Source organism: Dicentrarchus labrax, unplaced genomic scaffold, assembly GCF_905237075.1.
Source record: "Dicentrarchus labrax unplaced genomic scaffold, dlabrax2021, whole genome shotgun sequence".
NCBI lineage: Eukaryota > Metazoa > Chordata > Actinopteri > Moronidae > Dicentrarchus > Dicentrarchus labrax.
In genome coordinates this window covers 14,982,300-15,126,478 of record NW_026136716.1, presented here as the reverse complement: position 1 = coordinate 15,126,478, position 144,179 = coordinate 14,982,300, and the positions used below count along the sequence as shown (strand labels likewise).

The 144,179-nt window shown below is 39.4% G+C and overlaps 1 protein-coding gene across 2 annotated transcripts; it reads left to right on the top strand.

Moving 5' to 3' along the window:
• Positions 1–38,278: 38,278 nt before the first annotated feature.
• On the top strand, positions 38,279–143,086 carry nlgn4xa (neuroligin 4 X-linked a). 2 transcript variants are annotated; one of them, XM_051427253.1, is made up of 7 exons: positions 38,279–38,656; positions 52,467–53,180; positions 69,302–69,364; positions 78,534–78,686; positions 125,979–126,164; positions 131,715–132,504; positions 140,574–143,086. In XM_051427253.1, the coding sequence occupies exons 2-7, from the start codon at positions 52,730–52,732 to the stop codon at positions 141,466–141,468; spliced, it is 2,538 nt and encodes an 845-aa protein (XP_051283213.1). In that variant the 5' UTR covers positions 38,279–38,656; positions 52,467–52,729; the 3' UTR covers positions 141,469–143,086. The 2 variants fall into 2 exon arrangements, with proteins under 2 accessions (XP_051283213.1, XP_051283214.1); XM_051427254.1 differs by lacking the exon at positions 69,302–69,364.
• Positions 143,087–144,179: the final 1,093 nt, after the last annotated feature.

Sequence of the window (144,179 nt, the reverse complement as noted above, 5' to 3'; positions counted from 1 at the left end):
AACAGATATGCAGAAAGTTCAGTCAAGATTGCATGTGTTTAGCAAATATTCTAGAAAGAATTGGAAGAAGAAAGACAGTAAAGAGAAAGATTTGAAATTCTTCACATTAGAGTGGTTGGATGTGGGTTTCAGAGGGCTCACTAGAGGTGGATCTATTGGTGGATATGAGATAAAGACATTGTGGCAGTCACTGATTGGTCACTCTCTAGTGTTCAGGATAATGAAACAATTGAATGGTTTGTGAGTTAATGCAGCACTGTAATGCTGGAAGCCCCTAGACACTCTTTGAAATAGTCTTTGACAGACAAATAAGCTGCAGATTGCTTTGTGCAAATGAAAAGACCAGAAACAAGTGTTTCTCTGTGGAAATTTCAATGCTTTTACTATGCATTCAATGCGCTAAGCGTCACAATGAGAACCACATCATGTTTCCACTGATAGACTGTGAGTTAGCAGACTGAAACTTCTTATGAATGTTAATATACACATAAATTGTCCCCAGTACAAAATGTTACTGTAATGCAGTTCGGTGGTGTTACATTTAGAATACATGTAAAGCTTCTTAAATATCCTGGAGGGACATGCACAATATTCAGCATACTTTAGTCATAATGCTGATTAACCCCACTACCACCATTAATACCCTAAATAGACAAAAAGCTTGTGTTAAAGGTTATGAGATTTAGAACATTATTATAGCAGCAAACAACCACTTGCTATGTAAAGATATAGTCGAGTCATTGTGTCCTGAGCAGAGAATGACGTCACACTCCTTCTGCCTGTGTTGCTATCACAGGCTCTCTGTGGTTTGTTTACATAGCCCATCTGCTCCATGTGCAGCTGAGTAAAGCAACTGAAACTGCTATTCCTCTCATCTATGTTGGTGAATTAAGGATTGATTTCGACCAAACCAGAGCTGATGATTATTGGAACAGTGAAAAAAAGACTGCTTTGGAGAGTTATATTTTGTCTCTGTCCATTTTGAGTGAAGTTATGTAATAAAATGAAACTTTTTGTCTATGGAGTTTGGTGGCAAACAATCGCAATATTACAGCTGTTTCTGGCTCAACAAAAGGTCTATCTCTGTACCGGATTCTTTCCCTTTCCTTAAAGATTTATGGCATCTAGAGGTGTAGCTTCACCCTCCCCTTCCAAGCACAAAAAGAAACTATGCTGGCCAAATGCTGCTATGCAGGGCCAGTGTTTGGTTTGTCCATTCTGAGCTTCTGTAGAAACATGGTGGTTAAACATGGTGGCCTCCATATCCGTCTGTAGATATAAAAGGCTTATTCTAAGGTAACAAAAACATAAGGATTCTTATATTATGATAATTATACATGAATTAAAACATGCCTATGGATATTATACTTTCTGCTTATAGATCCTCCTAGATGTTACACACTGGACCTTTAATGTTGTCAGACATTTAGAATAACAATCTGAGCATGTTAGTGACAAAGCTAGCACTTTTAGTGGACATACTTTGATGTGCACATTTGTCCCAAAAAGATTAGTATTAGCTTCCAACTTGCGGCCATTGCAGGCCTTTTCACAAATATTTTCACATATAACTTATTGAATTCCCGGTTTAATTTGACCAACTCAGTGTTGGTGATTGTTGGAAAGACTAACAAAGATGTTTTTGGTGAGTTTTATTTTATTTCTGTCCCATTGTTTGTCTAAGGTGCTCTAGTGCGACATCCAGTGACAAGTGAATTTCGTCTATATAACCTATAAATATCATGATTCTAGCTATGCATATTTCTCTACCTAACTTTCAACATGTTCTTTTGGTTTAATATATGATATCTGTTAGATGTATATTCGTATCACTCCTGACACTGTAAACTGGTTATGTTTAATATAAAAAGTTTACCTGCACAAAACTCTTGCAAGTAAAAAATGCTTGCAGGTAGAGAAGACCTTCATTTCTTTGACTCTCCAATATTCAATATTCTCAGTTGGTTTACAACCACTCACAGACCTGCCTGCTAAACTTAAGTGGACTAATAACCCTCCATGCAGCAAACAGGAGGCAACTAGCTCCATGAGTTTAAACTCCTTCAAAAAAAAAATAATTTATGTAGGTCAAACTATGCTGCTTAAAAATACATGGCAGAGGGATAAACATTTCTGCGATCCTCAGTGAATACTGAGCAGTCTATCTCCATCCAGTCTCTGCATTTCCTTTGTATAGAAAGTGATGGGGTCAGTGCAGACTGCTTTGTACCATAAGCACAGTCTAGATTTAACAGTCAGGTAAATTCCACTGAGGCTCAGATCAAAGTGTCAGATGACAGCAGTCTTTAGGCTGTGCAGCAGTGCTGAGCAGCAGCCAAATGTTCCACTTGTCCCTCAGCTTGCATGTTTTGATTTGGGATATTTTGTGCACTGTAAACACATGTGATCACCTATCTTGCTTCTAATTTGTTTTGGCCTGAGATCACCACTTAATTATCTCATAATACAAACAAATGTTGCTCAAATTTTGTCTTTTTAAGTTTGTCAGATTTAGTTTTTTCAGGATTTGATTATAACGTTATCTTCCAACATCAGATACAGTTTTTCTCATGACCATGACTTCAATGTCTAATTATCAGGATTCTGTCATGGTCTATCTGGTTTCATTAAGTTTGAGTCTTCCCTCTCAGACTTGAGAAAAAGAGATGCAAAAATTACAGACATCAGATATAAACACAAGCAGCATTATTGAGATAATATGATATGACCATTAAAGTCACTAAAGGCTATTGTTTGTGGTTCACGTTTGATTAAAAGAAGAATAAACACTTAAAGTAATTATTAATACCACATATGAAGTGGACAGTATTAGCAGCTCGTCGGTATATTTTATTGAGAAGCAGAAGAGCTGAGGAGGTTACTGTGAGTGGGAAAAGCCAGGGGGAGGATGGTGCTATCTCAGCGTTTGTCTCTGGCTATGTAAGTTATCTTATAAAGTTTACCTCAAGTAGTTCCTAACTAAACAGAGTAAATACGGAACGGTAGCCAGAAATGTTGCTGAGGTCCTAAGCTGCGTTGGCTGCAGTGGTCAGTGTGACTGTGGAGGGGTGAGAAGGGTCTGTGAGTGGACTGGCTGGCTGGAGAGAAACCCTGAGTTTCTCCACTCCAAAAACATTTAAGCACTTTCTCGTTCCATCAATTAAACTGCTGATATTCGCAATCTACACAGTTGATATCTTGATTAAAATTTTGTCAAAAGTCCATTTTGTGATTAAATAACTTGCAGAAATTGTATTTAACTGGCTAAAACTGACTGTCTCCACCATTGACCAGACAGAAGGGACACAATGCATTAAGGGGCGGTATGTGCAGTAAGCTCAAGCCGTATACACAGATTTCTCATATACACAAAATTCACATACGTGACACATATATGTTCAGAAGAATAGCGGAAACAAACTAAATCTGCGGGGAGATCTGCACCCCACTCTACTTTAAAAATTTTAAAATTTTAAAATGCACTCACACAGTTACGACGGAGTATTAGGGCCAGAATAAGAGAAAAAAGTTTTTATTTATTAGGTCTACGAGAATAAAGTCGTAACATTACGAGAAAATAGTCGTAATATTACGAGAATAAAGTCATAATATTAGGTCTACGAGAATAAAGTCGTAACATTGCGAGAATAAAGTCGTAATATTACGAGAATAAAGTCATAATATTGCGAGAATAAGTCATAATATTACGAGAATAAAGTAGTAATTTTATGAGAACTGTCAGCCTGTTGGCTCAGCCAGCAAAACTGTTTAATGACGAAATTATCAATACGTTAGCTTACCTGTTGACTGCACAGTACGACTGAAACAAACAGAGGCTGCTGTTTGGTTGAGCTGGTCACGTCAGATCTTGATAACTCTATTGAAGCTTTTTTCTCATTAAAACGAAGTTTTTTCTTGTATTATTACGACTTTATGGAGCCCCTAAAGGGACATTGAAAAAAAAAAATGAAATGTTTCTCATCCGGCTAAAGGCTGCGCCTGCAGCCAGAGAGGGCATTTAAAAGCCGAACTGTCCGGCCTTTAGGCCGGACGAATGGCCACCCTAGTAATGGCTGGCTTGACCGCAGTTAATGAGCCTAGAGGCATACGCACAGGAAGCACAACTGCCTGTGCTTAACCTAAGGTTTCTCGTGAGCATGAGAAAGTATCTTGTGAGCACGAGAAACGTTTCTTTTTTTTTTTGTGTGTGTGTGTGTGTTTTTTTTTTTTTTTTTTTTTTTTTTAATAGTCCATCATACGCGGTATTAACTTTTTACAACATTGTGGAGACTAACAGGGGGTCCTAATATTTGCTCCTTTGCATTTTTTTACATAACACTTCACAAAAACAATCAAAATTAATGTTCTAGTCTTTAAAACATTTCAAATAGTGACTGCTTGACATTGATTGTACCCACAGCAGTAGAGCACCGACTCAGCGAATTAGCTAAGGGTACGGCACTTGGACAAACTACACAATGACAGCTGTCACTCCTAAAATATACCTGGCCACCCCAGCTACCCACCCAGTTTGGTGGTAAATTAACATGTTAAAAAATTCAAATTAATTTAATGTCTGTTATGGCCACATTTTACACTTAAGTTCAGTTAAAAAAGAATAAAAAAACAACAATTTATGGACAAATGTATTGAAATTTAAATTTTTGCCACCCCTTAAAGTTTCCATGCCAACCTCTTGCCACCCAATGCATTTTTCTATAGATCCGTGCATATATATATGGGTTAAGCTCCTCCCAAAATATAAAACAAAAAAATATCTCCATTCCTGCATTAATGTCCAAATATATCCAACTTGTTCACAAACTGTAATTGGTTCTCTGCATTCGTAGTCTGCAGCCAACAGCCAACAGCCAACATGGCGGACCATTCCACAAAGAAGCACCTATGTTACGTGAGAGATTGAGGGATTACTGTCAAAAATGATTGAGATAACGGGCGGCTGTGGCTCAGAGGCAGAGCGGGTCATTCCTTAAATGGGAGGTTGTGGGTTCGATCCGCGGCTTCTGGTGCCACATGTCGAAGTATCCTTGAGCAAGATACTGAACCCCAAATTCCTCCCGATGCCTTGCATTGGTGTGTGAATGTGTATGAATGAGTTTGTTTCTGTTCAATGGACTTTGCCATCACTAAGTGAATGTGTTTGAAAGGGTGAATGTGGCACGTAGTGTAAAAGCGCTTTGAGTGGTCGGAAGACTAGAAAGGCGCTATACAAGTACAGGACCATTTACCATAACACCACTCATTTTCTTTGACAAACTTTTACTTTTTGGTCTTACAGTGTAAATTATTCAAAGGATAAAGCATGAACTGTATTTGAGCCCACCTCCAAAACAAAACGAGAATAGAAGTGAGTCTAGATAAATAGTCTGTAGGTGTAAGCAAACATGCCACATACATTTCTTATTCACCTGAGAGGTAATTTCCATCATCATCAGTCAAAATGACAATGTATGCATGTTAGAAAAATAAAAAACGTATTTTGCCTACAATACTGATGTATTCCCAACACACACAAATGGTTTAAATCTTCAGTAGGTGACTTCTATAACTTTCTGTCATATTTGATGAAATTTTGACTGTATCCTGACAGTGATATCAAATCGGAAGGTTGGTGGTTCAATCTCCGGCTCCCCTCCCTGCATGTCAAAGTGTCCTTGAGCAAGACACTCAAACCCTAATTTCTCCCAATGCTGCATCGGTGTATGAGTGTGTATGAATGATTAGTTTCCGTACTGATGAGCAGTTGGCACCTTGCATGGCAGCCACTGCCATCAGTGTGTGAATGTATGTGAATAGGGTGACTGTGGCATGTAGTGTACAGCGCACTGAGCGGTCGGAAGACTAGAAAGGCGCTTTATAAGTAAAGTCCATTTCAGAATCAGAATCAGATTTATTGCCAGGTAGGTTTTTACACATACGAGAAATTTGTCTTGGTGCAGTGGTGCATAACTTATACAATCACACAAAAATATACAAATCACACAAAAAAATAGAATACTTTTAAAATATAAATAAATAAAGATAAGAAAACTGTACAGAAAACGGGAGTGCATTAATGTAATACATATATACAGGGTGGGTTTAAGAGTCAGTGTCAGTGGGGGATCCGTGCCTTGTTAATGCCAGCTACAGACGGAAAGAAACTGTTTTTGTTGCGTGAGGTTTTGGTCCTAATGGACCACAGCCTCCTGCCAGAGGGAAGTGTTTCAAAGAGTTTGTGTCCGGGGTGGGAGGGGTCAGCCACAATCTTGCCTGCACACCTCAGGGTCCTGGAGGCATACAGGCCCTGGAGGGATGGCAGATTGCAGCCGATCACCTTCTCAGCAGATTGAATGATACGCTGCAGTCTGCCCTTGTCCTTGGCAGTGGCAGCAGCATACCAGATAATGACAGAAGAGGTGAGGATGGACTCGATGATGGTGGTGTAGAAGTGCACCATCATTGTCTTTGGCAGGTTGAACCTCCTCAGCTGCCGCAGGAAGTACATCCTCTGCTGGGCTTTGTGGGTGAGGGAGCTGATGTTCAGCTCCCACTTGAGGTCCTGGGTAATGATGGTACCCAGGAAGTGGAAGGACTCCATAGAGTCAACTGGGGAGTCACACAGGATGATGGGGGCGGGTGGGGCTGGGTTCTTTCTTAAGTCCACAACCATCTCCACTGTTTTCAGAGCATTTAGCATCTCCACCAGAGATGAGCCCAATGAGGGAGGTGTCATCTGCGGAGCCTCACGGACTGGTGCAGCTGTTGGTGTACAGGGAGAAGGGCAGAGGAGAAAGAACACCGCCCACCGGTGCTTATGGTTTGAGAGACTGTCGCTGCGTTTCATTAGTGGTTCAACATGCCCTCGTTCACTTGCCCTCGGGGAATCCCCGCCGCCATCATAAGTGTCGTTCCAATTGTCTGAAGTGAACTTGGTGAGATGGACCCTCGGAGGGCTGAGGGAGCGAGTGAACAACGATGGTCACTCCAAGGTGGATATCACCCACAATGCATTGCAGTTTACGTCATTGCCGCTATAACGCCGATGGCTGCCAATGAGTAGGCCTATCTGAAACAGATGTTTGTGGTTGAAAAAAACAGAAACGAAGAAAACATGTCGGACCAAACAATTTACAAGTGTAAGTAACAATATCTTGATATTCTGAGTGATAATGTTGAAATTAATTTTTGTCATGCTACTGACTCCAAGGGCAAGTGCGTTTCATTTAGATCCCCGGCTCCTCCAATGCCCACTTTCCCTCCACGCTCCAAGTGGCCTCTGTGCGACGTATGCTGTTAAGTCATACCAAGGGCTGAGGGCAAGTGAACGAGGGCAAGTGGAACGACTAATGAAACGCAGTGAGAGACATTTTTCCCCAGCTTCACATGCTGTTTCCTGTCAGACAGGAAGTCTGTGATCCACCTGCAGGTGGAGTCAGGCCCAGTGAGCTGGGGGAGCTTGTCCTGCAACAGAGCTTGGATGATGGTGTTGAAAGCAAAGCTGAAGTCCACAAACAGGATCCTGGCATAGGTTCCTGGGGAGTCCAGATGCTGGAGGGTGAAGTGCAGGGCCATGTTTACTGCATTGTCTATAGACCTGTTGGCTCTGTAGATGAACTACAGGGGGTCCAGGAGTGGGTCCATAATGACTTTGAGGTAAGAGAGCACAAGGCGCTCAAAGGACTTCATGACCACAGAGGTGAGGGCAACAGGTCTGTAGTCACCAGGCCTTAGTTTTTTGGGGACAGGGATGATGGTGGAGGCTCTGCTTCAAAGCCTCCACTGCTGGCACATGACATGTCTCCAGTGAGGTGTTGAAGATGTCAATGAACACCGGAGACAGCTGGTCAGCACAATGCTTCAGGGTGGATGGAGAGACAGAGTCTGGTCCGGCCTCTTTGCAGGGGTTCTGCCTCTTGGTGTCAAGACTGCTCCGTTGTCGAAGCGGCAGTAGAACTTATTCAGCTCGTTTCCTAGGCACAAGTCGTTGATGGAGTGAGGAGTTTTAGGTTTGTAGTTGGTTATCTGTCTGAGCCCCTTCCAGACAGAACCAGAGTCGTTGGCTGAGAACTGATGTTGAAGTTTCTCAGAGTACTGTCATTTAGCTTCTCTCACCGCCTTGCTAAACTTGTACTTTGACTCCTTAAACCTGTCCCTGTCCCCACTTCTGAACGCTTGCTCCTTCTGCAACCGTAAACCGCAACTGAGTTTGGCTGTGAACCAGGGTTTGTCATTATTATAACACACCCTGGTGCATGATGGTACACAGCAGTCCTCAGAGAAGCTGATGTATGACATCACAGCCTCTGTGTACTCATCCAGACTGTTAGTAGCAGACCTGAACACATCCCAGTCAGTAGAGTCCAAACACCCCTGAGATCCTCCGCAGCTTCACTGGTTCACTGTTTTGATGTCCTTACAACAGGTTTACAGAGCTTTAATTTCTGCCTGTATGAAGGAATCAGGTGGACCATGACGTGGTCAGAAAGGCCCAGTGCGGCGCGGGGGATGGCGTGATAAGCTCTGCGGACTGTAGTGTAACAGTGATCCAGTGTGTTCTTCTCAGTGAACACACGTTGGAGAGGAATATTCCAGGTAGCGGTGTGTGATGTCCGCGCTGGCGGAGACGCACGAGCGAACCGGGCCGTTTTCCTCTCCTCCAGCGTTTCACTCGGGAGCAAAGGTGAGCGCACCTTTGACCACAATGTCCGATAATTCAACGGAAGAGAGAAAAAAAGTGGGAAACAGATCAGCTGGAGTTGTTCCCCTGATGTTCATGAGCTCTTCTCTAGTGAAAGAGCTCCGGGTATCACAGCCGAAAACTGAATTAACACACAAAACAAGAAAAAACAAAGCGCACCAACACACCGAGGCGACCGTTCGTGGTGCCATCTTAGGTTCATTTACTTTAAGTAAATACCAGCAATGTCATTGGTTATTAGTGTGCTTCCATTTTCTGTGTTTACAGTGCATTTTGTAATGTTGCAGATGCATGTCAAATTGGTGAATGTTTTTGTTTTTCAATTTGTTTTGTTTTTTTAATTCAAAGCATTTTCTTTTTTTGTGTTTTCTTATGTTGCAGTGCATTTACAGTACATGCAGTTTTTTATTTTAACATATTTTCACCGCTACTTACTGTACATTATGAAACATTTTGTATCTTTATCTTAAATTTTGACTCACTTTGTTTTGACTAATAGATTATTCTTCTAGCCACTGTAGCTTACACCCAAATATACACTTGTAATTTGGACAAACAGGGTGAAGCCACCATTTATTCATTCAGGGGAATAAGATGTGCTGCTTCAGCCCCTCTCTGGGATATGGACCGGTAATTTGCGTGTAGTGTCACATAAATTCATGGCTGGTGCAGCAAGAGAACTTTCACCCACACTGATGGCAGAAAAGTGAAAAACTCAATAGGGTGAAAGGCAGAGAGAGAGAGAGAGAGAGAGAGAGAGAGAGAGAGGTGGAACACAGCAGCTCTCCATCTCTACACCATGCTGAGTGTGAGTGTGTGTATGTGAGAGAGAGAGACTATATTTGTGTTGTTACCTGTTTAAAGGAAGAAATTTCACATTAACTGTTAAACTGAAATCACTAAGATCTTTTGCAGACATTTGCAATCATACTAAAAATTAGTTTCAATTTTATTCTTAATATTGTTTTTAATTACTGCAAAGAAAAAAAGGAAATTAATCATCAATACTCTTTTACACCCCATTTACACCTGGAAATAAAATGTGATCTGTATCTGGATCCTCCAATCAACCACAGACTCCCTACAGAAATAACTGATTTTTGTGAGAAAATTTTAAGTTAAAAGTTAATTTCTTTTTATAAGAAATATTGTGTCAGTTTGTCCTGGTGTGTTGTTGGTGTGTAGGCTTCTATCATCCACTGGTGGCCCAGTTTGAAAGGGGCTAATAGGATACCTTTAGCATTTCAAATTGGAGTGGTGGAAAATGCAGGGTGTATCCCCAGTTTGGGCTGTTGGTTGAGACTCGGATCATGTGACACAGGAAAAAGGGAAAATGATGACGGGCATTATTGCGATGAATGTAATAAAGAAGTTTAAAGATTGCTCATCAAATGCAGGACACAGACAAATATTATTGCTGAAATATTTCTGGATAAGGGACTAATGGCGGGGAATGGGATGGTGGAGTGTTGCTGGCATGAGCGTCAAGTGACGGGAAGCATGGCAGGCAGGGGTTAGTTTGGAGGCTAGGATCTGGCTGGCAGGCAGGAGATGATCCTGAGACACCAGAGAGGCTGGTCAGCATACACAATAGACCAGGAAACTCAACACTAGGAATGATAATTTATTCTGCCTTGAAGCATTACTACCACTGAGGTTGAAACAACACTCTGACCAATAATGAATGAAGAACTAGTAGTTTCCTACAAGGATTTTTGGAAAGAACTATGAAAATCTCTCCTTCAAAGGTCCAGTCCATTCACACAAGGGTAAGTATTTGTTCATTTTTCATTTAAAGCTATAAAATATTATATAAGATTTACATGCTAAAATATCTATAAACACTATACCTACATTATATATTTTGTTGAGTTGTGTACTTACATTATCGCACATGTTTCCAACAATGTTCAAACTCTGAAAAAGCTGTAATTTTATTTAGGTAACAATGGATTTGATCGGTCGCCTGTCTCCCCTTTGTGCATGCATCAACGTTGTGGTTGTCTGCCAGAAGCTGTTATAAATCAACTTTTTATTCAGTTTTAAACCACATTTTAAACATACACTTTTTAGATCTTGGTAAACTTGGGATCAGAGAAACAAGCAGAGCTAACATCAGTGGCAGCTTGGCTCACAGCCCCTCCGAGATGTCCTTTATCCACCAGTAGTGTTGGAGAAACACTTATTTTTAAGGAAAAAACGGCTTTATTTTGTGTTTTTACTGGTTTTAGTCTCCAGGTACATTTGTTTCAGAGAGGAGGAAACCTCTGTGCATAATTCGGCTCCCAGTAGAAACCACCCGAGATCCCACACTACTTCACAATGTCATTAAACTTCATATTTTGGTATTGTTTTGATGTGATAGACTCCCTAGCAGCAGAAATCACATATTGTGCATTATTTTTTTATTTTTTTTATGTTGTACAGCTGTCTTGCTGTGCATCGACTATAAGACAAGCATTTCTTTGCATGCACACATATTTGGAAATGTACCAATTTAACATTTTCTCCATTTTCTCTATAATTCACACCTAATTACATTAAGTTCTTTCTCGGCACATTTCTAGGAAAAATGTTGAAAAATTGCATACAGATAAAATAAAGCATTACCTTTAAAACTAATGCAATCAAAAAAGGAGCAGTTAAGAAAGACATATACTCAGCAGGTAAATCCATTCTCCACTGTTGTCTGTGTTGTGGAGCTGTGTCAGTGATTTGTATTTGTGTGCGCACAATGGCTCCACGGTAGAGGTCAGAAGGGCAGCGTTGTGAACTCAGCATCGTCCTCCTCCATCAGACCCCTTCCTGCTCTTTAAAAAATGCCTGAAAAGCTCTCCAAACACTTTGGCGGGGGTGGAAAACAGAATTTGCACAGAGAGGCAGTGAAAATGAATTCAAGGCCAACTGTAAAATCAGAAGGAGTTTCCATCACTCATGCTAATGAGATGGCACTCGGAGTGCAAACCTCCGTAAACACTGAACTATTCCTGAACTGGAGTTCCACCCAGAAGCATAATTTCTCTCTTTTAGATTTAACTTAATTCGCCTTCTTGACCCTGAAAATGCACCCTGAGGATCTGGCCTCTCTGTGAGTTTCTAGTTAAGTTTAAAATTAGATATTTTTGGTAGAAAAACAGAAATAGATTACACACAAAATCTAAAGCCATGTTCTTGGTCTGAGGTCAGTCTGCCAAATATTACAGAAATGTATTAATTTATTTCTAATGACACTGACAGAGGAGGAAACATATAACACATTAATCAAGATGATGAACATCTGATAAGAAATGCCCAATTTTGCTTTGTTTCTCCTCAGAAATCATTATTCTTGAGCCTGTCCTCCCAAGAAGAACGTCAGTTGCATCAAAAAGATGATAGTTAAATGACGTGATATCAGTGATGTATGTGACGTCATTCACCACTCTAGGTCTCCTCTCAGGCGGGTTCTGTCTTTTAGGTTATGTACGTAAATTCACTTGCAACTGGGTTTCACTAGAGCACCCATATCACATAACAAAAAAATTGGGACAAAAATATAATAAAACTCATCAAAACTGACTTTGTGGGGCTCCCGGTGCCTTTGCTGCATGTCATCCCCTCTCTCTGCCCTGTTTTCTCAGCTTCTTCTTCATCTTCAGCTGTCACTATTAATTAAAGGCAATAAAAGCCCCAAAAACTGGGGCTGCAATTGCCGCAACAAGTAAGCTAATACAGATATTTTGGGAACAAATGTGTGCATCAAAGTTTGTCCACTAAAAATGCTAGTTTTGCCTTCCAGCAAAAACCAACACAAAATACACATGTCAACAATATCGGGCAGGTAACACGCTCCGCTTCTGAAACACTCTCATGGGATTTAAAGACACGCAGATCACGGCGCCAGACTGTGTTGCTGACGCAACGTAATAAGCATAATCATTTCTGTGTGGCACACTGGAACAGTAATTTCATATTTGTTGATTTTGGAATGTCAGTGTCCAGTGGAAGTAATTTGCTTTATATGTGTTACAGTTAATTAATATGATTATTATTTCAAGGTGAAAATATTACTTACTTGAATGCCTGCATATCCTGGAAGATTGGAAATGTTTGTACTTGCCCTTTAGAAAAGGAATACTGTCTCTTTAAGAGGACGAGTGAGGTGCGTTGTTGTGTATACAGGCTGAAAGGAATGTGTGCTTGTGTTGAACCGTGGACGATTTTTCTTTTATTAAAAAGTTGCTAAAACGAAGTTGGACGTGTTTTTGGCCGTTCATTTTGAGGGTGCAACATAAATTTTGGTGTTTCCACCCGGTCCAAGCAAGTTTCAAGCCAAAAAACAAGCCTGTTTGGCTTTGAAAGAGGACTGCATGATGTGCACAACGAGGGAAAGCAAGCTAGCTCGTCAAGCTGACCGCAGCAACCAGCTCCATGATGAAAAGGTGCGCATGGAAGAAAAGTAAACAGAGCGCAAGTTATTTCTCCATAAAGCTGTGAGTAACACAAGAGCTTAGTGAAAATGGACAATGAGTGGGAATCATTACTGGCCGAGTTTGAATAGAAACTTTTAACTTTATTACTCACTGATCTCAGCACTATAAGTGAGGAGCTAGGACTTCAGCCAAGTGAGGAGGTAAAATCATCATGCCATTTACTGAGAAGACTAATCCTGTGTCACCTGGAAAGTAAAAAAGTGACAGGTCTAGAGGATTCAGGACTATCAGTGTTTTTGGCAACAAATGATTTTATCGACACCTTGAGAAAAGAGAATGATGATGCTAATGAATCAGCGTGCCAAGAGGAGATGAGTGTGCAGCCAGAGACAGGTGTGCAGCCAGAGACAGGTGTGCAGCCAGAGACAGGTGTGCAGGGCCCCCTGCTGGCACAAGATGGTACTACGCCTCCACCGGTTTTGTCACCACAGAGACCAAGCAGCTTACTGGGCAGAAAGACACTCAGCACAAGCGAGAAGCTAGATGAATCTGCATCCCATGTACAGGAAAGATTTCAGGATCATTGGTCAAATTGGTGAAGTGGGACAAAAGGACAAATTGAATTTCACCAGCCTTGAAAGACAAAAAGGCTACGATGAAGGTGAGATTGTGGAAGCGGTAATACAGTCTATTGCACCTGAAGTGAAGTTAAAAAGTAATTGGAGAGCAGAAAAGAATTATCACTAAGCTCTTTAAGACAAGTTCTCAGGACTCACTTCATAGAGAAAGATGCAACAGAGCTATATCATTCACTCACCCGTGCTGTCCAAGAGCCAAAAGAAACCCCTGTCCAGTTTCTCATCCGCACCATGGATCTCCGACAGAAAGTGTTGTTTGCATCTGAGAGAGCCATGGTAGGGCTGAAGTATAACTCTGAACTCATACAGACCCAGTTCTTGAAAACATTGATGACAGGTTTGCAAGATGATGCTGTACGTGTAGATATCAAGCCTTACCTGCAGGATTCATCTGTCCAGGATGAAGTGTTACTCGAGAAAATGAGTGCAGCCTACAGTGTGGAATTGGAGAGGAGAAGTAAGCTTTCATCTGTAATCAAGCAAAAAGGAGTAAAAGTGGCCATGATACAAGAAGAGACCACTGAATTTGAGCAGGTTAGTGGTGCAAAGAAAGATAAAAGCCACACAGCTAAGCCCAACCCGATACTTGAGAAACTTGATGCTGGTAATAAAGTCATCTGTGAAGCCCTCCAGAACCTCACCACACATGTTGCTAGCCTCAGTCAAGCTAAGACAAATAAAGAGGAAGAAAAAACACCTAAAATGTAGTGCTAGACAAAATCCAAGAAAGTGTTGTGTGAAGTGTGAAAGATCAAACCCAGAGGGAAGATGTACGCACTTTTACAAATGTGGCAGCAGTGAACACTGGGCTATTGGCTGTTGCAAAAGAAGAGATACCACTGCCAGCACTTAAAATTGAAATCTCCAATGATAAGTTAAACGATGCTGCTATGTTATCAAGACAGACCCCATTGTCACGAAAACAAGAAAAGACAGCAAAGCTAGTGGGACACAAAAGTCTTGTCCAGTGTAACCTTGGAGGGATTCCGACTACAGTGCTGTGGACTACAGGATCCCAAGTGTCTATTGTTGATATGGACTGGAAAAAAACACACTTACCAGATGCTGAGATTCGATCAGTGAAAGAACTCCTTGACGAAGGTATATTGGATCTTTCCGCTGCAAATGGGACAGAGATGCCTTATGAGGGCTGGATAGGAGTGAAGTTCAGCCTGCCATCAAATAAGGACAGTGAACTGTTTGTACCTATACTGGTGAGCACCCACCCACTTGCAAAGCCAATAATAGGGTTCAATGTTATTGAAGAGTTAGCACAGACCAACATGTCTACTGACAGAGCAGTATCAAACAAATTTGTGAACAGCCTTGGATCAGCACTGGATGTTGGACATAAAAAAGCAAGAGCTGTATATTCAGTACTGAAAAAGCAGAAAAGCAGTTCAGAGAGTCAGACAGCAAGGCTGGGAAGACAGGATGTTATCATCCCAAAACACAAGATGGTAAAAGTGGTCTGTGGAAAACTCAACAAGAACATATTAAAGGAACAGTACTGGAGCCTAATGAAAATGCACCATGGCCTGCTGGACTACAGGTAAAGCAGCAGCTAGAGCAGCTACCCAGTGAGGATAAAGCTAATATTTCAGTTGTGGTTGAAAACAACACAGATAATGATATCAGACTACAGAACAGAACTGTACTTGGCTGGTTATATGCTGTGGATGCAGTAAAGAATGCTGAGGAAAAAGCCACAAATGTTGTAGCTGAGACAGAAAATGAAAATGGTGATCTGAAGCCATTTCAGGAAACAACAGAGGAAAAGTGTAATGTAAGTAAACCTGAGAAACAACTCTGGGATCCACCAGTTGATCTCTCCCACCTAACACCAGAGCAGCAAAACAAGGTGAGACAGATGCTGAGAGAAGAGTGTGATGTTTTTGCTAGGGATGATTGGGACACTGGATGCATTCCTGATTTGCAGATGGCAATACGTCTGAAGGACGACATCCCAGTTACAAAGACATACAATGCCATCCCACGTCATCTATACCAGGAAGTAAAAAAACACATACAAGACCTACTCAGCAGGGGATGGATCCAGAAGTCAACCTCTTCCTACTCGTCACCGATTGGGATTGTGAAAAAGAAAGACTCTTCCATTCGACTCTTTGTAGACTATCGACAGCTAAATGAAAAGACACACCCTGAGCGACACCCCATCCCAAGAATTCAGGAAATCTTGGAGAATCTCGGAGGAAAAGGTTCACAGTGCTTGATCCAAGGTAAAGCATACCATCAGGGTTTTGTCAGTGAAGAGAGCCGAGCATGCACTGCCTTCATCACGTCCTGGGGATTGTATGAGTGGCTCAGGATTCCTTTTGGACTGACAAATGCTCCAGCTACTTTCCAGCGGTACATGGAAGGATGTCTTGGAGACCTGAGAGACGAGGTTTGTGTACCTTACCTTGATGACATTTTGGTGTTTAGTAAGGATTTTGACCTTCATGTGGATAATGTGAGGAAGGTGCTGCAGAGACAAAAAGCCAGTGGAATCAAACTCAGACCAAAAAAATGTGATCTCTTTAAAAGAGAAGTGTGTTATGTTGGTCGTGTAATCTCAGAGGAAGGATATCGGATGAACCGGATGAGATCCCTGGTTAGCTTCCTAGGCTACTACAGATCATTTATTGCTGACTTTTCAAGGATTGCTAAGCCTCTTTATGAGTTGTTGTCCCACCCAAAGACTGAAAATAAACAGGTAAAAAAAGGACAAGGCTGTCGTTCCCCCCAGCTGCCTCCATCTCAGCCAGTGGAGTGGACAGCACTGCACCAACAAGTATTAGAGAGACTGGTAGACACTCTGTCCGACCCCCCAGTAATCGCATGTCCTGATCTTGAAAAGCCATTTGTGCTACATGTTGATGCATCTGAGGATAGTCTTGGGGCTGTCTTGTATCAGCGTCAAGGTGGAGCACTGAGAGTGATAGGATACGGATCGAGAACACTCACTCAAACAGAGAAGAACTACAGGCTTCACTCAGGAAAGCTGGAATTCTTAGCTCTCAAGTGGGCTGTAACTGAGCGATTCCGAGACTATCTCTTCCATGCCCCTCAATTCACAGTGTACAGCGACAATAACCCCCTGACATATGTGATGAAGACTGCCAAACTAAATGCTGGGTGTCAGAGTTAGCAGATTTCCGCTTTACTCTGAAATACAGGCTAGGATCTGTTAACCGCGACGCAGACTTCTTTTCACGCCAACCAGTAGAAATGGACAAACTGATGAAAAAGTGTACAGAGGAGTGTAAACCAGACGACATTGTAGCAGTTGGAGAAGGACTGCAAGCTCAGAGCACAGGTAACGCTGACTGGATTTCAGCCATTACATGTAATGTGGATGTGTTATCTGAACTAAGCACTACATGTGACACTACAATCCAGCCAATACCAGTTGAAAATATTCAAGCAGGTCAAAGAGAAGATGAAGTAATAAGCAGAGTCATCACTCTAAAACAACAAAACGAACGTCTGCGATACAAAGACAAGATCAAAGAGTCAGTAGCCATGAAATGCCTTCTGAGGGAGTGGCCACGTCTTCACTTGGATAAGGATGGAATCCTGCGACGAAAGACAACTTCACGATCCCAGCTTGTGGTCCCTGGAAAATTCAAGTCCCTGATTTATCAGCAACTACATGAAGAAATGGGTCATTTAGGAGCTGATAGGATGATTTCCTTAGCCAGAGAGAGATTATTTTGGCCAAAAATGAAAGAGGAAATTGAACATTATGTGACAAAGGTGTGCCGTTGCTTGAAACAAAAGAAGCCAAATAGAAAAACAAGGACACCTCTGCTAAGCATAAAAACATCAGCACCTTTTGAAATGATATCCAGTGACTATCTGCATTTGGAAAGAAGCAAGGGTGGAGTGGAATACATTCTTGTAATAGTAGACCACTTTACAAAGTTTGCACAAGCTTATGCTACACCAAACAAGTCTGGTAAAACAGCTGCACGCAAGATCTTTGATGACTTCATTCTGAGATTCGGCTTCCCTGCCAAAATTCACCACGACCAGGGAAGGGAGTTCGAGAATGATTTATTCAAGAAGCTAAAAGCTACAGTGGGATACAGCATTCAAGGACGATACCTTATCATCCCCAGTCTAACCCAGCAGAGCGCTTTAATAGAACACTGTTAAGTATGCTGCGGACACTGGAGGAGACACAAAAACCTAACTGGAAGGACTATCTGAACAAGGTGGTTCATGCCTACAACTCCACTGTTCACGAATCAACAGGGTTTTCTCCTTTTTTCCTGCTGTTTGGAAGAGAACCTACTTTACTCATTGATCTGATGTTTCCCAGAGAACGAGCAAATCCACATTGTCATGCTGGATATGCTGAGAAATGGCAAGAGTCAGTGCAGGAAAGCTTATAATATTGCACAGGAGAACATGAAAAAAACTGGTGAGAGAGGACAAAAATACTACAACCAGAGAGCATGGAGTACTGTTCTTGAACCTGGAGACCATGTACTGATCCAGAACCTGAAATCTGAAAAGAGGAGGACCAGGAAAGATCCGTGCTTACTGGGAAAACAAAGTACATGTAGTTAAAGAAAGAAGAGGAACAAACGGTCCAGTGTATGTCGTGAAACCTCTGGATGGAGAAGGTCGCGAGAGAACATTACACAGAAACCTTCTATTACCTTGTCCTTACCTTGTTGATGTACAGGGTACCAAGCACCTAAATAAGGACAGAAAAAGAGAAAGGAAAATCACACAAAAACCAAAAGCAAAGGCTCTGGTTCAAGACTCGGAGAGTTCAAGTGAGGAGGAATACACTATGTGGGTGCCAAGACAGAGTCAAAACACGCACCTTAACCCACACGCCCCTGTCTTCAAGCCCACAGAAGAACGACACTCTAGGGTAGGAAACCAGGCTGAAAAACTCATTCATAAAGAAAGGAGCCAGCCACAAGATGGAAACAATACCACATGTGATTATGGTAAAACGGAGGAGTTAGAGTTCAGACTCAAATTCAGAAGTCCCTGAACCAGAACTCCAGGTGTGTGAGGACAATGCTGTGTCTTCAGAGGACGACCATGATGCTGAGAGGCTGAGTTCTACAAGAACACGTCAACCAAGATGTATTCTTACATACAGTGAATTAGGAAAACCTAGTATTACATCCTTACAGTAGAGATACAGCAACAGCTATAGTTCATAGTCAGTAATGAAGCTAATGTTTATTGTTAATTGAAAAGTTCATATTTGGTTGAATTAATATGTGGTTAATGATACAGTTACAGTAATGCATTAGTCATCTTCAGAAATTCATTTCTTGAGACTAAAATACATCAGAAACTGCATAGAAGTAGATAGAAAAAAAGTATTTACAGAAAAAGTGTGTTACATCTGTCAACATTGATGTCACTATCAGTGAGCCAGGGGTTTTAGACCGATTTCTAACCTCCCCTTCCTCTCTAAGATTCTGGTGAAAGTAGTCGCCAAAGAGTTGTGGGACTTTTTACATAACAATAGTTTATTTGAGGATTTTCAGTCAGGATTTAGAGTTCATCACAGCACAGAGACATTAATAATGACCTTTTGATTGCTTCCGACAATGGACTTGTCTCTGTACTTGTCTTATTAGATCTTAGTGCTGCTTTTGACACCATTGACCATGATATTCTTGAGCATCAAATTGGCATTAAAGGAACCGCACTAAGCTGGTTTAAGTCATATTTATCAGATCGTTCGCTGAATCTTCAATAAATACTGCAGTTAGTCATCGAGTTCCACAAGGTTCTGTACTTGGACCAATACTATTTACTTTATATATGCGCCCTTTAGGCAACATTATTAGGAATCACTCCATTAACTTTCACTGTTATGCAGATGATACGCAGTTATATCTATCGATCAAGCCCGATGAAATTAATCAATTATCTAAATTACAAACTTGTCTTAAGGACATAAAATCCTGGATGAGCTGCAATTTTCTGACGATAAACTCAGAAAAACGAAATTCTTGTACTTGGCCCCAAAAACCTTAGAGACTCACTGTCTAAAGATATAGTTACTCTAGATGGCATTACCTTGGCCTCTAGCACCACTGTCAGGAATCTTGGAGTTATCTTTGATCAGGATTTGTCATTTAATTCCCACATAAAGCAGACTCTAGGACTGCCTTTTTTCATTTAAGTAATATTACAAAAATTAGACACATCCTATCACAGACAGATGCAGAAAAACTAATCCATGCATTTGTTACTTCTAGGCTGGATTACTGCAACTCTTTATTATCAGGTTGCCCCAATAAGTCCATTAAAACGCTCCAATTAATTCAGAACGCTGCAGCACGAGTACTGACAGGAACCAGAAAAAGAGATCACATCTCTCCTGTACTAGCTTCTCTGCACTGGCTCCCTGTAAAATTTAGAATAGAATTTAAAACTCTCCTCCTCACCTATAAAGCTCTTCATGGTCAGGCCCCTTCATATCTTAAACAGCTCATAGTATCCTATTACCCCACTAGAACACTACGTTCTCTGAATGCTGTGCTACTTTGTCTCTAAAAGTAGAACAGGAGCCAGAGCCTTCAGTTACCAAGCTCCTCTCCTGTGGAACCAGCTTCCAGTTTTGGTTCGGGAGGCAGACACCCTCACCACATTTAAGAGTAGGCTTAAGACGTTCCTCTTTGATAAAGCTTATAGTTAGGGCTGGATCAGGTGAGTCCTGAACCATCACTTAGTTATGCTGCTATAGGCCTAGACTATCGGGGGATTTCCCATGGTGCACTGAGCTCCTCTCTTCCTCTCACTTTCTGAACTCATTCATGTCCCATTAATGCATGTTACTGACTTTACTTCTTCCTCGGAGTTCTTGTGCTTTCTCGTCTCGCAGGTTCTCATGGATCCTGGTGGAGCCTCCTGCCATGGTCCTGCTTGACTGCCATTGCCCATATCACTGATATTAGTGTTATTATTATTATAATTATTATTATAGCTACGGTTACTGTTGTTGCTGTTGTCACTGCTCATTGTCCCCCATCATTGCTGTTGTCATGTTCATCATCATCAGTCACTACTATTAGTGTAGTTGTTGCTACTGTTGTTGCTGTGCACCTGTCTGTCTGTCTGTCTGTCTCTCTCTCTCTCTCTCTCTCTCTCTCTCTCTCTCTCTCTCTCTCTCTCTCTCTCTCTCTCACCCCAACTGGTCGAGACAGACGACCAACCACCTAGAGCCGAAGGATCTGTCCTAGGTTTCTGCCTTTTAACAGGCAGTTTTTCCTTGCCCTTGTTGCCAAGTGCTTGCTCATGGTGGTACTGTTGGGTCTCTGTAAATAATGTTATAAGGAGTTCGGTCTAGACCTGCTCTATTTGAAAAGTGTCCTGAGATAACTTCTGTTATGAACTGGCGCAATCCAAATAATATTGAATTGAATTGAATTGAATATCACTCTCCAGGGACACAAACAGTAATTCTACCTGGCATAGAATTGTAACATCATAACTTATTTCAAAATGGACAGAAACAAAATATTAAATTCTCCAATAAACTCTCCACAACATTCTTTATTAGTCTTTCCACTGTTCCAAAAATAGCTAAACTCTGATTTTGTCAAAAATAAATCCTTAATTCATCGAGGTAGATGATAAAAACAGGAGTTTCACTCTACTCTTGTCACTCTACTCAGAAGCACACAGATTAGACCAGCTATGTAAGCAAACCACAGATATGCTGCAATACCAACAAAGGCAGAAGGGAGTGTGATGTTTTTTTACATAGCTAATAGTTGTTTGTGGCTAAATTAATATAATATAATAATATATATGTATAATATATAATATATAATAATATAATAATAATGGCCCAGGCAACAAATCAAATCAAGGAAGAGGCGGGCTTCCTTTCCGGTTTGATGCCGGTACATGTAAGAGGAATGGATAAGGAAAGGGGGAACTCATAGCTAATGTCACAATAGTTTCATGTAGGTTACTACAGAGAGAGTAACAGCAAGCATGTCATCTTTCACTTCCTAAAAACATGACCTGCCATTTAAAAAAAAAAAAAAAAAACCTTTCCATCTCAACATCTTCCCCAAATAACATGACAGTGAATCATGTGTTGGTACAAATCGTTTCACCATTAATAACTAAAAGAGAATAAGAAAGAATGTGGACTCCAATTTCACCTCTATGTGGTCATGAAACAATAATATAATAATGTTTACATATTGCCACTAATGCATGCATTACAGTAGAAGTGGAATCATCACTCTATGTTAAGTAGTTGGTTATTACATCCAATGAAAGAGTGAACTTAGCGCAGGCGGTACCTCTGTGGCTGCTAATGGACTTTGCAGCAGTTTTGATTTGAGTCATAATATGAACACCAGAATTAACCTTGTGGTAAGATTCGCTGATGTAAGTAACTTTTAAACTCTTTTTGACACCATATGGAGGAGAAGTCCTTGAAGTGCTTAGAAAAAGTTTTGTACATCTACAATCCTATCTACCGATGAAGATCATGCAATATGATCAAAAGCTCAAAATTCTGGGGTGAATAAAATGAAAGACCCTACCCTGCTCTCCTCCCTTGCTGCGCCTAACTCTTCTCCATAGCCAAAAGTTAAACAGATGCTCTCATTGAAGTCCTTCAAAACCTTAAATTCAGTCCTCTTGTTAGAAGCATTGATAGTATATAATTATTGGATAGAGCTTCCAGGGTTTAAGAAGTGGAAGTACCAATGTGGAAGTACCTAAAAAAAAAAATTCTAATAGTTAGCAGAGGGCAGCTCTGCTAGTTGCAAAAAGAAGCCTGGCTTCATTTGAAGGTCCAGTGTGTAACATTTATGAGGATCTATTGGCAAAAATGTAATATTCATAGCTATGTTTTCATTAGTGTACAATCGCCTGAGTATAGAAATCTTTAAATGTTTGTTACCTTAGAATGAGCCCTTTTTATCTACAGACGCTGGAGGTTGTCTTCCATGAAGGCTGCCATGTTGTATTGCCATGTGTCTACAGTATCCCAAAAAGGACAAACAAAACACTGGCTATATATAGAAACTATTTTCTCATTCCCCGGTCATCCAATACAGATGCAAGCAGTTTTCAGTTAGTTGCAGTCTGCAACTTCACAGCTAGATACCACTAAATCCTTTACAATGGTCTTTTATTGTAATGGAAAAATGGCCCTACTTCTCACTTTATTTATTACCTTGGTAAACAGTTTCCGAATATTTTCAGAAACATATTTTAGTGTACTGTCATTGTTTCCTGCTACGGGCAAGTTAAAAGTGCAGCCAGTGAGCGCAGCTCAACTCACAGTACGTCACGTCTCCCGGCTGCCAAAACCCAACATGGCGATGGTCATAATACCTACCTTGAGGGGTAACACTTTATAATGAGTACACACTATTAAGCATTAGTTAAGCATGAATAAATAATGGATTCATCATTTATAAAGCATGAATACACATTAGTATGTAGTTTATAAACACAGTTAAAAATGTTTTATTCATCATTGATAAGCACATTAGTTATGGATTAGTAAATACTGAATTCATCATTTATAAAGCATGATTCTGCTGTAAATAGTCATTACTATGTGGTTTATAATCACAGTTATATATGTTTTACTCTTCATTGTACTGTACATTTCTGCATGCACTTGCACATCCACTATTCAGACATGTATTAATGATTAGTGACTTAGATGTTCTATAACGTGCTGAGAGCGGGATTGCAAGCTCAACGTACACGTCCCAAACAGATAAGATCACAACAATAGCATGTCTTCATAAACCACCCTTGTTCATCTTCATACAATATGTTGGGAAGTTGCAGTAAATATCAAAACAATATGTTCTATATACCTTTGTGTTGTGTCTCTCCTTCGTCTGTTAAGATAACTGAACATTTTGTGAGTCTTGAGGCATTGTCAGCCTTTATATCTCATTTGTAAATGCTTAATAAACCATAGATAGTGCTCACTTTAGATGAGCTCGCGCAAAATACTTAATTAACGAGTAGTAAGTGCTTTGTAACTGTGAATTCCTGCATTAATAACTGTTTATAGGCCATCATTAGAAAATGAATTTGTTGTGAGTTTTTATAGAACATCTGCTAACACAGTCACTAATCATTAATACATGCTTAACTAATGCTTTATAGTGTGTACTCATTATAAAGTGTTACCACTTGAGGCTTCAAAATGCCACTCAAGTGCCTCCTTGGATGGTCCCCTCTAGGGTGCTAATCCTAAATCTGACTAAACTGTTTCGCCATAAATGCATCACAACATTCTGGTCCCCTTTCCGTAGTTTTTGCCCCTGCTCCTCAAACAGCCTGAATCCGCCACTGCCACAAACCAATGGGCAACGTCATGATAGGTTCACATTTGGTTAAAAGTCATGAATAGTTGATGTACTTTGTAAGAGAGCAAAGAAAGAAGAGCAATTTTTCCCCTCAACACAACAAATGTGTAGAAATATACTTCAGGCTACAGATAACTGTCTGAATACATAATCCCTGTCTCGGATGGTGCTTCCATGAATTATGTGTGAATTCAAGTAGCACCAGAAATAGAAAAATGGATATCAGGCATCAGTAGAGTCACTTTTATTCACTGAAGGAGGAATAACAGCCAGGTGTTGAACACACGTCCTTGTGACTGTTGCTGCACTGCAATGCTCATGTGATTTCCCCACACACTCTTTGACTTTCACGTTTAAATGAACTGGAAGCATTCAAAGTTAATTGGCAACTGAGGCAGAATAAATAGAAACAAAGGAGTGTTGTGATAAGATGATTGTTGAAGCAATAATACCTTGCTCACTGAAACCACCAATCACAACACAGGCAGGCTGTAGCCAATCAGCAATCATCCAGGATTACTTTTCTGCCAAACAAATAATCCATCTTAATACAACATGGCAGCTGTGTGACTGTGGCCTCCCACCCTGCCACTTTCTGTCCAACAGATAGAGCTCTAATGCAGCTATAATGAACATTTTACATAGTTTGTTTCCACACTCTGCTGACTCACACAGCCAGAGACATGCGTGATTACAAGCGAATGCCCGCTGCTTATGATTTTATGTGATTAAACAAAATTCCTAAACCAGGCAGCGAGAGCTGCAGCATCCATACCGCCTGCCAGCGACTAATGGGCTCTCAGTGACCGCAGCCAGTGAGTGCTGCGAGGCAGAGCCTGCTTTTTACAGGTCAAGGTCATGGACTGGATCTTTGTCCCCACAGTCCAGCATTTTTTCAGTTGTGTGTGGTGAGTATTTGGACAGTTACCCCAGGTGTTTCTCTAACAGCTGCTCCCTATAATTCCGTATTTGGTAGACTGTCTAGGGAGTCCTAGACGTTCATGCCACACCACATAAAGTGAAACTGATGCAGCATGCTTGTTGCAAACACTATAATTTACCACCACATCCAGGAAAATACAAGATTCCTAGACATAATGCCTGTTTGGATATTTATGTAATTGGTATACTTGGTGGATGCATTGCTGAGGAGACAAAGGAGTACAGAATCAAATATGAAGACGATCAGATGAGCAGTTCTTAAGAATGCTGCAAGTAGCACTTCCAGAGGCCGAGTAATCAGCACTCTACAAATGAGCATGTGTTCCAAATTTTCCACTGAATACTTCACTAGTATATAAAAAGCTAATAATGTGTATAAACAGCAAATAAATTACACACTGTAAAGTTCTGTTTGTGTGTGATCATATATCATTAAATATGATTACAGATGTGCTATACTAACTTTTCAATCACTTAAAACTTAAATACGAGGTATAGTGTGTTATAAACATGTTTAACTGTTTTATATATTGCTTTTAAATGCTAAATAGGGGGAAGAATAGTGACATGTTACCACAACTTCCATTTGACATTAACATGGCAATGGTAATCTGAGTAAATTCCCACAATGCACTGTGAAAAATGAAAAACAAAAACAGAGACAATGACCTTTTCCAAAGTAATTCAAGCCCACTAGCCCTTTACTAGTGTTACTACTCATGGTTGCAGAGGGCTCTCTGCATTAAGGTGGAGGGTATAAATAAACATGTACACGGTTTCCACTCTTCAGCATGGAGGCCTGTCACAATGCTACTGATGGACACCAAATTCTTGTCATCATTTTCGGTTTGGTTGTTTCCTCTTTTGTAATTCTCCTCCCGTGTCTTGTTTTACTGCACAATGTTGAGATAGCAATATATATAGGTCAGATCTTCTCATGTATTTATTTTCACAGCAGGTTGAATGCAGGTGCGATTAAGATAAATGGCTTTACTAATGAAGGTTTAATTTAGATGGCAATAACACAGGGTCCAAACAGATGGTGTGACATCCTGTCAATGTTTGATTTTTGAAAAGTACTGCTAACTGAAACTTTAGACGCGTCAGGTTTGAAGAGTGAGAACTCTGACAGAAAAGGCAAAGATTGCACTTTTTCTTAACTGACTCAGTGGATCATGATGCAATGCAGCCATAAGATGGGTTACACTTAAAGTTAGGGGCACCACAAGATATAGTCACAGACTCACATACCTAACAACAGAATCACTAAACCCTCAAACCTTTTATATGCCAGTGCATCTTTGAGTTATGAAAGCAACAACTTTAGGCCTGTTCTCTAGAGGCTGTCCAAAGGCATTCTGGGGAACTGGAAATATTGTCTGCTTGAGAAAACCTATAACACACCACAGGCATTACATACCAGATTTGTTCTCTAAGACTGCATAAACAGATTTCAAACAGATTGGGATTGCTAGTAAATTGTTTGGATTTATGTTCTAAATAATAATAATAATAAAAATAATAATAATAATAATGATAATAATTAAAGCTGCAAGCAGCGATGGACGGGACCTCGCACTCTACGCAACTCGGGGCGTGCTGCGGCCGCGTCACGTGCCGTGGTAACACGTGCGGACCACGATATGAAAATCTCACGTAAATCAGCTCAAAATCACCACGCAGCACTTACTTCCTGTTGCCACTAGGTGGCGCTATCACTATGTGTTCAGGGCGGGACTCTTACCAGACATGTGAAGTTTGGAGCCGATTGGACAATGTACACTCAAGTTTTAGCAACTTTGTTTGTTCTGGCGGTACATCAAAGGTTGACGCCACGCCACGGACACGCCCTGTAACAAAAACTCACCACAATCAAGAAATACCATCAAGAACATGTTTTCCATTTTCTGACTAGATTTCAGCTTGATCTGATCATCCTACTAGGAGTAGAACATGGAAGTATAAAAAAATGACATTTCCTTTCACCACTAGGTGGCGCTCTCACTATTACAGAATATTATAACATAGACGTGTTCAGGGCGGGACTCTTATCAGACATGTGAAGTTTCGTTGCAGTCGGATCATGTACGCAGAAGTTATGACGAATCCCTCTTTCATGGCGAAGGTTTGAAATTGGATGCCACGGGACGCCACGCCACGGGCACAATGTTGGACGAAAAAAACTGACTGCACTGACCAATTTTGAAGTAGATCCAATAGAACCTGTAGGAGGAGTTAGTTAAAATAGAAGCCCTGAAATGCCAAAAATGACATCACAGTGTGACATTCGTTCAAAATGGCCAACTTTGACGGCACTCCACGCAACTCGGGGTGTGCTGCGGCCGCATCATGTGCAAGTATAACATGTGTAGACCGCGACATGAAAATTGACACTTTTAAGCGTTTAGGCCAAGGCTCTTAAACTTGTGAAGTTTGGGTCCAAATGGAGAATCTGTGTTGCAGTTAGATTTAGCAGTAGGAGTAGGGTTTCCATCATCATGTCAAGGCTGATTTTTGAAGGCACTCCATGGACACACCGTTTAATCGAATGTACAGATTTTAATAATGTAACATCCTGAACTTCTCTGGATTGTATTCATTAATTCTGAAGTTGTTTGTTAAAATAGAAGCCCTGAAATGTGACACAGTTTAACATTTGATTCAAAATGGCTGACTTTGACGGCATGCCACGGACACGCCCTTTGACGAAAAACTTTTAATCAGCACTGTTTTTTTGAATTAACTTCTGAAGTAGATCCGATAAATTCCTTAGGAATAGTTTGTTCAAATACAAGGCGAAAAAATTGCTGGAAATGGTTTAGGATATAGCTCCACAAGGCTTTTTTGTACATCCTGACATGACACATATGTATACCTGCCAATTTTCATTCATGTCCGCGAACCAGGACACCGGGGCTGGTTTTTTGAAAGTTTGTAGGGGGCACTATCGAGCCATTTTGACACACCCACGGGCAACACCCAGATAAAATGCTGACATGTGGGACTTGTTGAGCCTGTTTAGCCCCCGCAAAATGCGATCAAATGTTAAAACAACAAGGTGATGCTCGCCGCATCACTACGGCAACACAATTCAATAAAAATTCATAAGATTCATAAGATGTCATTGTCCACAGTCTAAGGGTCTTCTGACAAAATTTCAGCTGGATGTGGTCTGTCTGTAATAAATTCCACCACAAGGTGCCGCTACCACTTTTACTGAATCTTATCACATAGATTTGTTCAGGGCAGGACTCTTATCAGACAAGTGAAGTTTGGGGCCGATTGGACCATGTACACTCAAGTTACAGCAAATTCATGTAAATGGTAAATGGACCTGTACTTATATAGCGCCTTTCTCGTCTTCCAACCACTCAAAGCGCTTTTACACTACGTGCCACGTTCACCCTTTCACACACACATTCACGGTGAAGTCCATCGAACAGAAACTAATATTCATTATTATTATTATTATTATATTATTTATATTCATACACCATGCCGATGCATGCCGATGCATGGCATCGGGAGCACTTTGGGGTTCAGTATCTTGCTCAAGGATGCTTCGACATGTGGCACCAGGAGCTGGGGATCGAACCCACAGCCTTCCGACCCGCACTGCCTCTGAGCCACAGCCGCCCGTATGTGTGTCCATGTTTGACACCATGCTGCGGACACGCCCTTAAATGACAACTCACCACATTTATCAAATATGATTAACAATATGTTTTGCATTTTCTGACCAAATTTCAGCTGGATCTGATCAACCTGCTAGGAGTAAAACATGAAAGTATAAAACATGATATTTCCTGTTGCCACTAGGTGGCGCTATGACTATAGCTGAATATTGTCATGTAGATGTGTTCAGGGCAGGACTCTTATCAGACACGTGAAGTTTCGTTGAGATCGGATCTTCTACGCTGAAGTTATGTATCAGTTCCTTTTTCAAGACTAGTCCTTGAAATTGGACGCCACACCACGGGCATGCCATTTGACGTCACAAATATCACGACTTTTAATCGTGATGGTGTTTACATCATACTAACCAACCCATGCACTGGTACAAATGGATACGTCGAGTTTGGCCACGTTTGAATTTTGTGTGTGTCATGAGCGCTTGAGCATGGGAAAGTGTTCAAAAATGTGACTAAAGGCGTGGAAAAAATAATAATAATAATAATAATAATAATAATAATAATAATGGAGAATTCTTACAATTACAATAGTTCCTTGCACTCGGGGGTCGGGCCCTAAAAATATAATAAGGTGTCTGTGGACAAGTCAAAAATCCAATAACCTGAATTTTAGGCTTTATAATATATTTAATATGATTTTGAGAGGGCTTTCATTGCATTTTTCATTTTTATTACAAACATACCTACAGAAACCCTGCTATTAGACAGTATAATTTAGATATTTGTGACACTGGTAGTCATGGTAACAACAGTTTTTTCATAAGGGCTTTTTCCAGCTTTTTCATCATTATTTTTGGACATGTTGAGAGATAGTCAGGTGAATCTGATGCAATGGCACAAAAAAGAAAGAAAAATAGAGAAATGAATGACAACGAGGGTTATATGATAAGACAGAAAATCTCGTAAGAAAAGCTACAGGACAGCTTTGTGACAGGCTGAATCATGAGTAAAACTGTTGAATCAAATTCAGTTCTGTCATACTCAAAAACACTAATCATACTCAAACTGATGACGTATTTTGATTAAAATGCACAACAAACACCAGCTGCAGCACGGAAATATGTGCTTCACCTCAGACTTTATGATACCTTGTACATATTGTGATCCATGACACCCCATCTGTTCGCCTGCCTGTTTGCTATGGCAGCTGCCATTTACGATTTGGATCAAAAGCCCTGTTGGTCAGCGGATCTCCTGGAAATTGCCGTGTTCTAAGCTTGGGGAAAAACTGTGGGCAACATCAATCCAAATTCATGAGAGTCATGGGTGGCATGGGACGTCTATGAGGTGCACTTCTCTGTTTGAGAAGCAAGGATCACCAAGAGGTCAAGGAGAGGGAAGGGGTGAAATATCAATGCAAAACAGACACTGGAAATACCTGAGGCAATTCAAAATAAAGACGATTTCCAGTCCTCTGCTCAGTGGTTATGGTCCTCTTCTGTCATTGAACTCGTTTTAAATCCACGTGGGTGAGTTATCACCATAAAAATTAGATTAAGAGCTGTCTTTCATAGGCCTTTTGCACCAGCAGGAAACGGCTCTGTTCGCGCACATAGTTTTGAAGCAGTCTAAGCATTTTGACCAAAAACTAAATTTGTTCGGAACCAGAAAATAGCAGGTTTTCCATGGGAGCGTAAGTGGCTATGTCACATTCTACAGTCGTTGTGCACTGTGCAACACGCTCTGTTGATTATGCATCCTTGATTTCAATGGTTCTGCTGGCGGAAACGCAGTCTGGTTTGATAGATAGCACAAAGGTTCCAAGAATCTTTAACAGAACCGGTTTGAGAACCAGAGCTAATTTGGTGGAAAAACAGCCTCATACCCTTTTTTCACAAAGGCAGTCAGAGCATTTGTCTAATTTTAAGACAGTTCTTTGCATTAAGACAGTCAAAGAATCGACTCTTGGCCAGGAAAACTGGTTCCAGCATTGCACCAAAATTTGTGAATGAAAGCTTGTTGCTGAGCTCCTGTTTTCCTTTTGCCTCTCAACTCAACAGTAATGTTTGGGCTACGTGTGGACCTGTTTTGTTCACGTATGATACAACAGTAGCCGTACAACCGGGCTTGATATGGTTGATGTTTTAGAATTAAACGACGAGTATTACCCCAGTACCAGCGTGGCTGTAAGTTTTTGCCTGTCGCCTTTTTTTACTCTCTTCAAGCTAACATTAGATTAACCAAGAAACACGGAACCTAACTGTTACAAGAGGTTTAACCTTGCAAGGATTTCAAATATTAAACATCTTAGTTATATATCCTTTGTCTCACACGAAGGGTATCACAGGTCATTATGACCAATATTTAGATAGCAAGCCCTTTCTTCATGTTTGAGTGGTTTGCATGTCTGTGTTTGACCAGCACTGGACTGAATTCTATTGCTGTACCATTGGACCATCTCTGGACAAGGACAGCAGCTGGTTGTGTCCTCTGCCAGAGTACAAATCAATGAGAACTCCTGCATTCAAACTACTACACTAGTCATTCATTTCATCGCCATATCTCTTGAGGTCTAATTCTGTTGACCATAAAAAAAAAACCTCTGGTCATTTTTCTTCTTTTTACATGGTACACTTGTCGAGGTTTGTTATTTTAGTTTAGTTGTTTCCTGTTTTTTTTCCTCTCGTGTCAGTAATTTTACTTCCTGTCTCTGTTTGTTTTCCCGCCAGTTTTGTTTGTTTTCCCCGCTGTGATTAGTTTCACCTGTGTCAAGTTATCCTTCACTATTATTTACTAGTAGTAGTATTTAGTCTGGTGCTCCTTTGCCTTAGTTGCCAGGTCATCTTTAAGAAAGCAGTGGGAAAAAGGCTGAAATGCTTTACACAAACTGACAGTGTTTTGGACACCTGCTGTGTTTTCTTGGACTTGGCTCAATTTATGGCCTTTGGATTATTGTCTGCCCCTGTTTGGATTTGTTTGCCTTTTCTGGCTTTGACCTGTGCCTGCTTGACTAACCATAAGCTTTTGTACTTTGACTTTTGTTCATTAAATCATTGTACTACTGCACAGCTCTGCCTCAGTTGTCTGTTTGGGTCTGTATTCCTGGTTACCCTTCTTGTGCCAATTGTGACAAGGCCTTTATTTGTTCAGGCTATGACTTTGTTAATACAGTGGTTCCTAACCTTTTTCCTTAAGGGGACCCCTTTTCTGTAAGTTCTTTAAGTAAACTAAAGAACCCTGCCAGCAACTACCTTGAGTATTATTTGTCTCTTCACACTATTTGAATACTTTCATTGGTGTCGGATTTGGTAATACTGCTGTGAAAAAATGTGAAGACACATGCATTATACTGTACAGACTTATGCAATTTGTATATTGTATGACAAGTGAAAACTGTAGAGGAATCTCTTTCACTTTCTTTTTTTATCTTGGTTGAAAGGATAAAAAATTATTTATTCATACATGGATTAATATATTAATATCAAAATTCAGAGCAGTGTTTTTATTTCATCATACAGTATTTACAGACATACAGCTGTGACTTCACTTTCTGTATCTTGCAAATGGGCACGTGAACTTTTTACCTAAATACTGAGTGGGAGTTACTATGCCAGGGGAGATAAATGTATGTACTTATGCCATTTAGCATGGTTCTTGTTTATAGCATTGGTTTCAATGTCTCACTGTTGGATACACCTCCTCATGTATTTACTGAAGCATCAATTTCATTACTGAGCTTACATTACCAGGGCAGCATTAGCTCAGCAGCTAGATTTGTGAAGCTGTCCATTAATCATAAGGTTGGAGGTTTGATCCCCATCTCCTCCTGTTCACATGTTGAAGTGCCCCTTAGCAAGATAGTGAACCCCAGGTGCTCCTGATGGACAATGGCATGGTATCTTGCTGCCACCGGTGTGTGTGCCTATGATGCTATATAAATGCAGTCCATTTGAGGTGTGATGTTTGTGTCAAGACCCTCAGGAAATGATGGGTATTCTTTCCCTTTATCCACAGGCTTCCTGTCCTCAGACTGGAACAGACACCTCCAAGAGAAGAACCCTGTTCTTACTGACACAACTCCTGAGGAACTTCAGCTTAATGTGGTCGAGGAAAATAACCCCAGAGATTTGATTCTCAACTAGATGTGTTGAACTTGTTCGCTATGAGGGTTGAATTTTGGCGAGCAGGGAACAGGGATAAGAACTTGTGTTACTCTGAGAGCCATACAAATAACCTAATGATTAGTAGGCTTATGGTTTGTTCCTACCAAATATTCACCTTGCATTACGCACGCTAGTTTACTCGCATGAGTAATTCGAATATTCACCCTTTATTCTGGTTTACAATGGTGTTATGAGCCAATAAATGATACATTTCTGTGATTTAATATCAGTGGGTTGAACCAGTGTGTCATAGGCTTGCATGTCAAAGTACGCGCCCATCTCCTACCGCAAAGCATTTTCTGAGCTACCTGTGAAAGAAAAGTAGAGGTTAAAGTGGTTTTCCTTTGAAAAAGAGTAAAAAAAATTAGTAGGACCAAAGGGCACATATCGACTTTTGTCTCTCTGCCTCTCTCTGTGTAAATGCCTGTTTGAACGAGGATTGGTCTGAGCTCCTCCACAGAGAGTGGACTGCAGCGTAAATTCAAAGCAGTGTTCACAGCAGAGGAAATGAAAGAGACTTAAAGATTTATTTTACTTGAGTCAACGACAGTGCTTACTACTAAACAACTAAATGGAGACGATATGATCAGTTTATCACCAACAACAAGCATTAACTTTGGCCACTGTGCCCGTAGTAACATGCTGCCCCCTCTTAATCCACACAGCCTGTTAGCTTGTTATGCTAAGGTGCCAAAAGTGAACTCATGTTGTTGACAAAAAAGGTAATACAACATCAAATATATGGAAGTGGTTTGGATATCTTGAAAGTGACAGTGTAGATTAAGACGTTCTGCAAAGTATGCCATTGGTCCGCGTCAACCAAGGTGGGAAAAACAACAAATCTTTTGCTACACTGGCCACCACACCATTATTTTAATAAATTACGAGGCAAGCTAAAATGTATTGTTTTGTTAAAGGTTCAGTTTGTAGGATTAAGTGACATGTGGCGGTGTAGTTGCAGTTCCCTGGAGTTTGAAGGATGTGGGTGTTTACCAGGCTTAATGACATAGACTGTATAATTAAAAAGTGAACATTGTCTGTGTGGCTTCACCCACAAGTTTCTGAAGAGCCGTTGAGAAATTCAATATGGCCGTTGCCATTTTGGGGGCGGCTGTGGTGCAGAGGCAGAGCAGGTCGTCCCCCAATCGTAAGGTTGTTGGTTCGACTCCTGGCTCCTGGTGCTGATGTTGAAGTATCCTTGAACAAGATACTGAACCCCAAATTGCATGTGCATCGGTGTGTGAATGTGTATGAATGAGTTAGTTTCTGTTGGATGGGCTTTACCATCACTGAGTGAATGTGTGTGAAAGGGGGAATGTGCCATGTAGTGTAAAAGCGCTTTGAGTGGTTGGAAGACTAGAAAGGCGCTATACAAGTACAGGTCCATTTACCACTTTGGAAGTGTGTGTGTGTGTGTTTCTATCTTTCTTGGCTCTAATTGGTTGTTTTCATTCAGGGCTAGTGGATTTTTGCAAATGCCATTAGGAGCACTAGAACGAGCCAAAGGAACATGATAAATTAGTAGATTATCCGTCTCTTGTACTACTGTCAGGATATAGTCAAAGTTACAGCAAATTTGACAAAATTAAAGTTTTTTAAATAAAAATGAACTACTGCCGCTTTAATAAGAATTATGGAAGCAATTATCAAATTATATGGCAACATAATATGACATAACCTGTGGTTCTCACCCCGATCTTGATAAATATATTGATTAATCTGGAAACAAATTGCATGTCGCCCAATCCTAGTTTCATCACACAGTTTACAGACTGATGTCCTCCATCCTGAAGAGTAAAGTCCTACCTTTCCAGACTGCCTGGGGAGTGTGGAGCAAATATACAGAGCCTCTGCCTGTTTAGAAAGCCTGCAGTCTCAGCAGCAGAGGAGTGACTGGCATTGATCACTGGCAGAGTATAGTTATTTTATGGGAAGAGACTGTAAAATGTTACTGATTGCTCCTTAAAATGGGCAGAAAAAAAGAAGCTTGGTTTCTATTTCATCCACACAGAGACTACTGTATGTCAATGCTAAGTATTCGCTGAGGAGGCCTCATCCTCGTCTGCACGTGTCAACACCAGAGAGCTGGCTGCTCCTGAAGAATCCCGTTGTCATGCCTCAGCGGTCCCTTTACCGCCTTTATGTATCTGTTTGCTACCCTGAGGCGACAGGAATTGTCTGGGCTTAAACACAGAGGAAGAGAGGAGTCCTCGTCGTCTCAGATCTCCCCCCTCTCCCCCCATCTCTGTCTCTCTGCATGCGGTTACTGCCACTGTTTGTCTAAATCATCAGAGGCGAGCTTGTCCTCTGTGAAGTATTAAGCACCACACTTCTTGCCCTCATCTTGTGGTACTGCTGTAAGTCTACAGGTCTGACAGTCTCTTCATTCTGCAAGAGAGCACATGGCCACACACTCCATCCATCCATACACTCTCAATCCACTGCTGGATTTACACTGGGCTCTACCTTGTTTCTGTACTGCACAGATCTGATACAGTACACAGAACTGCATAGACTGTTGACTGTAAAATGCATTGATCCATACTTTTTTGTGCGAGCAAATGTATAGTCTTTTATGCCTCAAATGCAAGTCTAAATAATCCTGATGACGTCAATGTGTGGGTGTTTACCAGGCTTAATGACACAGACTGTATAACTAAAAGTGAACATCGTCTTTGTGGCTCAGTAACAAGTTTCTGAAGAGATGTTAGGAAGTTCATTGTGGTCATCTCCATCTTGGAAGTCCAGACTCCGGATGGGCAAATACCTGGGATGTGGGTGGAGCTGAGACGGGCTAAATGAAGTCTGGTCTGCTTTACTTATATTATGCCGAATCTCAATTGCAGTGGCTACTTGTCTGAATCTGAGTCTCCTTAGCTAGTCAAGCTATGGATTCTGAATTGTATTTAAAAAAAAAAGTCTAGGAGGAAAAAGGAGAAGTTAGTGAACAGATTTGTCTGCTTTCACCACCAATGCTACTGACTTACAGATGTGCTTGATCTGCAGTGAGAAATTAGCATTATAAGGCTCATGTGGCTCTTTTGATAGTAAAGTTTGCTGAGAAAAAAGCTAGGGTAGGTACTATTGGAGTAGTAAGTAAAGTAAGGTTCTGCTCTGTGTTTGCAAAGTCAATGTAGGATCAAACTGATTTTGAAGCTGTTATTTTAAGGTAAATCAGGTCCAGTTCTAATTTAGTAATAATAGTAAAAAGTAGCACAGATTTCAACCGGTGGCTAATGTGCATTACATATAAGTATTAAGTAAGTACTGAAGTAGCTATTTATCTTTATTATTTTTTAACCTTTGATTGTTTGAATTTGGATCAGAGAGGTGACTCGGTGATGTGAAAAGACACAACAATCCTCTACCATGTAATTTTCTTTTTAAATTAGAAGGCTTTCTGTCGGATTAAAAACCAAACGCAATGCATGCTGGAAGTATGGTAATAAGCTATTGATATTTCTAAACAACAGAATTGCAGCATTAAAGTGTACAATCAGTTGAATATTTAGTCAACAAAACATTTTAAAGCCTTCAACTCATAAGTAATGAAATGGTTCTATATGATAATTAATTTTAACCTGACCTACAACTGACAAATATATTACACTGAAATGTAAAAAATATCAGTTGTTTTGATGAAATTGAAATTTTACATTGTACAGTTAGATTATTGCAATATTTGATTACATTTAATCTAGAATACAATTTTAACAGATTCTACCTCAACTAAACCCTCCACTATGTACTTCGGATGATAAAACCATGCAGCATGCATGCTAATACAGGGGGGAGAAAGGTCATATGTGTCATGTTTAGAGTTTCACTGCCACAGGTTGCAGGTGGATTTGTTATCCTGCTGAACATTCGATTTGGCTTCACCCATGCACCAGTGACGTCCCCTCATCAGTCTCATGAAAGTCACCCAGTCATTCTGGGCCAGGCTGCTGACAGAAGCTGATATACACTTCAGAGGCGTGGAGGATACCCCCGACCGCTGAGGGTTATGATGTGGGGAGAGGGAATAAATAATGACGATATCAAAGGGAGGCCTGCCTTCTGTGCAACTCTCAGGATCTGTCTCCACTCTTCAGTCCTGCTGTAGGCCTGTTTTCACTGACATCATGATGATGTTGAGAAGCATGTTGATTTTAAATTAACTTGACCTTGATATCACGAAGGATCTTATTATAACGTTCAAAGCTTTAGCATCCGTTTCCAGCCATTTATCATTATCTAAATTTAAAAGTAGACTGTTGAATGGAAAGGCTATCATCTGTGCATTATGAATATGCTTGTCATTGAGATCAAATAAAACGTGTATGTGAATAGCATACATAGGCCTTTATTTATAGATTTACATTTAGAAAAGCAGAAGTCATTAAAGGGGTCTGGAAAGATGAATAAGATCTGGAGAAAATGTTACAAAACAATGTCCTGTGTCCAAGTACACCAATGGGTATCTTAATGAGATAACAATGTAGATTTGGTGTGTTTTAAAAGAAAATCCAAGTTGTATAATTGTGGTTGATACACTCCTTTGTAACAACCTATATTTACTCTTTTCTGTAAAGTGCCCTCTTGTGGTCGTGCAAGTAATGGCTGTTTTCAAGACAGTTTGAGTAGCACAAATCACATTTAATCTAATGTTTTCAGATTCCGATTCAGGCTTGCAGTATGAATGTACTGTCTTTAGATAGCAGGCAGGAGTATTTAGTAGAAGGATACCCACATGGATTTAAGCATTAATCAAGCTTTGCTACAGTAGGTAGTTAATAAATAATTATATTAACAGAAAGCAAGCTCACATTGCCTGAACTGTCTTGGGTTACCGATAATTAGATCAAAGATCATAAATTGTTAGAAATCGGAAAATCAATACAGTTGTATGCCTCTTTGTCTGCTGTTTTCTATTATTATTGTTATTATTATTATTATTTTATTATTGTTATTATTGTTATTATTAAGGAAGTAAAACAAATGTCAAGAAAACAAAGGTTCAAATCAAATTGATTGGGTGCCCACAGCACCACCCCACCCCGGGTAAATCCGGCCCTGACATGATGGCTTCTGTTCACAATTTTTAGTTCCTGTATCATGCCATGCTATATAGCCCACACTGGCATATAAACCAAAACTATGCAACTATTTCAACAGTTGGAAAACAAACGAATTTTAGTGGAGTAAAGTATTTCCCCTGTCTCGGTTTTATTGCTCCAGGATCCTGGTCTGAAGAGCAGCCGGTGCCATGTTCCATGCTCCATGCCAGAGCTGCCACAACACAGCGGCTGGTTAAGGGTGATGGAGAGAATGCGGCAATCCATTGGCTGCAGGCTTAGTAAATTTCAGTCGGTATAGTCCAATGGCAAGCTAGAGAGAGAGAGAGGAGAGGGAGAGGGGAGGAGAGAGAGGGAGAGAGAGAGAGAGAGAGAGAGAGAAAGACCTGGTTTCTCTATCACTAATCTTGTCCTCGCAATACACTCGCTCTATGAGAGCAATTAGATTCAGCACCGTTTCCAGTGCCTCTGCAATGACTCATTGAAACATCTTCTGTGCTGATAAAGCCGCATCTCTATTCTCCACCACACACACACACACACACACACACATACACACACACACAAACACACACTCACTCACACACGCACATAGGACGTATAGTTGGGCTGCCTTCAGTACATCGGGACTGCGCTTCTTACTTTGGATTTGCAGAGCAGGAGGCTGGACGTGGACTTTATTGTGTTTTTCCTATGTGGTGTGTGTTTCGCCTGAAGTCGGGACTTACATAAAAGAGTCGGACAGTGGAGATACATGCTGAGGTGAGTGTGCTACCGGCTCAATGTGATGCTGAGCCTTTACAGTTTTTTTTCCTCCAGTAGGGAAACAGACTAAATTTATAGACAAGGGGCTGAATATTTGTGCGTTTTCGGGCGCTGACCCCCCCCCCCTCCTCCTCCACCACCTCCTCTTCTGATGGCTTGTCCGGACGCGTTTATAGGAGCCTAATCCACAGGGAATTCATCCAGAGACATTTACTGTTCATCTCAACTGGATTATAGTCATTTTTACAACCGGAACTTCCTAGAAAAATATTAGGAAACAGGCGCAATATGGAGGTTTTTATCTAAAACCCCGCAGCAGTAGAGCCTCATTCTTGCGCACTTTCATCCGACTCCAGTTGAGGTTTTGTTCACGTGTAAATGTTGATGACAGAATGAATGATAACCACCACAGCCAGCAGCGAATATACTGATCACACATAGCGCTGTTTATTATTTAACCAAACTCGGTGCCAAAGCAACAAGCTCTGTTAACTTTAATGCGACAGGACGCACAAGAGAGGCGGCTGCGATCCGACAGCGCAAAGCTCGCTCCCTCAACACGGCAAAGCGTTTAAACCCATTTCACACCTGCGTTTTTTCTCCACAACTCTTTTGTGTCGAGGTGCAGCAGAAATCTTCAGCAGCCCGACGCGCGCATCTCTATCCGAGCAGCCACAAGATGGTGGTGTGGATATCTGGATGTGGATTTTGAGGGAAAAGAGAGAAAGAAGGAGGGGTGGCGGGGTTGAGTGGGGTTTGTGCCTTGCATGATTTTTTTTTTTTTTTACTGCTACACCGCTGCTAATGCTGTGATTTTCAGCTTGTATTCACACTGGGTGGCATTCAGACTGCCCAAGAGGTGCATGCACTGCAGTCTCCCATCGGCAACTGGTTTTTATTAACGTGGGATGACCTTGTGTGTGTTGTCATCCACATACCTGCTGCTCAAAGATGAAATGAACACGTTCAGAGGGATTTTTAGGGTCCTTGAACAGAAAAGGGCCCCCAAGAGGACACAGAAACATAAAGCATTTTACTACAAAATGTCTTTATAGTAATGCTGATGTGTGTGTGTGTGTGTGTGTGTGGGGGTGGGTGAGTGAGTTCGCTTAGAAAAGGTGCAGCTGCTGTTGTACAATGGATAATAGCCTAACTGATAATACATTCATCTCCAAGGGAATATATTCCTAAAAAGTTGAATATCTTCCTCAAGTGCTGTAAAGCTTTGATTGATTCTGGTGTAAAGGCTGCCTTCCTTCGCCATCTTTAGCAGAGAGAGGGGGAAAAAATGGCCGGGCAGGTGTGTAAGATTCACTCTCGAGTGATTGTTTGAGGTTTGAAGATTATGATAGTTCTTGTTGTTTCACAGTGATTGAGAGAGAAGGACATGTCCAACTTTTAGGAATCTGCATGTTATTGGGGCAAAAAAATATTCATGTACTACAGTTCTGTGTCCAATCAAAGAGTCATCCTCTTTCACACATTTTCCCCTCAGCCTGTGTTCGCCCTGCAAGATTTCAACAAACTGCACACACAGCCATGTCATTCAGAATGAAAGTCAACACACAACCATTGCCCCATAATCCGCTCCTCCTGCATGTTCCAAATAATATACAGGATTCCTGGAAACATGTCGGGGACAAATGCAGGAAATTGCTTTTATTTTTTTGTCTGAGAATAATCTTCACTGAGTGCACTGGTGCAAGTATCCAACTCAGTTTTGCCTTAAATCTTATATTTTTCTCTCATTTTTAATACAGTTTTAATTCAATGGATGTTAACACTAAGCCTAGTCCTCCTTGTTTCCTTTTTAGAATTCATAACCGAAAATTATTTAGCATAAAAATGACAAACCAGAACTAAATCTGTCCATAATGTTGCAGTTTCAATTCCTCACAATTCCTCGCATCTGATGATGTCGTCATTTCCACTGCAGGCCTTCCATTGTATGGTACATCAACATATTCAGTGCAGACAGCTGTTTGCTGATCTATCCAAACCACATGCACACAAACACATGTCTAACAGGTAGAGACCGCAGGAGTTGTGTAACATGTTGTGTTTGCCATGTTGGACTATCTGCTATTGATACATTTTATTGTAGAGCTACTGGAGGTCTGAAGGAGGGATAATTGCACAGTTTGACATCCTGTTGTGTGTCATTCCCACATACTTATTACTCTATCATTCCTCTGTTGTGTGTTTGCTGCAGTATCCTACAAAGAATAAGAAAATGGCAGATGTGGTAGCTATGTGTTTAGTCTTTAACCATATTTGGAAGAGTGATGGTGTTTAGCAGTTACTAAATGACCTGTATGTGAATGGCATTGGTAGATGAGCCGTGAGCTTTCACTCTAAGCCCACATTTGTTGGATTTACATACTATGTGAGTGTCAGTGTTGTGCACATAGTCTTAAGGGGCAGCTGCAAATATAAAAAAGTGGCATCTCTTATGGGAGGGCAAAGGAAGTTAAAGGTCCAGTGTGTAAGATATTATTGGCATAAATAATATTAATAGGAATGTCTTCATTAGTGTATAATCACCAATCATCAAAAACAATATTAAGATGAGCATTTTTTTCATCTACAGACACTGTGGTTTTCATTCCATGGAAGCTGCCATGTTGAACCGCCATGTTTCTACAGTAGCCCCGAAGGGAAAAATCAAACAATCGATGCTTTAAAGTCGCCCTCCACTCAAAAATATTTTTTCTTCTTGTTCTTACAGTTGAATGTTTGACCTTTACTATGCAGAATGATGTATCTGCAGAGTCTGACACTAGAAGGATGTTTTCACTTTCATCTGCTGAAAGTGGAAAGTTTCTCTGTGCTCATTGAAAATCAGATTTTAAGGGGCGTGGCCTACAAGCATGATTTGTGACATCACAAATAGTTTAGTCAACCCTGGTCCAGTATGCAAGTGTGCACATACAATGAGAATTGACTTTACAATGAAGTAGACATTTTGGGTCAGCAGGAAAACTTTAGAAATGAAGAAAATTTGTATATTCAAAGGCTCTGGAATTTTTAATGAGGTAGAAGAAGTAGATTACTTTTTTATTATGGAAATTATACGTTTTTGTGGAAAAAATGAATCAGACACACAATTGTTTCAAGCAGACTATTTCCATATATGTCTTCATATATATCTGGAGAGGATCTTATTTTTCCTCCATGTTGTGGTCAGTTTCCTGTTTTGGCCCGCGGTCAAACCAGACGAACTAAAGGCTGGCCTGTCGAGTGAACCTCTGGTGTGACATTAAGCAAACATGAAGCATGGATGGGTCCCATTAACAGTCTTTTCACAAATACAGATACAAAGACGGTGTCCGGATATTTAAACACGTTGCCACTATACATTACGAGGTAGCTAATTTCTTAGGGGTGTGTTTCCATGCAAAAGTTTTGTCTTCTTCAAGTCATAGGAGCTTGGTAAAGTTCTATTTTTGAGAAGTGGAGAACCTTTAAATGCTTTGAATGTTTAGACTTCTTTTACATAGTTGAGTGCAGTAGAAAACAGCTCTGTGCTTCCATTCCAAGAGGGAATCAAGAAGATGGCAATTGGTTGTCTCCAGGCTATTGCAGCTGCACATCAGAGGACATCAGCAAAAACTTTTAACCTTTCTCAGCTTCCCCACATTGTGCCACTGGGTGACAAGAAGTTCAGTTCCCAGTGAATTCCATTCTGTCAAACACTCATTATGTGGAAATGTATTAGCCTATTTCCAGATTTCTAATAGCTAATGGAGAAGGTGTAAAGTTGAAGGCATGCAGTTGTAGGGACTTTTTATTTGTGGGAGACATCCTCAGCCTGGTAAAGGACACCTAAAAAGGGAGAGGCATTGCACCATTTGCAAGGTGGCTCAGTGGTTAGCACCTTCAAATCCTGAACTGGCCGGCCAGAGATCCTTTGTATGAGGACTGCATGTTCTTTCTCTGTTTGTCTCTGGGCTTACCTTCCATAATCCAGAGACATACTGTATGTGTGTGGCTCTAAATTGCCTGTAGGGTGTAAACTTTACTGTCTCTCACTCAGTGTGAACTGGGATAGGCTCCAGACTATAGTAACCATGTAAAGGATAAGCAGTCATGCTGTTTATGGACAAAAATCTAATTCAAATTACGATTCAACATATTTCCATCGGGATACTGTAAGTAAGGCAATATATTGCAAGCCCTCAGTTTATGTTTAGAACACTGCTAGCAAGAAGTTGGTAAATTAAACACAAAAATGTATAGTGTTTTTGAGAAATTATACAAAATCACGAAACAAACTATTATGATCAAATATTTTTCAATATTTTCTTATACCATACCAAGCATGTACAGATAATGGGTAAATAGAGGGATATTTCTAAAGGCCAGGGTGTGCTTGAAAAGAACTGGTTCATAAAAACTTAAATTTGACAACGTTTGAAGGTACAAGTATTTCCTCCTGTTCTGAATGGCCATACTGAAAGTCCGGGTGAATAGATTGCCGTCATAAAGAGAGGCACAGTGCGATTAATTTTCAAACCGTCTGTCCTGGAAGACATTCATGGTGAGAGGGAAATTCAAACACATAGTGTGCGTGATTGCTGGTTTGGCTGTTCGAAATTCCAATTCTCATCAACCTGCCAAGGGCTTTGTTTGAAGCATATTGATGCCATCACCACGTTTGGGTTTGTCACAGGAAATTGTAAGAACATTCTGCAAGCTTCAAGCTCAGGCAATAATCTTATTAGATTTTTTTAATTAAATCACTGAGCTAGTGCGTTTCCTCCCTTATAGCATTGATTACATTTGTGCAAGAAGAGTTCTTTTGCCTTCTGTTGCTTTCCAGACATGCATCATAAACATCCTAGCAGTAGGTCTGACTTTAATGCAGGAGTTAATTCAAACTAATTAGCCCACATAATCTCAGTATACAGCAGGGGTCTCAAACCTTTCTCAGAGTTTTTGCTACCTAAAGGGAGAAAATTGTCAGGAGGGCTACTCTGTATACTCAAAGAACACCCATGTAAAAATGTATGCTTCCAATAAAATAACATAGTGTTGTGTATTTTCACCTTTAGTCATTTTCATATACAGGATTGAACCAATTAGATTTAGAATTTCGGGTGTGGAAGTTATTTTTTCTCTGGTTGTGGTGTTAGCATTGAACAGTTTAGCTCGCCTAAACAAGGTAACCCAATTAATTGGTAAATTATGAAAAGTGCGACTCAGGAAAAGTCGTTGAGGGCTAAGGCCACCATTTGGGGCAAAGAGAATTAACACCAAATAATGCAGAAAGGCATAATAGGGAAGCATGGTTTCAACTCGAAATATGTAAAATGCTAGTCTATACATAGCAGTAATTATTTAAATGTTTTGACACAGTGGAACCCATTTCTTCTTTGCAAGTGTCATGAAAAAAAAATTATTGATTATTACGATTAAGCACCTCATAGACTACCGGTAACTTGCGGACACCACGTTTGAGACCTCTGTAGCCTATTTTCATACACAAGGGCTGGCTTGGCTTGACTGGGTGTGACTCAACGCATCAGCCTAGTGTGCCTGGGATTTCCATCCCCATTACAACAGGGTTAGCTGATTGAAGGTGTTTCTTTAAAAGCATAGAAAGCAGCAATGGTTAAGGGACCTGAAGATTGAAGGAAAAGATGGATAGAATGTAAATAAAATTGTTATTTTCTGATTGTTTCATGGCAGTTACATTATAAAGCACAAATATACACAGCCACCTCCCTCCCTGCAATGTGAAGACTTGTTTTTATTGAAAAATAGCTGCTAACAAGGCTCTGCTAATTCAGAGATAAACACATTTAATTTCCTGTAAATTATTCACAATCATTTAATAATGGTTATTTTGTTATTCAAAAGCTTTTGTTATAAAGTAGCATAATCAGGAAATTTTTGATTAAAATCAGCAACTTAACACGACTCCTATAGAGCTGAAAATGAATATGAAACAGTAACATAAAGTCTGTCTAGTCTACTGTACAGACATGAGTTGAACATGCTTGTTTGATGGAGAAAAGGGGGATCGTCACGGTTAGCCGTTGTTCACGAGATGTCACCACAAGCCACTCGGAGGCGGTCAGGTACTCTTTGACCCGGCTTTGGAGGTGGTCCAGCTTGGGCTCATCTTGGCACAGCTCAGTGCATTTAAACTGGCAATAGAAATGCCAATCAGCGCAGCATGGTTTGACTCAGCAGGGCCAAAAGTATCAATGGAAAAGACCTACTGGTATACTAAGCAGTATATTCTACGTACCTGAAAAGATGCAGTGATACGGAGTTTTGTGGCTCTGGCTGTAATTTGCAGTACGTTTAATACATCTGACTCTCATCATGGTCCAAATGCTTCAGTAGCTTTTTGATCCTGACAAGAACACAAACATTCAATGTATAAATATGCAAAAACATACACACAAACACATCATATATGTATTATATATGCAGCTAATTATTGGCTGCAGTGGTTCAAAGTGACTGTGACATTTTATAGTTAGGAGGACAGGGTGCCTCTGACAGGATCATTTTATAATGATTGAAATGCAAATGACAGAGAGCGCCTTCATTGATATTCATAAGACTTATCTCCTATAATCATTATGAGTGAGAACAATGTTGGCAATCTCCTGTGTGCCTCTGCCAAGGAGAGCCATGGAGCACACTCTGCATTTAGCCTGAGGGATAGTTTATCATAAAACGGCACATAATAACAAATACAGTACACTGTTTCAATTTATCACGGAAACATTTACAAGCATATAACTTCAGTAAACAATGAGCAACAATTTCACCTGTGCAAAGAGCCACTGCATTCAACCCTTTCACTGTTTGACTATTTCTGTGCTGCCTTGTGAGACGACTACAAACACAGCCACTGATATTCTTCATATAATAGTAAATTTCATCATTATATAACCACTCTTGTAGGCCAACAGCCATTGATGCCTGTGGTTGTACTCCAACTAAAATCATGTGCTCAAGGCAATATATCTCCTGTTGCTAGGATGTGATCATTGAAAATACAGTCAAAGGTAAAGAGGCTACAATATGTCCACAGTAATTACCATGATATAGTAAACATCCATTTAATTAATCAATAAGCACATACTGTATTTTATTGTTAATATGCTTATGTTTTTATAGTATTAATATGCTCAAAGCATTTGGGAGTTTGAAGAAAATCAGTTTTCCTTATTAATATGCAAATGTGTATAATGTCAGTGCATAAAGGAGAAGCTCTGGGGTAAATATGATGATCTATTATGTTCTGTTCTCGTGTTTAGTAGCCCATGGTCATAATAACACTGAATAGAGACAGTTAATGTGAGTACCATATTAGAATACCAGGAATTAAAAACCTGGGGGAGAGTATCAAACGATACTGTATGGTATTAGTCTGTTTTCCTTATTGTATATATCCTATAAAAGGCCAATACCAAGAAGTGTTTGTCCATCTTGTAATATTTTCTGACTTCCCTATATTGTCTGTGGCACTCAACTTCAAGCCCATGTTGTTGTAAGTATTTTTTTTCAAGGTGATTCCTGTATTTGTCGAATCCGTATATTTGAATTTGACTACTTTAGAGCCAACAAAATAAACAAAGAATTCAGTATTTCTCCCCCATAATTATATCCCTGGCATGAAGCCTGGATTACCAACTGGTCAAAGTGGGCAACCGCCCCAGACCCTCAGGGAACCTAAAGGCTTCAGATCCACCATGCAATTAGTTTGTGATAATTAAATTAAATGAAAGTGTACACACCATTACAGCACATTACAAATTAAAAAAACATAGGGACCTAAAGCCTCTGTCATTTTAGCATATACAGTGCTGTGATTACATGGTGCATTTTACTGCATACATTAGTACTTAATCAAGCTACCACAAACTAATTATATAATTAATTAACACAATAATTATAAAATGGCTTTTTGTGTGGCTGTAAATGGACTGTAAATCCTTTACTACCCATGAAGTACCTCAGGGATTAGTCCTCAATCCTTTTCTAATCTTTATCTTTATGCTTACCTTTATTTCAAAATCATCATATGAATATCTGTTCTTATGCAAATTATTCCCATATTTTCTTCTTCTTCCAATCTAAAAATATTATCCAATAAAACCCAAAAAACAACCAACTACACGTTTGTCTTTGAGGTTAAAATCTTGTTATCTCAAAACTTTTTTCATAGGTCAACATCAAGTCTAATAGTAGTAATCCCAATGTTACCTTCAATCTTTTATTTTGTGATTTTTGTTGAATCTTTGCAACATTTCAAAAAATGGAATCTCATTTGTCTTCAAAGCACTTACACTACATCCCAAGTTGACTACTGAAACCTTGATGCGTGGCCATTGTTTTGTTAGCTGTTTTGGTTGTTTTAAAGGTCCAGTCTTTAACATTTAGGAGGATTGTCAGAAATGTAATATAATATTCATAGGTATGTTGTCATTAGTGTATAATCACCTAAAGTTTTGTTTTGCATTTGTTTCTTAGAATGAGTTGTTTATATTGACAGATGCCGTGGGTCGTCTTTTGTGGTGGCTGCCATGTTGATCCGCCATATTTCTACAGATGCCCAGAACGGAAAAAGCCAACACTGGCCTGATAGGGTTGTTTGCGTTTTTTGCGGCCACCATAGTTTCTATTTTACGCTTGGAAAAGCAGGATGAAGCTAGTGAGTTGCAATCTGAAACTAAAATGCTAGATGCCACTAAATCAACTGTGTGCTTTTTAAATGAAGGATGAGGCTGTTTAACAGAGAGGGAAGGCTCTGTGAGGTCTTCAGTGTACCCTATCCTGTTTACATCTTAAATAATAATATGTACCTCAGTAAGAGCCACAGAGAGAACAGAACAAACTAACAAAATTACATTATATACATTTAGTTGTATGAATTCATTTCTGTTTTAAAACTGTATTTTCTCTGAAGCTGTGAGGAGCTCGGCCTTTATAGAAACATTATGTGCTCTCTTTTGCTTCCTGCACAAGCTGAGGCAAAACTGTATCTTTTAATCATGTCATCAATAAACAACTCCTCTGAAGCTGTCCCAAAATCTGTGCAGGAGCCATTTCCTGAGTTAAAAAAGCGGATAAAACGTTATTAGTCCTAAAATGATGTCCAAAGGAGCATCACTCTGATCATTTTTGGCCAGTTAGGACTGATTTCCTACTCTGAGATGTCTGATTAACGCCACATTATGTAATAATTTGACACATTTTTACTTAATTTTGCTCTAACGCCCGCATTTTGTAATTGTGGCAGTTAATAGATAATGCAAAGTTGCACTTTTTTATGATGAAAATCGAACAATATGGTACATTATTTGAAGCTGCAATTCGTAACTTTCATAAAATAACTTTTTGTCATTATTGCTTAAACCTTAACTATATCTTGACATTAGTCCATCAGACAGATAATCTGCCAGAGGAACCATATTTTTTCACAGATTTTCAGTCTCATCTACTACTGTTACTGTCAGGTTGACAGTTTCAGCAAATATGACCAAAACTTTTATTTCTAATAAAAATCACTTTCTGCAGCTTTAATACCCAACCAGAATTGATGTCTTTATCTGTTATATATTTAACAATTAACCAAAATTAAATATCCAAAATATTAAATTACAATTATGATCTGTAGTGTCCCCTTTGGTGTTATAGTTGACTCTGATCGTAGTCTAAATAGCCACATAAAAGCAGTAACAAGATCAGCTTGTTCTTACAAATGCAGCAAAGCTACTTTATGCCAAATATTCAAATATTAAATGTTTCTCTTGCAGGGTTGACTACTGCAATGGTCTTTTGACAATTAAAAAAGTTTCAGCTTGCAAAATGCAGTTAATCAAAACAAAATCGCACAGCTCCCACATTCTGTAATAACCACCACAATATGTAATACTTTATTACAAAATGTGGATGCTATTACATAGTATGAATAAGAATAATAATAATACATAACATGATATGAAAATGTTTGAAAATTTGTTGAGTTATTACATAAGGTGGTGTTACTACATAATGTGTTGTTACAGGACTTAGACTTGTCTATGGAAACTAAGCAGAGTTAACAGAATGTGTGTGAATGAGTGTAAACTGAGCCCAGCAAACATCAGCTGAAGTATAGATTTTAGTATGATATGATGACCTGCACCAACACTGAAATCCTGTAGCATCAGAGTGAAAGTTGAGCCATTTGTAGCTGACCACAGGTGCTACCAGCCAAATATCAAAAGTGACATAATATAGGTGTAAAGGGATAATGATTGCCCTGTGACGCTTTTGTTGTAGTGTAATTTGCCTAAAAAAAGCCTCGTTCTTGACTATTTGAAATCATTCGGCGGGCTGCTCGGCCTCCTTCGCTCCAGCAGAGGAGTAAAAAATGAGAGTAACAGTGTGAATTGGAAAACTATTTTCCCCTCAAAAATATTTTGAAGGGCTTGTTTACTGCAATCTTGAAAACGTGCCTTCTCTTCCCATTGCCAGCTCCACAATATTGTTAGCAAAGCAGAAATTATGAGACATTTTTGCCTCGGTTTTTGCCAGTTGTCAGCAGGTGTCATTGATTGTTACCATGGAAACGCCAGTGCTAGCTCTGAAATGAGCCTGAGGGTAGGATGGCAAACTTTTTAGGTTTAAAGATTTGGTTCACCCAATTTAGAAAATAAAATGCTTTTCTCTCTAACCTTGGGGGGTTAGTATTGGGCACTTAAAAGTTAAGGCTGGCTATTTTATTTTATTTTTTATTATAAACAAACACAAAACAAACAATGTTTTAATCTGTATCACAATACATTCTGACTTCCCTTTCATTTTTAAAAAGGCTCAGTAATTTCTTAAAACAGCTGGGCATTGTAGTTTTTAACAATCCACATTTTGTGCTCCAGTACAGGACAGTGTATGGGAGATTTAGTCAAAATAAACTACAGTACATGGTAATGAAGGAGCATGTTGCACAGTGCAACAGTAGATATATTCATTGTAAGTTTGGGTTTGCACATGGGATTTGTTGGCTTTGAGAAAATTATAGAAAATAACCAGACTTTTCCTTAGAAATAATTTGGCCTTTTTACTTGTGCAACTGTATAGTCCAGGAGCAAGACTGGCCTTGTGGTTTTTAACAAGTCTTTTTGCAACCTACCACTGCGTTTTTTTTCATCTTAAAGGTACCCTGTGTGGTATGGATGCTAGGTTGACAGTTCTCAACTGGTTGCACATTGGGACCCACATTTCCCTCAGTCACTAAGTCGCTACCCACTTTTATAGAATTCAAACCAACCCAATTTATTTTTCAAATAGGCTAGTAAACACATATACAATGTCATGATGACATGCACAATCTTGTATCCCTGCATTCGAGGAAGATGCTGTTAAGGTGCAAGGTTGTACAGCTAGTAAACATTTTTTACTATTACTATTACATCTTTTTTTAACATAAAATATACACATATTTTCATCCCTGCAATAAGAGCACATTACTCTCATAATGAACATTACAACTATGTCCTGCTGATTCTTCAAAGTCAAAGTAAAAGTCCAACATCAGATAGCTAAGCATTTAAAATAGATTTTTGTTAAACACTCCAAGACCCATTCTGAACGAGTCCACAACCCACTTTTGGGTTATGACCCACCAGTTGAGAAAGAATCCCTTACATTGTGTTTGTTGTTGAGGCCTGACAAACATGCTAATGCATTTCTGTTGTCATGAAACACTTCCAAAGCCAAGCTTTTGATTATTGAAACCTGCATCGTTTACATCCATGCTCGCTAATTTCTCTTCCTCTTCTCTGCCTTTTATTGGCACATTGATACATGCATTAGCCTCCAACTTTCAGTCAGTGAATAGCATGAAACCATCTGCAGAAATATTTATCGTATAACAGCGTGCTTGTACACAATATAGAGTACAAGAAAAATTAGGAGGAAGATGTAGGCAAGATAGATAGCGTCCACATCACCATTGTAGGGCCTCATGCCTGTTGGGGCCTTACAATTTGTGTAGCAAGCCCAGCTTTGAAACATTCTGAAAATAGTTCTGAAGGTTCCTTTTATTTTGCAAAACTGTCAGAGATTCACATGGTCTTCATATAGTGTATATCCTTTCTGTTTTAATGTAGTATTATTATGTATGTAGCAACTTGAACTAAATAGGTGTTGTACTGGCATTTATGCACCTGCACGTCAGTGATAAGGGCCTTGCACACAGCCTCACACCCACCCTGTGATGGCTTCATTCCTACTACACCCTAACCCATACTAAAGCGTTTTCTGCTTGTTTGGGTGATGGCAAACTCAGCCAGATCCTGTATGTTGCCACCCTAATACATGACACTGCGTTAAGGTGGATTTTCAGCAGCATTTGTGAAGTCATTTCCTTGTCTGAGCCGTTGTGTTCCCAGGCAGATGACAAATCCTTGCAGCCGAACAGTAACAGCTTGAATCTCTAATTCATTAACCCATGTTGGAAAACTGTTTAGTTTAAAAAATCTTGCTTGCAAAGATTGGCATGCACTTTGACTCTTTGGAGAATTCCACTCACTTATTCATGCAGCCTTTTCATTTATATTTGATATCAGAAAGGAGTCAGTGCTGGTCAGCATGATATTTAATAATTGATTTGGCCTGACTTTGAGTGGCACTCACTGTTATTTGAGTGAAGGGGTAATTAATCAACATTTTTAGATTGGAGCAGTCAGGCATGAGATTTTCTTCAACTGAACCACTTAAAATATAAAAAATATATATTTAAAAAAATGTCTCAAGACCTGGGGGCAGTGGAATGTGGCGAGAGCTCCAACAGGAAATTGAATTAACGTGTGGCATGTCATCTAGTTTTGACATGAATAACGCCTCCAAGCCCACAAAGCAGATTTCTTATTCAGAGGGCTGTCTGAAATTCCCTTGCTATGGAGCCTGAGAATGTACTGTCATCACATTATTTCAGCCAATCTCTAGATCTCAGCAGGTACCCACTACTTTTAGAATAAAATCTTCTAAAACCCACAAAAAATATTCTTTTTTATTTTTACAAGTTCTTTACACTTTAATGTTCAAAATTATATGCCAAAAGATATAATGCACTTTACAATTTTTACTTAGCAGTTTCTTCTAAAGAGTACAAGTCTAGACCAGTTGAGCTTATACAGTTACACTGTGAGTTTTGAGCATGGAAGTTTATTCTTTAGAAAAGGTAGAGAGTAAAGTTCTGAGTTGAGATTATTATGCCACCCTATTGATATTACTGATTGAACATTGACAACAAGGTTACTTGTTTCAGGATTATGTCATTTAAAACACATTGAACAATTAAGCCAAGACAGTCTAATATTGTCTGACATTACTTCATACTACACAAAATACATAAAAAATCTCCCCCAAAAGAACTGTATCTCTGAACTACCAAATCACAAACATTTAGGCTATTCTGATCTCCTTTTGATAACTTATGTAATAACTAATGTCATATATATTAATTTCCTTTCACTGAGCCTCCTCTGAAATTTCCACTAAGGACCTTGAGAGTACCAAATTTCATGGTTTCATGGTTCATAGTTAAAAAATAAAAATGTCAACCAAGGGATCGCTAAAGTTAATAGGATTTATCCTCTGGGCAATCCATGTCTCTAGATATTTCAGTCTGAATGAAAGTGGTGGACTAAATAACAACATTACCATCCCTGGAACCCCTGGATTTGTTGGTTGGATCGAACCATTGCTTCATTGCTAATCTGGCACATCTGCTAAATGGATTAATGTAATAAATGGTGCTATAGAGGATCAACTCTTTATTTTCTTTGTCTTTCAGGAATTCCCATCAAGCTGGATCCCACATAACCAAAGAGAGTCCTATTCTGGACTGGGGATTCGTACAGCACCTGCCGATCTCCTTGCAGGCTCTCGGAATGGGGAGCTCTGAGAAAGCTGCTTTTTTTGAATGGGGCTCCTTCGTTGAGCTCACAGCCTGAGGAGGAGCAGGAAGCATCTCGGTGGAGGGGCAGGGGGGCGCAGAGGACCCGAGGGTGGACCATAACCACAACCTGCCAGGCCAAGGCTCAGCACAGCAGGAGCATGTCAGCACCCGGAAGCCCTTCATGGATGTGTCGCTCCACAGCCAAGGCCAACCTTTTGCTGTGGATGGGGCTGGCGTCCATCTGTGTGGCGGCTCTTCAGGCCCAACAACACCCTGTGGTCACCACTAATTATGGAAAATTGCGGGGAGTGAAGGTTACATTACCCAATGAGATCCTGGGACCAGTGGAGCAGTATTTGGGGATCCCATATGCGCTGGCCCCAACGGGGGAGCGGAGGTTCCAGCCGCCAGAGCCACCCATGTCCTGGCCGGGCATCAGGAATGCTACTCAGTTTGCTCCAGTTTGTCCTCAGTACTTAGAGGACCGCTTTTTACTCAATGATATGCTCCCTGTGTGGTTCACCGCCAACTTGGATACAGTGGTAACCTATGTGCAGGAGCAGAGCGAGGACTGCCTTTACCTGAACATCTATGTGCCCACAGAGGACGGTAGGTCAACTGACTGTGTCTCTTTTTTCTGTCCTCTACCTCTTTCTGTATGTCTTTGTGTGTTTCTCAATTGTATTTCACACTTGCTTATGCAGGTCTTCCTTGAACTTTGAGGCAGTATTTTACTGAAAGTCTTTTCTACTTTTTCTACTTAAGATAAATGGTATATTACTTCTTACCTGTGATTAATCTGAAAGATGACTTTTGATTGATTGATTTTTGTTATGGTGTACACAAAATCATGGCGTGTACCATGCTAATAATATCCTCATCATTTGATGACTACACAAGACTGGACCGCCAGGTTGATATTGCGTTTAGATGTTTAGTTTATAATTTTACAATAAAAGCTTGGCATGTAATAATAGCTTGGCATGGCCAGCATGACCAAAAGAAGGCTGGCCACTAATAGAGGCAGAATGAAAACATTGAGAGGTGGAATTACCAGTGGTCCAATAGCTCACATAGTAAATTGAGGATAATGTACTTTTCTACAGCACTCCATCATCATGCCATACTCACTACTCTTTTTGACACAAATACTGTTTCTATTTAGTAATTATTTTCGCCTTTTTCCAAGAGTGGTAGGGTTACCATGAATAAACCTAAATTGGCGGGGGACTCAATGGGTAGAGCAGAGAGTCCTTACCGCAGCAGCCCGGGTTTGGTTCCGACCTGTGGCCCTTCTCTGCATGTTACCCTTCCTCCCCCATTTCTGTCTAACTTCACCTGTCCTATCAACATAAAAATATCTTTAAAAAAACCCTTCTTCCTGTTGATCTTTCAAACTAAAAGCCTTAACAGGAAACAGTACGTATTAAACCTTTTATGAAGGCTTTTATTACAAAATATCTGTACAGAAAGCTCATTAATCAGTAATTAATTTCATTCAAATGTTTTCACAAAAGCCATCAAGAACTGAATCACCAGCAAAGGTAAATCATATTGAAGAAACAATTAATCAATAAATAATCAGGATGTTAACAATCTTCAATAAATGAGTAATAAATCTTTATAAAGATAAAAATCAGTTAACAAGCAAACTATGTCAGAATCCATGTAAAAATGCTGAGAATTTTGTAAATTCAATTCAAAATGTAATAGAAATAATAGTCAGAATGTCTGTCACCAAGATTACATTTTCATTCAGCTTTATTTGGGTTGTATATAGTTGACAGAAAGTTAACAGAATCTTTGTTCCAGTGTTTGACAGTGAATGAAGTATTTGTGCGAAGGTGCAGTCAGACTGAAATTTGCTTCCAATTAATTTCTATGTGGGGCGAATTGACCCACTTCCTTTGCTTAATGTAGAGTTCAATGTGATTAAACTTTGACACACAAACTGCAAAGCTAGTGGTAGCTAACAAAGTCTAGCAAGTTTGAGAGAGGAGGTGGGATTTATCTCTCATTCACAAAACACATTTTTGTTGTTCTTATTTTAGTTTTATAACTGTAGGTGAAAATAACACAAGCAGAGGAGAAGAGAAGGAATACTACAAGTATGTAACGAGAACAAGGGAAGTAAAATGTAAAATGTTTGATAAATCTCCATATAGAAACTTGTGGACTGTTGCATGCTACCTCCTGCAGTTTGTTTACAATGCTACCCACGCTATTGGAAATGGCACGGTATCTGGTCTTTTGCCTGTTGTTGGCAGTAATATTTGTACTTTAATGTTTCTGTTTGGTGTTACGGTATACCTGGAGACATTATGTGTTTGGGGCAGCTCTGGTGCAAAGTCAGAGCGGGTCGTGCCCTAATCGGAAGGTTTTTGGTTCGATCCCCGGCTCCTCCTGCACACATGTCGAAGTATCCTTGAGCAAGATACTGCTCCCGATGCTGTGCATCAGTGTGTGAATTTGTATGAATGCATTAGTTTCTGTTTGATGGGCTTTGCCATCACTGAGTGAATGTGTGTGAAAGGGTGAATGTGGCACGTAGTGTAAAATTGCTTTGAGTGGTCAGAAGACTAGAAAGGAGCTATACATACGCTATACCAGTACAGGTCCATTTACCATTTACCATTATACACCTATAAACAAAAGTGGGATTGTTGTGATGGTCAAAAAGCTGTTCCTTTTTGATGAAGTTTTAGTCAGCACCATCGACCTGCAGCAATGTCACTCAGCTCATAGGATAAAATGGGCCAGAATTGATATATACAGTATCTCAAATTAAATTGAAATTAAAGCTGCAGTAGGTAAGTTTTATGAAAAAATTTTTTTGTCATATTTGCTGTAACTTGTAATTTATCCTGACAGTAGTACATGAGACAGATAATCTGTAAAAAAAAAAAAAAAAAAAAAGCCCAAAAACATTTTCCTTTGGCTCTTCCTAGTGCTCCTAATGAAGATAGTTGATTGCTGAGTCCCAGCAATGGTGTTTGACAAATGGGAATGAGACTCAACAATGACAACTCAAATATGACAAAACTTTCTTTTACTAGTACACCATCCATCCATTTTCTGCCACTTATCTGTGTCCAGGCTGCATTAATTTAATTTACTTTAATTTAAAACAAGCTATATAATAATATGGCTGGCTGGTCCAGTACTACTGTAGTCTGGTCCACATGCACATAGATTGAAGCCTGGTTAGATGGATTCTCATAATTGGTGATCTTGCAAATCCAGCTTCCTCGCAACGTTAGCTGCACAATGCAGAAAGAGTGACAGCGACCAGGGGGGGTCAACACTTAAGTTTTGGCCCGGAGTTTACAGAAAATATGTGTAGATATTTCCAGTTGAAATTAAATTGCGTGTTTTATTTCTGCCACAGCATATTATCTATTTTATGTTAAAAACATATTTTTAAAACATTGACGAAAAAATGTATATCCTTAAATGTTTTTGCCCCCTATCTGTGCATTATCTTATTAGAATGCTGTTAGTTTTCCATCTGTGCATGGAGAACTTGTTTTCCATGGCTCAGCCAGCCAGCTAGCTCAGCTGTCAATCAAACACATATTCTAGCACGCTGCTTTAGTGACTGAGAGAAAAGTGAACATTTCCCCAAAGAGCTTTTGTTCTTTCTTTTAATAATACTAAGTTTAAATGTAAAACTCACTTTGACATGATTGAGATCCTTTCCTTTGTGATTTTAGCTTGACTTTATTGGACAAAGTAGCTTTATTTTAAAATGCAAAAGCTTAAAATATGTAAAAAAAAATGTTGGGCTTTGTCAGGGTCTAGCTTATGCATGCTTTATTTGTTACAATGCATTTGTATTTTCTTTGTGAGTAATGTGTTATAACCTTTTGTGATTGACATAATGATGAAATGACCCTTGTTTACTTTCACTTGATTTTGCCAGCAGTCTAATCAGTGAACAATGGATTGTCCAAAAGAGAGGCAATGCTGAGAGCTGTCAGTCCATGCTGCTTTGTACTTCACCTGATAAGAGTGCTGTTAGGGATGTAATATTAAAATAGAGAGAAGCACAGAATGAGGTTGTGAGTGAAGTTCTGTATTGCTCTCAGGTTGAAGGCTCATCCATAATGTTTGCCACACTCCCGTTTGAGTGAGCACTTGCAACTTGGAGTGGGTGTAGCAGCAGAGCACTTTGGCCACCCAGGGTACATGACTCAATGTGTGTTCTGTTAAAAGTGTGTCGAACATAACCTAGAGTGGTTGGAGGTCAGGGGGTGCCGAGCCGTTTTAGGAAGCAGCGGGACAGCGTGGACGGCCTCTGGAAGGATAGTCAAGCACATTAACATGTGTCTGCCTGAGATCTTTGACAGCTCTGTGCTAAATTTAGTCTGAGCTCTTGAGTACACGGTAGATTAAAAAGTGCAGGAGAGGGATAATCTCACAATCCTGCGTTGGTGCACAGTCAGGGGCTTTTCTCAAATGATTCACTATTTCCCAAAAAAGAAGTTATTGTACTCGAGGAGTAGGGACTGAGCACAATAAATCAGTGGACACAGTACTGTATGTATAATACAATTTGTTTTTGTGCCTGCTTGGTAGCATGGCCAACCTGCGCTAGTGACTAGAGGGAAAGCTCTGCTTCTACAAGTCTCTTTGTGTTCACCTCTCATTACTGTTGTAGCTTCCAACTGAATATATATATATTTTGTAGTTCAGTTTCACTCCTATGTTGCTGTTTGTACTGTCACATTTCAGCCTTATTTTAATGTAGGACTTCATTAGCCTGGCTACTCTTAGATAAAAAGTAATCTAATCAACACATATGGCAGCCCTGTTTCCTAGAAAATACGTTTGTGTACAACAGCAAATACAATTTCGAGAGAAATGTAATGCAGACCAAATTACGTTTTCTATTAACATAATAAATGGTAATTAACGTACCTCTCAAAAAAAGTTGATACTGTCAGATATTAGTTGCCCCTTATTGGTAGGGTCTTAAAAGTCTAGTGTGTAACATTTAGGATGATCTATTGTCAGAAATGGAATATATATTCAAAGGTATGTTTTCATTAGTGTATAATAACCTAATGACATAAGAATCGTTGTTTGAGTAAAGGGTCTAATTGCTGGTGTGGTGTGGTGGAGACGGTAAGAGCTTACACTCTGTTTATGGCATTATTTGTGCTTCATTGGATGGCAGTGGATCAGGTGCTGGCAAAGATCTTTGGAGTTTATTATGTCAATAGTAGCGTTTAAGTTTAAGTTGCTACCTTATTTATCCACAAGTTACAAATGTTGAGCTGTTGGTTTCTTCGCAACATATTGTGAGTTTTCTCCTTAAGGATTGCTCATCTTTTCTAACAACAGCAGAATCATATGGTGCTTTTAGCTAACTCGCCTAATATTATTATTATTATGGCTGCAACTAACTAACAATTATTTCCATTATCTATTAATCTGTCAATCATTTCTCTATAAGTTGTTTGAAGAAGATACATTTTTTCGCAGATGGGGAAATTCTTATTCTCGCAAAAAATTTTTACACACACATACGGCCGAAATACAATCACATACTCACAGGGCTTAGAGACATGCAAATGTGGTGAACTGTCACGTAGTAGCGTCCTGGGAGCAGTTAGGGTTCAGTGCCTTGCTCAAGGACAGCACAGAAAGTTAAGTCTGTCTGTACCCATCTGTAGGGACTTGGCCATGAAATGCCATAAAATATGAAAAATGTTGATCACTGTTGACATCCTCAAATTTCTTGTTTGGTCTACAATCCAAAGATATTCAGTTTACTGTCATAGAATACTAATGAAACCAGAAAATATTCATATTTGAAAAGCTGACATCTGAGAATTTGGATTTTAAATGATCCATTATTAATCCATTATAAAAAAAAACAGTTTAAAATTTCCCTTTGAGATGTGCATGCATTGGGGTAAGTGTTAATTAAATATTTATTTGATTTTAAAACCCTCAGACAAAAAGGAAAAATGTCCATTACAATATGCCAGAGCACCAAGAAACAAATTCAAATTCCTTTATTTGTTCAACCAGCAGTCCAAAGATATTCGGTTTAATTTATATAAAGAAAAGCAGTAAATCCTCACATTTGAGAAGCTAAAACCATCAAAGTTTGCAATTCCTGCTTGAAAAATTACTTAAACTGTTAGCTAATTATCAAAAAAAATTCGGTCAGTTGACTTATAGGCTATGTGCAATATAGTCATCAAGCCTAAAATTATTCTTATATCTGATTCCGTGCATTTATGAAGGATTCCTGTAATATCAATACAATCTTCCCATTAAAGTCTTGCCAGCTACTTACAAAATATATTGCTGATCAGCATGGCCACTATGACTATGTCCATTTATCCAACAGGGTTTTGAAAGGTTTTCATCATACTAGGTATTGTGAAACATGATGCACTACATTAATCCAGGCAGCACTATGTCTCTAAGCTATTTTTAATGGATTTTTGAAAGCAAAGGGAGCTGATGTGTGTTTGGTAAGGTGAACCTGCAGGAAAACACACCAATGTGACTTTAGACTGTACGTAAACACCACCCAAAATGGAAATATATAAGTTTTCACCCAAGCACAAAAGAAAATGTGAGGCTTGGTAAATGGACCAAACAGTACTGTAGATGTAGATAATGTACTGCATTCAATTTTCCTATCACAATATTTCCCATTATTGCAAATAGAGAAATAAAAGTGAGACGAGCGAGGGAGGAAAGAATCATAATAATGTGTCTCTACAGACTGAGCTCAGCAGGGAGTGACATGTCTATCCCAGTTAGAGCTCCCCTCGCTGCCCATCATCTTTATATCCCCTGAGTTGGCCTTTTCAGAAATCCGGTGTAATGTCAAAATATCCTGCCAGCCGAGGATCAGGGAGGGATTTATAGTTTTACTGCACCTCAAGTGGGTTGACAGATTAAGCGACGCCTATTCTTTGTCATCTGATTTGAAGTTGAAAGAGGAAATCCACTATGGCCTTCACTGAGCATGCTCAAAAACTGTATTGTCATAGCCCTTTAGATTTCCTGCACAGTCCATTGGCCGAGCAGACAAGGTGCTGGCTGTCTGCAGCTGAAATGCCCAAGAGCTCTTTTCATTACAGAGAGAAAGAGGCTATGAGGATATGGATGAAGTGTGGAAGTAGAGAAAGAGAGGCTAGTTTGGAGTGTGTATGTGTGTGTTAAGGCAGTAAAGCTGGCTTTATCAGCCTCTGCAGTAGCTGCAGACTGACTGGGGAGGTGGCATGCAGGCTGTACAGCGAATTAATCAGAGTGAAGATGTTTCCTCGGGGGAGCTTTCTCAGAAGGGGAGACAATGCCACGGCTGCCTCGTCTCCATTTTTTAATTGTCGACATCTCCCGCATTAGTTCTGTTTTACTGCTCAACACTCAGATGTAAAACCCAGCGCGATGTTAAAATCGCCTGCTCCCTTCATATGCCCTTCCACAGGCAACAGCTTAATGTTTCAGCGGCAGCCATGATTTATTCCAAGCTCCAGAACCAAAAGACATTTTTCAGCTTTTTGTGTGGCGTTGGAGCAAGCTGTTCCTTAAATTAAAATACTCTCTGCAGCACTTTATAGGGCCGAAGATAAAATGAGGTAAAGCGAGGTAAACAGGGAGAGAAAATGGCTGTAAGACTGCATTTTCCAACCACTGCAGTTCAGTTTTATTTACTTGCATCTTGATGCCAAACACATCAAGCGATTATGTAATTTTGTAGGGTGTAAAGTCAGCACTTCCACTTTATTTGGTGTGGCCTACAGTACAACCCAAATCTGTGCTACTCTCAGCCACAACCTGCCTGCAGCATTGTGGGAAATAAAATCAACTCACATTAGCCTTGTGAATTTCTGATTTGCAGTTATTAATTATAGATTTTGTAACTACAAAAATGCCAATCATTTAGGAAAGAATCAAAGGATTGGTATGGACAGTTTAAAATGCCTATAAAAATAAGTCAAACAAAGAAAATAGTTAAACAGGTCCTCTTCTATGAAATCTGCCATTATTTCTACAGTAGCCCAGAACAGACAAACCATACACTGGCTGTAGATAGGGGCATGCACAGGTTTTGTGGCCACTGTAGTTTCTCCTAAATGCTCCGAAGGCGAGCCGTATTCAGTTGGTTTAACTGCTACATGCCAATAAATCCTACAAACATCAGCAAGACTAAGCCCCACCCACCAAGTTGTGATTGGACATTTTTATTTTGGCATGGAGAGTGCATATCCATCTCAATAAATAAAAATCTCCTTTGCATCTCTTCATGAAAACTAATGACGGTGCTAGACATGTAGCATTAGAAGGTGTATTCTGCTGGATTTAATTTTAATATGGCATGCAAAATTCCTGTCAGAATGAAAAAAAATGTTTATGGAGACAAAAAGCTAAATAATTGTCATTTTATACCTTTAAATAAAAAGTAAATACATATAACAATGTGTAATGTAATTGACTTTATTTTATTGTTTAATTTTGTTTAATTTAGGCATTTTAAATCCTCCCTATATGCAGCAAAAATAAAAAGTGTGTTATTTAGTTGCACATAATTGGATTAATTGTACATTTGTATCGGATGTATCAACACTAAGGTGTAATAGAAGGGCCCTGAGTCAAAATCTGGTTTTAAATAGAGTTGTTTAATCAAATGCCTCATACTAACTGCTCTGGGGCAGGAAGTATGTTAGCACCACTGAGACCCCTGAAACAAAACAGAGGATATCTTAAGGACATCTGCACAGGCCAGTCCACATTTTGTGGAAAATTAAAAAAACACATTGGTATTTGATTTGCTTTTTGTAGCTGTGACTACCACCCTGTACTGTTATCTAATTCCATGAGCCTTTAACAAAGCATATAGGGAAAAAAGAAAACCCACACAAACATAGTGTTGTTTCCACTTAATCAGTTTGTGGTGGCACAAAACCTGGAAAAATCCAGTCCAGAAACCAGCATGGCTGACCATAATTCTTAAAATGACATCACCAACTGAGAATAAATTAGAATAAGTGCAATATACCATCATTTATGCTATTGACAGAGATCTTGGGGCATTTGATTTGCTTTAGTGCAGTTTGTTGGAGCCAGCATGCAGTGAGTGAGTGTGTGAGGCTTTTCTGCTGTTTTTGAGCTCCTGTTCGGCTCAAAGCATTTTAACTAGAGGAGCACAGTGGGACAGAGAGGTTTCTATTATGAAAGATGAGGACATTGTACCACACAGTGCACTTAAAATAATCTGATTATTACTGATTGTCTGCAGTAAGATGATTTTCTTGACACTAGTTGTGTTTCTACCAGGAACTACAGCTTTCTGTCCTCGTACAGTACCCTTAATAAATTGCCTAAAACTAAAACTACAAACTGAAAACACAACATAAGTCCACTTTTCCAATTTCTCTCTCTAAGAGTGTCCTTTCTGTGCAGTTGCCATTAGAGAAGCGACTCTGTGAGTTGATAAAGAGCACCTAGATGCACCCTGTAATTATCACTAGTTGCATAAAAAGCCTTTAATTGGTTTTGTTATATAAGGTATTAAAGTATGTGCTCATAGCAGTTTTACAAGCAGCAGTGAGTGCTTCCAAGTTGAGGGCTTTTTTGCCCTGGGTTTTGCCTTTCAGGAGGTCATGCACAGCTTTAGAGTAAGATGTGTAATTATGCAACACATTCTTATGCTGCCGCCTGATTAGTGGCCCTCTGCTTCAAAATATGGTACCCCATAGCGTAATTTCTGGATGCGCAGGGCTCAGCGGTCAAGTTAGCATCAATAAATATGCTAAATCCAGTTAGTATTTCAAAATAAAGCTCCATGGTTAACTTAACATGGTCACAGTGTGGTCAGTTTTTTTTTGGTTTTTTTTAAGTATTTTTTGGGGCTTTTATTGCCTTTATAATAGTGACAGCTGAAGATAGACAGGAAACAGGGGCAGAGAGAGGGGATGACACGCAGCAAAGGGCCGCAGGCTGGATTTGAACTCTGGGCCGCTGCAGGAAGGACTCAGCATAAGTACATGGGTCGCCAGCTCTACCCACTGAGCTAACCGGGTGCCCGCAGTGTGGGCAGTTTTAAGCACAAATACTACTTGGTTAGGATTAGTAAAAGGTCATAAGGTACATAGAATTAAAAATGGACCTTAAATTATAAGTTATCTTACGTACGTTACCTAAAAGAAAATTGTCTAGTTTTACACAGAACACGAACAACAGTCTTCTGGGTTAAAGTTGATGCAAGCGGAATGGAGCTAAATATTGTGAAGCCAGAGGACCACTGACCAAGTACCAGTATTTGATGACTTGGGAGTGAGAATGGTTTGGCTATTGATATCTTTTTGGATTTCCTGTTTTAATTTGATTGCTTCTGGGTTCTGTTGTCATAGAAGGCTTTTATTTGGGTTTGTTGGATCAATGTGATCCATGTCTGTATCTGATTTAAGATTTGGTCTTGATATGGTAGTAGCTAGAGTAGGGATAGACCATTTATTGGTCAGACAATTATCTGATCCGATATAGAGTATTTTTCCAATACCATTTTTTCCTTCCCAATTCCCATACGTGAATTTTGTGTACTGATCTGGTAAGTAAATTCTAAAATAAATAAATACAAATGTATGTTGGTTCAAAATATCCTTTTTTGGTTTCCTTGATCTGTATCGGTCCCGATTCACATATGGGTTGATCTTAATCTAGGGGGCTAATTGTGTGCAAGTTTTCTGTTTCTGAGATGTTGAACATGAATTCTGGCAACAAAGTCAAACTGTTTATCACATTTCTAAGTTTTGAATGTGGTAGGCATTTGTTTCCCTGTCTTTGTCTTTGTCTAGCTGCTTGCACAACATGGAGTCAAAAATACTGGCTTTGAGTGAGTCATGATCAGATTCAAGATTTATGTATAAAATGAAACTATAGTCTAAGGCCTTCAGGCAAGAGAAGACATGCTGCCACCTTTTGAAAAATGGACTCCTTTGTGATTATCCCTGTCCCAGTTGTTATTGTTAAAGGCAACATTTTGACTAATACTAGAGCTGTGGTCTTCTGGCCCTCTTTTCAGCACTAAGTGGCCTTCCAGTACTCAAAATGCCTCTGAAAGGAACTGCCATTCTCTGTTTCTTGCGCAGGGAGGCTTAGGGAGGTCATATGCAGGGAAAGGCGGAAGGAAATGACTTCAGGCTGGGTCACGGCATGGCAGAGAGACATAGAAGTCGTAGCTGTATCATAAACTCCCCTTCTATCAGTCTGCCCAATGCTGCATCAAAGGCGACAGATAAAACAACAGTCGGGAAGTGACATTTGGAGTCTGTAATCTTGTGACATGCACGCTTGGTTGGTATCCCTGGAAAAATACAGGATGCCACATGACACTGAATGATACGGATCAACATGAAAAGCAGTTTGGACACATTTTGCAATTCTTTTTTCTTCTTCTGTGGCTTGTTTTGCTCACCTTTAACTACAAAAAAACATCACTTAAATTAATATATGTTATTTTATGTATTTTTTTGGCCATTCCATTATTTTAATAAGTTTTGTTTCCATTTTTCTAGGAGTTTGTGCTATTAGTGTCATAGTTATCAGTAGAAACAGTACTAGGATATTATACTCAAGAAAAATCAGGGGCAGAACACGTATGTTTTGTGTATATCTGTACTTGTGTGTGTATGTGTGCGTGTGTGTGTATGAACAGCCTGAGCAGATGTGGATGTTCATGCTCGGTCGGGTTACACTGACATGGCACTGGCACGTGTTTGTGCAGCTTGCTCTCTCAGTGAGCAGCTATATTGTGCAAACACTCCACCATCCCAGCTATGCTGCCACATTATGTGCCTGTTGAGACCTATTCTCCACCAGGTGCTGATCAGTGAATGCTACAGTGCACATCATGTAGGTGGGGGCACAACGAACTGAGCCGATGATACAGTCTGAACAGTGTAAGAGCTCAAGGACTATTGGGCAGCATGGATAATGAGCGCCATTTTTTTTAAGGCAAAAACTCTCATTCATATTATGTCTGCTTCATTTCATTACGGTGAAGCAGCACTTGCAGTAATAAGCCCATATTATATCTCCCATTTTAAAGATACACTCCATGGTTTTGTTGGAGCGCACAATATTATTACCAAAATCATTCAATTTTCTCTGCGTTGATGTTTCCTAACTCACCACAGTTGACAGATTTTAATTTGAGCCGTGAGGAAACTTTGATCCAGTGTATCTTTAAAGGAATGGCTCAACATTTTTGGGAATACAGTTTCTTTCTTAGTGTTGAGAATATTGATAACAATATCATGTCTGTGTGGTAAATACAGAGCCAAAATCACGACAATAAGGATTATTTACATCGGTGCATCGGCATAAAAATTACGATGCGATTGCGCCGAGTGTGTGTGCACCAGATACAATTTGGGATGTTCTCTGGATGCATATTTGCATCATTGCAATCCTATTTATATATAATTATTAGTAGGAGCACTACAGCTTTATTATTTAGAAATGTGACCAATATATATATCTAAATGTATTCCTCTTCTTTAAACTGTTTCTCAAGCTGCAAAAATAACCAAAGAATTATAATTAAACTATCTGTACTATGTTGAATTGTCTAGCATCATATTATTTTACATCATGTCACATTCACATTTTGCTGAATCAAATTGTGTCAAATCAAACTGTATCACAATAGGGGTGAATCGTATCACATTGGTAGCTGTATAGTATATCTATCTTTAATGTATCGGATCGTTGGCAATGCATCGAGATGCATACTGCAGTGGCCTCAGTGATGGAGATGCACATCCCTACATGACATAATTAGCCGGGCTTGGCTCACAAATGTCCAAAATTGAAAAAAAATAAAATAAATACACCAACAGTTGTTATATCGTGTTTGTTTAATCCGCACACTAAACGACAGTTTGAGGTTTTAGGAGGTGTTGCAGTTGAGTGCAGTGACAGCACGTTACTATAATCAAGGCTGTGAGTCCCATACTTGGAGACCTCCCAGCAGCTGCTGGTTTTCTAAACTAAAGTCAACAGCAGAAAACAGACTGTAGAGCTAACAGCCATGTTTAAAACCACAAGTCATCATGAAGAGATTTTGAACCATCAACAGGTAAAAGGTGTTCGTCTGCCATTTAAAGTAAATATGCTTACAGGTTATAAACTAACACTGCTGCCGGCTGCCTATTCTTGTCTAGCAGGTCAGTATGCTATCTGACAAGATCAAGACAGAACGAGCAGTGTCCTGCCAGTCAAAATGAGTAATGCCTAAATAGGTGTTTTTGAGAGCTATTGTGTCTCAAATATTTGCTGTTAGCTCAGCTTGTTTGCTGCTGTTCATGGTCATTTGGCAAGCCACCAGCTGGCTGGGAGATCTTAAATTACAGGACTTGTTTCCACTGTGTCTATCACTGCAGCAGCTCCATCCAATGTTTAAAGATCCAAAATGTATCTCTATAGGTTGGACTAGGACTGTCACAATAAATACTTTTGTTGGACAATATATTGTCTGACAAATAATTGAAATTAACAATATAATTGTCATTTTAAGACCATTGTCATTTTAAGACAATTTTATATAAAAACCCTGCTGTTTATTTTAGCAACATGTTGGCTAAAATGTTGGTGAGTTTCTTAAACAATAAGTCGATATTGTGACAGGCGATAATTACATATCGTATACACAATAAGTCAATATCGTGCCAGGCGATCATTCAATATCGTTTATCATACGATAAATCGATATTGTGACAGGTGATGTTAACATATCGTATATATTGTATGATCAGTCATTATCATGACAAATGATCTTTCAATATCGTATATGGTGTGATAAGTCAATATCGTGACAGGTGATAATTACATATTGTATATCTTACGATAAGTCGATAACTATAAATGTACTCATTATTTTGAGCTTGATGAACAGAACACCCAGAACATGTTAAACAGGTATATTTACAGAATTTCAGGTTTCCATAGTGACAATAACCTTTGTTTCCTTGATCTTTGAGGTACCACTGTCAATTTCAGGCAAAAAAAGTAATGCCTCCAGACTGATCTTAGACCAGAAATGTATTCATACAGTCAACAATTTATTCACTGTTGGATCTTTGCCAGGGCCAAATGTTTGACAGTGGGCACTACCCCTACAGTGTGCAGTATATGCTGCAAGCACAACTAAGGTTACAATATGGGATAAAGAGTCATATTTTGAAGGACCACTAAGCAAGCAGCAGTACTTGATGACTTGGGAGTGAGAACAGGTTGACTACATCATATAAAATAATATAATATTATATAAGTGCCCTACAGATGTAGATATATAGTTAAAAATAAATAGTAAATATTTTCTTGTATTTAAAATGTATATATATAAATAAAAAAAAGGTTTTGAGGCTTTTTAATGGGACATGTGAGCCTGCTTTTTATATGGGGAGAGAGACAGAGCACAACCTGCAGGTCTGACTCCTCTGACAGGCGCTCTCTGCACTGGTTTTCTTGTTTGCCAGAGATGAGAGAGCCACATCACACATATATGATGTAGGGAACAGGCAGTACCACAGCGGACAAACCTGTCCGTTAAGCTGTTAGCCGAGTAGTGTCGAGTCTGATTTTAGTTTTGTTGGTGGGTTCAGATTCAGTCCTGTCAGACTTTGTTGAGGGCTGAGATGTATCAGCATTTCTTTGAGATCTGTTTACCGTGTCAAATCGTTCCATTGCTCCTCTGATGGTCACCCTTTATCTGACTGCTGAGCTCTTGGAAAAACTCCTGAGCCACAAATTGTATTGTGTTACTATGACAACCGGCATATTAAACAGATTTTGTTAATACAGTTTTTTTTATATTTATTGCTTAAACATTACTTGATGATGGTTTGATGTTGATTTTTATATGATGAAAAGTTATTAAAATGCACAGAAAATAAACAATGATAGGACTGATCTTGCCTTGGCCCGTCCTTAAGGCACCACAGGGATATATGGAACCCACTTTTGGAACTAGTGGTCTAAAGTGTTGTGATGTAGAGAATGTATATTGCTTTTAAAACCCATTCTTAATTACTTATTTGTTTTATTTTTTATTTTTTAACTGTACTTTTGTACTTTTTTCTACTGTTTTTTGTATGTCTGTAACGTGAATTGGAAAAAAGCCTGTTTTCACATATTACACTGTGAAGTGTTAATGAGCTTTATACAGTTGGTAGTTGGCAGATTTGGTTATTTTTGGGCAGAGCCATGCTAGCTGTGTCCCCTTGTTTCCAGTCTTTAGGCTAAGCTAACCTACCATCTGTCTCATCTGCTTTTTGGCCAGAAAGTGAACAAAATGTAGAACACTATACATTGATTTAAATGATTAGTACCTAATGTAAAATACGTTAAAGAAGTGTGAACCTATCATGACATCACCTTTTGGTTTCTTAAGCCTTGAGTTTGACATTATGGCCATCGTAATGTTGTTTTTTGGAGACAGGAGCCATGAGGTACTGCAAGTTGACCTGCTCTCTTTGGCTGTGTACTTTTGACTCATCCATAACAGGAATATTACAGATAAACTGTATACTAAAAAATGTTTCTGTAAAGATTTTAGCTGAGAAATAACAATACAGTAACAGAACCTTGATCGATATATGATCAGCACTGCCTAGTTTGACAGTTTGAATTGAGTTTGGTGTGTTGCGCTGGACAGACTCACAGAGAATGCCTTGTCAATCATACAAAAAGCCTATTAAAAAAAGCATACCCTGCTTTATTGTCTAATTTACTCTAAATGGGACCATAAAAATGAACATCATGCTGTATGAAAGAAAGCTTAAAACTAGGGTTTGAGTCTATAAACTAATTAGGAAACTGTTTACTGAGCTAATAAATCAAGTGAGAAGTCGGCTCATTTCTCCATAAGACTTAATATTATTAGGAATATATTATTCTTTTTTGCAGTCCATGGAGCTACCCCTGCTAGCCACGAGACAGAATGCAGGTTTAAGACACTTCAACGTTGGCTTCACTTCACAGAGCTAGAAGCTCTGGGGCCCTTTGGTGGCATCCCTTAAAATTTAAAGAGAATTGTATAAGAATAAAAACAAAGGATAAACTAGTAAATAAAACATTTTACTTCTTTCTGTGAAATATATGTACTTCATATACATATTTTGAAAGATGGTGGAATGAATTTAGCAGCAAGTCAGCCAAAGTTAATTCAAGTTAATTAGTTAAAAGAAATACTCCTCTGTCAGAGAATTTGACAAGAAAATTGATATCATGTCTGTGTGTTAAATATGGAGCTCTTATTAGATTTGACTGATTCTGAGTCATCGTTACTTTGTTTTTAATGTCTTTCAACTCAAGCCATTGTTTGAGTGATCATCACATTCCTGAGAAACATAAGCTCTCCATGTCTTCCTGACACGCCTGCTTTGATGCTGTACACTGACTGTCCGCTTAATGAGAGTGTGTATTGCACCAGTGTGGCACATTTGTTTCAGCTGATGGAAATGTTTGGTCACAAATTGCTGTTTTGGCCCTGCCAGGCTGCTGTTCTGTTTAGCTCACAATGAATCTGTACCCACTTGTTTTCTTCACACAGCAGCCCAACCTTTTTCATGCATTTTTAAGTCAGATTATTTTTTTTAAACTTTTGCTTTTTTGGCTGAAAAATTTTTTTTCTTTTTTTTCTCTTTTTTTTTTTTTTAAATGTCTCCCCCTTATTCTACTTTTCTCCTCAACACCAGGGGCCAACTCAAACAAGGCGCAAGGCGCAGATTTCAACAGTAATGATGGTGGCGGTGATAAAGGTATTTTTCTCTTTTTTCCCCCTTTTTGACCAACAAAATAAAAGCCTGACTCTTGTGCATGACAGCAAACCCGCAGACCTCTTTTTAAATTAGTTTATTTTGACCCCTCCTTCCTCCCCCCTTCTTTTTTACTCCCCTTGAAGTGCATCCGAGTGCACATCTCTCAGCTCTTCATTTTTGTATCAACCTCTTTCCTCTTTGGAGTCATATAAACCAGAGGATCTTGTCTGACGTGAGAGGGAACCTCTAAACAGGAAGGAGGTCCCAGTAGCCCTTTTCTCACCTGTTGTTGCCGACTCAGACGTGATCTGAATTCAGCTCTGCATGTTTCTTTGCCTCCTTTGATAAATAAATTTTTTTAAGCGATCATGCCCCCTTCTCCCTTTCTACATTTCCTTTTTTTCTTCTCCCATTGCTCGGTGAAGCATGAGCACTAACCCATGTTGATTTGACAGTGGAAATTTGTTCATCAGTGGCTTAGAAGAAATCTCTGCCACGTTTTTTTTTTTTCTTTCTTCTATTAACACCTCTTTCTCTGCATGATAACCAAATGGTGCTGCATTTTTTTCTTCACTGTGTTTGATAATCTGTGGGGACTGGCAGATGACTGGAGGTGAAAAAGCCATAGGAGACGTTTCTGTTAAAGGGCACCATTTGTCTTCTGGGTGAGAGACAAGCAAGTGCCAGAAAAAGCGGTGACATTTCTGAATCACATTATTATAGGCAGTTGTTCAGTCTTTTACAGTTGTTGCTCTAGAAAGTGATATTTGACATAATCCTAACTGTGGAATACTCTACATGAGTGAGCATTAGCCAGGAAGCTGTGTGTAAATTTACATCTACATTGTTGACAGCAAACGGGAAAGGCTGGGAAAATTCCTAGGTGCCAAAACACCCTTTAAAAGAGTTACTGTTTTCCATTATTTTAGTGGGTATAGAGATGTATGGAGACCCAAATTGTGTAAAATAAAACTAATAATTGCTTATAAATAACTAAGGTGGGTGGAACTAGAGCCTGACCGATATGGCATTATTACCAATTTTAGAGGGGGGAAATTCATCATTTACCAATATGGCATTTGATATAGTAATTTTTTGAGCTAGAATGAAAATAGACCTTTCCTATGTGGATTTTATGTCGATAGGACTATGCAAAGGTACAAAGGCTGTTTTCTCAAACAAATAACTTTAATAAAGAAATATTAAAGAGCCAGTGTGTATAATTTAGATCTTTAGGATCTTTTGGTAGAAATTGAGTATAATATGCTATAACTATGTTTTCATTAGTGTATAATAACCTTAATATAGGAATTGTTATGTTTTTGTTACCTTGGACTGAGACGTTTTTATTTAAAGATGGTGCAAGTTGCCTTCCGTGGAGTCTATAATGCTGAACCACCATGTTTCTACTGCAGCCCTAAATGGACAAACCAAACACTAGCTCTAGACAGGGGTGTTTGAGTTTTTTTGCTATATGCAGCTACGCCGCTAGACGCCACTAAATTCCACACAATAGACCTTTAAGTTAAATATTGTATGAATATTGATGTACAGTATATGTAAAATCATTTACCAGCATTTTTAGTATTTTATACCAAAAATAAAAACAATTTTCATGTCGGTGCATATATGTGGAAAACAGGTACTAGGGATGAGAGAGTATTATCTGTATCTGTGTATCTAGGTGGAACCCTCAAAAAATCAAACGATCCCTGTCAAATTACAGTTATTTAGGGTTCAGGTAAGTAACAGCCATAAGCACATTGAATGAAAGCACTATGTTGCTGATCTCTGCCTGTAATAGCTCCTATTTGTATCCAAATGCACTCACACCTGGCATTAAGTCAGTATACAAGCTTGTTTTGTATTCTTGTGATAGATAAGAACAGATAAATTGATACAAGGTAAGTGTTGGGTCAAGGATCATACATTTTGAAAGAGAAAGTTTTACATGGAAATTCCCTGAAAGAGAATGTTCAAATAGTGTGTTAGAAAAAAGAGCTGGGATGGGGAAAAGAAACTTCAATAAATGAACACAATATAACCGCAATCAAGAGGGAACAGGGAGTTGTGGTCTTTTGTTCATTAAACTTTAACTTGATGGTCAACAGGTGATAACCTGATCATTTAAATGTGCATTTGGCTGAATTTACCTTAGTATTACTGAGCTGTATCATTTTTTTCAGCAGTACATTAATGTTGTTACTGAGTAAAAGACATTTTTATTCACAAGTGAAGTAAATGTTTTTGTTACATCATTACCGAGTATTATAACTCAGCATCGCAGTATCATTTCTGTTCTAAGCTCTGATCTCAGATAAATCCGCCACTGAACTTCTCCGGCTGCTTCAGTGCTGTTGGTGTAATGAGCTGCTGCAGTGGTTGATCAGGTGCTAATTACATGCAAATTCGGAGTGCAAATTGAATGAAAGGCGCAGAATTTGCCCTGTGCTATTACATATGTAAATCTAGCCCTTGATGTTTTTTGTGTCTGGTCCATATTGAAAATTGGTGCCAACAAAGGATCAGTTAGATTTATTGTGAACAAATCCCACGAAAACACCCAAACCAACAATGTGTTTGTCCGTCATTGAATACATTCTAACTCCCCAACCTTCTCTGTGGCTCTTAGCTATAAAACCATTGGTTCTTGAAGATGTAAATAAAATGAAAAGACTTAACACCTCAGAAATACATAGTTTCAATTTAACATAAAAGGCTCCCTGTAGTTTTTATCCAGAAAACAGGAGGAAATAGGGAATTAGCTGGGGACTAGTTTCATTAGGGACTAGTGTGGTGCTCTAGTGATTATTTGTGGCAGCAGGATGGTGTATGTGGTATTCTGGGATTTCTAATGATGACATCACTATGACCTCATCAGGATTGTTTACTCCGACTTGACAAGGCTCCTCCAGGATCGCACAACATTAGATTTTTTAAAAATATGTGTATTTGTTATTTTATTAACAAGGGATGCAACGGAAATTAGTTGTAATAAGTTAATTTGTAGTTTTGATAATAATTTGAACTATATTATATGCACAACATAGTTTATTTAAGCTTTTAATAAACTATTTTAATATTTATTTATTTCAAGTGGAAATTCAGGCTTGGGTCAGAACTCGATACTTTGGGCCTGATTAAAGCTGTACTTGGAGTGCCCCCTTAATCCTAGTGCTTGGTTGTGCCAATGTATGACACAATGTATGTGTATGGACTAAAAATCTAAGTGACTTTGGTTAGTTGTTAGGGAAGTTCTGTACCAATCGAAACACAATGAAATTATACTCTAATATTTACCACAGAGATTATTTTTAATGTAAGCTGAATTTTTCCTCTTCACAGGATAATCATCCTCAAATTGGTTTTATAAAGTGATACCTCTCATTTTCTTTAGTTATTTATTTAGTCTTGCTCAGTCTGGATCTTCTAAAAGCTTGGTTTTCATCTGGGGTTTCATCAGGCTGGTTAGGAAACACCATCATATATTGAATTTTCAACCAAACAGATGTAGCATATTTTACCTCAAATTAGAAGGGCCATGTCTTTGGGAGATGGGAGCTGTGTTGTTAAAACAGATTAAAAAATGCACCATCTGCCCACAGCTGGTGTGGAAAAAAGACAATATCAACCTTGGAATTTAAAGAGGAAACCCAGTGCCTTTGATTATGTAGACAGAAGGGTTCCTACTCAGACATTACAAGCTCAGTTTTAGTGTTATAGTGTCAGCTTTTGATGGTCTGGTTTCTGCTGTGCCATGTTGAAACTGCAGGAGAAAGACAAACACTTTCTATACAGTGAAAGGTCTGGATAAAGAGCATCTTCAGGCACTACCTTAGCTTGCTGTTTTCAGGAGAGCACGCAGGATCGATGCACTTTGACTGTTTGAACATCTGCAGTGGCAATGAATTACTCCTGTGGATCCCCTGTGGGTCCACCTATACCGCAGAGAAACCTCGCAGCACTGCAGACAGCCTCTCTCAGACCTTACGTGCTGTGCCCACATCCCTTCTTTCTGGAAGTTTGTTATTTACTGTTAAATGAGCTTTTGTCAGAAGTGCTTGCCTTGAGAACACTATTTGAATCAAATGTACCCTCAATTATAATTATTCAATTATGTCCCCAGAACAATAAGTGTTAAGGGCATTACCAGAATAGCTTTTTTGAGATGTTACTGTAATTACTTTCCTCCTTTGAAAAGAGACACTGTGAAAAGAACATGATGGTGAGTTCAAAGCCCAGTGGCTGCATATATATAGAATATACATATACACCAATCAGCCATAACATTATTACCACATGGGCACCCTGGTGGTAATAATGTGTGTTCTGAAACCTTTCTATCAGAACCAGCATTAACTTTTTCAGCAATTTGAGCTACAGTAACTCGTCTGTTGGATCGGACAATAACTCTTTGCATCATTGAGTCTTGGACCCTGTTGCCGGTTCACCACTTTTCCTTCCTTGGACAACTTTTGATAGGTACTGACCACTGCAGACCGGGAACACCCCACAAGAGCTGCATTTTTGGAGATGCTGTGACCTGGTTGTCTAGCCATCACAATTTGGCCTTTGTCAAAGCCATTTAAATCCTTACCTACACCCATTTTTCCTGCTTCTAACACATCAACTTGAGAACAAAATGTTTATTTGCTTCCTAATATATCCCACCCACTGGCAGGTGCCATGATAACAAGATAATCAGTGTTGTTCACTTCACGTCAGTGGTCAAGTTATTGTTTTGTTAGGGCTGATAATATTGTATATTCCTTGATTTTACAATTAGTAGACAGAGCTTCCTGGTCTGTGAAGTGAAGCCAACTTGGAAGAAGTCTGATAGTTTTGATGGTGAAATGAGCCTACTTCTCACTTGATTTATTTGCTACAGTTTCCTAATGAGTTTATGGTCTTAATCACAAATTTCAAGTCCTCTTCCATATACATAGATATAGACGACAAAGCAGGGTATGCTTTAGGGTGTGGCAACCCTGTGATTGGCAAGCATCGACAGATTGACAAACTGAATCAAGATTATGTTACTGTATTGCCTATTCCCCACTTAAAATGTTTTCAAAAACCTATTTTAATGTACTCTTTTTCTGTAATACGAGAAAGTGTGTGACCAGGAGAGTTGAAACCAAGAACAGCCACTAACTGCAACCCAACTCACAGTATGTGACTGCTGCTGGCTCCAAAAAACTAATATGGCATATGCCACAGTGCCAAACACGAGGCTTTAAAACGGTACTCCACAAAATAATGGGTAACATCAAGATAGGCTCAAACTTGGTTAAACTCTACACAGTAAATAACTTATTGAATTACAGTAAAGCCACTGGAAAAAGAAGAGTAACTGGCTGGAAACCTTAAACCAAAAATACTGTACTTGGAAAGTATAGTGTTTTACTTTACAGTTACAACATTACTTATGTAACTAAAAAATGCAGGTCGATGATGTTGGTGTCATCTGCAAAGAGTTATTGTACAACAGGTAAGTATTTGAAATACATGTATGCCTAAAACACTAATATTCCTACCACATACTAGCACGTTTTAAAATATGTGAAAAGCTGATATTGGATATTGGGGGGGGGGTGGTGTCTTTAATTTCTATGGTCATATATGGCCATATTCTAGATTTATGCTTTTTTTTTTTTGACAATACTCGCCATACTGTTTTCAGCTGTTGTTTTGCTGTTCCTGACAGGTTTGGACCAAATAATGTCTCTCTGTGACTCTGGAGAGAGGAGGCTGGTTGTATTTTGGCATGTCAGTAGAACTGTACTGAACAGGAAGTAGGTTGCTGTCTGTGGGTTTGGGCATGCTGGGACATACAGTGGTGATGGCATTGACAGTGGTGGAGGTGGAGGCGGTGACGGGTGCACTTTACACCGCCTCCATTAACTGCCATTTGTATTCGTCCCACTAACAGTAGAAAATGCTGAAAGCAATGGAAAATTCACATACAACCTCCTCAAACAAGCAACCCCCCAACATCATCCCCTCCCTACCCCCACCCACCCTCACCCATATAAAGATGAGTAATGTGTGCAACGCAGCGCAGCCAGTGAAGGAATATATTATCCCCTAGGCCCGGGTGGCAGTGATGAATGTCCAGGACGAACTCACTGCAGTCACCCAGGAAGCTCCACGGGCCTGAGAGAGCACAGAGAACGAGAGACACAGATAGTAAGACAGACAGAGAGAGAGAAGAGCACTTGAAGCAGTTTGATTTCTTTATTTTAAGTGCACTCCACAGTGACAGGACTGGGACATGGTGCCCTGAGACCACCCTCTTTTTCCCCAGCCATAAAACATGGCTCTAAATCTGCAGGGCATCTCTCTGTTGGATCAAAGTGGCCTGAGTGGAACCCCCCTCCGTCTCCCTCCTGACTTCTGACTCCACCGCTGCTCTACACCGAAAGAGATGGGTAGTAACAGTCAATTTGCCTGTTTGTTTGATGGAGAGCCAGCAGAATAGTTTTGTCTGAGCCCACAGAGGCTTGCAGCGACCATCAGATGCGTATCAGTTAGAGACTATGACAACTTAATGGCAGCACTCTTGTTTTATGTGCATCTGCCTCTTCAAGGTTGTTTCCACCGCCTACACTGTTCCACCGGGCCTCTCATAATGTGGAACTGAATGACAAATGAACTTATTGACACCACCCTGCTGTCCTGCCTCTGTAATTAACAGGTCTGTATTTAACCGGAGTGAATCTGTCCGGTCTGGGTTCTCGACCCCAGCTCCCCCTCAGACTCCCTGTTTAGAACCTACCCCACCACCCCACCCAAGTCTTGTTTGCAGGTGAGGTGTTGTGATGCAGGCACATTAGCCAAGTTGAGGTGCCCACTCAGAGCACAGCGGAGATTAATAACCTGTCACTGTGGGTTGCTTTCGACTCCTTTGCCTCACTGTTTTCTTTTGCGGAGGAGGAAAATGATACACTCCTCCAGCCCTGCGCCTGCCTGCCTGCCTGCCTCCCCGCCTGTGTTGCTTTCTGCCAAGCTTACTGAGGTGCAACATATACAGTACAGCTGGCATTCCAGTTGCACACCATTGTGCATTTCGCCACAGCCTATGGCAACTGGAAGAGAAACCAATAATTGGTGCAGACAGCAGGCATCCTCTTTAAACCAATTACACAGAACACTGGAGCTCTTTAGTTTAGATCAGCTGCTTTAGTTTTTCCATACTACAGTGCACCTGAATTAGTGGCAGCCAGACCCTGTTTGAAATTGCAGAGGTGATGTCAAAATAACATTTATGTTCATGTCAAAATTACAAGATGGCGCTGTAGGAGCCCTTATTGCAATCACAAGCTATTGCTTTTTTTTATTCAGTTTGTATATTTATATTTTAACTTCTCACTCGATTTATTAGCTTAGTAAATTGTTTCCTAATGAGTTTATGGTCTTTATCTCTAGATTAAAGTATTCTTCCATGCAATGCAATTCTGTTTTGAAAACTATGGTGCAATATGAGTAAAACAGACGATAAGGCAGGGTATGCTTTAGGGTGTGGCTACCTTGTAATTGACAAGGCATTCTTAGCGAGTCTGTCCAGCAAACTGCTCAAAACTCAGGTCAGGTCAAACTAGGAAGTTGTGATCAAATATGAATCAAGATTTTCTTACCGCATTGCCTATTTCTTGCCTAAAATCGTTTCAGAAGCATATTTTAGTGTACTGTTTAGCTGTAATCTGACATTGTGTGTGACCAGGCAAACTGCCATTGTTTTCTGCATTGGATGAGTTGAAACTGTGCAGCCAATGAACATAGCTCAACTCACAGTACGTCAACTTGCTCAGTGCTCCAATAACAACCGAAAAAAAGGCAGCTGACAATGGAAGCTATTGGTGAATGAAAACAAGGGTGATGAGTATGGCATGACTGTGTTGTACTAATGCAATTTGGGTTTATAGTTTGAATTAGCACAAAATTAAAATCGGAAGACATTAAGACCTAAAATTAGCATTAAACTTTAGTCTGTAATAGAAACCTGTTTCAAATAAAAGCCTAGTTCTCTACAGGTAAACAGAAGCCTCTATTTGAGAATTTATAATGAGCACAATATCATGGCTTTCAATCTCTCACACTAGTAGCACACAAGCTGGCTGGCTCCCCTCTCAACTCGATATTTTCCTCAGCAGATGCTCTCATCCCGAATGACATTTTAGAGACTTCCAAGCAGCCTGGTTGGCAGGAATAATGGGTTCATTTAGCTATCTGTTCCAGGCAACCCAAGCTTACTGTATTGCAGGAGATCTGCAGATCTGATGGTGGGCTATGTGAGGATAACGATGATACTTCTTTCTTGGAGTTTTTTTCCTTGGGTTAAATGGAGTGATGTGTTGACTTGTGTTGAAATCAGTTGGAGGCTCCTGATGATGAAGCTGCTGCTGGCTGATTTATTGTGAACCCTACTTGTTGGGAGGATTTATATCTTCTTCTTCCACCTTCTTTCATGCAAAAGACCCACTCTTAATTTATAATCACCACCTACACATGTACTAATCACCCAGCTTAATCACAACTGGAGAGCCTCATAAACAAGGTATTCATCTGGCCTAATTGCGGCGTTCCCTGAACATTACGCAAAGAACAAATAGAGCAGGCAGGAGAGGAGACAGATGTAGAGATTGCAGGTTTAAAGCCACAGAAATTCTTATCAGAGCCCATTACCAGCTATACTGTATGTTGATTACAACATCAAGAAAGAATGTCATCCATGTTTCCAATGTGACCATGATTCGCTCCAACCTGTTCCTGTTCTTTATATTGAATATTTTAGCCTCTAGTAGTGGAAGAAGTATTTGATCTTTCTCTACATATAGAATTTGAATGTAATTATAGTATATTGGGTTATTCACTTTGTAAAAACAGAACCCTTGATGTTGCTTTCAGTCCAGGCTCCTGTGTCATATCTTTGCACTGGACTTTTTCCATACAACCACTAGGGGGCGCCAAACTCAGGAATTTGCAGCTTTCCATAGTGGTTTTTATCCTTAAATGCATGGGTGTGTTGCCAAACATTCCTACTAGACACTACCTGCATAAATAAACAGTATCAACAAGAAGAAAAAAATACCTTCCACAACTGATCTCAGATATGTAATAAAAAAATAAAAAATAAAAAATCTTTTTATTTTCATTGTCTTCTTTGCAGATATCCATGATGAGAATGGGTTAAAGCCAGTCATGGTTTACATCCACGGAGGCTCCTACATGGAGGGAACCGGCAACATGATTGACGGCAGCATCCTGGCCAGCTACGGGAACGTCATTGTCATCACAATCAACTACCGGCTTGGAGTTCTAGGTGAGTCCACCAATCTGGGGATTTAATTAGTTTGGAGAAGGCTGATTGAGTACGAAAGTGAGTTATTGATTTTGTGATTGATTTAATGACTAATTGGGTCCCATTGTTTCACCAACTGGCTGGTCTTTCTGTGAGGTAAAGCTACAGCGGAAAACATTTATGTTACTATTCGGGTGTACATGCAGGGAGGTGGACAGTGGAAAGCTTCTTAAGCTTTTTCTGATTTTATTTTTAAATCTTTGATGACTTTAATTAATCTGTAAATATATTCTGAAGCAAATCAAGCATGTTAATCCACTCACGCTCTCATACACACTTATGCAGAGATGTTTGATACACCATTCCCGCTCTTAATTACGTGCATGGTTTGTGGGGTTTTCCGCCTCCAGCTATCATGAGTTTTGTTTTCCCAGTGCCAATCAGCTTCTAATGGCAGTGTAGGTGGAGTTTGCATTTTACCACATTCTTCTCTTTTATTCAATTGGTTGTATTCAAATGCAGCCTTGAATGACCCCGCAGCACAATCTAAGCACATGCAAATTAAGCGAAGACTCTTACATTTGTAGCCTTTTCAATTACTTTAATCATACCGCAGCATCAACCATCTTGCAGCCTCAAAAAATTCCATGCTGGGAAAATTGATCCGTTGTGATCTGAGCCAGTATCTGCACCACAGTGCTGTGCATCTGATTTAGTTCCTGTCTGTAAGATGAAAGTAGTTTCTGGCTCACACAGGGATTCTTTATCTTGCTTTTGACATAAAGGTTTGGGTTCTGAATGTCCGTTGCCCAAGAAAATGTTTGAGTCTGAGAGGAGGCTGATAGCATCAAATATTTTTAGGCGAAGAGTTTTGAAATTTCCACCACTTTATATTGAAATCCATCAGGAGGGAGCCAAGCTGTGGCCATTTTCTGACAGAGCATTGCCCCTCTTCAGTTCAAGCTGAACCAGTGTATGCTGTGGAAATGGTTGCTGAAAAACACGTTTTTTAAAATCTGTTTCAGAAAGTATATTTTGACTAATTCTAAGTGTAGTCTCAGGTTTCAACATTATTGTTTTCTTTCGCTTGCCTGGTTTTTCAAGTGCTTTAGCAATCTACTTGCCTAAAGTAAATTTTTACTAACAACAAAGAACCTCTTCCATGCAAATGAGATGCTGTACTGTGTCTGAAATGGGCCAACACTCACTGGTAACACTTCTGATTTTTGTCCACATGCATACCTTAACTACTTCTTGCGTACAGCCACTTCCTGGTGATTCTGGGTACACACTCCTAAACACCTATGTCACACTTGACTTGGCTAGTGTTTGTTGCCTTTGTTGGTTTGGTTGGGTTAGAAAAAAATGTCATGGTCAGAGCCAATCAGTGGCAGTATAGGAGTGGGTTTTTGCAGAATATGTGGGAATAAAATAGATAAAAAAAAAAACTTTAAAATGATTGGGGTTAGGGTTATGCTTTGCTCAGGGTTTTGGTGAATTAGGGAACCTTTTTTGGTCCAATCCAGGTGGTTATGGAATTATAGTGAGTTTTTTTTAGAAATTTGATGTGTTGTTTTTTTCGCCTATGCTCTATTTTGAAAAGTGTCCTGAGATAACTTCTGTTATGATTTGGTGCTAAACAAATAAATTGAATTGAATTGAATTGAGTTCAGAGCTGCAAAATTTCACATCCCAGTGGGATATTTATGAACACAGATGATGTAAATGGGCTGAGTTCATTTAAATGTACTGCTGTATTGGGTTGTTGAAGCATCTTGCAACATAACTGAAAAGTAAAGAAAGTGAGAGTCCTCAGCCACAGTGCTTGAAATGTTAGTTGAAGAAACCATCGAAGATGCTTCAAAACTGCACTCACTCTTCCCTCTGCAAGATGGAAGGTTATATGGGAGGCAAAAATCAACTCAACAAAAAGCTCAGTGGTTGAATTGAAAAAGTTTCATCACTGGAGTTTGGCCTGAGCTGGGAGCTTGTAGAATGTTCTCACATTCCCCTTTGGTAACATGAATAGTGATGTGTGATTTAGAATCAGGTCTTTCCTATCCCAAATAGCATGTACCAGGCCAACAGAAAATAAAAAAAACAGACTCCCAGTTTACACACTAGCTGCAAAGATTTTAGACTTGATTCTTCCAGACCTCCAATAACAGATATGATTGCTGTTGATACAGCCATTTGTAAGTTTGTTTGGTCCCAACATTCTAAAATGTGCATTGCTAGAAATCAAATATGAAACTTTTTCTCCTAATTAAATATCAAATATTTTATTTGTCCATGCCCTCTAGAAACAAACTGATATTTTTCTGATTTGATGCCATTATCAATAATTCACCAGGTTAGAGTTTGGACATAAAAATTACTTTTGGTTTAGAGACAGATGAATATTTGGGTTATAATGACTGGTTTGATAAAGTTTGGCTACCTTCATCATCAAGGTTACAGTAATAGATACTTGTTCACAATAAGGAAACAACAGCAATAATGGTTAAAAGAAACCATTCATACAAAACAGGACAAAAAACAGTGGTCTCCTGTGTTATATACTGTATATTGACTATTATAATTAAATTCAATTCAATTCAGTTTTATTTTATTTGTATAGCGCCAATTCATAACGGAAGTTATCTCAGGACACTTTTCAAATAGAGCAGGTCTAGACCAAACTCCTTATAACATTTACAGAGACCCAACAGTACCACCATGAGCAAGCACTTGGTGACAGCGGCAAGGAGAAACTTCCTTTTAAGAGGCAGAAACCTAGGACAGACCCCTCGGCTCTAGGTGGGTGGTCGTCTGCCTCGACCAGTTGGGGTGAGAGAGAGAGAGACAGAGACAAAGGTGCACAGCAACAACAGTAGCAACAACTACACTAATAGTAGTGACTGATGATGATGAACATATATATCATAGAGCATATTATATCACCCACTAGTGGGCCACGGACACAGTGGTACTGCTGCATGTTTAGAAACATTTGGGTGTTTTTGTAATTTACAAAGCTAGTTATGTACTGAAGAATTCACATACATAAAAAACATAAAATTAAAATAAATAATTTTGATAAACAGTTTGATTTTAATATCACCACGCCAATCATGACACATCATCAGGTAGTGTCAAACATGTTTTGCCACTGTTAGCCAGTTAACATTCCCTTAGATGGTGGTGCCCTGGTGGGGCTGGCGCCATGTGCCATGGCTGGGTCCTTGCTGCACAGTCCAGGGGTTCTGATCCAGCCTGTGCCTTTTCCTGTTACTATTCAGCTGTCCTGTCTGATAAAGGCAAAAAAGCTTGAAAAAAGTATTTAAAAAAACAGCCAAAAAAAATCTACATTTGAACATGGTGAAATCCTGTCAAATGAGCCACTGAATCCAATGAAGCTCCAAAGACACTTTAACACAAAGCACCTGGGATGTGTTGGGAAGCTAAAAGAATATTTACTAATGAAAAGAGAGAGACTTCAGGCACAAAAGAAGGTCATTACATTTAATTAACAACTCAGTCAAAAGCCACTTTGAAAGCCAACCACACATACAGTAATGGAGTCATTTCAAAATGGTGTCCACAACTCAGTTTTTAGAGACCCTGATACAAAAATAGCATTACAAACTATGAAATCGTGCACTGTCTTCCATGTACAGCTTACCAAAAGCTCATATACTTCTATATAATCATAAAAGTGGAAATACAGCACATGACATACAATGGGCAGCTCAAACAAAGCACCAAATGTTATTGAAATTTTTTGGTATATGCAGCTGTTTACAGTGTCTTTGGATGTAAAGTGAATTCTTATGATCCCCAGTTTTAGGCAAATTATATCTGTATTGCTACCACTTGAAGTTCACGTACATGATCCTATTCCAAAACAAATGTACTTTTACAACATTTCTGTTTATCTTCATTTTTTGCCGCTTTAAATTTGAAGTATGTGCCATATGGTTCATTGTCTGTGAAGCCAGAGTACATCCTTATGCTCATGCTACCACCACCGCTGCTCTTCTCTGCTCTGCTCTGCTTACCATTTGTTATAAGGCCGAGCTGTCTGCACCAGTCACTATATTTAGTTGCCTGAGAGCCGGGGGGAAAAGGTGTTCTGGAAAACTGTGCACTGCAGAGAGGAAAAAATAGATGAAGACAGAGACAGGGAGAGAGAGAATGCAGATGAGAATACAGAGAGAGACAACAGAGAAAGTTGAACGGAACAGGGAGAGAAAACCAGAGTGACAATGTCGAAAATGGGGATCTTGTTAGGATGCAGATTTTGATGTGAAAACACACCTATTCCCAAATCACAAAGTGTATGTGGCTCTGACAGAAAATAAAGAGTGTTCCATCTCCACTAATTGACACACAGTAGATTCACTCTGTGTGCTCATATTCAATTCGCTGGAGGGAAGTCATGTGTGCACAGGAAAGACTGTAAGCCAAAACAGCCTCAAGCAGTGTCGGTCAAAACAGAACTGGACTCATTGGTGTTTGGTATCTCTTGGTCCCTTTGGTGTCATTGAGCATAATAGACCAGCACTGTACCCAACGTGGTTTCACCTAGAAGTGTCTGCCTCTTAATGGTTTTCATTAATTTGGTGGATTAAAATCTTACTAATGCTTACTTATCTTACTAGGGTTTGAATTTCCCCTATGCGGGATCAATAAGGAAACATCTTATCTCATCTTATCTTACTAATAATTTCAGTTTATATATATTTTAGAGTCAACTTGGATCCTTTTTTCATAGTTGCCACCATTTCACCATTTCTACCAGTATTCAGCTTACTCAGCTTACTAGTATTAGTTTATTTTTTTCAATAATGGTTTGATTAGGGGTTTCATTCTCTTTTATTCCATCTCCTTGCATCAGACAAATACACGCGCTGTTAAGGACAGACAGTGAGCTAGTGCATCTTACATCAAAAAGGTCACAGTCTAGATTTCTTACTTTTCAGCAAGATGGGCCACAGGCTGGAGCCTGCACCAAAGCTGCAGTGTGTCATCAGAGAGTACAGATTTCAGACAGGTTTCAGCAGTGGGGAGCTGGGTTGCCTGCTTAACAAAATGGACAGACCCCATTCCAACTGGGATCCTGTATCATAACCAAGCTTTGACCACTTAATTATTTCACTTTGTGTTTTCTAAATTAATTAAAAGTCCAGTATGTATGATTTAGGAGAATCTATTGCCAGAAATGCAATATAATTTCGATAGGAATGTTATCATTAGTGTTTAATCAACTGAACATAAGAATCGTTGTGTTTTTGTAACCTTAGTTTGAGCTGTTTTTATCTGCAGAGCAAGAAGGTCCTCTTCTATGCAGTTCACCATATTGAACCACCATGTTTCTAGCCAGAATGGATAAACTAAACACTGGCTCTAGATAGAGCCTTTTGCATTTTTTGTGAATTTTGCAGCTATCATATTTCCTCCTGCACAAATGATTGAAGTGAGCGGTTTCAGTTTGGTTACAGTCTGCAACTTCACAGCTGGATGCCACTAAATCCTACACATTCATCCTTGAAGGCTGATAGGTCAACAGGGGCCCCAGAACATTTCCCTGGGGCTCCCAAATCAGAATCACAATCACAATCAGAATTGGGTTTATTGCCAAGTAAGTTTTTACACAACAAAACAAGAAAAAACAATGCACACCAACACAAAGAGGCGGCCGTTCGTGGCGCCATCTTGGAATAATAGGTTACTCAAGACATGCCTACAATGTTTGAAACTGATTGGCGGACCAACTAGAGGAGAATACAGTTCTGTTAACTCGGTCTCACATACTGCTTGAGAATAAAAACCTCCTGTTACCAGGTTTCCTGGTGGAAGACTTTTAATGTGAAGCATCAGCTGCAGGAATGTTAGTATTAGCAGTAATGTAATACATCTCGGTCCGTGTATGTTTTGGTCATTGGATTTTCCTTTCAGAAACGGATATTAAAGAACAGAAAACGAGTGGTTATTTGATTTTCGTTTTAAAATACAAAAATGAAAATTGAAATACAAGGCGTTTTTCTTTTTCATGGTCAGAAAGGGATGAGCGAAATATAAAAAAATATTCGATTTTCATTTTCTATTTCATATAACAAAAAATAAAATCACTAAAAACAGAAACGGAAAAAAGGCCTGTTTTTTCATATTCTGAGACCGGATGTTGTCATTTACAGGACGGTGCTGTGGAGAAGAAACAGTAGACTAGTAGACTGCGGTCAATCCAGCCGTGAGTCCGATCTCCGTGGTCAAATCAGCCGCACTTAAATTTAGAGTGTACGAGTATTCTTAGCATTATGGTAAATGCTAATATAAAGGTATTTAGAACAGTAAGCTATAATTCGAACCTACATTTAAAATAAAATATGTTACATTAAAGTGTTGTGCCCCTGATGAATAAAAAAACACTTTATATCAAGTATCTTTACTGCACCAGTGTGGAGAAATGCCAAAATAAAAGTCTCATATTTATGCCTCCAGAGATTGCATATTTGACCATATTTGAGCTACTGTAAAAACATTTTGCACAATAATTCCTGGCTATGGATGGTATATCTTACGTCTACACATCTAAGACTACAAGTATGCTTAATATCAAGCATTTTTACTGTACCAATCTGGAGAAATTGAAGAATAAAAGTCCCATATTTATACTTCCAGATTCCATATTTTCTTATATTTGAGCTACTGTAAAAATGTAAACTGTATGTGGAACCACCTGCAACAGCTGTCACACTGAATAATATAAAAAATAATATGTGAGGAAGAGACAGTAGGTACAATGGTGTTTTGAAGTTAAAACTAATTATTTTTCCCTTTTACGTACAAATGGACACAGCAGAGCAGCAAAATAAGAAGAATGTGGACTGGCATTGCATTTTGTGTGAAAAGTAAACAAATTAGAATTGTGTAGGATTTTGTGTTTAGTGTTTATATTATCAAGATGTTATTAAACATTTGTGTGAAATTTTGTCATGATTACTGCAGCATTATTGAAGTATAATAAAATGCTTCAAATATTGAGCAATATGTTTTTACAGTAGCTCAAAAATATAAGAAAATATGGAATCTGGAAGTATAAATATGGGACTTTTATTCTTCAATTTCTCCACATTGGTACAGTAAAAATGCTTGATATTAAGTATACTTGTAGTCTTAGATGTGTAGAAGTCAAATACACCATCCATAGCCAGGAATTATTGAGCAAAGTGTTTTTACAGTAGCTCAAATATATGAAAATATGCCACATGAAGGTACAAATATGGACTTTTATTGTTGAATTTCTCCAAATTTGTACAGTAAAAATGCTTGATATTAAGTATGTTTGTAGTCTCATATGTGTAAAAGTCAAATATACCATCGGTAGCCAGGAAACACTGAGCAATATGTTTTTACAGTACCTCAAATATGGTCAAATATGCAATCTCTGGAGGCATAAATATGAGACTTTTATTTTGGCATTTCTCCACAATGTTGCAGTATACTTGATATAAAGTGTTTTTTTATTCATCAGGGGCGCATTAAACACTTTAATGTAACATATTTTAATTATAGCTTACTGTTCTAAACCTTTATTTTGAAAACCGGAAGTAAATACGCTGTTTCTCCGCATTTACCATAATGCTGAGAATACTTGTACACTCTAAATTTAAGTGCGGCTGATTTGACCACGGAGATCGGACTCACGGCTGGATTGACCGCAGTCTACTGTTTCTTCTCCACAGCACCGTCCTGTAAAAGACAACATCCGGTCTCAGAATATGAAAAAACAGGCCTTTTTTCCGTTTCTGTTTTCTAGTGATTTTATTTTTTGTTATATGAAATAGAAAATGAAAATCGAATCATTTTGTTAAATTTCGCTCATCCCTTTCTGACCATGAAAAAGAAAAACGCCTTGTATTTCAATTTTAATTTTTGTATTTTAAAACGAAAATCAAATAACCACTCGTTTTCTGTTTTTTAATACCCGTTTCTGAAAGGAAAATCCAATGACCAAAACATACACGGACCCATCTCCAACATGGCTGCTCATTAAACACTGTGGAAGACATATGTTAAACTAAGGTAGGAACAGTAATGTAGGAATGAAAAGTACTAAGCTAAGCACATTGAGAAATTGAAGAAAAGAGCTACCGCCACACCTGTGTCTGTGTTTACTGTAAGACTTGGCTTTAGTTTGAGGGACAAGACCATCCCAGGCTGGCTGTGGTCAGCCCTGGTACAAGTGTGTCTTCACAGCTTGGCGAGGCATTACGCAATTAAATTTGGCAATTCAACCCACTGGAAAAAGAGTTTAGGTAATTGCTGAACTCTGGGACCACGGCAGCATCACTACAACAAAGTCTGATGAGGCAAGAAATGTGCATTAAGTAAGTAAGATGCACAAAAGTGTGTGTATGCTCAACTTTTTGGGAATCATTTTACTTTAACTTTAGTGTTTTTTCTAAATAAGTTTGACTTACCTGTTTGTTTTCAACCTCTCTGATCATTTGACTGACTGTGTTTTTTCATTGTTGGACTTCTTTTTAGCAATGTTAACTTGGTGAGTATAAAACATTTATGTTGCATGTTAAAGCAAAAAGTCGGAAGTTTCTCAAATTGCCATCATCCATTCATCCTGCACTGACGCTGTCAGTTTTAACTAATTTAGGAAGATATCTTTTGCACAGAATGTTCTTGTGAAAAAACCCACCCAGGACATAACAAACACACTTATATCCACATGTGACAGGGCAACAAGGGTCTGCTTAGCAGACCAAAGCAGTCTTCTTATCTCAAAAGATTTCTGGGTGTTGCAGTTCAAATGATTCGAGCAGATAACTCCAGCTGCTGTGGGGAAAGTGCTAATGTGCAGCGCTGCCTGCTGCAGTGAGTGTGTGAACAGTGTGAGGCTGGGCTGAAGCAGACATCTTGTGCAAAGGGATGACGAGCTCTGTGGGCCAAGCAGCCCCTAGTAGTAGCAGTAGTCTTTGCCGGCAGGCTGATAGATGAGGAGTGTGAAAAGTCATCAGACACTCATCACCCTTCACCACTTTAACCTCACACACCCAGACAGTCAGTAGCTGTTTCACTTACACAGTTTCCCTCAGCTCACTTCCCTCTGATTCAAAGGTACAACTGTACTGCTGTATCTACATGCAGCGAGTGCATTTTACTCATATGTTGTCCTGTAACGCTGACAGTTCACCATATCAGCTTAAAAGGAGATGATATGTCAATGTTGTGTTCACACCTTGTTTCTACTGCCCCCAGGTGGCCAATTTTTGTAGGTTTAACAAAAAATGCAATCTTTCCCTAATCTAACCCATTGATTGAGTTTATATATATAATGGACAGAGCTTCCAGGTATGTGAAGTGAAGCCAATGCGGAAGTGTCTTACACCTGCATTCTTTCTAAAAGCCAGCAGGGGGCAGCTCCACGGGCTGCAAAAAAATAGAACAATAAAACTGAGTCTAATGAAGAAATGACCCTCCTTCTCACTTGACTTATTAGTTCAGTAAACTATTTCCTAGTGAGTTTATTGTCTATACAGCTTGATGTTTATTTAGTAAATAATGGTCCCATTTAGAGTAAAAAAGACAATAAAGCAGAGTATGCTTTAGGGCGTGACAACCTTTTGGTTGTCATTCTCATCAGATCAAACTGGCAAACTAGGCAGGACTGATTAAATATGACTCAAGATTCTATCACTGTATTGCCTATTTCTCACTTAAAATCTTTTCAGAAAAAACATTTTAGTATACTGTTTATCAAGGCATTATTAAGGAAAACTCAAGGCTCCAAAACAGAACCCCACAAACCAATAGGTGACGTCACAATAGGTTCACAAATGATCTAACCATAGAAGGATTCATCCCTTTTTGACTTTGAAAAAACAAAAAACCTTGAAAAAGAATCTAGCATTTTAAAAATGAAAGTTAAAAAAAACACTTGTTTCTTTGTTTGTTAATACCTGTTTATGACCAAAAGATACTCTGACCCAGATCCATGGTGCATCACCAAAGGTGTAGTGCGCAAATCTTACGTTAAAGTAGGCATTAGCATGACCTTTCAAGACAAACACATGCTGTTAAGGAAAGACAGTGAGGTAGTGCATCATACATCAACAGGGCCACGGCCTAGGTTCCTTTCTTTTCAGCAAGATGGCCCACAGGTTGGAGCCTGCACCATAGCTGCAGTGGGTCATCAGTGAGTACAGATTTTGGTTCCAGCAGTGGGGGGCTGGAGGTGCCAGGATGAGGTCTCTTGGATAACACCGAGTGCCATCTGGCCTCAGGAAGCTGTCACATGAGCCAGAGTGACGGTGAGCTTCATCACGCTGCACTGGGATCTGTCAGAGGCACATGCCGCTCTCCATTTTCTCTCTGTCTAACCCCCCACTGCCCATTGTGGCCAGACGTGAGATGACTAGTGATGGCTGCCTGATGGAGATATGTTGCTCCGTTTCTCTCTATTTGCTACAAACCAGTGGGGGAGAGAAAAGAAAAACCCTGCAACCTCAACTCAGCTTAGTCACCATTTTAGTCAATTAAATGATTCACTGTAGGTATATTGGAGGGCCTTTATAACAGAGATAATTTTTTATTCATCATTCAATCAAATTTAATGTTACATAATGTCATGAATTACACTGCTGGCCTGGGAAGTATTGAACCTTCACAGATTTGTTGAGCTAATACAAAACGTGCTCTGTTATTTTGCAAGCTGCTGATAGGTGTTTATCATGTCTTTTTATTTCCATTTTCAGACCCAAAAATTGCTAAATGTTTGTAACTCCCACACAGCTCTGTTTAGGTCAGGTTGAGATTGCATTTGAATGATAAATTAATAAAAGCTCAAAATGCTTCTTCTTTTCTATTAGTTTGTAAAGATGCAGTCATTCTTTTTATATATAAAGCAAACAGTTCCTTATATCCACATCTAGTTGACACTGAGCAACATTCAGCATTCATTTTGAGTCGTGTTTGTGTCCTTCTGATGAAGTAATTCTCTTAAGCCGTTGTTACTCTCCAACCACCCCTGAGAAAAATATCTAGCTATCTCAGCTAAATGCTCATCTCTGTTCACCAGTTAGTCCCTAACTGTGTCTGTGTGCTGTTTGCTTCTGAGCAGCTAGTGTACTGTGGCTTTTTAGAGCTTTATTCACTGAGAACAGCTGCCTGCTGCTGCTCGAGACAAGGTTGATGAGAACGAAGTTTGCAAACCATGAAACCAAAACAATGAGCAAAAACGGGGGCTTTGTAGTGCTGATTGGAACAGCAGTTGGTGAGAAGACGCACATGGCCATAAGACGTTTTTCACAGCAGACATTTTGATTTGTCAAACACAGGTATCACCAATATTGAGTATTTTCTGGAAATGAGCCATCATTAATTACTTTAGGGGAATAAATAGGAATAATTTGTGGCGCACTTTTTAAAGTCTAAAATCCTTAGGGGCACAGTGGCATGAGTGGGTTCTAGTTTCCCCCACCAACAAAACATGTGTGTCAGGTAAATCCAGACAATCCAGTCAGTGCAGTTAACCAAGGCACTGGCTCAGATCCGGAGTTGGTCTTTGAGCAGCTCACAGTGGCTGCCTACTTCTCCTAGTACTTAGGATGTGTCAAATAAATTTGCCTACAGGGATCAATAAAGGATAACTTAACTCAAATTTGTGTGTCTGACTCAAGTCCATGTCATGCGACTCAAGTCCACACCTCTGCTGATTAGTGAGTCAGTTTACTCTCTTGACTCTTCTCAAGTTGTACTACTATTACAAGTTTTATCCTTGAATAATTCCCATTTGAATTCCATAATCAATTAAAGCTGCAAGCAGCGATGAACAGGCCCGCGCACTCGGGGTGTGCTGCGGCCACGTCACGTGCCATTGTAACACATGCAGACCACAACATGAAAATTTAACGTAAATCAGATCAAAATCTCCACGCAGCGCTTACTTACTGTTGCCAGTAGGTGGCGCTATCACTATATCTGAATATTTTCATGTAGACGTGTTCAGGGCGGGACTCTTATAAAACATGTGAAGTTTCATTGAGATTGGACCATGTACACTGAAGTTAGGACAACTTCCGTTTTACGGAATGTCGTAAATAGCACAACTTTTAATCATGAATGTCTTTAAGTTGCGCTGATCAAATTTGAAGTTGATCCGATAAATTCCCTAGGAAAAGTTTGTTCAAATACAACGTGTGCAAATCGCCGAAAATGACCACGAAATTCAAAATGGCCGACTTCATGTTGGATTTGGGTTATGGGTCCAAGAGGATTTTTTTCCTTGTCCGATCATGATACACATGCGTACCAATTTTCATACATGTTGTGTCATACTGGTCTTGGGGGCTGATTCTGGGGGGCATGGCTAAGCCATTATGCGGGACCCATCTACGGGACCAAGACAATACCTTAGCCTTCGCCACAACTGAATTTTGTGCAAATTCATGAGTTTTCGGGCATGTTTAGCCACCCAAAAAAGTTTTCAAATGTTAACAGGAAAGCTGATTTTCATCATGTCGCCATGGCAACATGTTTCCACGCAAATTCTTTAGATTCATAAGATGTCATTGTCATCATTCTAAAGAACTTCTGACAGAATTTCAGCTAAATAAGGTCAATCTGCTGGAAGATCAAAGTACAAAAATAACATTTCCTTTCACCACTAGCTGGCACTCTCACTATTAGTGAATATTATCACATAGAAGTGTTCAGGACGGGACTCTTATCAGACAAGTGAAGTTTGGAGCCGATTGGACAATGTACACTCAAGTTATAGCAACTTTGTGTGTTCTGGCGGTACATCAAAATTTTACGCCACGCCCCAGACACACCCTTTAACAAAAACTCACCACAATCGTGAATAGACGTGTTCAGGGCGGGACTCTTATCAAACATGAGAAGTTTCATTGAGATTGGATCATGTACGCAGAAGTTATGACAAATCCCTCTTTCATGGCGAGTCGTTGAAATTCCACGCCATGTGTACGCTGTTCGACGGAATGTCGTTAATAGCTCAACTCTTAATTGTGAATGTCTTTAGATGACTGTGTCCAAATCTGAAGTCGATACGATCAATTCCCTAGGAGGAGTTCGTTCAAATCCAACGTGTGCAAAATGGCACAACTGACATGTGCAGCGTTTCATGAGTTTTCAAGCACGGGAAAGCCTCCAAAAATGCGTTCGTTTGGGAGGAAAAATAAGAAAAAGAAAAAGAGGAATTCCTTCAATTACAATAGGGCCTTCGAATGGTCCATGCTTGGGCCCTAATAAACAACCAATAATAAACAAAAGTTATTTTGTGGCCACAGGCCGTGGTCCAGCCACAATTATGCAAGCTTGCTTATTTCCTCTAATGGATAGGTTCAGTTTGTTCAACCCTTTTCCTTCAAGCTCTTATTAGTTTATTGTGATTTATATATTTTCCTCTCTCCATCACCCCCCTCCTGAAAGCCCTCAATGGGCGCCTCCTCCTTCAGAAAAGCTGTCATGCATTAACTGCTTTGAAGCACAAAGTTGCTGAACTTATTTTCAGATATCTTTTTTATTTAACAATCCCCTGAGGTTAAGGAGGGTGCAGGCTTTTACATCTGATTGGCGAGCAGCCGTTTGACAGCCTTTCTCTCAGAGATTCATCACATCTGTCTTATTTGTGAGAGATTTCCTCTCAGGGTAACTGACTCACACTAAGCAAGCAGTTTGCCGTGCCGTAAAGTAAATACCGCAGGAAAGTAACTTTTTATTCAACTCGTCAGTGTCAGAGCAAGATATATTTTCCATCACACTCTGATGGGCGTTGGAAGACTGAGTGTGATGTAAAAAACATGATGCTCAGGATGCTCTTTTCATCGTGTGACTCAATTTCTCTTCATTTTACATCTTTCAAATAGATAGACCTTTATCATAGCAGCCATGTTGACATAGCATAGTAGATTAAACACAGTTACTAATGATAATAATTCAGGTTCTGTTCCATTAATGTCAAACAGAGTCAGAGTGCTGCTATTGTGCACGTTGGCTCAATGGGCTACACTAAATGGAACGGAACCGTCATTAATATCATTGGTAACACCTGTGTTTACCCTACGATTTCATGTGAAAATGGCTGCTGTGAAAAAGGTCTATTGTTTTGGTTTCACATCCCGCAAATTGACAGTACTGTTTTGGTTCAGTCTCAGGGCTCTCATCAGCCTGGGTCCCAGATGCAGCAGGCAGCTGTTTTCATCAAACAAGCTCTGATGAACTCACTGTACACTACCTGCTGAGCACTAAACAACAATGTTAGAGTAGCACTGTATCTGTCGGTGTACAACAGCAACTAACTCAATTTTTATTCTAAACTTTTTAAAAACTGACACATTTATCCTCACCTGCCCTCCATTATCCATGTTATTCTTTCACTTTTTAGTTTGCCTTTATTTCATTCTACATCATTCTGTTCTATTCTAGCCCGTTAGTGGCCTCTCTAGTAGCCAGAGGGCAGGTACTCAGCCTCCTCTTACTCTTCCTTTATGACTCTTCCGTATCTGCAAGGACAGCCGTGGCTGGGAGGAGGTCATTACCACTCCAGACCCCTCACCCCCCAGCGATGGAGTGATGACAGCACCGAGAGGGAAATGTGCCGCCGCCATCTCACGACAATCGCGGCGGATACACACTCCGGTCGTGAGTCAGAGGATGAGGTGATGCCTTCTGACATATCACAGAAAGGCAGAGGGGTGCAGCTGCAGCTCAGACCCCGCTCAAAGAAGAAGAAAAAAAAACACCCTCGAAAAACATGCTTTTCGTCTTGGCACACATGACAAAGGCGAGGGAAAGGGGGGTGAGCAGAGTCATCTGTTGCTTTGGCAAAACAGTCATTAGCATGACAAATGGTGCTCTGTGTGTGCTTTTGACAATGTGAGACACCGCCATGGTCCTGACTAATCAGCAGTGACCGCTTGCTTTTACTATGTCAGCCTCCACCTCCACCTTCATGCAACAGCTTTTTTCACATTGATTTAGGTTATCAGGTTAGAGAAATAGTTCCACCTTCTGGGAAATATTTGCTATTTGCTTTGTTTCTCATAATGAGATGAGAAGATCCATCTTATATGTCTGTGGTGAGTACGGAGCTGGAATCAGGGCATGGACAGCTTAGCATAATGACTTGAAGCAGGGAAACGGCTAGCCTGGCTCTGTCCAGATTTCAAACAAGATAAAGAGGACTCTGATGTACAGATTTTATAAATTTTCTTCAAAGGTCCAGTGTGTAACATTTTGGAGAATTGAATATGATATTCATAGGTATGTTTTCATTAGTGTATAATTACCTGAAAACAAGAATAGTTGTGTTTTCGTTACCTTAGAAATAGGGCTGTGCCTTTACAAAAAAATCTGGCAATATAATATGTATCACAATACATGGGATACAATTCAATATATTGTGATTTCTAAAAAATATCATTTCTAAAAATCCTGTCATCGTATAAAGAACACACCATTATTTGCTTATATTCATTGTCATTGTCATTGACATTGTCATGTTTCTACATTAGCTAGATTGGACCATTTACAAGTTTTGGTTGCTTTGAAGAGCCAGAGATACAATCAAACTATCTGTAACATATTGAAATGCATAGCATCATACTCCAGTATCGTATCGCATTGGATCGCACTCTGTTGAATCATATTGGATTGCATTCACTTCTATATATTGGATCGTTGGCAATGCATCAACATACTTATCACATCGACCTCAGTGATAGAGATGCACATCCATACTAAATACACATACATGGGATTGATATGCTCACTTTTTTTGTAGAATTTTTCAAAATGTTGAACCATTCCTTTAAAATGGCCCTTCTGTGAAGCCACTGACCCTCATTTTGTTGCAGGAGAGAGTTTTTCCTTACATAACCCTAGCCTCTGTGTTTTCTAACCAATCCTCCCCTTTAAAGGTCAGTGTTGTCACAGCCCTTTGCATAGCCTTCACTCTGATTCCAAACAAAAACCAAAGTATATTGATATTCATGTTGAAGCTGTGCATTCTCTCGCAACTCTGCTCTCTGAAATAACTGGAAGGGATAGGAAAAATGTTGGTTCACAACAGAATGTTACTTGGAGGAGTCATTGGCTGTTCAATATCAATCATCTATTAGCTTTGGGAGCTGCTCTCCACACAGACTGTCATCTACAGAATGCAACAGATGCACTGGAGGGATTTGAGAGGCTTGAAAAGTGCCCAGATGGTTTTTCCCTGGGAGGAGATGGATGTCCCTGCTGGCCTCAACCTGCACATGGACATGCCGTGGATAATAACGGCTGATAAAATGGTTGATAAAATGGCCGAATGTAGGATGGTCAGAGGCTGAGTAAATCTCTATGATCCGAGGTTGTGTTGTTTGCAGTCTATCTGGCCAGCCCTCCAATGACAGATGATGCCTGCTTATAACATTTTGAACCCCACACCCCCTGTCCTGTTTTCTCAGAGAATGTGGTAAATTAGTATGATATACTTTCCTTTGACTAAATGCTGTTATAAGCAAAGGATAGTCAAGATAATTGCTTGCCGCAAATGAATTTTCAGCAATTACAGTAGGCGAGATGGCGGGCTCATTTTGCCCAAATTGAAAAGCAGCGCAGCAGGTCTGGAGGATAATGAAAGGGAACAGCAAATAGCTCATCCAAATGGACGCTTTGACAAAACAAAACACAAAAAATATCCCCAAAACATCTAAATCAGAGATGGCTAAGTGAAGCAGAATGACAGCAAAGATAGTTGCATTAGCTTTTAATCTCTGATGGTGGTGTGTCAGAGGGTTGATTTGTTATTCCAGAGCTCACAGAGCTGGTATCTTCATTGGCTTAGCAGTTACAGTCACTCATCAAACATCAGCATGGTCCATTTACCCCACTGCCTCCTGGGAGTGCGTGAGTCATTTCCCGCGACCCCCGCAATATTTCAGTTCAATCATTCTTCAATTGGAAAATATAAAATTCCATACCCATATATATGTAATTTTCACAAAATAGCATGCCATGTGTTTGTTAACATAATGGGCCACCTATTGTATGTGCTGTAGCCAGCACATTCTGGCTAAGTGCCTGTCATTGCAGTAAGTATATCAATTTGTAGCATGGTTGGTTTCTGTATGAAACAGGCTTCTACTGTGACATTGTTACTGCACTTTAACTAGTGAAAAATGGGGTAATATGAGCATTTACTGCAGAATAAAAGTGTAAAATAATAATAACAATAATAATAATAATAACACCACATGGGAATTAAAACAAGTTATCTAATTATAGTTTTAAAACAATAACTGATGAAAATTGTGTCCTATGGCACAACTTGCCCCAAGGTAGGGGTAAAATAAGCATGGAGACAGGGTTAATTGAGCCCTCTAGGAGTAAAGCGTTTTCAGGAATAGAAATCCCATTATAGAGATGTTGCAATACTATTTTTTCATTCCTGATACCAATGCTGATACCAAGGTAAAAACCTTTGTCTGAAGAATTTCCGATATTGGTAGCGGTTCCGATATTAGAAGCAGTATCGGAACAACTCTAGTCTAGGTCCACATCTGATTTTTATGCAACAAATAAAACTGAATCACCAACATTTACACTTGTTGTAGAAATTATGTACTAGAGAAAATGAGACGGTATATCAACGATTTAGGAGCAGATAGCAAATTTTCTATTCTCTATTTAACACGGCAACAACACACATTCTCGCTCCAGCAGTCAACATCGCTGTGACAATAATGACAATGTCAACAATAGGGAAATAAGTCACTAAAACCACATTCATCTGGGGACAGGATCACTGTGAATTAGGATTTAATCTGAATATTCCACTATTCAGATAATCGTTTGGGTCAGTAATTGGTTTAAAATTTGGGACTTCAGATATTCACGCTCACACCAGAACTTTTGTCTTTTATTTTTTCAATTTTCTTTACAATTGACACCATATTTGACAAATTCATACAATGTGGCAAACACCCAAGAATACTTATCAGTAACTTGTATCACAGCCCTGTAGAGTTGATGCTGTGCTGCACAGCCGTGCTTTGATTTTATTTTTTATTTTTTGTCCTGTGACCAACCTCTATTTGCAGTATTTAGCTTTTTTTGTGTGTCACCATGTAGCCATCATCCAGACATAGCAGCTGATATGTCAAATTAGCATTTTGTTTTTAAAGGACATTCATCTACACAGTTTAAGATGTCACTGAGTCCAGGCCCTGGAATCTGAATGACAACTGAGGTAAAAGCCATAATATGTAACACTAAATGGCGTTAAAGAGAGATGACTAGCTCAACAGCTTTGTTCCAGATGACTCAAAGGTGTCTGTGAGTATAACTGTTATTGTGAGGCTTAAAATCACACTTGCTCTCTGTTATGGCTGAGGAGCAGGATGTCTGCACAAAGACTCAGTATACCTTCATTCAGCTGCAGACGGTTAATACATCAAAGACAGCACTTCCTTGCACTTGCAGAAAGGCAAAAGCTGCCATCAGAGGATATTACTGAAGTTCTCTTATCTGCAGGCTGTCATATCCTGCATTAAGGTGGAAGACGTATGGAAATGAGAGAAATAGAAGGAAAAGAGATGAGGATGGACATCCCTTCCCATAGCTTAGGGATTATATGATCAGCCAGTGAACTGTGCATGTGGCATAGTGGACGCAAGGGACCCAAAAAAACAGTTGTAGTGACATCCATTTTCTTGTCTCTTGGTGGTTTTCTTCCTGTGGATACCTGGTCAATTGTTGATGATGTGATGTCAAAGTGAGACAGTTCTACACTGTTATAGAGTTTGATAGCTGTAAATGTTTCAGAGATCTAAATCATAAACAGTAAATGTCAGAATGGTGTCAGAATCAAAGAGCCATGGCTTTTTCTAAAGCTGCTGTTCTGTGCTGACATTCAGCTATTACACAGGGTAGAATATGCTATAAGGGAAGAAAAATGTCTGCACCAGCTGTAGCCTGAATAGACCAGAATGCACAGCAGTCACATGTCATAATATACCATGTCAGACCAGTAGTGCCCCCTGAAATCTTTCATATATGTGGCACACCAGAGGGGGCTGGAGTGTGACAGTCAAAAGTGGCTGGCTATGACTGAATGACTGAATAGATGTTGGCTAAAAAAAAATTCTAAAAAACTTCTAAGATACACCCTAGGGGGCACTGGTACAGATCCTAACTTGGGATCAGCTATCAGCGTTTTTCAGCGATGGTTGATCAGACTATACCCCACGCATCACCTACCAATCTGGATGCTCTCTCAGCAGCTTATGATATCTGGTCCCTTTTCACTCATGGGCCTCCTCAATCGAATCTTCCCAGGGCACAGTCAGTAGGACTACGACAGGCTTCCGTGATGTTGGTGTACTGGTGTAACAACTCTGCTTGCATTTACAGACATGCCCACTTAATGTTAATCCTATGCAGTTTTGGGCAAAAACCATTCAGGTTTACTGCATGTGGTAAAAACCTTTTATTTTTGCCTAGTGTATTTGAATATTTCAGCATACTGGGTTACATACACACTATTGGAATTGGATGAAATAGGAATGACTGGAAAGATGAAACACTTCATGCCATCCATCATAAGTCAGTGCCCCACTTGTGCCACCCCAGTCAAAAAATCATGCCTCTGTGTGTGTGTGGCAAAAAAAACACCGGACATGGATAGGAAATAAAGTCGTCAGATTTATTAGCCCCAACTGCCGGAGCTAGTGTGGGTAGGGAGCTTTCTGCAAGTTGTAGGATAAAACAAACAATACTTTCTAAATGACCATTCAGTCCCATTCATTCTCTCAAATGGGCTGGACAACTGGAATAATTGCCATGGTAATTTGCAGGTCAAATGAGATGTTTTAAAGGGATGAGACAGGATCAGTTCAGGGACAATACAGCAAATACATCACTGAAATCATTCTCCATTTGAACTAAATGAGGAGCAAATCTTTAGAGAGTGCACTTTTAGAGAGACATTTAATTTGCTGCATGTTGCTTGATAAACAGAACTCTTAGCCTATCATTCTCTGCTGTGAGGGTGTCAGCTGGCTGTGCTCTGAGTAAACAAGGATGAGGAAAATTTGTACACAAAGTTTTGTAAATTACAACACTTAAAAACAACTACTACAGTCCTACTACATAGTGTAACATTTCTGTGTGGTCATCGGTTCTAGGCATACCCCTACCTCTCTTTGTCAATAAGTTTGACAGCTATTTATTATTTTAATCCATAATGTTTCACCTGGATACACCAACAGCAGAGGGTACAGACCTCCCATGTTCACTCTTACAGGCCACAGGCACCAGCCACCAAGCCTTTATTGAAAAAGCTATGGTGAATGTAGCCAGAAGTAACACGTTCAGTGACCCAGGTGCACACCCACAGATACCTCATGAGCCAAAAGAAAAGATCACTTTCCAGCTCTATCCATCTGAAAGCCCAGACAAACAACTAGATTCTTGCCAGAACTGAATTGTGGGTTAGGAGGTAAACTTTTTGTTCCTGAGAGACTGCTGGAAAAGCAGCGCTGCCTTGGCTCGGGCCTGCACAAATCCAATCTTATATAATGATAGAGTATTCCACCAGACCACCAGGATGCATCAGGTCTCATCAGACGCTGCTCCACCAAAGAGGACTGGGCTCATTTGTATGATATCTGTGGGGCAGAGCGTTCCCCAGATGCATAGCTGATTAAAGAATGATGTCGCTCAACAACTTGAGGGCAGAGACGGAGAAGTGAGATGGCCGACCACCAAGCAGACCAACGCTCCTTTGATGTTCAAAGACACAAGTGTGATGGAGGCAGCGGCTGCTGCTCCTCTCCCTAATTAACCAATCTGAATCCTAATGAATGGGCACGAATAGGAGCTCCTCCACTCATATAACCCAGGTTCTCAAGTCTGTAATAGCCATAACCTTTTTTTCTACCTGCACCGCAACCTTTATGCATTAACAGACATTGTAATTTGTTCTACATATAGACAACCATCTGCATATAAGACAAGATCATTCTTCAACTTCAACCACTACTGTGGACTGCACACTCTTGATTGAAGTCCCAACAAGTTACAAATGTAACTGGGCTTCTATGAATTCCGGATGGCTGCCTATGTGCAAGACCTGGATTTCCAACATCTGTAGCAGTCAGGAAGAATGAAATAGCAATCTGCACTCTGCTGATAGTTGATATCTATTTTCGTAAGTCTTAATAAGGGGTCAAGGCTTGATTTCCTCTGTAAAAATGCAAAAAGAACTTCTGTTACCAATGCATACTGAAGACCTAGAATCAATCATTAGAATAATAGACACCACATATACAGTCTAAAAATTGGATTTAGAGTTAAGTTTCTTCAAAAGCCAAGAAATTACTGATATAGCATAGAATTACCACACTTTTGACATTAACGACAGTGGTGAAAGGAACACTTATTTGACAACACACATTCCTCCCAGTGGTCAGGGTAAAGTGTCAAGATATGCAGCAATGTAGTCCAAAGGAAAATAGGAAAATTACTACTTGCTGGTAAACATGGATGTAAACAATGCAGTTTTCAAACTTTTACTTCCATCTAGTTTTTATTTTTATTTGACTTAAACAAAATGTTTTAATTAGTTTTAGTTAACTATAATAACCTTGGTAACCTTGATCCAGGTACAAAAAGGATTGAGTGCAGGTATCATTTGACTGGAGAAATATTGATACTACTTGCTAGTGGGTTATTTTGGTCAATACCTTAATATATTGAATAGCAATATAGTAAATAGTTATTTATCAGAATAAGATATTATATGAAAAATATATGATAAGTTTATAGAATATGATGGATTGTTTTACATTAAACTACCAAACAGTATGTTGTAGTAGTAGTTAATGTTATTGTGACCTACAAGATGGTTAGAGAAATGATTAAGTTGAGTGGTTTCTGATCTTCCACCCCTGGTTAAGGTTTGGTTAAGTTTAGGTAATTAGAAGTACATATTACAAAGGTTTGTAAAAGATGGGGGTCGTAGTTAATTGAAATGAACATCCTGAGGTGTCAAAGCAATGACATTTTTATGCCAAGCCATCCACCAAACCTCCTTTTACAGTGCTCCTTTCATGCTACTTTAAATTTAGCTACTGAGTAATTCTTTTTAGAACCACCAGCGCTGATTATTCAGGTGAGGTCAGTCTGCAATGACATTGCGAAAATGTCTGCACGCAGGTTACTACTACATCCTCTCCTTTACAGCTTTTTAGCGGGGCTGATTGATATGTGTTTTCAGGAGTTCCACTGGCTGCCGTTGTAATTATCACAGCTGAATGCAGTGAACTGCAGCAGTGTGGCAGGTGATCTCCTCTGGGCACCAACAGGACACCCCTCATTTAAAGCAGTGATGGAATGAATTTAGAACTCCTATCCTACTAACCAGGGTACCGGCAGACCAAGGAGGTATATTTTTCATGACTTTGTCAATCAGTGTGTTATAGTGAATAATAGTGAATAATATAATTGTTTATGTTTTAATTTCTGCTTTTTTAAAAGGTATCCCCAAGTCAAAAGCATCCAACTCTGCCTATGCAGATTTAATAGATGGAATATTTATTAAGTTCATGTTTACCATGGGTCCTAATTTAAAGTATCTAACACTATCAGGGGGTGTAGGGGCACTTTGTAAGGCACAAGAACAGATGTGCTTTGTCTGTGACCCTAAATACTGATCTCATGTAAGATGAAGTCAGAAGTGCAATACATTTATTCATTATAAAATAAAACATGTTTTATGACTGAAATGTTTATGGTCTTAGTCACTGATCTTAATGTAGAAATAGACATTAAACCATGTCTAAAATGTTTTTGATTGTTTGATTGATCAGACCCAATTTATTGTATTTATATGTTCTATATACAATTTGAACACAGGTATTTTCTTTTGAAGACTTTTTGTGAAATTTGAATGTGAGCGTCTAGATGAGTGTCTTCATTTCTTGTTTTCTATTGATGTTGGAGGCCTTTCTTAGCTATTACTATCTATGTTTATGTCAACTGCCCTGTGAAGTCAGTGATTTCAAATAATTTTATCCAGTATGTTTTTTTTCTCTATACACATACATTGGGAGCAATTTGGGCTTCATTGTCTTGCTCTAGGACACAACACATGGTCGGGGGGAGCTGAAGCACCAGCACCATGATTAGTAGCTTTACTAGCTGAGCTGTAGCCACCCAGTGAGTTGATTCATAGGATTTAAAACAAAAGGAAGGCATGTGAGTTATGAGTCTGTTCCTTTCTTTGAATTTCAGAACATGAACAGTAAGTCAAGGAGGAAATGTTGTTACCTTAAAAATAGCCTGTAACCTGATGTCCCATAATACCTGAAACCATCCCATATGACTGAGATGAGTGATGTCCGGTTCTCTCTTAGCACCCAGGGGAGATCACCTGTCACACTGCTGCACTTCACTGCATTCATGTGTGATAATTAGAAAAGCAGCCAGAACTTGGTAAAAAAAAAAGCTTTTCAGTCATCTCAGCTATAAAGAGTAAGATCCAATACCAGAGAAAAGCTACGTATTCTTGAACAAAGGCTAACAGTTACGTCAGTGCACTGTAGCAATAATTTCAATGATTAAATGATAATAATTTATGATATTTTTATAACATGCCCTTTATAGTGGATGTAAGGTCAATCTTTTCACAAAAAGTCATGCAACCTCTCATTTGCAGGTCTCCCAGAGGCCCAGTGGTCTCTTGTAGCAGCCAGATAAAATAAATGCAGAATGGTGTGGAGTCCACTTCTTTGTGAGGCTTTACGTTGGATATAGGCTGATTATGTGGTCACACATCTTTTTCACTTAAGTGCTCTGATTCCTGAAGTGCGGAAAGTGGTTAAAATGAGAAGAAGTAGACACAAAGGATATGGTTTAAAATGGATGACGTCACTAGAAATTCATCTTCACTGGAGATTTGGACTCAATTATTGTGCATGCATGGTGTTTGACATAAAGGCCTTAGTGTCATGTCCCCCACAGAGGACAAATATGAATTGCTGGGTCTTAGGAGGATTGATTTCACACGTTTTTTGGGGGTAGGGAGTTGGGGATGAGACTGTATCAAGCCGTTTATGTCTCTGTCAGCTTCCCTGCTGCCTGGAAGAGCTGCTGCACTCTTGATAAAGAGGATTAGCAGCTGCTTTGACATGCTTGTATGTTTGCTTAGTATTGATTTCTTATGTAATTTTTCCCTGCTTTGCGACCCACTTCTGTTGACTGCCGAGGTGAATGGAACACAGCCCGAAAAAGTGGTGTGTCAGGGCACAGACAACAACACTCTGTCATCAGTGGCCACGGGAGTCAATTTGATGTGTAATCAGAGATATTGATTGTTTATTATATAGAATTTCTCTCCTCACCTGCCACATAAACCTGTCGAAGCTTGAACACTACATGGCTGCAATGCGATTTGGGTGCTCCTGAACTGTTCAGGCGGTGTTAAAACAGCTCTGTGGCTCGACATAACCAATAAATGCGGGCTAATGCTTGGTTGAACAGAATGTCTGCTGGCGCTCTGTTCCCCCTTGTTTTGTGGTGCAGGTCAGTTTTTCTCATCTCCCTTGATTGGTTTTCTGAAGTTAGAATGAACATCAGAACAACCGAAGCATTTTATGGTGGAGTTTGACAGTAGATACCGGCTGGAAAAACACCAGCTGTGCTGAGGTTTTATCTGAAAATTCAGTTGACATGGCTATTTCTGTTTCTTCCTGAGCTCTGTTGATCTCCCTCTGCCCACCAGACAGTCTTTATTGTCTTATTCTACAGAAAGCATTCCTTCCTTCCATGTCTCTCCCTATCTCTCTGACTCTCTCTGTTCTGAGACCTCTCTGTTCTCCTTTTTATGGTCACTTCCATCAGTGGGCCAATCAGTCTGCCTGACAGTATTCTACAGCAGTCTGACCAAGAATGGTAAGGTCACAACATGGAGGCGTTCTTCTATGGAAGATCATTGCTGCAAGAATTAATTTTCACACTCACTTGAATTATGTTTTTATAAACATACTGAGGACTTAGATTGATACTGGTTAGATTAAATGTAGGTTATTCCAAGGTAACAAAACCTTATATATTCAGGTGATTATACACTAATGAAAACAGTAGTTTTGTGTGTGATATTATATTCAATTTCTGCCAATATATCCTGCTAAATGTTACCCAAAATAATTTTATTAAAACCATAATTTTTAACAAACATTTTCAGTAGCCTACACCAAGTAGCCACAGCGGCCACTAAATGAGCAAACTGGGTAACTGTCAGGGTGGCAACTGGCAGCACTGTCATCTGACAGTACTCATTGTTGTTTGGGATCCGGGGTAGGGCATGAGTCACGCTGACTTAAGATTGAACTCAGACCAGACAGGTGGCGACTGTCCACACATAAGTGTCATTACTACCAAGGATGAGGCCACATCTGTTACTTTGTTCAGCTTTTTGAGACAGAGTCTAAAGTCTAGGACTTGCTTTCTAACATAATGTTCATGTTTTATAACAGCAATAGCTAAGTATGTAGGGACTTGGCTTGGGAACAAGTAGGTGTCCGGTTTAAGACCAGCACAGAACACAGTATGGAGTGTGGACTGGTAAATGGAGAGGTCCACCTCCTGGGCACTGTCAAGGTGCCCTCGGGCAAGGCACTTAACGTGGTAACCCATTGCTCCATATTGCATGTCTATAAGTGTGTGATTGTATTTCGGGCCTATAAGTGTAAAAATTCAAGTCAAAAAATAATTTCCTCATGGAAATTAAAAAAGTAATTCTTCTTCTGTATAATCAGTTTAGATGTTCATGTAGAAACACAATAGGCATGCACACAAAATGTGCCAACTATGGTAAAATTTGACTTTTTAATTCTAAAACTTAATTCTGAGCAAATATTGCCGTCCAGTGTTATATTATTACTTGACTTATTTCAATGTATTGGCCTGACTGTCAGGACATAAAAGCTGTCTACTGGAAACTCAACTGCAAAGGCTGAGCAAACAGACTACATAGAGGAGGAGCTCTTTTTCCTGTTCCATCAGCGCTTTGCTCCATCCATTCTATTTAAAAAACGTTGGTTCCTACGCAGTTATAATCATGGTTAAGTGCAACGAACGCTACATGTTATGAACAATGGAAGATTCATTGATCAAAACATCAGGGTTAAGCTTCATGCCAAGTCTCTGTGTCAAAGTGCTTTGTGAAATATTTAATCCAAATTATGAAAGGCACATAATCTATGTTCAAATACATATTAATCAGATGTTGTAATTAAAAGCTATTTTGACTTATTAACTTGTTATTATTATGAGAATATAAATGGCTAATTTTAAAAGGTGTATTTAAATTCCTAATGTTTTTACGTCCTTACAGGCAGTATACCGGGCCATGACTGGCCAACATGACTTAAGTGTCTTTAAAAGTATTTTATTTCAAATTATTTGTGGATTTGAAGGGAGAGCAATCCAACTTTCCAAGTTCCTTTAATATGCTGTTTTTCTTTTTAAATCTTGTTTTAGAAAAGGTTTGGAATAACAAAACCTTCTTTTTTCATGTATTTTTTATGAGCCACTGTGTGGAGTTTTTACAAAACAGCCCAGTTTGAATTTGCAAAGTTCAAAGTTAATGTCACCCCCAATAACAATGATAAAAAAGCACTTCTAAAAGAGTTGGCAGCTGTGATTTGTTATTACACCACAATGACAGATCTTCATTGGAAATTTTGTGTATTTTGTGTTTCTGCTGTAATGTAATTTCGAACAAACAAGCAGCTTCATCACAGAGGGATTGAAATCTTTTCTTTTCGGTTTATAAAATGTACATATTTACAAACCTCTTACTTTTTATGTATGACATATTAACTTTGAAGTTTTCCTGTGGTATTACATAACCTAAAAATTTTATACAGACAAAATAAATTAAAGTTACATTTATAACCATCAAGACAATATTTTCTTTGATTTATTATTTGTATACACATCTCAATCAGAAATAGAAGTTTTTTCCAGTCTCATGAGTTCCTCCCCGGCTGTTTGTGGTGTTGTTAGCAGAGACGTGGCTATTGTCAGCTGGCTGGTTCACGTGCGTCTGGCAGCTCTGTGGAGGTTGACCTGTTAGACCCTGATGGATTTCATAGCCCAGCTTTTGTAGGACAGATGGTATGTGGTGAGGTGACAGTAGTGGGTTGCAGTGTGTGCTTCCACCCATGTGTGTGTGTGTGTGTGTGTGTGTGTGTGTGTGTGTGTGTGTGTGTGTAAGGGCAGATGATGAACAAGGGGATTTAATGCCTTGTGACCCAGATCTAGCCTGAGCAGTGGTGTGTGTCTAGTGGTTTCCCTGTGAATGTGTGTGTGTGTATAGCTCCATATACAGTCAGTATGTTTGCACACTGTGTTATCTGCTTTTATTGCACAAATCTGCAAACACTCCTGGGTTTCTAGCAGTATAGAAAGTCTGTAAGACAGCAAAGAATAGCAGTGACTATAGGGACATGATGATAGTGTGTGCTGGAGCTACTCCCCCTCCATCACTGTCACCCAGCTGTCCCCCACCTGGACGAGCTGTCACTCTGACGGAGATCCCCCCTCCCTTTTCCCTTCCTCTCCCCCCTCCAGCACCCCCATTACTTCCCTCCGTCCCGCCTGTCCTCCCCACGCTCCTCGCCACAGTCAGTGGATTTGCCGCACACAGGCTTGATACCTGTGACAGCTCTGTCACACATCATACACCCCTGCAATATGTACGCCATCGCTGGCAGAGGAGTCCGAGAATGGGGCCTGAGCACAGCTGGGGTCAGAGCGGAAAGCTTGTTAAGCCTCACTGCCAGGTCCACTGTTGCTGCCGCAGCCTCAGGTTTCCAGCAATTTCCTTCTTTGCTGTCTGCCGTTTCCTCAGACGTCAAGTGTAAAGTGTGGAGACGACAGCGAATGTGCACCTCAGTGTGTCCACGTATGAAGAGGGAGGTGCTGTTGCTGTTGAACAAGAAATACTCTGATCCTCGATATGAAAAAATACTGTGTTACAAGTAAAAGCCTTACAGTCAAATTTTTACTTGAGAATTAACAGTTACATTGGTCAATGTGAAGAGTTGGCTAAAGTAAAAATTGTCAGAAGAGAGAAATTAGCGGAAATAATGAAGAAGGAGAGCAAGAAATAAAACAAGTAAGGACAGGGGGACAGGAAGGAATGAGAAATAAGATAAACCCATCCTTACTTTTTTCTTCCAACCACAATAAGACGGAAGAAGATAAACAAGGAAAGAGGAGAGTCGGGGCAGAATAAGGAGGGAAATAAGTGGAAGAAAGACAGAGAGTACGGAAAGAATGAAAGAAGTACATGGGGAAAAAAGGAAGAATAGGAAGTAACTTTGGAACACACACAGGGGAGTTCTCATCCTTTCAGAAGCAAGAAAGCAAAAGAAGGAAGGGAAGAAATAACAGCAAAGGTAACAAAGGAGAAAATAAGACAACAAGATGAAAGAAAGGAGGACATCAAGGGAAGGAAGAAATAAAAGTAAGACAAGCAAGAAGAAAATACATGGCGGAGTGAGAGATAAGGTAGGATGAGGGAAATCAATAAGGAAAGAAAGAAGGCAATGAAGAGAGGCAAAAATTATATTTTATATTTATCATCTTCAGGAAGGACAGATGGTACAAAGTAAGAAGAGACCAAAAGGGGGAACAAATTACAAAAGGAAGAAGGAAGGAACAATTGAAAGTACAAACAAAGGACAGAAAGAAAGAATGAAGAATAGGAAAAAAAACAAATGAGGAAAAACAGATGGAATGCAGGAGGAAAGTGGACACAAGAAATCAAAGAAGAAAATAAATGGAAAGAGAATAGAAAGCAGAAAAGAACAGCAGGGGGAAAGAAAGAAGAAGGTAGGCAGAATGAAATCAGGGGAAGATATTGTAAGTTTAAGGAAAGGACAAAGGATAGAAGGAAGGAAGGAATGAGGAAAGACTGAGGTGAGCAATGAAGGGATAAAAGGTAGAAAGGAAGAAAAGAGAAAACAGAGAGTACAAAGGAATTAATGAAAAAGGAAATGGGGAAAGAAGGAAGGATAGGAAGTTTGGAACACCCTTTCAGAGGAAAGATGGAGAAAGACAGAAAAGGAAAAAAGGGGGAAAAAAGGAAGGAAAGAAATAACAGGAAAGGTAGAAAAGAACAAAATGAGGAAGCAGAGATGAAAGGACGGAAGAAATGCCATCAAGGAAAGAATGATTGAAGGACAGAAGGAAGAAAGAAAAGTAGGAATGAGAGAATAAGCTAGGATGAGGAAAATCAATGAGGAAATAAGGCAATAATGATATTTTATAAAAAATGGAAGAATAAAGAATAAAGAATTAAGGATAGCAAGGAAAGCAAATTAGGACAAAAAAGAGATGGAAGGAAGGAGGAAAGCAGACGCAAGAAATCAAGGAAGAAAAGAAATGGAAAGTGGGAAGAATAGAAAGTGTGAAAGACAGATGGGACAGAAAAAGAAATAAGAAGGAAATCAGGGCAAGAGACTGAAAGTATAAGGGAAGGACAGAAGGAAAGAAGAAAGAAGGGAGAAAATGAGGGGAGACAGGGGCTAGCAAGGAATGGATTAAAATGGGTAGAAAGGAAGAAAAAAGGAGAAAGACAATAAATAAATCAAGGGAAGAAAATCAGATCTAATGTTGAATGTAAAGTATGCCTACGGGAAAAAAAGTCCCAAACTATACCAATATACTTCCCCTCTGATGTTGTGCAGTTCTTACTTTGATTTGAATTCTCATTTTTGCCATTAATTCACTTGCATCCTCATCAAAGAGGCTCCTTTACACGTGAAAATGCCTACATACATCTATGCAGCAATAATCAAATCATTAGAGATCGCCTCCTCGTCCTTGCGCAAGTATCCCGAAGGTCGGCTTTTATCCGCCGGTATGACTAAGTGACTCCTTCACCCTTTTTAAAAAGCCTGTTTCCCGGGGGCCGTCATGCTCAGAAACATCTACATGTTTCATTTCGGAAAAACTTATTCCTCTCCGTGTGCCCTCATTCCGTCCTCTGCCGAATGCAGATCTGCCATGGCTGGCTAGGTTTCGGGAGCAATTTGGAAAACTAAGAGGGGGCTGACATCCCCACTCAACTCAGCCGCATGACGGGAGGAGGGGTGAGTGTTATGGGGGGCAAAGGCAGAGAAAAGACGGAATATTTTGAAGGGGAACACACCCTATAGGCCTGTTTTTTCCCCTGTATCAGAGAGACCCGTGGGTGCCCATTGGATTCGTCCTCGTTGGCTGTTTAGCAGGAGAGATTCTCCATCAGGCTTGTCAGTCTCCTAACAGCCTGAGTGTGCACCATCACGTGGACAGCCTGCGATGATGAGGCCTTAATGATGTGGGTGTCGGAGCTGCAGCAGCCCTGCCCCAGGCCCGCCGTCATGGATGGGAGTTGGGGAGAGGAGAAGGAAAAGGAAGTAGCCCTGACTCGGACTGACAGTCAGAGTTTGACAACTCGGCTGACATTTATGAAGTGACAAACACTCGGGGAGTCATAAGCCTCGGGATCTCGCCATCACACTCCTCACTGGAATGTGACAAAACAAGTTTGCGGTTTGTTTTTTCAAGGTGATTCGTCCCGGTTTGCGCTCCTTCACACTGATATTGAACCATGGATATTACACATCGTCCCTGCTGTGTTTGAACAGTGCTCATTGAGGTGCATGTACCAAACGCAGTGTGACACAGTGTCGTGTAAAAAGCCCAACAACATGGCATGAAATTTGATTGACTCATGTTCCATCTGCAGAAACAACGCTCAGTCTTTACTAGGGCACCACCAACTATTCCCACTGTGACACTCCTGCTTTCTGCCGCCATGTTCTTACTCAGCTGAGAACACGATCACCTGAATAATCCCATTAATTTGAAATATGTAATGTAATGTAAAATGAGACATCCACTGAGAATCCAAAATATTCTACATTACATTATGTACTAGAACTGGAGAACACTAAAGTGCTTGTTGGGAGTTCAGTCAGTCTTATAATTACAAGATCAGCATCTGATATGTACGAGAAAGATATCTCATGAGATATGAATTCTCTGTTTGGACTGTATATCCTCATAGAGAGCTGCAGTTAGCAGTTAGCATCCTGGTTTCTTCAACAAAAACCCAATGAAATTTTGTATTGGATTTATTTTGGATTATTGCAGAAAATAAGCTCTATGGCGAACAAAGGTTGATGATACATGCTTTATTCACCAACATAATTAAAATATGAACATCACTTTTCTAATTTCTTAAGGCCGTTGCCAGGAGTAAAAAGCCCACGTTAGGCTAACAATCTACACCATGATCTCATGACTTCAATGTCACCAGCACTAAACTTTCAACTTTTAATTAAGTTTGTGTTAACCACAGAAATACATCTCGTAATTATGAGAAAAATACTTCATAATAACAATAGTTTGTAATTACTAGAAACGGTCCTGCAAAAAGTTTGTTTTCTTGTTATTGTGAGATACAGATTTTGCAATCACAAAAGTTGTATTTACAAAAAAGAAGATAATTACACGATATAGTCTCCTGTAAAAAAAATTAAGCTTGTAATCATGTTGCTTTGTCATTTTGTCTCTTTCTTGTAATTATGAGATTACAGATCTCCTACTATACTTCTATAAAAAAAACAGCTGCATAATGATATGGTGATGTCATAATTACGAGTCCAAATTCTGAGAAAATATATATTTTTGTATCTTGCCATGATCTTTTTTCCACATAATTATAATATATGTGTAAAATACAACAACACATAATGTCATAATTATGAGATACCAAAGCATAATTGCAAGTCATATCGTTTCAAAATATCTCACATCACATTTATTGTCATTATACATTTGTCTAACGGCACTAAATCCTAAATGTCTTCTGTGCTCATGCGCTGTTGTTTTGAAGCTCGCCTGTGTCTAATTTTAAAATATGAGTTAGTTGGGGGCGGGGGTATTTTAGTATTTGGGGTCACTATTAGCAGTGCTAGATTGCCAAAGTGGCAGGCAAAAGTGGGCTTCCCCTGGGGCCCCTAACTCTGTGTGTCAGCTTGTTTGTGGTAATTGGATTAATTGCAAATTTGTTTTGGAATTTGCACCACTAAAGATAAGGGTCTCAGGCGAGTCCTGCATTACTACCTGTGTCAAAATTGACTTAGTGTGTACTTATTAAAGTTCCGGTCTATTCAAAAATCAGTTCTTCTACTAGTTCCTTGAGTTGGATGTTTGAGCTTCACTGTGCAGAATGATGTATGTGCAGAGTTTGACACTAGAAGGATGTTTTCACATTCATCTGCTGAAAGTAGAACGTTTCTCTGTGCTCATTGAAAATCAGATTTTAAGGGGCGTGGCCTACAAGCATGATTTGTGACATCACATATAGTTTGGAAGTACGCAACAGTTGTGATGTAGAAATCTGAAGCCACCCTTGCACATACACTGAGAATGGACTTAACAGCGAAGTAGGAGACATATTCTGTCCTATAGAAATGACTTTAAAAGAACTAAATTTACATCTTCACACATTCTGGAATTTTTAATGAGGTAGAAGGAGTAGATTACTTTTTTAATGTGTAAAGTCTTTTGACAGGGTTTCCCAAAAAGACAATGAAAAAGATTCAGCTCATTCAAAACATCAAAAACAACTCATACATTTTGTAGAAGCCACCACAATATGTTATAATTTATTACAAAATGCAGCAGATTGTTATAAAATGTTGGTGTTATTACATAATGAAATGGAAATGAGTTATTACATAATGTCAGGGATCTTTAGCAGATTTTTGTGGACAAAATAAAACCAACAAGGGACATGAGACAGATAATCTGGGAAAAATTCTGATTCCTCTGGCTCGTCCTAGTGCTCCTAATGGAATTTGCAAGAATCCAATGGGCCTGAACGAAGACAACCAATCAGAGCCCAGAAAAATAGCGAGCCGCTTTGGGTTGGCTTGAAAGTAGTTGATTGTTGAGTCTCATTCCCAGGGGCAGTATTTATTTTTCTTGGCTCTCATTAGTTGTTTTCGTAGAGATAGGTAGATTCTTGCAAACGCCATTAGGAGCACTCAGAGGAACCTGATTTTTTTCACAGATTATCCGTCTCATGTACTGCTGGCAAGATGTTGTGAAAGTTTCAGCTATGACAGAAAGTTATTTTTATAAGATTTACCTATTGCAACTTGTGCATAACAATGTAATAAAATATTTACACTTGGAAAAAAAGACACATTTTTTCACTGATTGGCAACTCTTTAGGCAAGTTTCTTCTTTTTCGCCTTTTCAGGCCTCATTTGGCCTTTCTACAATCCAAATCAGAGATGGCATGAGATGAATATCAGAGTGAACAAGCTTTGCAAAATATAGAGTCATGGATTTTTCATTTTGATGCTCCTTCAGTGGGGAGGTGAGTCAGCAGTCAGATAAAACAAATGAACAATGATAAATATAGGCTGTCATTTGGCTGCTTATATTGTTTAAGGAGGAGTAATGGCCAAAAGTGCTTTCATTACATGCACGGTTACAGCTAATGAGACAATTCAAGTTGAATAAAGTCACACACTATATTTACTTACCGCCCAATACCTTGCATGCTGTAACGGCATCTTTCCCCATTTAAAATGCCTGCAGTGTGCACGGCTGCTTGTGCCCGTGAATTGTTTGTGCAGTTCTGCAAGCTGTGCAAATGTCTCCCCATGGATGTCAAATAGATTCTAATTAGCTCTGCAGAATTTAATGAACATACGCCGGTGGATCACTGGGGTAGCGCCCCGGCTGAATGGATGTGTAACCAATCGCACTTTTCCACAGTTGAGAGGGGCTTGCTGCAGTAGAATATCTCTCTGGAGCGTCTCCCCCTTGCATGTTGATGACTTTCACTCAGCAAATTAATCTCAGGAAGCATTTTAGTGAGGGCAATGAGGAGTGAGCAGAAAGCTTCTTTCACTCATTTTTTTATTTTTTTCTGAAATATGTATGTAAATGTTTCTGTTCTCTTTCTTGTCCTTGATTTTCACATTGATTTACCTCAGTGAAACCCATTTTCAGCACTCTAAGTTCAATCAAATGTCTCGGAAACCATTCCACCACCTGCATTACCTTGTGTCTTTAATCACATAGAAATGCATCAAATCCACATCTACCTGCTCATGAATCAACACCTCTGTAGTTGCTCAGTTATTTGGTCACATTAAAAAAAGTTCAGTACAGAGATTCAAATGTAGGATGTATTTAGCTTAGTTTAGCATAAAGACAGCTTAGCATCTGCAGAACTGATACAATACTCCTTCCAACAATTACAGAGCTAATGTTGCAATGTTGTTTATTTATAAAATGTAACAACAAAATCTCAGTCCCACATTTCCCTCTTCAGGGTTTGGGTAAAAACGGCACATTTTCCACAGAATAGCCCTTGATTAAAGGCTTAGATTAAAAGAAATGAATGCTTGCTCAAAAGGAGTAATTATTTCATGAGTATGATGTCACTTCTTAATAGAGACTGTCATCAGTTGTGACCTCAGCTTAGGCCTGTAGACTGTAGAGTAAATTTATAGACACTGCGTCAAAACCAGGGGTTATGGAATTGTGTTTACCTGGTAGGGACTGTCTAATGAAAAGATGTTATAAAGTTGGATTATGGGCAATGTAGGAACCAGAGTTTTTGCATCTTGATCCATATAGGGGCAAAAATGGTCAGGATGGCTTTACAAATTTTGATCTATCTTTGTTAATCTTCCTTCCACAAGTCCAACTCTGTGGCCGGAGTACAGCTTTAAAATGGAGTTTAGAAAGAAAGATTATGCAGCATGGGAGCATAATTTCAAATAAAATGTTAATGGTTTTACAACTGGATTTTGATCTTTTTGGTGTATTTGATAAGATGTAGTTTCAGGGATCCCCGTCTGATAGATTTAGTTATTCCATAACGGTCTACTTTGTAGATTGGCAGATTAGCAGTGAAGAGAGTGAAACCTATAAACAGAATAGTCATTCTTAAACATTGTCTCAGTGTCTCTACCTGATGAAATAACAGTGATATTAAAACTTTTGTAGAACCCCTTTAAGAATCCCAGGGCATCCTCAGACCCCAGGTTGAGAGGAACTGAGGCCTTAAGATGAGGTTAAATGCAAGCTCAGGGATTTTACTGTTCTCTGGTCTTGGGACCTCAGGAAGTTTTCCATTTTACCCAGTTTGCTCATTTTATTTTAGTTTTGGTAGTTCTAATGTATTTCTTTTTTTTCTTACTTAGCGCTCTGATTCCCGGCTGCATGTCTGCATGTTGTAGTGTCCTTGGGCAAGATACTGAACCCCAAATTGCTCCCCAATACTGTGCCATTGGTGTGTGAATGAGCATCAGTTTCTGTTTCTTATGATAATTTGACCTCTGCTATCAGTATGTATGAATGTGTGTGAAAGGGTGAATGTGACATGTAGTGTAAAGCACTTCGAGAGGTCAAAAGAATAGAAAGAGGCTATATAAAAGTAGTCCATTCACGTTACTATTTGTATTACAGCTTTAGTTCATTGTCACATTGAGTTTTTATATAAGATTATATTCTGGATCTATCAGTGGATGTGAGTGTTGAGCAACAACATCTAATCTGGATCTGAGATATCTGTTAGTACCTGATACAAAGGCAGCCCTCATACCACCAGACTGTGATACTGTCCCTACACCCAATTTACAGACACAGAATACATACATAGATCTGTGTATCTGTGCCCAAAGATGGCTCGTCCTAGATCAGCTAATGAACTCACTGTTGTTCTCTTTGATGCTGTGAAACAGATATCTCTCATTGTCAAAGTAAACAACGAGGAGAAGACTTGTGCCCTGTTACTGGGAGACAAGATTTCAAACCCAACCTCATTTTGTTAACCTGCTTCAAAAAAACATCCCCAAATAATTAAGCTAGGTGGTGTGTGTGTGCGACTGGCATTGTATGAATTAGTAAGCAAGAATAATTTACAGGATGGAGGAGATGTGTTGATGAGTCAGTTCAAGCAGGCATTAAAGCTTTCTTTTTGCACTCAGCCTTTGGTTTCAGTCTATAGTTAGCTTCCTGTTTGCTAAGCTTTTAAAACTTGATCAGAGGTGACCTTAAAGAGTGATTTTACTCTTTGTCTGTCACCATCAAAACCCATGGAAAGTCAGTGTATTTGTGACAATCAAGCCGATACAGTTTCACTGCAGTTTTGGCAAATGCCACCAGCTTTCATTGTCACATTAATACAGCTCACAGAGACTAATATAGAGAGCCAATGCAAGAATCTAGATACTATTTAAAACACAGAGGGCATGTCCTCTGTATTGTTTGTAATGTGGGGTTTAATCACCTTAGAGTACATTTTACAGTATGGTGGATTCTATAGGCGGATTCTGATCTAAAGTGTCCTGAGACAACTTCTGTTATGAATTGGCGCTATACAAATAAAATTGAATTGAATTGAATAATTGAATTCTGATTCTGCTCTGGAACAGCCATTTAACCATCATGTTAGGGTTTAAAATGTATAGAAATTATCATTTGTGTTAAAACAAATCTGAACAAAAAGTTTATTCCGGTAAAAAACCTTCGTCAATACTGTTGCTTGGTCAAAGGCCTCCACGGAAGTCGACCCATGGCATCTGTAGATATAAATGACTCATTCTAAGGTAACAATAACATAACACTGGGGGCGGCTGTGGTGCTTTGGCAGAGCGGGTCATCCCCTAATTGTGAGGTTGATGGTTCGATCCCCGGCTCCTCCTACCACATGTTGAAGTATCCTTGATTTCTGCCAATAGATCCTCCAGGCAACCTGAGAGGAGCAACTTACCTTGATATACAATAGAACATATTGGGCATTTAGAATTGGTCAGATCAAATTACCTTTACATAAACTGCTTTTTGTTTAAGCTTTTGTTGCTGATGTTATTTAATCAAAGGCCCCATGCCAAGTTTACTATTAAGCACTTTATTCAAAATGTTAAAAGTACCATATTTTAAAGACATAATCAAAATTCATTTAAGTAATCATTGACAATTTAACTATAATCCAGTTAAACAATTTTTTAAATGTAATCTGGGCTGATAATAGTTGTTGTTAACAATCTAATTATGTAATGCCGATTACATGTAACCAGTTACTACCAAGCAGCAACCAAATCATGCCAGCATGGACGTAACACAAATTGCAGTTCCTTGAATAGCCACTTGAGGCTGGCTACAGAAGGTCCACTCTCCATAAGGCCCCATATTGAAATACCCAACTTTACAGCAGAAATAAACATGTTTACAGCCAAATGGTTTAGGTCTCTATAGCTAAATTCCCTATTCATGACAACTGTATTGTAGCCACTGCATTATTACAAATTACAGTGAATATGCAGAGATCACTGTGTTTTCACCTCCCAGCCTTCATCTTTGTTTTGTCTCATCACTACCACCAGAAGTAAGTAACAGTGCAAGGTAATGGAAAAAGTTAAAATAGTCCCATTAAACTTGTAATTAACTGTGTAATAAAGTCACAGCAAGACAAAACTGCAGAGCACGTGTTGTTGAACATGATTGATGACATTAGTGGAGGCTGCACTGTGTCTCCGTGAGCTCTTTTTAATGGATTTTTGGGACATGAGGAGAACCTGCTGTAGTAGTGTTTGAGCGGCCAATACATTCCAGGTTTTTTCACAAGCGTTAATGATGATGAAAAAAATGACATCGGTGTCATCCTCTAAATTACCCTCAAATACGTCTAGTCTGTGGAGACAGGACGTAGCCTAGCCAACCACAGCTAATCTGCAGCTTAAGTGGAAAAAAAAGAGAAGTTGTGGAGGAATGTCCACATTTGTCTTTTGCAGTCATTATCATAATGTCGTTCTTTGTGTGACTCATTGCTCCGCTGTCATCCAAAATCTGCCACAGGATATGACCCTCAAATGCACCAGCGTGGGCTGACACCGCTTTGACAGCTGTGGTGTGTTTGTTTCATTGCTGCACTGTCAGTTAGGGCAGGTTATGTTTAACACCAGGCGAGCCCCATGTGGGCTTTAATACTTCAGCCTAATGACACACATCAGTTGGCGAGAAATTGGCCGACTTTGATTGTCTTCCCTTCACCTTTGCCGTTCCTGTGATCGTGCTTGAAGTCGGTCTAGACCTGAGCCTGGTGGACGACTTCATATCTAACAGACAGAGGTTTGAGTGTGGCTGCGGCTGAGCTGGACTGACCTTGCTGAGCTTATCCTAAACCATTCCCTTCCCATCATTCCCTTTGATAATTAACATTTCATCCGGGAGCCGCGGGAGAGATTATCTTCTGGACAGAGAGCACAATTAAGTACTATTACTGTCATGTTGTCAGTGTGCTCTGCCTCTCTTCATACGATGATAAAGGACCTTTACTTTTTTCTTTTCTTCTCTATTAGATTTATAGATGATGTAAAAATGTGCTGCTCCTGGTTTCACTTTATTTTTTATGATCACTAACATAAGAAAGGCAAGACTTTTGGCTGCTCCATTTACAATTAATATGCCACTGCCTGTGAGTGTGGTCTCGCAGGATGTTTGTTTTCGTGTTTCACACTGATCTCAATGATCCGGATCCTGCAGCTAATTTAAGAATGTCACTGGAAATGAATTGCAGACAGCCCGTTTACACTTAGCCACTTTACATGTCTGAGGCAAGATCAGGTTGATTTCCAATATCAAAAGTATAAATGCAGCCAAGAGGCATTAGAGATGGGTTGAAATCCACCATGAAAGGTTGTTTGAGACACATTCTAGCCAGATGTTTAAAAGATGTTAGAGGATACTTATCTCCAAGATCCAAGTGAAACTATGTCAGTGAGCAGTCATGTGGAAGTAGCCTCTACAGCTGGGGTCATCAACTACATTTGTCCAAGGGCAAAATTTATTTTTTTTAGACCTAGTAAGCCTATTTTTGTTTAATAAAATCAAGGTTTTTGTTAGCCTATATAAGAGTAACAGACTAAATAACATGCAAAATACATCCAACTAGACACTTGACTAGAAAATGCTCCCAATCCTCCACCAAGGAGTTCACTGAGGGTTAAAATCTGTAATTCTGGAAATGTATTTGCAGGATGCAGTCCTGTTTGCTATATTAAGCAACTTTAACCAGTTTTGATACTATCATGCAGTTGCGCTGTTGTGCATGTGACACATGTTTAACATCTTTATAAGACCCATGCAAAATGCACGAGATAGCTGAGTATAGTAAATGAGTATGATTTGTGATGTGGTTAGCAGAGACGAATATTAGAGATGCACCAGTTCAAAATGTCTGCCAATACTGATTTCCAGGCCTACACCAGTACTCTCTTTTGCTCATTTCAAAATCTGTATTCCTAACTATGTGGAACTCATTGGAATTATCATCAAATGAGGAAAGGACTGTTGTGGGGCTGTAACAGCCATAAGTGAATACATACATGTAGAAACATGGCCGTTGAACATGGTGGACCAGTAGAGGACCCACTTAAACACAATTCTTATTTTGTAGTGATAATACACTAATGATAACCTACCTACGAATATTATTTTCCATTTCTGCAAATAGATCCTCCTAAATGTTACACATTCAAGCTTTAATGCATTACCATCCATTGGATTTGACTGGTGTATCCCTAATCCCAAATCTGTGGCTAAGTGGAAACAAAAGTGTACACGAGACTTAAAATGACAGGAGTAAATCAGGCAATCAAGCTTCATGCAAAGATATGATAAGATTTATGTCAAACAGTTCTTGCACGTGACCACAAATCTCCTTACTACATTAACTGCATGTTATATTGTATTTGATGTTGCAATATTACACTATTAAACACCAAATGCAACTAAACTGACATCAAGAAAATGACAGAGCCCACATCTTGATTTGCTTTTTGCAAAAAGGAGGAGATAAAATTAGACATTTCTCCTTGTTTTCAGCATGAGTGATATAATGAAATTAAACACATGCATTGACTCATATTGCTCTCTGGCCTGTGAACATTTTGTGCTAAAAGCTCAAGCACTTGGCATTCTGCCGGGTCACCGTCTGTCCACAGAGCTGCAGTGCCATTTCACTCCATGTCATTTGTGTCACTCACGCTGCTCGGCTGTCATCTGATGCTGCTACTTTTTAACATTAAACTGTGTACAATAACATGCTGTGGCATTTAGATAACACTCTGATGGTATTTTCGGGACATGGGGAAAAATTCATTTTAAATTTCAACTCAGATGTTTTGTGCAGATTAAGTCAGCTCAGCTTCACCAAATGCAACTGACTGTGCTCATATCTGGCTCTGCAAACACATTTCTGTTGTCAGGTGAAAATCTCTTGTCTCTCCAAAATGCCAACATTCCGTTCTCTGTTATACTTTTCATAATATTAGAATCTCTTCCAATGTTTTGATTTTAACTTTGTTTAAACTAGCACAGGACAGACTTTCCTCCATATCATCAATTCTGCTTTTCACTTCCTGTCGTCCATCTCAATTTCACGCATTATCAGAATCACGTGACTGCACGCAAGCTAGTATGTTCACGTTGTTTCCAATGAATGAAGTTACACATTTATGAAGCCCACTGAAGTTACAGGGAGGTAGTCAGGCTAGATGGTGAGTACTGTGTGTGCTATGGCTACTAAAGCACCTAAGTTAAGGAGAGATTATGGTTTCAGTTTATTGTTAATAAAGTAAACATATTCTGTTTACTTTTCAATTGTTTTTCTTTTTTTTTTTTTAACTTGAAAAAAGTTTGACTGAGGTCTAATAAAACAGCTTGTTTTTATTAGACCTGAAATTCCCAAATCAAACAAACATTTTTATGTTTTCAGTCACTGCTCCACTTACAATAGCTAAAAATCTATCAGTGCTGTCACTCATTAGACCTCCTGCCTAAGTGCTGTTCAAACCTTGTCGTTGTGGGCACTCTGTGCTTTGTCATGACTGACCTACATTAGGCTGGCCCCTGTCAGGGCAGCATTAATACAAACAGGAGAGGGGAGGGATTAATGCGCTCCCCCAAGAGCAGTGGGAGTGCTGCTGACAATGAAGTGTTTCCTCTGTTTCCTCAGTTCCTCAGTGGTATTCTCCATCTGTTATTCACCAAAAATATAATATATCTTGGTTTTCAAGGTGTCAGTCTTTTTGTTCCAGATATGCATGTTATAGGCTAAATTAATCATCCTATATTATTAACAAACAGCAATTTATATAACACAATTACATAATATTAACTTAATGTTGCTCAGATAAACATCTGAAAAATCTTCTGTTGAAAGAAGTGTACCAGGATGTATTTGATGTTTTTTGCTTGGAGAAAAAGCACTAGGTAGCATTAGCATGATCACATAAACATACTGTGACAGCAGTGGTTGAATGACAGGTAAAATACAGCATTGTTACAGGACTGACTGCTTAGTTATATCAAGTAAACAAACCTGGAGAACATTTCAATTCAATTCAATTCAATTCAATTCAATTTAATTTGTATAGCGCCAATTCATAACAGAAGTTATCTCAGGACACTTTTCAAATAGAGCAGGTCTAGACTGTACTTCTTATAAAATTATTTACAGAGACCCAACAGTTCCCAGCACTTGGCGACGGCAGCAAGGAAAAACTTCCTTCTAAGAGGCAGAAACCTTGGACAGACTAGGTGGGTGGCCGTAAAGAGATAAAGACAGAAGGATAGAGACAGACACAACAGCAACAACAGTAGCAACAACTACACTAATAGAAGTGACTGATGGTGATAATGATAATGACAAACATGAAGAAGATGATGACAATGATGACAACAGCCACAACGATGCGGGACGATGAGCAACAAAGAGTTATTATAGTAACTGTAAAAATAATAATAATAATAATAACAATGATATCAGTAATATTAGCAGTGGGAGTCAAGCAGGACCATGGCAGGAAGCACCACCAGGATCCATGAGAACCTGTGAGACAAGAAAGCACAAGAACTCAAAGAACTCACAAGAATGTGTGCAGAAAGAGAGGGAAAGGAATAGAGGAACTCAGTGCATCATTGGAAATCCCCCGGCAGTCTATATAGGCCTATAGCAGCATAACAAAGGGATGGTTCAGGACTCACCTGAGCCAGCCCTTAACTATAAGCTATATCAAAGGGGAACGTCTTAAGCCTACTTCTAAATGTGGAGAGGGTGTCTGCCTCCTAAACCCAAACTGGAAGCTGCAGTTTGGGGGTACCACAGGGAAGTGTACTTGGGTCACTGTTGTAATGTTTATAACATGAATGACCTAAACTAATTCATTAAGTACCACATAGTATTATTTATTTGTTTAAGTTTTTAAGAAAGACCCAGTCGTTGCTTTGGTCATTATAAAACAAATTTATAAAAAATGTGTTGATTTCAGGAAGAATTTCCTTGAAACTGTTAAAATTTGTTTTCCATATTTGTTCATATTGTACACTTGCCTGTGATGTACTACTACAAAGAGAAATGTATTTATTTATTTAACGCTGCACCTGCTTTACACTGACTTTGAGACTCTCTGGGTATAAATAGTACCAAATTACATATTTTTCAGGCCCTTTCCAAGGAACAAAAAATCTGTCCCTTTCTACTGTTGGAACCATGAAATGAATAGGGTTCAGTTTGTGACCAAAAAGACGTCATTCCTCACTGTTTCCCAAAGAGAAAAAAATATTATTATTATGTTACATTAACCAAGCACTTATCTGCCAAGTGAAACTGTGAAACATGACACCATTTGTTTGAATTTTGTGTTAGCAATCCAGTTGAAAGGATAAACAGCATTTTCATCATATAACTCAGCCTGCAGAGTATTTTCAAATGTGTACCATTAGAGTGTTTTTCCATTTCAGTATTGACAGCTCTCCTCTGGCTCTAATTTCACTAGTGACTCTCTGATAGACACAGTGGGGGTAAAATGTCCACTCCATTTCTGCGAAGCCTAACTTTAAGCTATATTTCATTCTTTTCCCTGCTTATATTTAAAATGCTGTCAGTTATTTTAAATCATGAACTTGTCAGAGGAATAAATGGCCATCAAAGCGCCAGCATGAGCCATGCTGCGTTTGCCAACCATTTTTCACACCTTCTTTTTTCAGGATGTAAACAAGGTTTTTATGGCTTTTTATCTAGAAATACCAGCCTGATACCAGAGGCTGTGAGGCATTATACTAGATGACCTACCCTATCCATTTGTACCAACTGTGTCATGCTAGCATGTCGGGAAGGTGGCCATTTTCAAAGGGATCCCATGACCTCTGACCTCAAGATATCTGAATAAAAATTGGTTCTGTGGGTACCCACAAATCCTCCCTTTGCAGTGAAGCCCACTTTATGCTAATCCTATGCAGTTTGGAGCAAAAACCATGCAGTTATTTTACACATGGTGTAAATGTGTAATTTTTTTCCTTGTGTATTTGAATATTTCTGCCTACTGGGGTCCCTAAACACTATTCGAATTGCATAAACTGGAAAGCTGTGACTCAGACTTCATGCCACCACTGCATAAATCCCCCACTTGTGCCAGCCTTGTCAAAAAAGTCTGGTTGGGTGTCTGGAATTAGAATTTTTATGCCACACTATCTGTGGAATAAAGCATGGGGCCTTATTTCATTTTTAATTATTAAAAATAATTAAATAGAATCATAACATTCAAAAGTGACAATATATTTATTACTGGGTAGATGAGTGATCCTGCTGACAGCTCTGCATTGTAGTTGTTCGCATCATTAGTGTTTTTATCAAAAAAACATATCTGTGTTACTTACCGTTTTACACTTAGAGTTCTTTTTTAGGTTGAGTTCTGATAGTTGTTTTTCAGATGTTGTCCGTAATGTATCTCTAGGCGGTTGGCTTAGTTATGTATGCAGTCTATTTTCAGGACATAGAGCTTTGAAATAAAGCTTTGACTAATCTTCACACATCCTGGGGAGCTCCTGGTAGGCATGCTTCTCTCTTCGGCTCCTTTGTGGTGAGGGACGACGGGAGAGAAAAGGGGGGGAGGAGGGGAGGAGTGGAGAGAGAAGTGGCAGGGCCTGTGGTCATCCTACAGGGTGTGTGAGGTTGCCAGAGGCCTTGTAATCCTCCCCCACCCCTGCCCTCCTCCCCCCCTCTATCATCCCCTCCACCTCACCATGACAAACCGGATCTGCTCTCTATCAAAGAGCCACAGGCTACCTCTCCTCTTTTTCCTCCTTTCTTACCCAGCGGTCCTCATCCCATTTGTCATTTACCCTGCCTCGGTCTTGGTCAGCTCGCAGGGACAGGCTGTTGCTGCCAGTCTTGGCTGCCGAGCTCATAGGTCTGGCAAGGAGGAGCCACCAGTTTCCCCAGTGGCAGCATTTAGAAAGCCACTTAATGGATTTAGGCGCATTTGCTAATTTGTCAACAAGTTTCGGATGTGGAGCTCCCTGCCAGGCTGGTTGGTCTGGCACTTGACTGGAAGGGATCTCTATTGGCCAACCATTTCTGGAACCATGGGTGAAATCAAATTCAAAGGCCTTTTCACTCAACTGTTTGTGTGTTGGCACTTGAAACAGTAGAATTCAATGCTGAAAGGCTTACAAACAGGCTCATGCGCTAACTAATTATTATTTTAATGGAGAATGATTCAGAGGATTTTCAATTAGAAAAGAAGACAGTTATGGGAGATACAGTAAATAATCTTTTTTTTTTGCGTCAAAGATGATCAAATATACCTACACTTGCCTCATTTGCACATTTCCTGCCTCCCAAGAGCCTAACATCCTGTTTACACAAGAGGCGTAGGATGAGCAGCACATTAGAATAGCAGCAGCAGTTTCAGTGCTTAAGGTCCATTATACAATCACAGTAGTTACGTGTGTAAAAATGAAAAAATAGACTTGAAGCTTAAAAATAATCTTCATAACACATTAAGCAAAGCACAAGCCATTACTCATCCTGTGTAGACAGCTGGATCGATTAAAATAGAAGCACATTTGTTCCATCAGGTGTGTGTGAGACTGACAACTGAAAAATGCAGCTGTAACGTCTTGACACTGTAAAGCTTGCAGCCGTTGTTTGTGTTGAGCAGGTAATTTACATAAATAGCTTTATAGCGTTACTTTCTCACGTTCAAGTAGTTCATTTCTTTTTTTTGTCATAAGATTTTAATTTAGTCAAAATTTGGGGTAGACTGAATCAGTGCCTGAATTAGACCAAAATTTCAATTCAATTCAATTCAATTCAATTTTATTTGTATAGCGCCAATTCATAACAGAAGTTATCTCAGGACACTTTTCAAATAGAGCAGGTCTAGACCGAACTCTTTAAAACATTAATTACAGAGACCCAACAGTACCACCATGAGCAAGCACTTGGCGACAAGGGCAAGGAAAAACTGCCTGTTAAAAGGCAGAAACCTAGGACAAATCTCCGGCTCTAGGTGGGTGGTCGCCTTGCCCTTGTCGCCAAGTGCTTGCTCATGGTGGTACTGTTGGGTCTCTGTAATTAATGTTAAAGAGTTCGGTCTAGACCGGCTCTATTTGAAAAGTGTCCTGAGATAACTTCTGTTATGAATTGGCGCTATACAAATAACATTGAATTGAATTGAATTGAATTTGATGCTCAAGTCTCTGTAAAAGAATATTATGGTCAATGGTGTCAAATGCAGCACTAAGATCTAATAATACAAGTACAGAGACAAAAGATTCCACAAACCTTTTTTACAACCCTAACCATCTGACTCCTCATGCCTAAACCTAACCAACCAAACTAAGGCAATAAATAGCCAATCAGAAGCAGAGTAAGGCAGGTTTTTGCAGAATTGAAAACAAATGGGGTTTAGAGGTGTTTAGTAGAGACTTACCATTAAGTGGCGATATGCAATAAGTAATAACGGTACTCATGTGGATACAACTCAATACTGGTGAGTTTAGTTACCCATTTCAGGCACTGTATGACACATCACTATTCATGCCTAAACCTAACCAACCAAATCAACAATGAAGGCAACAAGCACTAGTCAGTCAGAGGCAGGGTATTGGAAGAATGCTGTTCGGAAAAAAGGTTTTTTGTTAGACAGTTGTTTAAGGGTGCGTACCTAGACTTGTCTGGAGGTGGCAGTACGTGATAAGAAGTAAGGGTACTCATGTGGACAAAAATCCAATGTGCCAACTCAGTCCTGGTGAACACTGACCCATTTCAGGCACTGAATATGAATATATAAACAGACATTCCCTCATGCAATTATCAGACCCTGTGTGCCTCTATAATACTGATACATACATATCTGGCTTTCCAAGAAGAGCACTTTTTGCCTCTCCAATCCAAAATGTTGCTCCAATGTCCACTGGAGCTTAATTTTGTTATCACAGTCTATACAACAGCCTGCATAAAATGTTTCTCAAACTACAGTTGTGTTAGATAAATAGCAACTTGAATTTTAAAAAAAGCTAGCTACGGAGTAAAAGTCAGTTAAACGATAAGGTTGCTGTTATTAAAATGTTTCTAATTGTGAACAAATCCCATGAGAAGACCGACAAGTTACGAGTCCCTACCATGTCTGTGGCTCTCAGCTCCAAGCCCATTTATTTCCAAGTGAGGATAGTTTCCCCCCTACGGAAGTCTTTTTAAAAAATGCTCACAAATGTATAGTTTCATTTCCTAAAACTGCTCACTGTAGATTTTAACAAATATTGCTTATACAGAAAGAAATAGTGTATTTTTGGGGACTGTTTTCAGCGGCGGAATAATTAAGTATTTCTGGCAGCAGGATGGTGTATGTTGGATTGAGTCACAAACTGTATTATGGGTGTTCATAGTAATGAAAGAACATGTCACTCAGTGTAACAGTTTGTCTCACTGATGTGTTTTTAATAGTTTTTTTGAGAAACAATGGAGCTCAGAAGAAGACGATATATTAGGCTTACACAAGCAATACTTGTTAACATGGCATTCAGCTTTTCAAGCGGGCTTAAGCTATTTTCCACTGAAAAGAGTCAGTAACACTTCCATTGGTAGCTTTTTACTGGTCAAACCTCACTCACTTGCTGTTTAAAGGCACTAGGCACAATTCTAATGCAATAATTAAGTTATTATACAGTAACCTGTTGACAACCTGCTATTTTCACACTTAAGACCAGCCTAATGAATTCAAATGAGAGCTAAGCACCCTTAATTCCCCCAGTTTAATTCACCTTAACAGTGAATAACACAGATTTGGGAGATTTAAGGCCTTGAAGAAATTAACCTTTCGGAATTAAAGTTGAGATCTGTTTTTCTCCTGTTTGTTGTCATCAATCCAGGGTTTCTAAGCACAGGAGACCAGGCAGCCAAGGGTAACTACGGCCTTCTGGATCAAATTCAGGCTCTCAGGTGGATCAAAGAAAACATCCAGTCCTTCAAAGGAGACCCAAAGAGAGTGACCATTTTTGGCTCTGGCGCCGGAGCATCATGCGTCAGCCTGCTCACCCTCTCGCATTACTCAGAAGGTATGTCCGCTTGCTCACAGGCATGCATAAGCACACAGAGTTATGCTCACATGCAAAGGCCTTTTTCATTGTTTTGTCATTTCTCCTTTATGTGTACGTCTACTTATCATAGTAAATGGTAAATGGACCTGCACTTATATATAAGTATATATACACTACCAGTCAAAAGTTTGGACACACCTTCTCATTTAATGGTTTTTCTTTATTTTCATGACTATTTACATTGTAGATTATCACTGAAGGCATCAAAACTATGAATGAACACACATGGAATTATGTAGTGAACAAAAAAGTGTGAAATAACTCAAAACATGTTTCATATCTTAGATTCTTCAAAATAGCCACCCTTTGCTTTGATTACTGCTTTGCACACTCTTGGCATTCTCTCGCTGAGCTTCATGAGGTAGTCACCTGAAATGGTTTTCCAACAGTCTTGAAGGAGTTCCCAGAGATGTTGAGCACTTGTTGGCCCTTTTGCTTTCACTCTGCGGTTCATCTCATCCCAAACCATCTCGATTGGGTTTAGGTCAGATGACTGTGGAGGCCAGATCATCTGGCGCAGCACTCTCCTTCTTGGTCAAATAGCCCTTACACAGCCTGGAGGTGTGTTTGGGGTCATTGTCCTGTTGAAAAATAAATGATGGTCCAACTAAACGCTAAACTAAACTAAACCGGATGGGATGGCATGATGCTGCAGGATGCTGTGGTAGCCATGCTGGTTCAGTGTGCCTTCAATTTTCAATAAATCCCCAACAGTGTCACCAGCAAAGCACCCCAACACCATCACACCTCCTCCTCCATGCTTCATGGTGGGAACCATGCATGTAGAGACCATCCGTTCACCTTTTCTGTGTCGCACAAAGACACCGCGGGTGGAACCAAAAATTTGGACTCATCAGACCAAAGCACAGATTTCCACTGGTCTGTCCATTGCTTGTGTTTGTTTGCCCAAAAAAATCTCTTCTGCTTGTTGCTTTTCCTTAGTAGTGTTTTTTTAGCAGCTATTTGAAGGCCTGATTCGCGCAGTCTCCTCTGAACAGTTGAAGTAGAGATGTGTCTGCTACTAGAACTCTGTGTGGCATTATTCTGGGCTCTAATCTGAGGTGCTGTTAACTTGCGATTTCTGAGGCTGGTGACTCGGATGAACTTATCCTCAGCAGCAGAGGTGACTCTTGCTCTTCCTTTCCCGGTGCGGTCCTCATGTGAGCCAGTTTCGTCGTAGCGCTTGATGGTTTTTGCGACTGCACTTGGGGACACATTCAAAGTTTTTGCAATTTTCCGGACTGACTGACCTTCAGTTCTTAAAGTATTGATGGACTGTCGTTTCTCTTTACTTAGCTGATTGGTTCTTGCCATAATATGAATTCTAACAGTTGTCAAATAGGGCTGTGTACCAAACTGACTTCTGCACAACACAACTGATGGTCCAAACCCCATTAAGAAGGCAAGAAATTCCACAAATAAACCCTGACAAGGCACACCTGTGAAGTGAAAACCATTTCAGGTGACTACATCATGAAGCTCATTGAGAGAAGGCCAAGGGTTTGCATCGCTGTCAACAAAGCAAAGGGTGGCTACTTTGAGGAATCTAAAATATGAAACATATTTAGAGTTATTTCACACTTTTTTGTTTACTACATAATTCCATGTGTTCATTCATAGTTTTGATGCCTTCAATGAGAATCTACAATGTAAATAGTCATGAAAATAAAGAAAAACAATTAAATGAGAAGGTGTGTCCAAACTTTTGACTGGTAGTGTATAATAAGTTATATATATGTATAGTGTCTTTCTAGTCTTCTGACCACTCAAAGCGCTTTTACACTACATGCCACATTTGCCCTTTCACACGCATTCATTCAGTGATGCACAGCATCAGGAGCAATTTGGGGTTCAGTATCTTGCTCAAGGATACTTCAACACATGGTTGGAGGAGCCAGGGATCGAACCAACAACCTTCCGATTAGTTGACAACCGGCTATGCCTCTGAGCCACAGCCGCCCCAACATGCTCTGACACATTGTGGGCTTCACATCAAGAACACACAATGAGCTCTGATGTGTTGGTTTTATTTCATTTAAATGTGCAATATGTAATTTTCGCCACAAGTGGGTCTATCACATCAAAACAATAACAAAAGAGTTTAATGATGTCATGAAGTAGCATGGGATCATGGGAGTTGCTGTCTTCACCACTATTGCTGCCACTGCAGTCAGCGTCTCCCGGTTAGGATTCCTTCAGTGTTCATCATTTAGCAGGTTTCTACCGGGAGCCAAGTTATCCACAGAGATCTCCTCCACCTCCAAAACAAACCGGTAAATCCGGTAAAAACACTGAATAAAGCATTTTCACCTTAAAAATCTGTGTTTCTCAGAGGCTGTTCGGCATACGAAGGACAATCCAGGGGGGCTGCAAGTTGAGCCGCTTCTAACACTAGCTCAGCTTGTTTCTCTGATAACTTAACATCCAGATACCCGACGAATAAAATCCTAAATCAGGTTCAAATATATAGTTTAAAACCAACAAGAGCTAAAAAGTTTAATGTGAAAATGTGGTTTAAAACTGGATAAAAAGTCAATTGCAAAAGCTTCTGGCAGACAACCACTACGCTGATGCATGCACAAAAGGGGATATGATGCCATTACCAGGCGACTGGTTAAATGCAGCGTTATCTGAAAAAAATGACATTTCTCTGGTTTTGAACAGTGTTGGAAACATTTGGGGTAAAGTAAGTAATGTAATGTAACACATGAATAGTGTTTATAGGCATTTTAATGCTGAAATGTTGCATATTATAGTTTTAAAGATGGGCTCAGTCATTCTGGAGGGAGATAGTTGATTGAATCTCATTCCAAGATCGTTAAATACTGACAATTTGGCTTATTGTAAATTGGAAACAACCTAGGATGGCTAGGATCAAGCCACACAGCACAACAGGTGGTGTTCATGCTCCCAGGTTTGCAACCCAAAGTGTTGGTATTTGAAGACCTTGGGAATGAGACTCAACCATCAACTATCTTTCTCTAAGCTGACTGACCCTACCTTTAAGGCAAGTGTGAACAGCAACATTTAAACTCTGATGACACTAAGTATTTATTCTCTAAAGGTATTGCAAACTTGAGTCTGGACTGAATCACATATTCAGGCATTTGATGATGTGTTAAACTGTAGAAGGATGTTATAGCGAGGACCAAATCAAGCAGCTTAAGTTACACAGACCAGCAAGCCTAAGAATGTAAAAGTTAATTTGTCACAGATTTGGCATAGATGATCAGATTTGGGGGACTCTTTGACCTCTTTTGTTTAGATCAACCACTGACACATGACCAGACTTATGGATTTGTGTGGATTTTCATGGTCTATAGTGGATAAAACTTGTAAAAGGGTTTTTGGTGCCTCTCAGTTCCACCATCAGAAAGACATTTCTACTTCTGCACAAACAAACGAATGTTACAACTACTGTTACAACTGTTTAGTAGAACTAGATTAGAAAGGCTTTAGAGAATGTTAAAAGATGGATTTCAGTTCAATTCAATTCAATTGTATTTATATAGTGCCAATTCATAACAGAAGTTATCTCAGGACACTTTTCAAATAGAGCAGGTCTAGACCGAACTCTTTATAACATTATTTACAGAGACCCAACAGTACCACCATGAGCAAGCACTTGGCGACAAGGGCAAGGAAAAACTGATGGTACTGTAACAATACAGTACCATCTAAGTAGCAGGAGTGCACTGAATAAGTCCAGTATAGCATCAGTTATTTAAATAGCCTGTTTTGTAACTTTTCATCAGATTACTCATCACATTTGATCCCCACATGCAAAGACAACAACCGAAGAATGTGTTCATTCATGCATTCTGCCTCACTCTAAAAACATTAAAGGAGAAGGGATGAGAGATTCTGTATTATCATATTGTATTTCCATTTTTATTTACATGTATTATTAATGCAGATTCTAAATAGGAGAACCAAAACGTCTTTCTCTTTTGTCCCATGGCTCTCATAAGCTTACAAATGAATAGTTTTGTGCATCTCAAACGTATATAACTGGCGAGAAAAATCATCTGGCCCATCTGTCAGAAAAAAAGGAGGATTTGGAGGATTCGATCTCACAAAGTGCTGCTGCAGTTCTCAGGCCATTTTGCTCTCTGTGTGGAAAAAATACAGGCTTTGTGAAAAATGCACCTTCCTACAAAATCAACCTTTTTATCTTTATGGTAGAAGTCCATTGGGCTTTTCGTAAAGGCAATCATTGTGAGGGAGTCTTTCTTTTTGCTCTTTTGGTCTTGTGTTGCACTTATTAGGTCTGTTTCTCTTTTTTTTAAATCTTGCACTGGAGGGAATGGAAATGGCTTACTTTACATTTAGACAAAAATCCCCATGTTCTGATGGGCAGAAATCATGGCTGAGGGAGTCGACAAACATTTGTGGTGATGTATAATACATGGCCAAGAAAAGTAATGCTTAATTTTACATTTGCTATTGTGAATTGAAGCTCTCCTGTTGTTAAGCTACCATGAAGACATCAGCTTGTGCATCAGAAAATATACCCAGGTTGTAAAAAAAATCCCAGTCACTCTGTATGTATAGTTCTGAAGTTAACATCTGACTTGAGGTTTAACTGATACTCCACATCTGACTTACGGTGGCAGCAGTAAAAGCATGCACACTGTTAACCAGGCCTTGTGGGAAATGTCTGCTGTGTGCTCAAAACATACTTTTCAAGTCGGCCTGGTTGAGTCACCACCACTGTGTTTGCATGAGTATAAATAGCACTCTCTGAAATTGAAACAAAAAAATACACATAACTCCAATGTTCCTAGTGTATTGTGGCCTACTTGCTGATTGGCAGTCTGTGAAGCCGCAATCCAGGATGTGGAAACTGCCTAAGGTGTCGTTGCTGTATAAACAGCAAATATATTTTATGTTTCGGTTTGTTCATTAGGGACACAAAGATGTAACATCAGTATTCTGAATCATCCTTTTATTTGCCTTGAGATGTTTTTATTCTGGTATTTCAAGAGATAGAGCTTAAGAATTATGTGTTTGACAAGGTTTCTCTCAATGATTTTTTAAAATTAAACTATTTATTACTATTCTCCTGAATGACTGACCCCACCTTCAAATAGATTTAACATTTCTGGCAAAAGATAGATTCTTTTTTTTTATGGCTGTATTTTCTGATTTATGGAGTGATAATGAATGATATTATAGAACATATTTCCTTCTGTAAAAACCTTTGACATATATGTCAATCGAATGAAAAAATTTTTTTTTAACCGTAACCCTTAAATTAGATAATGCAACATTTGCACATTTACAGTTGTCTTAACTGTCAACAGAGGAAGTTTGATGGTTATATCTATTTGTTGATTGTTTTTAACCCTTTTTTACCTGTAGTGTCTCCCCTAGATTTTAGAATTTCTGCACCATTTGAAACATTAGATTGATGATATTGTTTTCATTACATGTATAACAAAGTGTTGCCAGTATCTTTGTGTGTATGTGTGTGTGTATATGTTACTAATCCAGCTTCAATCTCAGATCTGTTCCAGAAAGCCATCATCCAGAGTGGCACAGCACTGTCCAGCTGGGCGGTCAACTACCAGCCTGCCAAGTACACACGAGCCCTGGCTGAGAAGGTGGGCTGCAACATGCTGGACACTATCGACTTGGTGGAGTGCCTGCAAAACAAGAACTACAAAGAGCTGATCGAGCAGTACATCACACCTGCAAAGTACCACATCGCCTTTGGGCCTGTGATTGATGGTGACGTCATACCAGATGACCCCCAGATCCTCATGGAGCAAGGGGAGTTCCTCAACTATGACATCATGCTGGGGGTCAATCAGGGCGAAGGGTTCAAGTTTGTGGACGGCATCGTGGACAGTGAGGACGGGGTGTCCGCCAATGATTTTGACTTTGCTGTGTCCGACTTTGTTGACCATCTCTATGGCTACCCGGAGGGCAAGGACACTCTGCGCGAGACCATCAAATTCATGTACACGGACTGGGCAGACAAGGAGAACCCAGAGACCCGGCGCAAGACCCTGGTGGCTCTTTTCACTGACCACCAATGGGTGGCACCAGCAGTGGCCACAGCTGACCTCCACGCCCAGTATGGCTCACCCACCTATTTCTACGCTTTCTACCACCATTGTCAGAGTGACATGAAGCCCAGCTGGGCCGACTCGGCCCACGGTGATGAAGTACCGTACGTGTTTGGAATCCCCATGATTGGCCCCACAGACCTCTTCAATTGCAACTTCTCTAAGAATGACGTGATGCTGAGTGCTGTCGTCATGACCTACTGGACTAACTTTGCTAAAACAGGGTGAGTGCTCCCTTCCCTTCTCTTTAGATTTCTTGCATTTTTATTTATCTCATCATTTGTATGAGATACACAACCCTTACCACTCCCTTTTACACCCCATTTCCTACTCAGCCAGGTTCAAACACAGAAACACTCTCCGTTGAGAATAAATCTGCTTAGAAATCATATAAAAGAGTGAATTCATGGAAATCACAGTGCTCCATCCCAATCAATCAATGCTGACTACAGAACATAAAAATAATGGAGATAAAATAACTAATCAAACAAAAACATGAAGAACCATAAACAAAATGACATTTACGATTTACGCCTCACATATTTCTGGCTATGCTGTCATGTGATCTGATAGATAAAAGACAGACAATATGGTTTAGTGTGTATGACTGGTGGGGTAGGTATTGATTATACATTTTGTGATGTGTCACCATGCTCACCATCAACTCTGTAAGGATGCAGGACCATGGGCAAGAAAACCCCCAAAATGGAATTCTCCTCAATCATGGATGTATTAAAGGTCCAGTGTGTAGGATTTTGTGGCATCTAGCGGTGTAGTAGCAACACACAGCAACACACAGAAACTATCGTGGCTGTGAAATGCATGAAAAATGCAAATGCCTCTATCTAGAGCCAGTTTTTGGTTTGTCATTTTGGGGCTACTGTAGAAACATGGTGGCTGCCATGGAGGTAAAAATCGTATATTCAGATGATTATACACTAATGAAAACATACTAATGAATACTATATTCAATTTCTGCCAACAAAGTTATACACTGTAACTTTAACTTGTAAAAACAAAAACAAAAAAAAAGAAAGCTGATGGCATTGCAATAAGGTGAAAAAAGAAAGAAAGAAAAAACAATAAGTGACAAAATCATTAATATTTTGTACTTTTTATTTGTGTTTTGACAGTACTTTGGCAAAGACTGTACCATAAACATAGTTCTTACATCCCCAGTACACTGCGTTTAAAAAACCCCAAAAGTTTTAAACGTTTTCAAACTAAGCATTTTAGTACATACCACTGGCATGCCAATTGAAGTGGTCTAACAGGATATGACATTCCTACGTGACAGTGCCATTATCTGTAAATAAAGGGAATGAAAACCGACTGAAAACTGCCAAGGGTTCTTGTTTTAGTCTGTTTAGTCTAAAGCCTGCAGAGAATGAGTAGTTGATACTCCAAATATAGATTCGGGTGGGATATCAACAAAAAGTTTTGTTCTGATTAGTGTCTTAATGATTAACTCATAAGTCAAAGAGATCAAGTGGAGGTTAATAAAATAAGTCAAATCCTCCCCTGATGCTGTGGCAGCACTGGATTTGATGAGAGGATTTGCTTGCTGTTTATATTTGGATCACGTTTTTCTTTCACACACCTTGAGATTAGGTATCAGGGTGTTTGCAGCCCAGTCATACTGAAAATTCACTTTAAGGTGAATAAATATAGTCTTGATCAGCTTCATAGGCTGCAGCGTTCACTCCCAAGCTCTCTGTTTGGCACCCATCCAGCTGATGCCTGATCAGCGGGGGATTGGCTGCCTTATAGACATTTTGGGAAGGCTCTTTTCTCTTGCTTCTTTTTTTCAGTCTGCTTCCAATAAAGCAGTGACTGAAGGCAAATTCATGGCCATTTTTCAACAAGTCAGCCCCACTCTTTGTAAAGTCTCCCGTTGTGAATCACTGCAGATTGATGTTTTGAAACTTTTCGGGCTTTCATAGAAAAACAATTTGGCAGTTTGGATGTACAGACAGAGACATGGATTTCTAAGATTCATACGTTGATTTTAAATTGATATTTGATTAAATTTAGAAATATGAAATGATATCAACATTTCTGTATAAATGTCAATTAAAAACATTATTTATCTTTACATCTTGCCCAGTCGGTACTGCGCAATGTGCAAGCAGAGATCACTCCTTACCTATTTAAAAAATTATACGAATAACGAATGTTATTGATTTAAGAGATTTTTTTTTTTCTGATTGTTGTCTTCTGTATGCAGTCTGTTGCATTTTCAAGTTTTCCCCTTTTTGAAAATGTATCTCTTGCGAGTCGAGTCCCCCAACTTTATGGAAGTGACCACTGACAATTTTCATAATGAATTAATGGTTTAAAGCTCCAGCAAATTTTTTTTTACGTTTATAAAAAATAACTTCTTGTCATATTTGCTGAAATTTTCACTATATCCTGACATAAACATGAGACAGATATCTGTGAAAAAAAATCAGGTTCCCCTGGCTCCTCCTAGTGCTCCTAGTGGAATCTGCAAGAATCCACCTGGTCTTAATGAAAACAACGAATCCAAGCAGAGAAAGATAGTTGATTGACAACATAGGAATGAGACTTGACAGACATGAGTCCCAAACCTTCAAGCCATCAACCCAGTGTTTCAATATTTGACATCCTGGGAATGATCAACTATCTTTCTTGGCTCTGATTTATTTTTCATGTTTTTGTTCAGGCATGGTGGATTCTTGCAAATGTAATTGAAGCACTAGGAAGAGCCAGAAGAACCTGATTTTTCACAGGTTATCTGCTTCATGTACTACTGTCAGGATATAGTGAACATTTCACAAAATATGACAAAAAGTTATTTTTATACAAGTTACCTACTGTAGCTTTAAATACTTTATCAAGAAAACACAAATATTCCCCCTTTTTGCATTTTTCTTCTTAAATTTTTGTAAATTGAATGTATTTAGATATTTCAATTGTTGAAGGAATAAGCAATTTGGGGCTCTGGAATCTTGCAAAAACTGTTAGTCATTGTATCTAGTCATTTTATGGACTAATCTATATCAGTAATGAAAAAAAAACTGATGAAGCTAAGTGTGAATTAAAATCAGAGTTATACAACACTCTATACAAGCTGAATTTTTCTATTTAAAGCTGCCCTGGTGTCAGACAGTATAGGATAACACTGAATCTCATCTGAGTAGTGAAAGCATCTGTTCCACTGCTCTGACAACTGAATTTTCAGTTTTCATACACCTGTCAGACAGAGAGCAGTACAGATTTAGCATAGCGACCTATTGCAAGAGTCACTGTTATTATCAACAGATTGGATGCTTAATGGAAACATATGCAAGCAAAGCATGTATTTTGCAGTTCAATGAGCATGGAAGGCCCAGAGTGTTGTCTTTTAAAGCAAATTCAGTGGCATATTGTTCCAACATATGTTAGAAGTAAGATGACAGGCCCACCACATGCTAGTAGTGCCTTATGTATGGTTCCATATGTAGCCACCAGTTGGAGGGCAGACCCTGCATTATGTCTTTTTTAATGAGATAACCACATTAGGCATAGGTGGAACTGTGTACATTTTGGACCAATGTGTTTGCCCTACTTTTAATAGATCCCCCATGTTACCTTGGCAACAGCTACTCTTCCTGGGGTTCATGTTAACAAAATACACTGTTACAATAGCTGGCTGTGTATTCAGTTATGAATGTAAGTGTTGATTGCGTCACAGTTTTGTAATTTCTTCGTTTTGTTTGTACAATGTATCCATCTGATTCCCAGACTTAAGATAAGATAAAGCTTGGCGAGTGACAGCTATATGCTAAACCTGTTTGTTTTTTTGCACAATTCTGGCACACAGGAGTCTGTTATCTAATGATGAAGTGCCCTCCAGGGTGCCCTTCCAGTGGACAAAACGTTGTAAAGTGCCTAAAGCGCTAATCCTAACCCTGACGGAGTTGTTTTACCATAAATGCATCATTTCTGCAAGCTGGTGCCCTTTTTATTTTTCACCAATGCCCCTGAAAATTCAATTCAATTCAATTCAACTTTATTTGTATAGCGCCAATTCATAACAGAAGTTATCTCAGGACACTTTTCAAATAGAGCAGGTCTAGACCAAACTCTTTAAAACATTAATTACAGAGACCCAACAGTACCACCATGAGCAAGCACTTGGCGACAAGGGCAAGGAAAAACTGCCTGTTAAAAGGCAGAAGCCTAGGACAGATCCTCCGGCTCTAGGTGGGTGGTCGTCTGTCTCGACCAGTTGGGGTGAGAGAGAGAGAGAGAGAGAGAGGCAGAGAGAGAGAGAGAGTGAGAGACAGACAGACAGGTGCACAGCAACAACAGTATTGGCAATGGCAATCTAGCAGGACCACCAAAACTACATGAGTTCACCATTGCTTGGTCTTGCTGCTTTTCTTAGTCCTTTGTGATGGTAAATGAAGTGTCTTTAGGTTTTGGACTGTTGGTTGGACAAAAGAAGCTAAACAATTTTTTGACATTTTATAGGCAAAAGAACTAATCGTGAAAATAATTGTTACTATAGCCCAAATTATCCAACAAGGTTGCTCTGGTAGCTTAACTGGTAGAGCAGACCATGAACCAAAGTCCTTGCTGCAGCGGCCATGGGTTCAAGTTCGACCTGTGGCCCTTTGCTGCATGTCTCTCTCTCTCTCTCTCTCTCTCTCTCTCTCTCTCTCTCTCTCTCTCTCTCAAGGGGTGGACAAAAAAATTACTATAAAAGGGCAAAATGTAGCTATCACTGTACAGCTTAGGTTGATGTCTTCTAAGTGCCCCCAGACCCTTTCACAGTAAAGGACTGGAGCAATATGAATGAGTGGGGTTGTGATTCTGTATACAGTCATTATAGCCAGCTGGCACACTGAAATATTTGCCCAAGTGCTGGAATATAGAGCTGGATTCACCTCAGGTTACCACTGAATTTTCATCAAATATTTAATAATTGTAAATAATAATGAAATATTTTAATTTTACTATTTAAATTCCATGAAAACTAATATAATGTAATAGCAAAGAACGTCTTCTAAACAGAGAAGATAGAGCACTTGGGTCTGTAATTGTTTTATGGCAGCTGTGGCTCCACGTCTCCGCATGGTGAACTGTCCTTGGGCATCGAGCCATCGGTGTGCGAGTGTGAATGGGTGAATTAGAGGCAAATTTTGCTTTGGATTGAAGTGCTATAAGATTTTTTATTAACTTTAGAAAATAAGCACTGGCCCTGTAGCACAATTGAAAAAGCAAACAAAAAATACAATGAAGCAATTTTAAAACAGGCAAATTGAAATGGTGAAATAAAAAAAAGCTTACAAAGAGGCACAAGCAGATGGCCTGTGTGTGGAGGTCTGTTGTTGTGTTTGCAGATTTATTTCTCTCCCTGCCCTCCTTTGTTCAGCACAATCAGTGGAACAACCTTCCAAAAACTGTGATTACTTTGTTTCAGAACTCTTGGGTCAGCTTTGTCTCCCAAAAGGCCTTTATTGCTTGGACAAACTCTGGGTTCGTGGGCTTTTAAGATCCTTTCAAACCAACAAACCTCAACCAAACAGACTCTATAGGATTCAAATGCGATGACTCTGAAGGAGTCTTAACTCAGCTGATTCCTCTGACTCAATGCATTGGTGCAATGCAACCAATGGTTTGGTTCAGAACGTTCCCTCATATATGGATTGGTTGTTTGCTTATGACATGATCTCCAGTCTGACAGGAAATCCTTCTCAAACATGAAGCTTTAAGGGATGTTTGAGCTGAGCAGCTTTACATTTGCCTCACTGCAAAATATACAGTGTACGTAGTGTGAAAGACTGAAAGTAATAATGCACTTTATATTACTTACTGCACTGGTAACCTTGTCACTTTTGAGATAAAGATGATTGTTTTCCAAATTGTTAGAAAGTATGGAAGTGCATTGCATCACCAAAGAAACAAATGGAGATGTTAGCTAACTAGGACTATGTCATAATTCTGAGATTCCTCATGAATATTAAAGTGTTTTGGCAACATTTGTCTCTGAATGGTGTCTTTTATCAGAGTTAGGACACCCACACATGATGGTCCGCTGGCTGTGGCATTGTTTTCCTATGGGGAAAGCATTGATGCCCAACTAGGCAGAGGTGCTACCAAGCCCCAGGAAGAGCACTGGGCTTTGAAGCCAAATTGACATAATGGCACAGGGACATAAAAATACATTTTCCCAAAAGTTTACATTGAGAAGGATGTGGCTGTAAAATGGTGGCTGAATTTTTTTTTAGCATCACAACCTCTGTGAAATGATTTGTTTCACTATCAGAACATTTTGAAAGTCTAGAAGAGCTGCACTATTAAATCATGGGCTGTAGCAAGTGCAGTATGCATTCTTTTGGAAGAACAGGAAGTGGCTTTTTTGGCTTCATGCACCACTGAGCAGATTTCAAAGGAGTGCCACCTCCAAAGCTGTATCCAGACCCACTTAATACATCCATGGGAGCTATCCATGGCAGGACGCACTTCTCAAAATTTTACCGAGTGCTGGACAAGTTCAAATTATTTCAGCTTTGACCTTGGTTGCCACTAACCTTTCAAAGCACTACCAACCACACATGCTGTTTATGCATTAGCTGCGCCAGGCATACAATGTGACAGGCTTCTTTTCACAAGCATAGCTATATAAACAGTAAATGACCAGAAAACATTAGCTTAGGAACAGTAAATCCCATCATGTTTATGCATTTTGTATTTATTTTTTTGTAGAAGGAGAATTTACAAAGAGCAACTCTCATATCATGTGAAGGCAGTTTTAGCTTACACACAACAGATGCTAAGATCAAATGCTACATCATAACTATGGTGTTTCATTGGATTGCATTGTTATGGGAACAGCCAACAGTCAGACTGTCACAGTGTGTATGTTTATGACTGAAACTTTGCAACTGTTTAAGATGCAGCAGTCTGACAATCAGATTGAACAGATATTTAAATTATATTAAGTATGCAATTTCATTTAAAAAAAAAAAACCTGAAAGAAATGAAAGGCCATTTTGAATTCAGTTTCACCATCATCATGGCAGGGTCCATGTGTTCATTTTCATTTATTAAGTGTTGTCTAACTTGAAAAATATTGGCAGCCCTGGACTACCATACCCTTCACATGTAGGTTACATATGCTGTGTCCCAATTCCATATTTTATACTAATTGTACAGAATAATCTTCATTACTAATCTTTATTTTGTACAGTTTTTGCAGTCAGTATAAAATGAATTGACATACATAACTAGGGGTATAGGGTATTTAGTATGGCAGTTGGGGTTTTGGGACACGACTATAAAGTATATTAGCAACATTATCATGCACACACCTTCTCTCACACTTTAAATTCAATAAACTACATTCATTTGGAAGACACCATTTTCCAGAGACACAATAAGTACATTCAACTTCCAAAGACGGATGTGGAAGTGCACATTTATTACGTCCATACTCCTATGCAAAAACTGCATAGTACAGTCCTATATACATACACCCATACACATCTATCTGTAACCACACACAACCTTTTCAGTCACACCCATGCACAAACACACCCCACTGATTGTTTGTCTCTCATACAAAGGCAGGAGTTCCTTGGTAGCCCCAAAATGAAATGTGTGACTCCAGATGAGTCCTTCCTATTGAGTATTTAAATATACATGCCTACACACACACACACACACACACCACACCAACAACACACATACAGCACACATGCAGATACACAAACACTCCAGTGTGTCGGCTCCAAGGTTGTTGTCTAGCCTTCACTCCCCCTCACCTCTCCAAAGTTAATGAAATCGCTCCCACAAAGTCGCTAGAGAGGCTGCTCTGTTCCAAACTACAAAAAAATAACACCCCAGGTGAGATTGAATATAAAGAAAATGTGACAACAGACCTGGAAATGTTTCATTGGTGTATAAAGGACACGGAACATTTTGTCAGCTCGAGCATTCAAATTCTGAGTCACCTAGAAACGCATTAGCTTTGAACAGAGGGAGCGGAAAAATAGAAGAAAGGCTTTCACTCTTTGGAGTAATGACTGTAATGTATTATTACACTGCTTTAAAATGATTTGAAGGAAAAGCCAATTTACATAGCGTTTTAAATATGACCATTATGTTTTTAATTGTGACAAAGGTGAACATATAATTTATATTTTTCCTGTTCATTTATGTCCCATTAACGCATGTTAATAGTAACTATATATTAATTATCCAGCCTGATATCCTGGGCTGTATTCAGGTACGTAAAAGCCTTTTCATTATATCTCTTCTTTCTTCTATTTTCTCCTTTCAGGGATCCAAACCAACCTGTTCCACAGGATACAAAGTTCATCCACACAAAACCCAACCGGTTTGAGGAGGTAGCCTGGACTAAGTACAACCCCAAAGACCAGCTCTACCTTCACATTGGCCTCAAACCTCGAGTCCGAGACCACTACCGTGCTACCAAGGTCGCTTTCTGGTTAGAACTAGTTCCACATCTCCACAACATAAATGAATTTTTTCAATACGTATCCACCACCACCAAGATACCTCCGCAGGACACCACCCCGTACCCTTACACCAAACGGTTCCCTGGCAAAAACAACTGGCCATCCACTACCCGCCACCCAGGGGTCCCGCCTGCCAACACCAAACAGACCACCGACCAGCGCAAGAGTGGTGACCTGACGGATGAGTCGACTGTGGTGATCGAGACCAAGAGGGACTACTCCACGGAACTCAGCGTCACCATTGCAGTCGGCGCGTCCCTGCTCTTTCTGAATATCCTCGCCTTCGCTGCGCTGTACTACAAGAAAGATAAGCGGCGGCATGAGTCAAATCGGCGCGTCCCCACCCCACAACGCAACTCTGCTCCGACCAACACGCCATCCACTGCCAACGACGTGGCCCACCTGCAGAGCGAGGAACTGATGTCACTGCAGATGAAGCAGCAGCAGCTGGAGCACGAGCACCACCACGAGTGCGAGCCGCTGCAGACCCACGACACACTGCGCCTCACCTGCCCACCCGACTACACCCTCACCCTGCGCCGGTCGCCTGACGACATACCCCTGATGACGCCGAGCACCATCACTATGATCCCCAACTCGCTGGCTGGCATGCAGCCACTGCACAACTTCAATACTTTCGGTGGCAGCCAGAACAGTACCAACTTACCCCATGGCCACTCCACCACACGGGTATAGCTCCCCTGGGAAGGGCTGCTGCCGGATTCCGTCTGGATCAGCCACTAACCTTGCAAGGCAAATATGACAAGATAAAACTGTGTGAAGCACAGACTCAGCAGATGTTATTTTGCTACCATGCCTTCTTGAAAAGTATATACCGTATAAATTGATCATGAACTCATGACAATATTCAGTGAATGTTACTATAGTAATAACTCTATTTGGAGCTAAGCTTCATGGAAGGTTTCGAGGAGTTTTACCAAAAGACAAGGCAAACAGGGGATGACTGTTAATATTCTTACAACACAAAAAGAATTCAGTGTGACAAAGAAGCCTCTGCTGAGGCTTTTGTGCCATAAATATATAATGGGAAGACAGTGGCAACAGTTGAACGTCTGAAACATCATCTTTTCATGATTCTTCATGCATCAGACACCTGACTTGGGCACAGAATTCAACACCCCAGCCTGAAATGTATTTATGAAAACTTTGTAAAAAAAGAAAAAAAAAGAAAAAAGGTATATAGTTGTGCGTGGAAATTTAAAAAGTTAAAAAAGAAAACATTATATTAAAAGAGCTCCTCCTATTATTGTTTTTTATTTTGGCTGAGATATTTTGGGTTTTTTGAGCTTGTGCTTTCTGTTTAGGTGCGTGTAAATATATCCAAACATTCTCCATTTTTTTTCTGATTACAATCTGTGTTTCATTATTTTTATTATTTTTCACAGAACGACCAAAATGCGAACACAATCTCATCCTTGGAGATTTGCACACCATGGGTCTGCAGGTCATCACATACAGAAGTGTCTCGTGCATTGCTTTGTTTCCACTCTTTAGACATTGCATGTCCAGGAAGAGCTTTACTCTCCATTTTTAGACACGTCTCCTGTCTGAGAATGAGGACTGATTTTGATCCCATCACCTGCTGTCATCCTGTTATGCTTCCAATAGTTTTCTTTGTGGGCTTTTTCTGTCTTGCAATCAGCACTGCCTGAGCTTACAATGTGACCAGCAATGTATTATTTAGAAATAAAAAAGGCAGTGATTTTTTTTGTATCAATATTAGTTGGATATGTTTGTAAAGAAATATGTGTTAGATATTTCAAATTGTCATATGCTAGCAATATGTAAAGTATTGTGCCAGGCTTGTGATATTTTGGGTTACAAAAGCAAGTGAATGAGTGTAAATATTAATGATATTAATTATTATGAAATTACAGCAAAAGTAACCATTAACTCTCTTTCCGTTTTGCATCCTATTACAAAAAAAAAAAAAAAAAAAATGGAAGTACATCCAGAAGATTTTAAGCTACATTTGTAAATTCTATAAAAAGATATATTCTTGCCATTTGGTCCCTAAACCAGTCAAGATAACAAGGGTTTTAATGTAGAGTTTTAAAATCCTTAGTTCGTCTTATATTTGTTTGCGGTTTTGCCTTAAGTGATAATAGAGATATTTCTGGCTGGACACCTGTATAAACTTTTTCTGCAACATTTTTAATAAAAAATCACAGTATTTTCTAAAAAAAAAGAAAAAAAAGAAACATGGAAAGTTTGGATTTGTTTGGACGGTTATGTGTGCAAATGTGATTAGATGTATATGCATGACAGTTAGATTAAATTGTACATCTTCAAATAGTGGGTTTTATTTAGCTAAACTGCAGGGAAAACTAGACATATTTGACAAGTTATTTAGGACGTTATTTTTTTCAAATTTTCTTCCAATTGCTTCCACTTTGACGTTCTTTTGACTGCTGTTACTAACAATAAAACTCAACACTTCCTGCACAACTTCATATTAACAGCTAGCAGCTTAAAGGCCATAATCTCCCTTTCCTTGTCAAATTTTAATGTGAACTCACAAAAAATAAAAGAAAAACAGTAAAAAAAAAAGGCTTCCCAAACAGGTCAATAATATCAACAAAAAAGAGGAAGAAGGGAACCATATGCAGAAAAGTGAAAGAACTTAAAAGAACAGTGTGTGGGATTTAGTGGTATCTAGTGGTGAAGTTGCAGATTGCAATCAAGTAAAGACCGCTCGCCTTGCAAGTGTTCAGAAGAAACTGCGGTAGCTGGGAAAAACATGTCTGGTTTGTATGTTCTTGGGCTACTGTACTGGACTGAAACATGGAGGTTCAACATGGCAGCCTCTGTGGAAGGGGACCCGTTCCCTCTGCAGATAAAAACGTCTCATTCCAAAACAAAACAATTCTTATTTTCAGGTGATTATACACTAATGAAAACATACCTATGAATATTATATTCCATTTCTGTCAATATATCTTCCTAAAAGTTACACACTGGATTTTTAAGTATGCATTACAATATATAATCATCTTTTTCGATCGATAGTCCATGCAAGATTGTCCCTGTTCAATGAAATGGAAAGTCTTGTAATATTAAACCTCTGAAGAAATACTTCACCGATAGTAGCTTAATGTCAACAGAAAAATGTCACAGTAGAAGCAATAACTGCTGATTGAAGTTGATGTTACAGAAACTCAACAGTGTTTTCACAATGAAAGCCAGCAGCTTTTTCAGAGAGCATCATTCCTCCCTTTCCTAGTGGCGTCACTCTGATCAAAAGAACAGCAAAGTAGAAGTGATTCTAAGTAAATAGTGAATGAAAATAGCATATGTGTTTGAGCAGCACAGCGGTGGGTATCACGTAACTGTTGTGCTGTTGAAATGCGACTGAAAAAACATCAAATGGAAGGATTGGTAAGTAT

What these genes read in the sequence shown, in the direction of transcription:
- nlgn4xa (XM_051427253.1), top strand. Translation starts at nt 52,730, where the DNA reads ATGTCAGCACCCGGAAGCCCTTCATGGATGTGTCGCTCCACAGCCAAG. An exon ending in CTACCGGCTTGGAGTTCTAG is followed by an intron (nt 78,687 to 125,978) that starts GTGAGTCCACCA and finishes TCATCAATCCAG; the next exon opens with GGTTTCTAAGCACAGGAGAC. An exon ending in CCTCTCGCATTACTCAGAAG is followed by an intron (nt 126,165 to 131,714) that starts GTATGTCCGCTT and finishes CTTCAATCTCAG; the next exon opens with ATCTGTTCCAGAAAGCCATC.